At 44.1% G+C, this 144,179-nt stretch overlaps 1 protein-coding gene across 2 annotated transcripts; it reads right to left on the bottom strand.

Moving 5' to 3' along the window:
* Nucleotides 1–12,548: 12,548 nt before the first annotated feature.
* On the bottom strand, nt 12,549–116,423 carry TBX15 (T-box transcription factor 15). 2 transcript variants are annotated; one of them, XM_010968037.3, is made up of 8 exons: nt 115,708–116,423; nt 55,875–56,088; nt 51,435–51,536; nt 49,533–49,704; nt 48,168–48,335; nt 37,675–37,739; nt 24,244–24,341; nt 12,549–15,044 (listed from the first exon to the last, which is right to left on the bottom strand). In XM_010968037.3, the coding sequence occupies exons 1-8, from the start codon at nt 115,910–115,912 to the stop codon at nt 14,260–14,262; spliced, it is 1,809 nt and encodes a 602-aa protein (XP_010966339.1). In that variant the 5' UTR covers nt 115,913–116,423; the 3' UTR covers nt 12,549–14,259. The 2 variants fall into 2 exon arrangements, with proteins under 2 accessions (XP_010966339.1, XP_010966351.1); XM_010968049.3 differs by lacking the exon at nt 115,708–116,423 and adding an exon at nt 67,769–68,063.
* Nucleotides 116,424–144,179: the final 27,756 nt, after the last annotated feature.

Here is a 144,179-nt window from a genome sequence, read left to right on the forward strand (position 1 = left end):
TTTTGCAGAACTAAAGGGTCAAATCCAGGCCTTTTTAAAATATGTCCAAGCTGTGTTCCCTGTGTGCTGCCTTCCCTGGTGTAGCAGGAAAAGCACTGGATATGGCCCAGAGACTAGCTTCTCCAGAAGCAAAACATGCTAATAAAAATCTCTGCTTCCCAGGGAGTCAATTGAAATCAAATAAGAGTACATTTCATTCTGTCATCTCCTGACCTATAAAAGTGAGTTAGAAGACCCAGTCTCCTGGAGGGTTGCTTCCTCCGTGCTCTACAAGAAATCTCTGCTCGTTTCTCATTGTTCCAGATTTCTGGATCGTGTCTTTAGGCCGGCTCCCGGCTCTCCTGTAATCACAGGGGCACTCCGCTCTGTGCTTAGACGGCCTGTGAAATCTGTACTCCCTTGGACTAGATAATGGGTCTCAGGCTTAAAAATCCAATAAATCTCGTCCTGTGAGTTTCCTGAAGTGGGCATTTGGGGGAGCCAAAAAGAAATGCTTTTCACTTAAGTCTAAGGGTTACTCCAGAATGTCTCCTAGTTCAGATCAGGTCTACTGCTTCATGCAGTGCGAGAAAAAAGATGGCTTTTGTGGGGAACAACGTGTCCCGCGGGAGCTCGTGCTCCTCTACTACCACTCTTTACAAAGAAGCATTTTCCCTGAGATAATGAGCTGGAACGAATTTACCTCCTCCTACTGGTTCTTCTTTCACTGTGTCTCTGAACAGAAAGGACTATGTCATTCAAAGTATAAAATGCACCTAAAAAAATATTCTTCAGTAAAGCCCAATAGAATTAAGGTGCGACATCCCCAAGAACGGCCAAGTCACAAAAGAGCTAGTCATGCTAAAGGCCAAGTTAAATAACTCATAATTTGGGATTGCTGGGTCTTGCTAGCACTCTGGAGTGTGGGCTTATGAAATGCCTGAACTGAACAGGCAAGACGGCCCCTGTGGAATCCTGCTTGCCTTGGCCCTGGCGTGGGTAACTCTTCTACGATTTGGCTTTCTCTGCACAACTCACACCTCCCCACAAGTGACCTTTTCACTCATTGCTTGGCTTTTCTGTGGTGGGTTAAGTGTCTGCACACATTTGCGTCATCGGGTTCCCGGTGTGAAGATGACATGGCCATACATGGTCTCGCTCTCCAGATATAGGCAAGAGGGGCTGAAGTTCTGCTCGGGTTCCTGCAATCCTTTCTGGGATAAATGTGGATGAAAAGGATCTGACATGATGATGTATGCCTTCCGTGTCTCCATGACGCTGCCTCCTGTAGCTCCTGCGCCGGCTGGCACTTTTTTATTTTTTGTATCAAACTGAGCTTCCATATGTCTAATGGCACCTGCTTCCTTGGGCTCTAAATCTTATACCAAGTCTTGTTCTTTCCTAATATTCCAGATTCATATCTGCTGATCTGAAATTTCCCAGAATTCCACAAGCATACTGAATCGGGGAGCAGGGGACTGCTGCATTTCCTTAGAGCATCATTACAGCCACCCTGATTTCAATCACTGGTCCTCAGCTTATCCTACGTCTGTGTGAAGCATTCTTGCTTTTAACCATCTAGCATCGCCCCCAGGAGGTCTTCCCTGACCTCTGGACTGAGCCAAATACTTCTCTTCTCTGCTCCTGGAGAATCCGTGTTTGTCTCTACTGTGGCATTTCTGCAACACGCCACACTAATTATTTCTGTTTCTGCTCCTTCTCCACACGTGGCTGTGAACTCCTAAGTTGTATGGACTATATCACTGACATCCAGGACTATGTCCTGCACAGGACAGATTTTCAGTACATGTTGATGAGCCATTGTTGAAGGTTTAGTTGAATGAGTTTGGGTAAATAGTATCCCCAGGCCTGTGAACCAATACTATTTCAGAAACTCTTTTTTTGGCCAGTATTACTTTGTCATGAAGTATTAAGTTTGGTTTGTGCTGACACTCCAATAGAAGGACCCACATCCAACTAAAATTGTTACCACAGAAAGACTCATTAGTTTTAACACTCAAAGGGTAAAACTTTACTTAGCAGGTCTTGTGGAGGCCATGTTGAGGGTGAAGACTGACTTCCCCATGCTTTCACCCAGTAAGAGATGAGGAATTTAGCAGCCACTTTGGGTCAGCCTTTAGTTTGGTCTATCCTCAATATCCTTTGGCACTCTCTTCCTTAAATCCTCCCAAAATGCTTTGCTGGGCTTCGTACATATTATCAACTCCAACTATCTGATATGACCTATGGACCCCTCACCCTCGGGATCAGCTTTCCAGCCATACCTCCACCGCACAAGTGTGTCCAACATCTTCCTGACTGAGACACAGGCTGGGAGCCCCAGAGATAATCCTTCCCAATCTCAATGCCTTCAGTTTGTTTGAGGATCACTCTGTTCAGCTCCAGAATAGAGAATGTCCTCAAGTGATTAAACCCTGGTGGTTTGAGTTTAAAAAATAAAGTCTTTCCAACTCTGGATCCTCTGGCTTTTGCCCTCATTATTTTTACTAGGGCTTCAATCTTCTCTCATTCTGAATAGTTAAGGAAGCCATTCCCAGGCCATGTTTCAGAAGAATGAACCCATGTGAGGGCGAGGCTTGGAGAGCTTTATGGAAAAGATGTATGTAAGCCCATATTGCAAAGAAATGAAACCAGCACTTAGGAAAAAGGCTCTATTGATGATGCATGAAACCCACCCCAGACCAACAGACTCTGCAAATGGGAAATGGAACCTGTGGCAGTTTGCCTGCATGTTTCTGGGAACCATTTCTGGATGAAGGGATTGCTGAACTAGTCCTCCTTGGAAAAGAAGACGGATGGGTGAGGGGACCAGCATGGCTGTTGGCCTGTCATCCTGGGTGCCTCACTCTGTGAGATTCCTCTCTGGGGATCTTCATCAGCAATGCTGAGATCAAAAGTCTGGGTGTTGTCACAGGGTTAGACAAAGCCTGGTTCCAGAAACCCAAGTTGGAAGCCATGGAGAAAGATTTTACTGGGTCTTTGGTGACTGCACAGAACGTGACATGACAAGACTTTCTGTGCTCCTACTTAGGGCCAGAAGTGTCACCCGAAGGCCTGCAAAACTACAGGCTGCTTAGAATGAGGTCTTGATACCCTAGAGATGGCCTCTATATCCCCGTATCTGTGTCTGTTTGGTATCCATCCAGCCTGTGAACAGTGATGTTATCAGCTAGGAATGCCTGGGTGCACTCACCAGGGACCCCCTATGTGACAAGCCCCCCCCCCGCCATAGACTTCTCCCCAGCCAGAACCTATGTTGTGGCCGGATCAGCCTTTGTGGTTCTTATTATGATTGCAAGACGCACCTCAGCAACAGGCATCAGGGAACTTTGAAAAAAAAAAAAAGCAAGGTTTTCCCCACAGGTCCTGAAACATACACAGCATACCCAGGGCCACACAGCCAGGTCCTGGATAGAAAGAGAGAGTACGGACCTGGGGTTCTGCTTTTGCTGACGTTGGAAGTGGGGTGCCTGGTGTTTCACAGATTCACTAGTTACTGGTGAATTTAAAACATTAAGAGTAGGAATTAAGGTGCTGGAAGGGAGAAGCAGCATCACTCAAGCCCTCAGTTCTGGAGGTTACTGAGGCCTTTCTAAAAGGGGAACTTCATGGGTGGGGTGGCCTTTTTCTAGTTGCCTAGGTGGCAGCAGTTTATTGGAGATAGAGGTCTTTGAAGTGGATGACTTGGCAATCAAAAGCTTTAACATCAGGCACTTATATTACAATCAAAAAAGCTAATCCTTATGTACTTACATTACAACGTCATACGTGGCATCTTGCTGGATAAAACCAAGTAAGAGGCTATTCCTAGATACTTCATGCTCTTGGATTGGAAGAATTAACATTGTTAAAACTGGCCATACTACCCAAGGCAATCTACAGATTTAATGCACTCCTTTATCAAATTACCCATGACATTTTTCACAAAACTAGAACAAACAATCCTAAAATTTACATGGAACCATAAAAGGCCCAGAATTGCCAAAGCAATCCTCAGGAAAAAGAACAAAGCTGGTGGCATAACCCTCCATACAGAGTGACAGTAATCACAACAGCCTGGTACTGGCACAAAAACAGACACATGGATCAATGGAACAGAACAGAGTGCCCAGAAATAAATCCACACAAATACAGTCAATTCATCTTTGACAAAGGAGGCAAGAATATGTAATGGAGAAAAGACAGTCTCTTCAACCAGTGGTGCTGGGAAAATTAGCCGCACGTAAATCAATGAAGTTAGGACACTCCCTCACACCATACACAAAAGTAAACTCAAAATGGCTTAAAGACTTAAATATAAGACATGACACCATTAAACTCCTAGAAAACAATATAGGCAAAATATTCTCTGACATAAATCTTAGCAATGTTTTTTTAGGTCAGTCTCCCTAAGCAAAAGAAATACAGCAAAAATAAACAAACAGGACCTAATCTAACCTATAACCTTTTGCACAGGAAAGGAAACCATAAAGTAAAGAGACATCCTACAGAATGGGGGAAAATATTTGCTAATGATGTTTATAATAAGATAAGAGCTTAATTTCCAGAATACATAAAAAGGTCATACAACTTAAAAAAAAAAAACCAACCCAATCCAAAAATAGGCAAAAGAATTAAATAGACACTACTCCAATAAAGACATACACATGGCCAATAGGCACATGAAAAAAATGCTCAATATCTTTAATTATCAGAGAAATGCAAATCAAAACTACAACAAGGTATCACCTCACACCAGTCACAATGGCCCTCATTCAAAAGTCCACACAAACAATAAATAATGGAGAGGATGTGTAGAAAAGGGAATCCTCCTACACTGTTGGTGGGAATGTAGTCTGGTGCAGCCATTATGGAAAATAGTATGAAGATCCCCTGAAAAACTAAAAATAGACTTACCATATGATCCAGCAATCCCACTCCTGGGCATATATCCAGAGGGAACTCTAATTCAAAAAGATACATGCACCCCAGTGTTCATAGAAGCACTATTTACAATAGCCAAGACATGGAAACAACCCAAGTGTCCATCGACAGATGACTGGATAAAGAAGTTGTGATGTATTTACACAATGGAATACTACTCAGCCATAAAAAAAGAATAAAATAATGCCATTTTCAGCAACATGAATGGATCTGGATATTGTCAATCTAAGTGAAGTAAGCCAGAAAGAGAAAAAAAACCATATAATATCACTCATATATGGAATCTAAAGCAAGAAAAAAAAAAAGACACAAATGAGCTTATCTACAAAACAGAAACAGACTCACAGATGTAGAAAACAAACTTATGGTTATGCAGGGAAAGAGGGTGGGAAGAGATAAACTGGGAGTTCAAGATTTGCAAATACTAACTAGTATATATAAAATAGATAAACAAGTTTCTTTTGCATTGCACAAGGAACTATATTCGGTATCTTATAGTAACCTATGACAAAAATTATGAAAACGAATATATGTATGTATATGCATGACTGAAACATGCTGTATACCAGAAACTGATACACTGTAAACTGACTACTTTTCAATAAAAAATAAATTAATACAAAAAGACAAGACACATGCAACCCAATATTCATAGCAGCACTATTCACAATAACCAAGACATGGAAACAACCTAAATGTCCACCAACAGATGACAAGATAAAGAAGTTGTGGTATATATACACAATGGAATACTACTCGGCCATAAAAAAGAATGAACAATGCCATTTGCAGCAACATGGATGGACCTAGATATTATCATAGCAAGTGAAGTAAGGCAGAAAAGGACAAATATACGAAATCACTTACACGTGGAATCTAAAAAAAAATAGTAGTAATACAAATGAACTTATTCACAAAATAGAAACAGATTTACAGACACAGAAAACAAACTTAACAGTTACCAAAGGGGAAAAGGGTGGAGAGATAAATTACAAGTTTGAGATTAGCAGATACAAACTACTCTATAAAAAACTGAAAACAACAAGGTCCTATTGTATAGCATAGGGAATTATATTCAATAACTTGTAATAAACCATAATGGAAAATAATCTGAAAAAGAATATACGAATATATACACATAAATATAACTAAATCACTTTGCTGTATACCAGAAATTGACTACAACGTTGTAAACTAATTTCAACTTAAAAGCTTCCAGCAAAAAAAAAAAAAAAATATATATATATATATAACAGAATCACTTTGCTGTACACCAGAAACTAACACAACATTGTAAATCAACTATACTTCAATTTTAAAAAATTAAAATTAAAAAGAAAAAAAAGAGGCTATTCCTTCTATACAATAAGCTTTCTGGGGCACAGAAGATGACTTATGTAGAGCATTCTTAGCATTTTGCCCAAGTAAATATGAAAAAAAACAAACAAAAAACCTGCTTTAATTAATAGCTTATATTAATTAAAAGTGTAGGCTCTGAATGAGACTGCTTGAGTGTGACCTTGGGCAAGATTTTTAGCCTCTCTGTAATTTTTCTCTTAGCTATTATATGGGGATAATAATAGTATCCATCTCAAAAGACTGTTGTTGAGGATTAAGGAAGATGATATATGTAAAGCACTTGGCTGGCATGTAATAAGCACTTGATAAAATTGTCCTTGTTTTAGAGTTATTACCACTTGAGAAAAGCTCACTCTGCATTTTAGAAATTCTCAAGATGTTTTAGGAGAATGGGAAGGAACTCCTACTGAAAGATATATCTTACTGATGAGCTGACCTTTAGTGGGGTAAAGTTAACTGCTTTGGGTTGTTTTTCTAAACATTCAGGAAGCTGGGACCAGAAGTTAGCCTCACCCTTGCCTGCTGGGTTTATAGGAAAAGCAGGTCTCAGAAAACAAGTCTAGATCAGCTCGGGGACCTGCAGAGACTCCCTAGTTCATACCTAGCAAATCTGTTTCCTTTTCTTCCTAGATACTCAACTAGAGTATATTTTCCAGCTTCTCCTGCAGTTAGGTGTGGCCATTATAGTTCTAACCAAAAAGTGGGGAGGAAGTCATATAACCAACTCCAAGCCTGACTTATAAAAATCTCCCAAGTTCCAGTCTCCATTACTCCTTCATCTGCTACCTGGATGGAGAGGTACCAAGCTATAAGTTGAAGACAGCAGAGTCTGGAAGGAGCCTGGTTCTCAGAATCACTGCTTCAAGAGCCACATAACCAGGAAGCCCATGTCAGATTGTGAGTTGAGTGAGGAATAAACATCAATGTGTTAATATTTGGGGGTTTATCTGTTACATAACCCAGAGACAGCTTAGGAGGGACTTTACCTGCCCATGGGTAGAAGCAGCATGTGCAGTGTGCCAATAAGTGGAGAACGCCAAGACTCCTCTTCACGGAATCCAGGAACTTCTCCTAGAATGAGAGCTGCAGGAGGTGGACTTGGCCATTCTTTAGCAGCCCCTTTTGTCTGTTTTGGCTTCATTGAGTAAAAGTACTAACAAGGATTCAAAAATCTCTTTGGTTTTCTGTGACTCTGCGGGGCCTGCAAGAAAGTTTCATAAAAGTAAAAAGTATGAGTAGGAAGCATCTGAAGCAGGAAATGCTGTTAGGTTGACCCATAAAAGATAAATGCCATGAGCAGTTACGGGGGCGGAAAATTTTCTCTTCTTACCTCTGAGGTTCTTTGACTGATTCAATAATTAAATTGACATAAGACAGATTAACAGAAGAGAAACAAATTTAACTCCATATATGCAGAAGCCCCCCCAAAATATGAGACTAACGAGCAAGTGAGTCAGTTGAGGCTTATATGCCTTCCTGAGCTAGGAGGAAGCCTGTACTAGGAGCCTGGGGTTTCCAAGGGGACACGGCTAATTTACCGAAAGTAAGAACAGCTGATGTTTGGTAGTTAGAAGTTTGACCTGCCATGCAGAGAAGTCTTTCAGATTAAAACAAACAAACAAACAAAAGCGTCTCTGGTAATAGATTTTTTTCTACTACAGGCCCCCTATCTAGATTCATTTAGGTAATTGAAGGAAAGGTAAAAGTTTTTCCAAAATCTGCTGAGTCTCAATCACCTTCAGCTGCAACTCATCCCCATGCCAAAGTGGCATATTTGGGGTGGCATATTCTGCTCCCCTTCACAGTAAAATGAGCTAAGAAGGAAAACACGATGAATGTTTTCTCAGCTTTAAGCAGCAAGTTTCACCTTTCACCATCCCACCCGGCACTGGGTGGGGAATCCCCAAGCAAAGGGCTCTGTGCGGAGCACAGATACAAGGATCCCGGCAGCTGAACCTACCCTGGGGCCCTGGCTGGGGGAGAGGGGTGGGGTGGGAGTGTTGGGGGGATGTCGCCTGACTCCTCCATCACCTCCTAGTCCCCACTGGTCCTTCCCAGGGTGAAGGCTCCCACTGAAACACTGGAGGGAATCCCAAATTGCCCAAGGGACAGCGTGTTGGGCTACACCCCGCAGGCCTACAAGCCCTGTGCTTGCCCAGCTTCAAGACCGAATTCAAGACCGAAGAAAGAGTCCAGAGACAACAATGCTTAAATGGATGGTGGAGCTTACATTTCTGAAGGTTCTGGAGCAACTCCCCAACATGTGCAGCGGACGGCGGGTAGAACACGGCCGCAACGGGCAGAAAATGGCGGCCGCCTTCGCTTCCGGGTGGGAGGGGGAGGTTACGCGTTACGCGGGAAATTGACTTCAAGTGGGCTCATCAGTTACCAGGGAAACCAGCAGAGGGGCACGCCCCTCACCGCCCCTTTGCGTAGAGTTCGGATGGAAAGTTAAAACAATTGCTAGCAGCTGGGGCCTGGGGCAAGTATGTAATAAAGTCGGTCATGTGAGTGGGGTGTCAGTGAAGCAGGCACAGGTCGAGCTGGGGTGTGCAGAGAGCAAGAGAACAGCCACTTTGGGTGGCCTGACCATACACAGAGCTAGGACATCTTAAGAAAAGGGAGTCCATCAGGGATTAGCAGATACAAACTACTATATATAAAATAGACGAACAACAAGGTCCTACTGTGTAGCACAGGGAACTATATTTAATTATATTTATATTTATATTTAATACCTTGTAATAGCCTATAATAAAAAAAAAACTCTGAAAAGAAATATATGTATGTACAGCTGAATCACTATGTTGTACACCAGAAATCAACACAACATTGTAAACCAACTGCTTCAATTTAAAAAAAAAAAGAAAAGAAAAGAAAAGAAAAGAAAAGAAAGAAAAGGAACTCCAGAGTCATGGGACAAGGAGCAGCAGGGAGAACATACTTGAGATTTTCGAGATTTGCCCTAAGAGTGTGAACATCCTCGCCCCCAATCCCACCACCATCACACATTGTCTCATATGGGGAATACTTGTCTCGACTGTGTTGCTTCCCACCCTCACATTGGCGGGACACTCTCCCTTCTCTGCAGTTTCCATGAATTCTCCATGAGCACTTCTCTTTATTATTGACCCAATAAATCTCATTTTTGGAAAAACACAGTAGTGGCAAAGCCTAGGTTGGAGCCCTGTCTTTGCTGCATGCAAGCTCTTGATTTTTGTGAACATTACTAAACCTCCTTGAATTTCAGTTTCCTCATCTATAAAATAGAGATTGAAATACAAATCCTATAGGGTGGTTGCAAGGATCATAGGATAGCCTTGCATAATGTGTAACATGTAATAAACACTCAGTAAAAATTTGCTTCATTCTAAAATTCTGCCCTTTATTGTCTTTACCACCAATTTAATGCTTCTGTTGCTCACTGTTGCATATGCATATATCTTGACTCCTCAGCCAGGCTGAAGTCTTCTTGAAGGTAGAAGTTTTTGGTGTTTCTGTGTTACATAGAATAGTTCTGAGAAAATTGTAGAATGCAAAGGCATATTTAGTATTTTTCTCATTAGTTATTGTTCATTATTAATCTGATTAATTGGTTGTTTGATCATTCATTTTAACTTTTTAATAAAGTCAGATGGAAGGGATGACTCTCATCCTCTGCCAAGGAAGTCATGAAAATAGGATTTTATTGGGACCATGTAAAAGATACATTCAGATTCAAAGAGTGTCTAAATGGTCCCAGTCCCAGAAGGCCAGCGGCATTTACTTGCTGATATTTCAGTAAGTAAATATCAGTGCTACAAAGCCCTTGGGAAGACAAACTGATGCGAAGCTAGTATTACCCTAAAAGGTAGAGGCCCCGGTTCTTATCATACCTGAAAGCCAAGTTTGCAGTTGGAAGACGGTGTGTTGTGTAGCGAAAGACTTTAAAGATTTATTTGAAAGGAAAGGAAAAGTACACCCCCAAGACTGGGAAGCGGGCTGATCCAAGGTAGGGAAAAGTGGCAGTTTTTGTCTCCTCTTTCTCTTATACCCTTGCTTAGAGGTGGTGTTTTGATTGACTGACGGCTCTTGCCCCTGGAATGCTTAGTCATGTTTGGGCCCTCTGCGCATGTCCTTGCCCATGGTGTAAACAGAAAAACCCGTGGAGGTAGGGGAGGCTAATCGCAATGTTAATTATAATGCAATGAACATTGGACATGTCTGGTTAAGTCCTTTCTGCTACCGCACAGTCGTGGCTGTCGGGTTATAACCAGCTGTTTTTTTGTTTTTTGGGGTTTTTTTGCTGGCACTCATTTAGAAGAATTCAAGTCCCTTTATGCTGGAGGCAGGCATAATACCACCTTGTGGACCATCCTCCCTCTCCTCCACCTATCTGCCTGGTGCCCCCACTTATCTACCTACCTAACACTAGCAGAGCACATCTTCCAGTGAGGATACGGATGCCCTTGGCATAAAATGGAGGAAGCAGGTTCTAAGATAAATGTCTACATTTGTACTTACTCAAATGTCATCTGCTTAGAGTAGCCTTTAGAAAGCACGGTCTAAATGAGCCGTTATCCTCATTCCCCAATCACTCTTTCTATCATCTTGTTGTTTTTCATTTCCTCAAAATGATTTTTTGCAATCTGAAATCATAGTATTCATTTGTTTGGTAGTATATTCCACATCACTCTCACATCTGACCACGAGCTCCTGGAAGGCAGGGTCAAGTTTAATTGTTCATGTCTATGTCCTCACATCGAGTAGGGACAGTGCTTGATGTAGAATAGGCATTAAATATGTATTTATGTTTCAATAAAAATATTAAAACATACATATTTACTGGACTGAATGAATGAAGCTGGTCCCAGGCATGGCCCTTTTTGGAAATCAGAACTCCAGTTGACAATCATAAGCAGAAAAGCCTTGTGAAAATGTATCTTTGTGGCTGGGTTTCCTTGGGAGGACAACTCTCCTTTGGTTTGTTGAATATAAATTGGTACAGCAGAGTCTCTCTGAAATCCTAAGCACTAAGCAATAAGTCAAATATTTGTCATCAGCCAAACAGCTCTGTGCTTCCATCTCAGCCCTCAACACTCCCACTAATGATAAAATATTTCATAGAAGAGTATATTAGTCTATAAACTGCAGGAAGCTTCTCTATATCTCTGGTTTTATTAAATTGCTAGGTTTGAATTGAGATGTTACTAATTTTCCTCCAAAACTTATATACTGTATTGACTTTTTAAATGTTATTTCATTCTTAACCCATCATTCCTTACTTCTATAAAAATTTTGAACATCCTTCAAATCTCGTTTAAGTTCTACCTCCCCAGTGAAAACCATCCCGACTTCGCCTTCTTATACTGAGCATCTTCTCTGAATTTTCAGAGCCTCTTGTATCTATTTGCTTCACATGTGCATGACTGCCTGAAAAGTGAACCTTTTCAAGGACAAGGCTATGACGTATATTTTTAAAACTCTCTATTATGTGTAATGGATGCTGCCAAGCTAGTATCTAAAGTAAATTTGCATTAGTCTGTCACAGAACATGATGTGAAGAACAATAAATCTTTGGTAATTTGTGTCCCATTAATTTGGAGCAAATTCACCCAAGTAACCATTTTGCAGTATCCTTGAAAAATGAGTTTGACCAACAAATTCAACAATAAGAATGAAAATGCATTGAGATTCTTATTGGGGTGTTGAGGATCAAAGAGGAATAAGATAGGCTTTCCTCAAAAGCATGAGCAAGGGTGGAGCATCTTAACTCACAGAAGAATACTCTTTTTATAGCCCTTTGTATGCAGTCATTGTGCCAATTAAAATGCATTTTCACTATTTCATGAAAGATAATTGGGTAGAGTATATTCTTGACAATTCTTTATCCAGTTTATGTTTTCAAATGATAATAAAAATGACACCTGTCACGGTATTGTGGGAGGATTTGATAAGATACTCATGTACAACACACAGTATAACACCTGGCACTTGGATTGCTACTGGACTCAGTTTTCTGCAGCTAATACGCAAGTGGGCATCCCACTGGAGTCAGCCCTGGTTTCAAGTCCTCGTTCCCTCTCTGACAGGCGGTGTGATCCCGGATATCCAGTCTCTCAGCAGCGTAGTTACTCATCATAAAATGAGGATGATAGTATAGACTTCACATGGTCTGAATAAAGATCCTGTTATGTAGTACAGATGAGAGTGCTGTGCTCACTGTAAAGCACGAAGCAAATGCACAGGCTGCTATCTGCGTATTCCACATGAACAGATACACAGAAGACAATTGCAAAGATTTTATTTAGCGGCTTTCTGTGCTTGGCACTTAGAAACAGAGTTCCGTGCATAAGGGCAAACTTTTATACACCTTTTCTTCATACATATTTTACATACCCTTTTGATTGCCCCCTTTTTTTTTAATATTCATAATATTGGATTCCCCACTAGGCACATAAATACATTTATCTACAACACCTCAAAACCAAAAATCTTCATAATATCTGTATTCTTTTACTGGGTATTTGCATTTCCACACCACTGAAAAACTTTCGCTTGCACCAAACTTCACTTGTTTTCTTATCATTAAAGGGTTTGAAGGGGAAGGGAAAATGAAGGAAAAAAAACCCAAAACGTCAAAATGCAATGAACTATTTGATAAAAATGGAGCCCTAAGGGCAGCTGGAAGGCTGTAGAAGGCCCGTCTGCAATTCCCTGGAACAGGGGCAATTCCTCCTGCCACAGTGGCAATGCGGCCCGAGACCCAGGTCAGGCATCTGGAGCTGGCATCAGGAAGGCCAGGGCTCCGTGTGTCACCTCTGTTCCTGGGATCCTCGGTCGGGATTACAGAAGTCTTCCTTCCTCATACTCCTTCTATGTCCTTCCCCTGCCAGACTGCTGGCTCTGGCGTTGGCACTTCCCACGTGGCGCTCCTCTCTCCTGGGTCACGATGGTCAGCACTGTGGGATGGAGATGCCTTCCTTGCCCCGGTCCTACTCACCAGTGCCCTGACCGTGCACAGTGTCCCAGAGAGGTTGACACCCCAAAACTCCAAGACTCTTTCCATAACCTGTAGGGGGGGCAGGGGAGGAGGGGAAAACCCCCAAAACACATCCTTGGTGAATTCAAACTCTCATCACTGCTCACACTTCCTCGTTCAGCCTTGCTCTCCACCTCTCTCTCGCTCTCTATTCCTTCTCCTTCTCATTCTCTCTCTTTCTCTCTCTCTCGCTCTCACGCAGCTGCTCTTAATCCCTCTTTTCACGGGCACCACTGGGATGACAGCGCACCAAATGAAGAGAGCCAAAGTTCAAAAGCAATCTTCTTCGGGAAGCCAAGTCCAGGCGTAGTACTGATGTCTTTCCACCCTCATTGATGGGAAGGGGTTCCAGGGGTTCATTCCAGGAATAGTGGAAGCTGCAGGGGAGAAATGCTGGCAGCTACTGCTGGCCCAGTTCATAGAGTGTTGTACACAGACAAATGCTTGGTGAAAGCACCCATTCCGGGCTTCCCTCCGCAGAGTTCACCCAGTTCCGCGTCAGTGTGCACATGTGTTTGTGTGTGGATGAGTTTGTGTATGGATATAGATGTACGTGTGTATGCATGTAGGTATAGGTAGGTCTGTATTTGTGTGCGGGTAACTTCTCGTGGCTGCTACATGCTAGCATCTCCCTTAACATTATTACAAAATGAGTATTCAGTTTCTTCAAAGGCCACTCTGGAGTAGGCGATGCTTTATAAAACTAACGTTTGGGAAGGCAGGGAATGGCCACTGAGTTGGAGACGATTCCACCGGAAGTAGCCTTCAGCGGCTTAAATGTCTCTTGTTGTTCTTGGGATGTGCTTTCCTCCTCCAGAAAAAAAAATTATATATATATATATATATTAATAATAGTACACAGTTCCTGTTTTTCAAAGGCTCCCAAAGAGGAGGATCTGCCCATGGAGACTCTGGGGCCTTGGCTGCGGTTGGCTCCGTGCTGCTTGGACTGGCCACTAAACCATGTGAACGGACATCTGAGAGGAGGAGCCGGGGACCGCCCCGTACTGCCGGCCGTCACAGGTGTTAGTCGCCTGCTGATTACCGGGCGAAGGGCTAATCATGTGCATGCTGTGCTCCATCCCCGTGGGCAGGTACTGCCTCTCTCCGAAGGCCCCGTTGGAAGGAGAAGAACAGAGTAAAGTGCTTTGAGAGGCACTCAGTTTTTCTGGGCTTGCGGCTAGCCTAGGGGAAGTGGGGAAATTGTATCCATACAGATTGTAAGGGTTGTGGAGAGAGAAGGCATTGTAGGAGCTCTGCTGCATGTGGCTGCCCCCAAACATGTGTGGTGAGGACGAGCTGGAGGCGGCGTTGCCCGCCTGCATGACGTACTGAAACTGGGAGGTGGGGAAGGACCCCAGCTGGCCACCGTAGGCTTCCATCTTGCCGTTGCTAGGCAACGAGGGAGGAGTTGGTATTCCTGAGATCAGGGATGGAGTCCGCTGAGGCATGAAGGTTTCGGAGGGCTGAGTGGCCGAAGCAGTGCCACTCTGAAGCCTGTTGTAGCCACTGTCACTCAGCCCCGGGTAGCTCTGCAAGGCAGCCATGTTGCTCCGGGCACATGGTGGGTAATCGGAGAGGTTTAGATTGCACAGCTGGCTCTCTCGACAGCCCACGTTGAAAGTGTTGGGGGCCAGGTGAAATGTTGGAGGAGAACAGGATGGAGATAAAAGATGAGAAGAAGCTGAAGGCGATGGTGTCCCAGTGCTGGAGGTGGTTGGGGAAGTGCCTGTGCTGCCCCCTGCAAGAGAAAACATAAATACCACTGATGCAGAGGCCTTTTCAGATGAGTCATCTTGGCCAGATGCAAGCCGTGAACGAGGTCCTTCCAATATCCAAGATAAGCTGATTTTTACAAAACCAATGCTTTCCCTTAACTCAGCAGACTTAGGCTAAGAGATTCCACCTGTGCACACATACATAGGTGTGCGCATGCACATACACGCACGTACACACATACACTCACTCACTCACTCCAAAAGAGAGGACAAAGAGGGCGACCAAAAAAGAAAACTAAACTTTTTTGCTTCTCTGTGGAAGAGCTTTAGTAAGTCTTATTTTTCAAAAAAAAAATAAAATAAATCTTCCAATAGTCACTTTGCCATTTCTTGCCATCACATTCACTTTCCAGTAAGACCTCTGGTATTCAGCATTAAAACCCACTCACTCAGCTTTTCCCATTCTCAGTGGAAATGCATTAAAGATGGATTTTAACTTGAGATGGTTGCTTGCTTTGCCATATTTAATCTTCCATCCAAAAATACAGCATGCCAAATTTCAGGACCTTAATCTCAGAGGAAATGGGGCCCTGGAGCAGGGTGCCATGCCAAGGTTGAGGCCTGGGAGGGCTGAGCAGAGAGGCCCAGGTAGTAGCAACTAGGATATGGGGTTGAAGTTGTATCATATGAAAGACATGAGCACAATTGAAAGAGCTGGGTCAGCACAAAGCAAGGCTAACTTGAAACTGACTCACTGAGATCCAGAGGCTCTGCTAATCTCCCTAATTATAATAACCTGCCCTGGCCCAGAGATTGAAACATAGATAGTAAGTACAGTCTTTGCATCTGGGATATTCATGAGGACAAGTAGCCAAACAGGTTATCAAGGCAAGAGAACTGCATTCCACTCACAGCTCTGCCACACTAACCTTCCCTGTGACCTTGGGCACATCACATCCCCTCTCTGGGTTTCAGTTTATCAGGAAGATGAGAAATTGGTTAGGTCAGTGATTCCAAAGCTAGGAGAGGCTTCGAGCTTTAAAAACTACTGAAATTGCAGGATCCCACCTCAGACCAATGACATGAGAATTTCTGAGCAACACGGAAGCTCCATATCCATGTTGTTTTCAAAACTCCCCAAATGATTCTAATGTGCAAACCAGGATTGAGAACCAAACATACAATCCAAATTCCTTATTCTGAGGTACCCAGAGTAGTGATTCTTAAACTTTAAGGTGCATGAGAATCACCTGCAGGGCTTGTTAAAGCATAGATCGCTGATTCCACACCAGAGTTTCTAATTCTGTAGGTTTGGAGCAGGGCCTGAGAATTTGCATTTTCAATAAGTTCTCAGGTGATACTGGTCCAGGGGCCACTATTTAGTTAGAGGACCTCCTTCATCTCCTAAAATCCCTGAATTTGTATTTGAGAGGGTCACTCTTAGAACGTGCAGATATCAGAACTGGGTTGATGGCTGATGCACCAACAGAAAGGGCCAGTTCAACCCACCATACTTCAAATGTGTTCTCGGGTAGTTTAATAAAGAAGTTCTTGAAGGGAAGGCTGAGGGAGAACACACCTCTTATTTCTGTCTCACTGAGTGGCTCAGCTCAGGGATTCATTTTCAGCAAGCATGTGGTTCCTCTTTGAGGTGTCCTACACGTTTTCGCCCTCTTCTACCCTAAATGCCATGTGTCAGTGTAATAAGTGCCATGGCACAAATGGAGAAACTTGACTCCAGCTGTAAAGAGATTTGTGTTTTATGGGATGTGTATCTGGTCCCCTCTCTTTGAAAGTCCATCCTTGCTCTCCCAGGTCTGGTGTTTATGGGGTCTTCAAGGAGGCCCCCTGTTCAGCACACTGTTCCATCCTGTTACAGGTACGCTCCATCAGGCACTGGCCCAAGCCCTGCAGCAGGAAGTGCACGATGGAGCAGATGACTTTTTACAACTCTAAATGGTTTTCTCGGATGGGCCAAGATGGAACGAATGGTACTGATTTAAGGCCTCAATTGGTTTCACTAGAAAAAAAAAAATAAGAAGGGAACTATTAACAAGTTACAGGGATTTCTGCTGAGCAGATGAGAGGCACATGGTAAAAAGTTTGTAGTCAGCTTGCTTTGGCTTTTATATGACACTCACTGGAAATGAGACTTGGTGGCCTGCTGAGCTTCAGGGGGCGGGAGCCCCTATCCAAACCAGTGTTTTGAGGGGGAGAGCAAGCTTGTCCAAGAGAAGGTCACGTTGCTTGCGTTTGCTTTGAAGAAATGCTCGCATGCACTTAAAGTACTCTCTACAGGTAATAGCCATTTTTCAAAGTCCACCCAGAGAGAGAAGACTATGGCGTTCATTTTGCCGAGATGCAGACAGAGATAACTGAGAAGTCTTTATTCTCTTGTGATCTAACAGCTGGTCAGCTGCTTTCCAAGGTTGGAAGAGCCAGCCCAGCACTAAATAAGCCTAAGGAGGCAGGCTGCCTTCATGGTACATTTCCACACTTGGCTGCCTAGAGGCCTCTTGCCGCAGAAGCACTCGGGCGAGCAGGAGGCCAGGCCACACTGATGCAAAGGGGTCAGAGCTGCTCTCAGAGGAAGGCATGTCTCCCTTTCCTGTGTGGCCTCTTCTTCCTTTGCCTTTATCCCCTCTGTACCCACCAGGTCCAGAATGCTCTAAGAGTCCTTATTTAAAGTTTACTTAATGGGTAAGCATGGACTGTAGGGTCAGACACACCCCGTTCCAACCCCAGCTGTCTTACTGATTATGGGACCTTAGCAAGTTAGCTTTGTCCATATAAATAGAATCTTGACGATCTACCTTGTAAGCAGGTTTTGAGAAATGGAGGAAATAATATACGTTACCAAGTGCAGATAGGAATAAAAATCTGTTTTTCTCCTCTCTCCAATGAGGGAAGAAGGAGTGAAGGAAGGAGGAAGGACTCTTAGAGCATTTGGGGTCTAATGGGGATGGCTATCAGGTGCTGGCCTCTGTCTATGCAGCTGAGCATCTTGGCCTCTCCACACTCTGGCGAGCGTTATGTCACAGCCAACTGCCCGGATGTAACAGGCTAGAGGCACTGCCACGGCTGTGAATGATGGAGCACTGGCCACCCCTCAGGCCCATATTCCCTAAGGCTAAACCAATTCTGCTTTCTTCCTGAACTATCTGTCCCTTTCCGCTCACTCTCCACCATGTCTCCATCTCTTCTCAGATCAGATCAAGCAAAGCAGAACTGAACACAAATAGGCTGGCTGGTGTCTTTCCCATTATCCTCAGAGGTCTTAACCCACATCTGGGAGGTGATTAAAATGTAATGCTCTAAGTAGCTGAAAACTCTCCAGCATTTCAGGACGAATCCCCCACCGCCCCACTTCCCTGCATCGTATTTTGCCCGTGGACTAAAGTGAAGAGTTCCTCATTATAATTCATATTCAACACTAACTGCTCCAATATTCAAGGCTCACAGCCAAACGAACCAAAAAGAATACATTTTTAGCAGTGATTCCGTACGAGGACAATAACCTAGAATACACTGGTGTACCATGAAGACAAGTTAAATGTGACCGTGAAAATCCTGAATACCAAACCTGCTGACTTTTGCATCTTTAAATTGATCACTTCCAGACTGTAATATGGAGGCTTTCACATACAGCTTCCTTTTGGGTTTGTTTTCTTGTGCTTTCCCCTCCCCCACCCCCAAAATTGAAAAACAGTAAAACAAAATCCCATCTGGGCTAGTCGAGAATAAATTTCCATGTAATTACTTGGTTCCATGAGCCAGACTCTTCTCTCATATAACTGAATGGCATCTGGCCCTGAGGAGTGCTGATTCACTGCGTGTCCTTGAGTAGCCTTCTTGGAGGCTTTCGAACAGGTAAGAGGTAAGATGTCAGCAGCCTATGGACGGATCCCAGGGAATAAACCCAGAGGCCATAAAGTTTAATGATCACAGCCCTTTTCCTCCCAACTAAGAAATTACCCTTAATTGAAATGAGTACCCTTCTCAAGATGCAAATATGAAACATTGTAGTGCTAATGGGAATTGGGTGGTTTCAATCTTAGACTCCTAGGGCATCCTTCTTCATTAAGTTTAAAGATATGCATAGATCCAAACCTCTTCCCTTTAAAATAGCTTTTAACATAGTCACCCAATTCTCATGTTTCACATGGGCCTCTGTGTTTTAAGTCTCTCTGCTTCTGAAATGGCCCTGTTTTACACCTACCACAGGCCCCAGGTGGAATCCCCCATTTTTTTCATTTTCCATTAACTTGCTTGTTCTCTCTGCTACTTGTTGTACTGCCTTCCTTGCTGTGGTCCCTATCTGTTGTTATTGTCATTTAGAACTAACCTGCCTCTCTCCTGGCAACAGTACCTTTTTTCCCACTGAGAAACACCCCCTCTCCCACATTCACCCCTTCATCCGCACCTCCAGAGCAGGGACACGACTCATGCATGGAGCATCATATTCCCCACCCGTCCCCGCCATGGTAATTAGTTCAGGGATGGCCTAATTAGAGTCAACGAGACTCAGTGAGATTTTGCTAGAACTCTTGAGAGGGAGGCATATGACCTTCCCCATCCCATTTAAACCTGAAAAAGATGTAGGTCCAGGGATGCTGGCAGCTGTGTTACATCCGTGGGGAGCCTGAGAAGGAAGTCAGGTGAGAGATGATAACAGTTTGGAGTAGGGTGGTAGCAAGGGAGACTGGAGATGTGGCCAGAGCCAAGAGCTCGATAATGGTTGGATATGGTAGGTAAGGAGGGAGGGAAACATCTAGGATGATTAATGGAGAGTGGTGTCCTTCCCCCAGGAGAGGGCGCCAAGTCTGTGAGGTGAATCATGGACTCAGTTTTGGATGCATCGCACATAAGGGACTTCGAGACAAAATAGAATATGTAACCAATAACCATTTGTTTGAGTGGATTAAATTGAGATGCTCTCCAGTCCTTGTAGAACTCCTTGTGGGCATTACTCCTTATCTCAGGGATAAATGAGATCAGCATAAGATGACTCTCTTTGAAACATTATAATGATCCCACATTAGTTCAAAGACTGCAGTCCACTGAAAGAGCCTCATTTCCCAATCTTTTTACTGGTATAAATTTGCTCAGTATTTGATCCTTTTTACTGACCAACTTCTAATCAACACAAATCAAACAGATGAAAACCCCAACAGCAACAGAGACCTTCATAATCCTAACTTAACTGCCTGACAAACCTCAAAAGACACGAGGGTGTTGAAATCTGTCTAGTGATGTCGACTACCAGTTGAGAAGGGAGGGCTTCTGTAAATGGCAGGTCTCCTTGCATCCACAGAGGGAGATGTATTAACAGCTCTGGTATCATGGGTCCAGGGTGGATCCTTTTTTGTATGACAGTTGTCAGATCACTTGGAGACACCACTCACAAAAGCTCTCTCGGGTTTGGCCATACAAGTAGTTCCATTGTATGTATCATCAGAACAACAGGTCTAAACTTGGTCATAACTGACCTGGACTCTTCTTTTTACTTCTGCATCGGTATCACCTCACTCGACTTCCCCAAGCATCACTTACTTGGTTAATTCATTTTGTCCCTGCCACAAGCAGTGTTCAGGCAGAAGCAATTCCTGAAATATGATTCCTGTCTCCAGACTCTCCAAAAGTATTAACTCCCTTTTTGATTCTAAAGGAAGACGTCTGAAAATAAAACCATACACTTGACTTCACAGAAATGAAATATGGACCTACTACTTAGATTGAATGCTCAAACTGTTGACAATAAACCATCAGTTGGAAGTGTAAACTAACTTTTTTGGAGTGTTAATGAATAAGAATGAAGAAGGTCTAGTGGGAAGGAAAGTGCCTGGGAAGGCAGAAGATCTGCTTTGGAGTTCTCAGCTCAGTTCTGCCACCACTTAACTGCAGATATGTTGCCAGGCTGCTCTGGTCCTCAGTTGATTTTTGTGCTAAAGGCAGAGGAAAATGAATTCCATGCATTCTTGTCCACAAGCGAAACAACTCTATAGGGCATCCATTCAACGTGGTTTTGAAAATAAAAGGACTTGGATTTTTGTAAAACTGTAACTAATTCACCTAAGCACTTTCCTTGAAATTTTATTAACAGATGGATGTTAATGAAACCCCCAACAATTTAATGGGTCTTAATGGAGCTTCATGGAATCATATACTGAGCAAATGAAAGAGAAATTAAAATGACAGCAAGGGCAAGATGGAAAAAGTACCCTTAACTTCATCCAAGCAGAATGGTTGCTCCAGTCTCCAGTGGCAGCAACAGTGCAAACTGTCCCAGGGCCGCGTATCTGACATCCAGATATTCATCTGTTGGAAGCAATGAGGTAATACGGACACCCAGGTGGGTCAGTCACTATCTGGATCTTCGGTTTGGTGCTAACACTGCCAACACGCTCCTCACCAGAAGGGAGTTACTACAAAATCAGTCTGCCACTGAAGTTTCCACTAGAAGCTCACCACTCTTTACTTCTTCTAAGATACAAAACTTCAGCACAGACAGCCATGTCTCATCTTCACTTGATGACTGATACTGTTCAGAGTTACTGGAAGTCTTGGTTTTTAAAGGAAGAAGGAACGGGTGTTGTTACTTTTACATCCTTTGTTAACATCAAGAAACCAAGCCACATATTTTTTAATAATGAGACTCTGGATCAAGTTCATTGTATAGTTCAAAAATGTATTCCAGTTAAATTGTTTAATAGAGTCTTGGCTTTTCCTCTAGCCCCATCCCACCACCATACGTGTCCAATAATTCCAGGCTCATTTCCCTCCATCAGTGCAAAAAAAAAAAAAAAAAAAAAAAAAAAGGAGGGGGGACTCAATGAATATGAGCCATTTTGTTTTAAAATTCAGTTTCTCTTAAACCATTGTTTCCCAAGTGTCAGTAAGTCATCTTAATATTGATATATCTTCAATAGAAGCCCCGTGAAACCTGCTATGCCGCATGCCTAAGCAATGCAGGTTCCCTTGCCTGCACCTGCCCGGTGGATCCACGTGCTGGTGAAGCACAGATTACCATCCCCAGTCATCACCCACACCTATAGCCACACACATGTTGGGTGGTTGCGCTCCAAGATTTAATCAGACATCGACCCTGTCCAGCTGAGCCACGGTGCCACCAAGGGACCTCATTCACTGTTCATTAGGTATTTCCTGGGTGCCAGGCCCTGTGATAGATTTGGGGACACAGCAATGAACACAGTGTCACCACCAATGCCTGCTCTTGGGGACTGGCAGTATTCCTGCCAACCTTCTCATACCAGGCTCCGTGATAGAAACTCCTGCTTGGCTAGAAACTGAAAAGTTAATGAGTAAAGCAAAGGCAGAGAAGCAAGAAGCCACCTGAGAAATAAATAGGATCAAGTGTCTTTATGTGAGACATTTTCATTTATAAAGCATGTTTATATAAATGGCCTCACAAAAAAAAAAAAATTATCCCTCTTTGAGGGTGAGGAAATGGACTCAGAGTAGCAGTAATTTGCCCAAGTTATATGAGAGTTAGTGGCCATCAAAGACAAAGGCCCGGATTTCCCAACTTCCATAGACCTCTGCCTCTTAAGGGCCACAAAGGCATCAGAGCAGCAGTAACACCCTGAATATACACTGACCCTGCTTCAGTCACAGCATTATGAGGAGCAAGTCACCTCCTACCAAGGGCATCCGTTTCTCCTCCACTTATTAAAAAAAAAAAGGGTTGGAAATTCTGAATCACTTGTCTCACCAGATCCCTGTGAAGTTAAATCACGCTTTGAATAATTAATCAGCAGAACGGCAGTATTTCCTGTCCCTGGTGCATTTTTTTCTTAGGTTTCGATATATAGGGACATAAGGGTATGAAGGCAACGATGATGATGGTGATGATGGTGGTGACAATGATGACAATGACACCCAGCACACACTGAGTTCTTACTGTGTTTTTAAATGCATTATCTCATTTAATCCTCACAAGAATTCTATTACATTCTCCCATCATGCAGATGAGAAAACTCAATGTCAGAAAGGATGAGGGGCTTGGCCAAGGTCACCAAGCTAGGAAAGAACAATGATACGAGCCTAACCCAAGCTGTCTGACTCCAGCTTTAAAAGATTATGCTTTTAATCACTATTTCCAGCTTAAAACCAGAGAAAGTTCAGTAATTTAGGTTACAAAACCTAAAAGTGTGCAAACTGCTAGAGCCTCGCTGAGAACGGAATGTGTTATCAAGTCCAAGAATGGGGTCCTATATCACAGAGCCCCCAATTCAAAAAGTAGGACTCTATTAATGGCAACCATTTGGCAGAACAGAATAAGCTCAGTCAGTAAGTTTGACCACTGTCATTGTGGGGCCAGAGGAGGCTGGAGAGGTACTCACACAGCGTCTGACATTTGGGGAAGTTTTCACGTGGGTACCCAGGTGACTGGGCGCTGCGCCTGGGAAAGCCAGTGGCTGGACTGAGAAAAGGAGCTGAAAGCAGCCCAGAAGCCAGCTGTACACATGGCCACAGACTTCCCAACCTGAGCTCCAAGAGAAGGGAGGTTAGAGAGTGTATGAAAAGCATGGAGCAGTGGGAGGAAGAAGTCCACCTGGCACTTCAACTTGACATGGGTGTGTCTCCACATAAGCAAAAGAGGAGACAGCTTGTGGCAGCCCCCTCCTCACTGTCAGACCTGAACAACGTATTGTCATTGTCTGGAGCTAAGTTGTTTCTCATCTACAAAATTAGAAGAGGAAAGGGTCAGGGTGGGTATAGCTCAGTGGTAGAATGCATGGTAAACATGCACAGGGTCCTAGGTTCAATCCCCAGTACCTCCACTTAAAAAAATAAAAATAAACAAACATAAAAATACCCCAAAACATAAAAAAAAAACTAGAATAAGAAAACTGATAAGGCTGCCATGAGTAATGAAATTGTGATGAAGATCTGTTCAAATTCCAAGGGTTATGTGAATGCTTAGCAACAGAAATAATAATTTCACCACCATTGCAATCAACCTTGCTGTTGGGAAGGGAGAGAGAGTTTGGGGGTGCCAGGTGAAATGCTGCCTCTGGAACCGGCTGATTCGCACGAGTGATGACGCTCTGGTTATTTTCAGAGCTACCCGGTACTCTTCCTTCCAGTAGAGTCGGTGTAACCCATGGCGTGGCTGGGGACCAGATGCGCTACACGCAGTCCGGCTCCCGCTCCCTCCCCAGCGCAGCCGAGAGGCAGAGGCTTGCCCCAGGCCTTTACCTTGTTGCTTTTGCATGGTGGTGAAATCTTCAAAGGTGAGCGTGCGCACAGGGGGTCTCCAGAACGCATACGTCTCCATGATGGCTTCCAGTCCAGTTCTACAGAGAGAAAAGCCAGCAGAGGAAGTTGTAAATAACTGCAAGAAATGCACTGATTTTAAAAAAAAAATCCAAAGGTGGTTGGTGTGACCAGGTGTAGGCGCTGAGAGAGATGAGCACTAGGGTAGATCAGTCTGGAAGAGCACAAGGTACAGAAGAGGCTGGATTTAAAAAAAAAAAAGAAGAGGCTGGATTGCAGGAGAAAGAAGAAATTAACCCAGTTTAGAAGATGTGTAACTAGGTCATAAGTCTGTTGCACTCTGACCTTTCTTCAAAGCTTTGGTCTGCATGAAAAAAAACATGTTGAGTGTTAAAGGTCAAGGTCACTGCTATCACGAATAGAGTTGAGCAGAGAGTAGTGTTATTTATCTAGTACAGGATGGTGTCCTCGTCATTACCTCAGCACATTGACACAGCCTGTCCCACAGTCAACTCCACCACCACGGTTGTGGAGTCAATGAAACTGTCATATTGCTGTGACTTTAAAAGCTTCTTAAATCAACAGATAGAGGCTGGGCAATAGAAATCAAAGGAGAGGTAAGCAGTCAAACACACTTGAGTTTCTGTTGCAGTAAGAAATACCTACCTGAAGGCACAAAGAGGGTTTGGTCCCAGAAATTTTACTTCAAACAAAAAGACCAATACATTTCTGCAAATATTTACCTATATTTTGTATAATAATCAAGCTGGTCTTTGAGAGTCATAGACTTGGGACTTCAGGAAACAGCCAACATTTTACAAATACATTAGTTTAAGACCTCTGTTTTGTTGATACTGGAAATTTCATTACTTGAACTATGTGCACAGTGTCTAATTTACCCTTCAGTAAATCCCCTCTATCATATATAGATGAGGTGTTGATGGGCATTCTTCCAACACAATTATCCAGGTTATCCAGATCACCTTAGACATATTCTTGCTGATATTCCATATCCTCAAAACAGAATATTGGTTTGTGCCTTGTTTAAAGCTTTGAAGGCACCTTCTGATTCTTGATTTTTCTTTAAAATTAACTGCTTCACTTCTGGCTAAGTGGAGGGAGGGCAAGTTCAGGGACTACGAGAAGGGAGGGGAAAGAGGTTAGAGAAGAGTAGGTGGCGTAAGTCCTTTCACTGCAAAGTCACTGGAAGGTAACATGGTGTCCCTTCCTGGAAACGAGAGACTTTTCCTCTTAGGATGAAATTTAGCTGCCTGTCCTTTTCCCTACGTAATACGTTTCTAGTCTTCTCTTCAGCTGGCATACCAAGAATAAAGTGAGAAGCTTTAAGTGAAAACAAATAACCTTTCCTTATAAATGACTATAAGATCCCCCGAGGTTCTCCTCTGATGAGCTGATGATACACCGATTGGCTCTTTGTGTTGGAAAATTTCCTCTCTGAATGGGCCTTACTTGCACAGTTAACTTTCTAAAGTCTTCCCTGGCATCTTGGAGGCTTTAAATACACCAATGTTGGCAAATCAAACTCTGTATTTTTAGAAGAGGTTGAGAGGAGAGGGTGTTGCATGGTGTTTATTAGCTGTTAATCTGTTAAAAGTAGGAATAGAAGACATCTCCAGATAGTCACCCTACATTAATGCTGAATACAGTACATGAAACTATTTGTGGAGAGAAAGAGTCCAGGCAATTAGAGAGTTCAGAATAATAAGGGGATAGGCAGATAAAGCCACGCTGAGCCTTGATGAACATAAAAAATAGACAGGCCAGGCTTAGATCTGACTGCCTGGCTTTGGAATGTTGTGGGCTCACCAGAACATCTTTAGGATTCCCTTTAATGGCACAGGAGGCTCACTGCAAATGGCAAGGCCTTTATTGTTCCACCTCCTAGTCTGCTCTTCTCAGGAACATGTACCAAGGATGGGGACAAAAATATTAGCTCAGGTACAAATGAATATTATCCATTTCATAATAGAGCAATAGAAGATTGAGGTGGCAATAATGCACTGACATACTGCGAGGGTTGTATTTATTCAAGGAATAGAAAATGAACTCTGACTTCATTTTCATAAAAGGCAAAAAGACTATGGCAAAGGTATTAATAATTTCACTTAAGTGGTCAACTCTATGCAGGATAGCGATTATTTATCCACTTATCCAATGGAAAGACTGAGTTACAGAATCAGAGGTTTAAAAATTGGGAAGGTTCTTGGGTGTCACCTACTTCTACTTCCTTTGATACCACCTTGGATGGTTATCCAGCCTCTGTTTGAGTATTTCCCAAGGAAGATATTTCATCTTTAGACAGATCTGTTAGAAAGTTCTTTCTGACCTTGGGCTGACATCTCTGCTGTAACTTACACCCTCTGGCTCCATCACCAATGGGCAAACGGTGAGAGTGTCAGACATTTTCCACATCCTCATCAGGAAGATCTCTGTGAGCTGTTAAGAATGTACTGTAGGACATACCACATATGGACACGCCCACGGTTCATCAAGTCCAGGGTTCTGTCACAAGGGTCTTTTTGGTGGTGAAGCTGGTGGTGGAGGTTATGACTACTGAAAACTAATGGCTAAGACCATACATTCCTAACCACATTACTAATCTGCTGTTGATCCATTTTTCATAGATTCAACCTAGACTTTAATGAGTCTATTTATATATTCAGAGTGTATCTCTTTTTAGAGAAATTCACCCTATTTGTTTACTATATGCCACATCTTACTTATCCTCAAACTCCATTAAGCGTCACTGTTATTCAAAAGGGCTAGTTCCACTTTCCAGGACTTGGGAAGGGACGTGGCAAGGTAAGTATTAGCTAATTCACTCTCCACCTCCAGCATGTCTACCATGGACCCAAATTTTTCTACATCCCAGTACTTAGCACAATGCCTATAACATGGCAAGACTTCAATTGATATGGACTAAATTAATAGCTAAAGGAATAAATTTTTACCCTGTGTTTTATTACGGAGTCATTATTTCCTGAAATGTAACCAGCATTCACTTCTCTAAGCCTAAACCTTAGGAAAACAACTTGACATCAAATCAAGACTCTGAAGACAGAGAGAATCCTCAAGTATTGGGAACTTGGGAATTGCTTCTATGTATAGCTGTTTGTGCATTTCTTGATTCAGGTCTCAGAAAGGTTTCAGTTTTCCTTTGGTTTCTTCTATTCTGGTCATGGAATTTCTGACCTTCAACAGAGTCTGAGTCCCTGAGCAGAGGCCCGTCATTTCTACCCTCAGCTTCTCTTACAAGAATCCTGGCCAACTTTCCATTAACATCTTCAGCCACTTGGATATCTATTCAAAGTTTATACTGAGCAATACATTGTTTACTGATTCATCATCATTATATCCCAGTTTTATAAAACTTTATCTCAAGGTTCTTAAAAGTGAATTCATTGTCTAACAGATTAAAAAAAAAAAGCAGTCTTAGGTAACCACATGTCATTAACATGTTCCACATGGTGGGCCTCTCTGGGTCTGCTGAACACCAGAGACCTGATGTCATCTCTGAAGTTTCCAATCAGAGATGATCAAATTGGCAAGTGTCCCCCTCTTGCTTACTTTGTGACAACAGAGACCCTTTCCAAACCCGCTTTGTTCAGTACTTTGGCTGTAATCACCTCTCTGATTTCCAGGCCTCTTCTCTTTAGACTTTTCAGTCTGCTTACTGGCCAAACCAACAGAATGTGCTGAAGAGGAGGGAGGCAAGGAAGGAGAGGAAATAAGCCAAAGAGCTCTTTTTGCAAACTGATGCTGCCTTGAGATCAACCAATTTGGAAAAATAGCCAGAGTGAAAAGAAATATTCTTCCAACCTTCTTATTTAAAAAAAAAAAAAAGGTGGGACCATTCCTTTGAAGTTCAGCAACTATTTGATAATTACAACAATTACAACTACATTCATGAATCCGTTAGGTAACACACCAATGCACAGTTTCTGCCTTTTATTTGTCTTGAGCATTGATTTTTATGTTTCTTTCATTTGTTTTCTTTGTAGTTCCGACACCTGACCCTTCCCCATACTCTTTGCTGGTGATACTGGTAACAAAGGGAACCTATGCTAGCGACTGGGGAGGCCACTGGGCATCTCTCAATAGAAGACAGTCAAGGGCTAAGGGAAATGCTTCTGAGATAGAATCTTGAAATCATAAAGGAATTACCCAACCAGGAAAACAATTTACGTGCTAGGTTCAGGAGATGTAAAGGCAAAAAAGATACAGGATCTTTACCCTTTAGGAGAGTCCTGCTCAACAAAAGGAGAACAATATGTAACTGACTAATTTCTGAACTGTGTGATAAATGCTACACTGGAGATGTGCAAACAATGCCAAGGAGCACTGAGCGAGACATGAATACACCTGGAAGACGCACGGAGGATTCCATCAAAGGCCAGTTATTTAAGTGTAATGTTACAGGGCACTCAGTAGCTTTCCACACAGACAAGGGGCAGAAGGAGCTTTCTTAGTAGAGTTAACAGCATATGCAAAGACTTGGGAATATGGAAGAGAAGATGTGTTTTGAGAACTGGAAACAGTTCAGGGTGACTAGAGCTCCGGGTGCAAGATGAGGGGCAGAGGGTGAATACCATGGAGTATCCTGTGGGTGATACTGTGCCTCTGAACTCCTCTTCTTTCTCTTCCTGTTCCAGCATTTAAAAGGACACAAAACCTGGATGTACTGTTCTTTCAAATCTAATCCCCATAGGCCAACTTTCTAATCCTTTTTCTTAGACTGTCCTTGGTCTACTGAGGTGAGGTCAAACCTTCTACCCATCCTTCTCCTTCACTGGATCTGGAATCGGCTACTACCTTCAGATTCCTCAGGTATTTGTTGTCTAGGGATAGCCTTAAAGACCTCCCAAAGAAGGTCTTGCAAATTGGAAAAAAAAAAATCTATCATTCAAGATTTGGCTTTAGGTAGTACAATAATTACATCTACATGATGAATTGTCTGTCATTGATGTGCTTTACAATGGTTTAGAGGAACAGGTGTCCAATGGACAGATAACTGGAGCTGAGTTCAAATTGTTCCTCACCCAGTGATTCCCAACTTGGGAACCCTGTCCGCACTTGGAGTTTGAGTAGGTAGCAATGGTGGTCCCTAAGGAGTTTTCACTGCCTCAAGAAGGACAATAAAAATCCTTGATAACATGCAGCAGACTGATTAAAATACTAAGTTTCTTTGTATTTGACTGGCGTGGTCTAAGTTTAACTTAGTAATACAAAATCACCCGAGGGGCAGACTAGCAGAGTGGTTAAGAACACTCGCTCTGGGGCCAGACCGCCTGGGTTCCAACTGCAACCTTGCTGCTCATTGGTGCCACCTTGCCAAGTTCTCCCACCATTTCATGCCTAGGTCCCCCTGTCTGAAAACAGAGAAAATGATATTACCCCCTCCTAATTGTTACTTAGATTGATTAAACACAAAACATTTCAAAATGAGAGAGAAAATACAATGACAGTGTGAGGACCACTGGTCTAGCTCAAGTAAAAGAAATCCACCCCCCTATCTGCTCAGGTTGGGATCTGTAATCCAAGAGAAAACATTCTTACTTCACTGGAATTTCAAAGCTCTGTCATCCCTCTGGCTCTGAATTGAATGTGGAAGGACCTGTACGTTACCTAATTCCATTTCTCATTCTCTCCTCCAAGAACCAAAAACGTGTCCCTCAAGCCTCTGTAGGCCTCATTATCTTGCAGATATTTCAGACTCCAACATGTTAGCCATTAAACAGACGTCACTCTGTTAGATGACACCATCTCTGGGCAAGAGCCATAGATAATAAAACAACTGCCAACTTTCTCTGGCAAACCCACATGGCCAAGAGGACAATGGTGGAAAAGATTCATGACAGAGGAGGGAGAACAAATAATAAGGCAGAGAAAAAAATGTTAAATACTGGCTGAAAGACCGTAAGCCAGGGGACGTGAAAAACAGCTCTGGCGTGGATGAATAGGTGGATTCTGGCAGGATGCTGCTGCTCCAGTCCAGCGCGGGGCCAGCTACCCCGAACTGTAGATGCAGCAATGCCTGCAAAGGAGTCCAGCGCTGATGACTTCCACAGAGCTGCTAAATGGCACCCATGCCAGGGACAACGAAAGAGTATGCAAAATCTACAGGGGCTGGTGAGACTTCCGGGAAAGAGCAGGAGGAGACTGGCTGGAGAAATACAGCCAATGGCTCTAGGGAGAATGAATGAAAATACACACATTGAAAGTGAGGGAGACACTTGGGAAATCATGCTGGTTGGAAGAAGGCGAGTAGTCAGCTCACTGGCTCTAAGCGTGCCTTCAGGAGCCACAGGGACCAGGAGGTGGACGAGGGCAAGGTTGTCTGCCAACTGACAAGCTATGCCCATCAGAGGAGAGTGACAGCATTCTCTGGATGCTGTCATCGGCTGGATTTGCAAATTCTGAAAGCTAGTATCTCGCAGTACTCGGTTTTACCATCAGTAAAATGGGAAGCACTGCACCAAAATCAATCAACTCAGAGGTAACAACAGAAAATGTGGATCACAGATACTATACAAAGTGATTATTGCTATTATTTGTATACTTACGATTCAAATGCCTTGAAATAAATATGAGGTTGAACTATACGAAATTGCGATAGCCTACCATTTTGACCTACAACTAAGGTAATTTTGCATGTTCAGCTTAATAGCTAGATAAGGGGGTAGACAAGATTTGAGATAATTGGTTATACTGGAGAACTCTACTAACAGATTTTAACTGCGATCCACCCTGACCCTTGACTCCCAAAGAAAAGTTGTTTCTTCCAGATGTAAGCAAAGAGGAGCTGGCCCTGGGGCTAATCTCTTTCCCTTCGCCCTCCTTTGTGCTTCTTTAACTTTCAGCACCCTCAGCTCCTCATCTCACAGTCCTCGTTCTGGCTGCACACTTGTCTTCACTGGGTGTTGTTAGGAGGGGTGGGAACCTAACGGGGTTCCCTTCTGTGCCAAGGAGGTGATTCTGCACTTTATGAACATGGCCTTGGGACAGGAGCTGCTTAAGAGGGAGAGCTGCAAAACAATTCTTTACTCTCAAATGTTTTCCCCACCACCAGTAGAGATTCCTTCCTTTGGGTTAAGTATTAGCTTCGCTAAGCATCCTCTTCCAGCAAGTAAATACATCCATTTCCATAACACAGTGAATGGGATGTATTGGCTCCATTTTTAGATCACCATCCCCCGAAACATGTAAAGGGACACCAGGCACCAAGAAGGACTGCCAGTAGCCACATTCCCAGCAAACAGCAGTGCTTGCTGGAAAACACTCTGAAAATGAGCTCAGACTTTGAGTGCCTCCCACACCTCATCCTGCAGCCCTCTTGCTTTTTGCAGTGAGGGGCAACCTATTAAAACTACTTATCCATATAAACCAACCTCCCCATAATACACGGCCTGCCACTGGCCCTTTGTGACAGTCTCTGTCTTGCGGAATTTAGAGTGTTCTGGGCCAAGCCTCCAAGAGCGAACTCCATAGAGACAATGACACCCTCCCCGAAAGCTGCAGCAACACCCTGGACTACAGAAGGGTTATTCCAACAGGAACCTATCATGGGACCAACAGCAGTGGCTCCTGGGGTGCCATGCCAGCAAGGAACATCTGGAGGGAACCGTGTCACCTGGGACAGTCCCCCTTGCAGTTGGCTAAGATGCACTGGAAGCTGGGAGTACAGGTAAAGCCCAAGGTCAAAGACAGGAAGCAGGTTGCTGACAGAGGAGAACCCGGAGTCACACACACCACGGCACTTCTAAAACAAGTTCATAGAACCTTCACTTTACAGACACATCATAATTTTAATCCTCTCCTCTTTATGTATGTGTTTGCTTTGGAAGGGGTCCCTGGGAATTATACAAAATTTCCCAAGCATACTTGGGCTTTCTGTAAAATCTTGGCTGCCACTCCTAACAGGGACAAGGTTTTCACTTGAGATGTGGGCTGAGAGACCCACAGAGTCCTCTTACCTTCTGTGCCTCTGCCTCTTCCCTTTAAAGCGCAAGATCCCTGCAGGGGTGGTGCTCCCTCTAGCCCAGCACAGGGGGCTCTCCAGGCATGCGGACAGACAGACCTCCAGTGCCTGCTTCTCGACCATGAGACTCAGTGCAAAGACTCCTGCTTCTCTTGCACTTCATGCCCTTTGTCTTCTCTTTGGAAGAGCTGCCCACTGGGGTGGCCACCCCAAAGATGCCATTTTACCTCTCAGTTTGCTACTAAGTGACCTTTCCCAACTAAACCTCCCTCTGCTCGGGCTCAGCCTCTGGGACTCCTTTCCTAAGGCTCACAGACTCTGGAACCTGCAGGGTGTCCTCCTTTCCCCAGGTTCAGGCAGCACAGACATGCCCCACTATGCAGAGCCAGCTCAGATGACCCAAAGGGTGTGTGTGTCTAATCTACTATTAAGATAAGTCACTGTCTTACAGCCGCAGTCCATCTCAGATCTGAATCAAAATTGCCCCTAGTCTTTCAAATGAAGACTGTTCATAGATTCATTCTTTCTTCCCTTCTTAGTTGGTGTCCCAAACTAGCTCCCCACTATCACTCTCCCTGACTCACCCTAGGTTGGGGTAAGGCTTTCTCACTCCAGAGTTCCTGGTTTTTAATTTCTCTGCCACTCATCAACTTTGTTTAATGTTTTGTAACTAAATGAACAATTATTATTTTACTCTATATATCTGGCATTACCAGAAAAAAAAAATCTAAGAATAGGAACCTGAAAAAGGTACAGTCCTAGTCTTCAAGGAGCTTCATTCTAGCAGGGGGAAGACAGCGCCCAGGAACACAGACCACAAGACAGAAAAATAATCTCAAGCTGAGGGAATTTATTTTCCCCTGGGAATAAGAAGGTATTACTGTCTCCTCCTGATAAGAGGAATCTCCCAGAGGCAATGCTGGATATTGTGCCCTGGGGCTAGGTCTGATTAAAGCTAAATACATATATTGACCCTTCCACTCAAAGCCATATTTGGGCCACATAATTTGTAAGAAATCTAGAAGGAAGAAATAAACCAATTAGAAATAAACGAGTTCCCTCCTATTGCAGACACAATGCCTGGAAGCAAAATCTGCCAGAGTTTCCACTCCAAAAGGACCAGATGTCTACTCTTCTCCATAATGTGGACACACACACACACACACACACACACTTTGGTGGAGACTTCTAATCAGGGACATAATGAATGGGAATGAAAAGTAGCAGCTCCATAAGTAAAGGTTGAAGCTCACACTGAATCTTGTGAATGACACTCTTCCTGAAGAAGCAGGAGGAATTAGAATGGACCGTGATGATGGTGAAACCATGGGCTAACTCTGTGAACTCACCAGGACTCCTGCTGGGATTCTGGAAGGCCCAATGAATATCGCGCCTTGTCCTCATTTGAGCTCAGAATAAATTCCGAGACAGACCTAGGAGCCTGATGCAATGGAAACCAAAACCCCAGTTTTGCTACTGATGAAGGTGCCTGGAGACTACGGCGTAGGTGTGAAGGCTGAAACAGTGAGCTAGAGCTCCCCTGAAATAAGACGACTTCCTTCTGGGAAGGGAGTTCTGGGAACTGCAGGCAAAGGGGAAGAGCAAGAGCCCAGGTGGTCCAGTCTCTGCAGGCAAGCGGGTCCCGAAGACTTCCTTTCCCAGACTCAGCAATCATATCCATCATTCTGGTTCCCACTGAGGGGAAGGAGAAAGGGACGGGGCTGGAAGCCAGGAATACTGCTCACAGATAACTCTTTTCATTCAAATGAAGAGTGGGAAATAAGCATCCTCACCAGCTCCCTCAAGTTCTCCTGGACACTCAGAGGACACTGCTGTCAGCCCAGCCACCCTCTGATGGCACCGCAGTGAGAGGCTCATGGGCCCAGAGAGTCTCCCGAAAGGCATTCAAGGAGCATACACTGGGTGGCTGTGTCCTCCCCATCTTTCCTCTCACACTCCCTTCCTGAGCCTCCGGATCACACTGGGATGGATTGAGGTTGACAAACGTGAACGTGTTTTGGTTTGAGGTTTGGCAAATTCCAAAACTCCAAAGTATTCCACAGATGTTTTGTGTGCTACAAAACCAAAAAACATTGGCCAAGCACTTTCCCCCCTAATTTTAAGCCCATGTGTTTTTTTAAAGGAAATGTAATCTGTATGGTTTGGGTACATTTATATGCAACTCATCAAACCGTACTCGACTGTAGGAGTCATTTGATGTCTAAAACGCAATGGGAAAATCATAGATTTATAAGAACTCTCAGCATAAGAAGGGCAATAGAGGAGGTGCTGGTTGGAAGGTGAGGCACTAGCTGGACTCTGGGGTTGGCACAGACCACCAGTTCCCGAAGATTTATAAATAATCCTCTATGTTCCATCCATCAATCTTTCCCATCTGCAAAATGGCATTAATAATTCTTGCTCTCATCCCGCAGGCAGCTAGTGAGAATTCAGCTGTGATTATCAGGTAGTGTTGAGCTTTTTAAAGAGGAAATAAATACAAGGTCTTCTGTACTTGCCTCCAACAAGTTGATTTGAATCTCGCCTCCCAGAATGCTGGAGGATGAACGTGGCTTCTACATTTCACAACTCATCCTTGCCCTGTCGTGACCCAGGTGACTTCAGTCTCATCAGGTCACAGTTTCACTGACTAGGGAGGTTCAGCCTGACTTCCTGTCCTCTACAGGGGAACCCCTCCTTTACAGGGATATAGAAAGTACATGACAAAGTCATGAGGAAGAGTCTACAAAGACAGGTAGGGGATATAAGTTGATTGATTTGGAGAAGAGAAAGTTCTGGGTACTTTGGAAGCAGTATCTTTAAGTAGATGAAGGGTTTTTAAGAGGAATAGTTCTCTTTTCCATTTCTGCTGAAGATGAATGAAGCCAAGTTTAAACTGTTAGCCTGGTAAAGCACAAAGTGCACAAACTTTGAAGTCAGGTGAACTTTGGTTTTAATCCCTTCTCCAGCTTTACAGTGTGTACTTAAGCTCTCTGAGCCTGTTTCCTCATTTGTAAAATCGAGGTTGCTTAAAAGATTAGAAAGAATGTAAGTAAAGCATTCAATCACAGATAACTTCTATAATTACCGGTATTACTTAAAATAGCCTGCAGGTTTTACTAGGATATAATGGAGAATTTCCATGCTGTCAGAAATAAACAAATAGATAAATAATTAAAGTACTGAATTGGGCAAATGAGGACCCACAGTTCTGCTTTCCTGGAGTCCTTATGAAGAAGAACAGCCCTCCAGGCAGGACAGACAAGTAACTGTCCTGAGCAGTAAGACATTCACCAGCTCTAAGGCAGACACAGGCCACGGTCAAATGATGTGTCCAGGTTCCTTCTAGCCCAGTGAGGAGACAGGAGAACCTCAGGACTTGAATTGAGCTGCCATCACAACTTTCTAACCAGAGACAAAAGCTTCAAGACACATGGTTTTAGTCTCAGGATTAAAGTGTGGCTTCAATTCCCAGGTGGTCAATACAGCCTCCCTATTCCAATTTTCTGTCCTAAGTCATGCCTCTGAAAAGCTGTAGACCTCTCCTCGAAAAAAAAAAAAAAAAAAGCTGCTCACCCACACCCACACACCATTTTCCTTTCAGTATCTGGAATCTCCTGAAATCCACCCATGGACTCCAAGCTAAAGATCTGAAACACCCTCGAGGCTTCTTTATGGAAGGCGAGCTTCTATTCTGAGTTCCTTCTCTCTAACAAGGTCCTCAGTAAGCCCCGGAGGCAGAGCCCTGGAAAGGAGGCAGCAGGAAACAGCTAGAGGCATGTCCTGTGACCTGGACAGGGAATAGCAACTGATTGGGAGGAAGAAATAATCATTCTTCGTTGGCTAAATTTTGAAAACAAAGGCCTTTTATTTTAAACAAAGAACCATTAACAGGAGAGCAACGGGCGAGGAGTCCACACACCTGCGTTCTAGGGTTCCAGTGTGGCTCTACTGCTAATGAGTTGCTTGACCTAGAACACGTCATTCAACGTTGTCATCTTCCAGTTAGCAGTTTAAGTGAACTTTTCTCAATGGATGTGGCCTTAAAAAGTTCTGAGGTAAATAAAATGTTAAATTTTGTATTGTAAATGTATTTTATATATATGATAAAAATATCTAAATGTATTTTAAATATATGGTAAAAATTTCATGGACAGTGCTTTCATAAATTGTTTTATAAAGAAAAAATCACTACATACAGCTGATTTTTAGCAAAAATCTAGGTTCTAATATGATGTGCTACATAGTTCACGAAGTGATCCTAAATGTAATACTAGACAATTTATCTGAAAACTCTGGCAGAGAAAATGGCAAAGATAACCCCTGACAAACTGTCATTCAGAAGTAAAAAAAAAAAAAAAGCCCCTAAATTAGGAAAATGTCTGAACATTAAAGTAAATAATAATTAATGCAAAGTCTATGTACTTATAGGAGACGGGTCATATTTGTTATCTCAGTATGGTTTTATAAAATGAAACTTTCTCATTGAAAAACCTTAGCTATATCTGCTTTCCCTAGCCATTTTAAGCTCTCCTAACTCTCTGTGAATAATAGATTTTAATTTTATATAGGAAGGATGAGATAGGAAGGATTTAGAGAGAAGGAGAATTAACCAGAAAAACACCACAATCTCTAAGCCCATTTGCGATAAGAGCAAATAGCCCTACAAACATCGGCCACTCCTAAGAGCTCCACTAAGTAACAAGCTAATCGTAATGATGATGTTGGGTCGTCAAGAAAGGTGGTGTTGAATAACTCTCTTTACTAAAGCAGGGACCATCTAATATAGTTCAGAAATATTTGAGGAAAAACAATGCTCAATTTTTAAACAAAGTTTTAGCTCTTAAAAGTAATAATTTTCTGAAAAAAGTATTTGTCCACAATTCCTTGTTTTCTGATGATGAAAGATAAGTGAGATATCACTATAGGTGCTGCAGCCACCTCTAATCACACCGGAATAAGCTGCAATCTTTTTTTTTTTTTTTTTACAATTTGATGAATTCTGATAGATGTACACACCAATGAAACCACCACCACAATCAAGATAGCTAACATTTCCATCATTCCTCAAGAGGTGCTAATTTCGAACTCTCAGTTTATCCCTTCCCACCTCCTTTGCCCCCTGGTGACCAGAAGTTTAATGATAATAAATCACTGTAAAATTTGCTTTAAGCGACTAAATTACCAAGTATGAGGCAGGGAGAAAAACACCACGAGGGATGTGATCTGGTGATTAGCACTGCATTAACAAAGAATTTGGATAATTCAGCCTTTGGGGGACTCCCAAGTCAGCACAGTGGCATAACACACAAGTGTTCCCCAAAAAGCAGAAGCCAGAAGCCACCAGTGGAAGTGGGGGGAATAATGTCACATGGAAAAGGAATGTCAGTGAGTCTCCTTCCCAATTTTCTTACCTGTTTCTTCCAGAATCTCTGAATCCTTTAGCAAAAGGGTTTCGGTCAATTTTTAATCTGGTGATCTGGAAACAGACAAAAAAGTATGAATTGTATTGATGTTAACTGACTTTTTTTTTGTTGTTGTTGTTGTTGTTCCTAGAAAGTTAACAAGAATCACAACCTCTATTGTTTTAATTTAGTTTCCTTTTAGTTTGAGATTTAGATTGAAGTTGACCTAGAACTTGGGCCTGACATACAGATGTCTGACCCATCTGAGCCGCTTCTCCCTAAAAATCAGGGTTTTCCCAGTATGTGACTCTGTAAACTCTCTTCTGCTCACCTGCATTGTCCCCAAATGGTGATAAGTCACTTGCCCAGACAAACGAAGGTATCAAAATGGAAAACTGGGCAGTGGTCAAGTACTTGGTACATGACACACAGGAGGCAGCTGACAAGTGCTTGTTGAATGAGTGAGGAAATGAATAAGTGAGCAAGTGAGTGAATAATGAATGAATGGATTTAATCAATCCAATCAGGTGGAATCAGACGACAACCTGCCTCAGCTTGAAAGAACCAAATAGTTGACGACATTTCCCATTTCAGTTAAGTTGTGCCTCTTTTTGCCACTAGAGATCATTCATTTGATGACCCAAAGTGGTCTTGGAAAAGACACAAAAAAGTAGCTTGACCTCTGTCAAGGCTGCACTCAAAGAAAAATCTCCAAATTTGGGACGGGATGGGGAAAGACGAAGCGCATCTCACCCAGTCTTCAAGTCTCACAAGCAGATCAGAAGAAACAAAGAAGCAGCTTTGTAAGACTGAGCAAACCTGATGCACACAATTGTGTGACCCAGGTTGGGTGGGTCCTTGGGAGCCACGTGGGTCAACCTCCACTCAGTGCATGAGTCCCTGTTGGTTGCATCGTGAGTCCCCTCACACTCGGCAATGGTATATACTACCCTCATGCCTCCAGACTAGAACAAGCCGGACCGACAAATTCCACCGGCGGTCTGGTGTTTCCGCCTTCAGCCTTTGTCATGGGAGGTATTTTGAGACCTTGTGTCTGAACCAAATGTTAAGGACTCACTATGCTCAAGCAGCTGAGACTTAGGGGTGGAGGCTAGGGAGCGCAGAAAAGAAGGGAAGTCACTCTCAAGGGAAGGTCATTCAAAAAATAAAGGGGTCTCATTTTTTAAGACCATCTTCCCATTTCTGACATGGCAGAACTTAATCACTGGGGTGACTAAAGTTGCTTCCTACGTGGCAAATCCTTCCAAGGCCCTCTTCAGTCTCCCCTTGTCAGACTGGAACTTCCCAAAGCCACAGTCTAAAGGTCTTTAAAATGCAATGTGCAACTCTGACAAACAGACTCTGACTTGAAAGTACCAAAGGATTTTTTTTCCCCTCCCTAAACATTCCTTGCCTCTAGAGTGCCACACTAATAATGTAGCACTAATAGCAAAGCAAAAGCCATTTTACGTCTGTTTTATAGACCAGAGCAGGAGCCTGAAGCTTTGGCTTTCCAAAGTCTAGTGTCTGCCCTGTGAATACTGTATTGGGTTTAAAGACTGTCACTGCTTTTCTGTTTTTGACTTAAAATCAGTTTTCTTCCTCCATAATCCACGGCAATAAACCACACACCGTATTTTCTTTTCAAGTTGGGGTTATAATATTTTATTTTCTCTTTCAAGTTGGCTTATCCTGTCCAACTCATTTATGACAGGGGTTTCTGATAGACGGTTGTACTGCCATGTTTTGGGGGCACAGACCCCTGTAAATATAATGACACTTTATTTCACGGGTCTGGGAGAAATGGTTGAAAAGCTGTTTCCCACAGCTCCCTGTGTGTCAGGCCCAGGGGTCTGCATGGGGATTTAATAGACAAATGCCACAAATATTAGGAAACACAACACCTCCCTACTTGTTTCAAAGCATTTAACGTGGGGTTTAGGGAGCTTTATGGAGAGCCTGATTGTGCTCCTCATGATTTATTCATGATCAAGTGCCAACCGTGTGCAAAGCAGTGTGACAGGTAGCAGGTGACAGAGTGGTGTACAGTCAGTGTAGAGCTGTGAATCGTCTGTCCCCACTCCCCCTACCCAAGAAGCATACAACCTAGGAGAAAAAAGCAGACATATACGTTAATCACTGCGATGTAAAGCAGAAAGCGATAAGGTTTGAAATAAAGGCAAAGTTCCCCGAGAGCTTAGAGGAGGCAGTGATGGTTCTGAGCTGACGGGCTCCGAGGTATCACCTTAGAGGGAGCACATGAGCCGAGCCCTGAAGGATGCTCAGGAGTTTAATGAAAAATGCAAAATGGGGAGAAAGGAACAAGGGACGCGTTTCACAAGAAAGGTCCCATGTTGAGTCGTAGAATGGAAGCGGGAAAGAATGAAGCCTTTTCAAGATACACTGAGGAGTCCAAGTTGACCAGAGCACAGGGTACACAGGAAGAGAAGCAGTGACAGGAAAAGCTGAGAGGCTAGCCTGGGGCCCCGTCAGGGACAGTCTTGACTACCCCGCAGGCATCCAGGTAGAGGAGAGCACCTTTAGCCATACAACTGCAGGTAGGATCCCAGTTACTGACTGTGCTGATAGCTTCAGCTCTTTCTCCAAATACCAAGGTAACGAGGACAGTATTTTGGAGGAATAAATCAGTGTGTTCACAACCTCAGTAATCCTTAGTCTCTAGTAGTCCCTTGGCTCCTGATCAAGTGCCACCTGGTAGACCCAGATCTCATCCTCTACAGTACAGAAAGGGATGCCAAGGACCGCCTGCTATCCTAAGGATGTGGCATAAGGTGAATTCTCATCAGGTAGAAAAAAGAAGTGAAAATCCTCCCCTTCCACTCCAGTGGAGCATGAGAAAAGAGGAGACAGACAAAAGAGAAGCAAGCAGTTAGACTTCCATGCACCTTAGCACCCCGACTCAAACCAAAATCCCGGGGTGGGGGTGGGGAGGCTCAGAGGAACACCGGCAGGGTGACCTCCATGCACACACGGGGCTAGCTGCATCGGTATAAATGCCGCAGGAAGAGGACTGAGTTAGGATCCCCAAGCCTTCCATGGCCCTTCCGTGGTGGGTCAGGGACTCAGAGGTCCTCACGTGCCATGACAGAGAAGGCTGGGTGACCCCCAACAGAGGTGCCGCAGCCTAGGCAGGAACCAACCAGAGGACCTGGATGAGACCTGAGGTGAGGCTGCGTCAGCCCGGGAGGCCCAGGAGGCCCAACCGAGGCAAGGACAGAAAAGCCCAAGTTCAGCAGTCTTCTGTCAGTAGCACATATCGACACAAGGGACCCAAGGAGCAGACCAGACCTGACCCCCCCCCCACAACACACAGCAGAGGACAGCGGGGCCAAAGGACAGCACAGGGACCCACAGCAACCAGTGAGGATGCAGGAACCCCTCTGCCTCTGCCCCTGCTCATGCACCAGACATCTGGAGGCCATCTGGAGTAGCAGGCGGGGCTTATTTGAATAGTCAGTTTTCAACCCTACCCTACAATTGTTTTTATCGAGACCCCCATATGGTTGTTGATCTCCACCTCCCCATGTTAGACAAGGTCACTGTCATCTTTTGACTAAACCACTCTAAACCTTCCAACTGATCTCCCATCTTCCACTCTTGTCCCTGTCCAATCTCTTCTCCACCCAGCAACCAAAGTGATCTCTGTGAACATGGAGATCATGTCATTCTCTTCCGTGCCTACCACTATGCTCAGCATGCGATCCAAACTCCTTGCCTGGCCTCGTAGGGCCACCATGCTCTGACTCCAGCCGACCTCTCCCTTCCCACCCGCACTCCTCTGACTCTGGTCCACAGGCTCCAGGCCAACTGAACTGCTCTTAGTGCTGCCATGTGCCAAGCTCTTTTCCTGCTGTGTCCCCTCACTCTCCCTCCCAGACCAAAATGATCTTTCTCTGCTCTTCAGAGAGCTCACTCCTCATTCTAAGTCTTGGTCTAAATGTTATCTCCTGAGAGAGGTCTTCCTTGGTCATCCCTCCAAAATAGGACATTTCTGCCACTCTCTGTAACTACACCTTCTTTAATTCCAACTTTAATCTTAACCCAGTTGGTAATTATACATTTATTTTGCTGTTTACATATTTACTATCCATCTCTCCCCCCTAGACTGCAAGTAGGAACCTTGTCTATTTTACATACCATTTTATTAAGCAGAACCTAGTATGACACACTATTTATGCTCTGTGAATATTCGTTCAATGAATGCATGAACGAATGAATGAGGATGTGGGAACCAGGAATCACCAGTCCCAGCACCATAACAAGCCTTAGAGAATACAGACCAAACAATTCCATCAGTCCTATTTGCTTTCACTGTAGGCATTACAGACAAAAGTCTGAAACGTCCTTCCAGTCAGAACAAGGTCTATTAGTAACTTCCTGTGCAGCTAAAGCTATTTTACAGCAGCCATGTTCAAACCTGGTCCAATGTAGAGGCGACATGGAAAATGCAGAGGCTGTGGAGGCATTTTTCTTCACTGATTTTATTTCCATACCCTTATCCTGATTTGTGTCATCTGAGTTATTGAAGACTGTGGCACGTAAGGGGGTGGTTACTGGCTTGCCACGATTAATTTTAATCATTTCCCCTCACTATTTGGCTGAGTAACATGGAGGCACTTAATAAATGAGGTCTACCTTACAATGCACAGTGCAGACATCAACAGCACAACCTACAAAGAAAATGAAACTTGAATATCCAGAGTACAATTTCATAGGACCTAGGCCCCATGAGATTTCCCTTATTAGCATTCTATTCATTATCCTTTTTTTTTTTTTACCATATTGCTTTAAAAGTATTCCATCAGGATAAAAAAAAAAATTTAAGCCCACATGAAAAAAAAAATTCAGCACTGATTTGATTGGAACAAAACTGGCTGAATAGTTCAAGATACAATGAGTGGCTCAGAAATCCTATTGGATTTACTTACACAAACCTGCCTGTGGTTTCAGACTTCCTATCTAGTTCATGCAGCCAATTCTCATCAAGAAATAAGACTGTGTTACCTAAGGAGAGCGGGGCCGTGTCATTTTGAAAATCTAGTTTCCTTTTTGTGGAAAAAAAAAAAATCAAGGTTCAACAGTCTTTTTCCCTTAGAAAGGACAAGGACTCTGCAATGGAAATTTCCTGCTAATTCCATGAGGACATGTTGGCGTCAGCTTCTTCCAAGAAAAAGCAGAAAGTGTAGTAGGATCACCTTTATTCCCGCTTCTACCACCTTCTTCTCCGTGAAGAGAGTCCGAGCATGGCGTACTTTCCTCTCTGCCACAGGCCTGCCAAGTTGGCACCCCGAGAGCAAATAATAGTAAGAATAACTTCAGTATGCTAGCAGCCCTGGGGGCCTCTGGGTCAGCAAGGGTGAGAAGGAGGACTGGGAAAGGGGGAAAGCAAAGCACAAACTATTGCATGAAAATAGAAACCTCTTTCTTCACACTTCACTATTGCTTATAGCCAAAGAAGCAGAACCACAAATACATAAGGAAACTGGTAGTAGAGGTACGCTGGCTAATTATTCTTTCAGTCATTTTCCAAGTATATAGTCAGTACCAGACACGATGGCATAGACACAGGTATCTTAGAATGATGGAGATGGAGGTGTTCTTCCTCCTAATTAGTGGCTTCTGGGCTTCAAAATGTCATCGGGCAATTCTAACCCCCTCCCCTTCCGACATTTGAGGGATCGACACTGATCTTCCAATGTTTTATTCTACCAAATAAAGAGAATTAATAGCTGTCTACTATTTCCTGCCATCATTATTTCGTAAAATAAATGACATTTTAGTAACAAAAAAAAAAGTCAAGGGGACAAAACAAAATAATACACAGTCTCTTAAAATGAATGTTCACATGTATAAAAGTTCCTACGCTGTCTTTATTTTTCTCATCTTTCAGTGGACCATAAAAAACTTCTCCATAGACTGGCGACTGAGAAGCACTGATTCAGACAAACCATCAGTTTGCAAACGAGAAAACTGAGGTGGAGTGATTTGTCAAAGGCAGTACAGTCTGTCAGCACAATGTTGGGTCTAGAGTCAAGTCTCTTAACTCCTGACCTGGTGTTTTCCACCATATCACATTGGTTTTTGTACAGCTTTTGTGCTCAAAAAGCTCAGAATGTTGAGAGGAAGATTAGAAACACACACACACACAGGTGCGAATGTGACAAGGGTCACGAGAGAGAGAGAGAGAGAGAGTGGGGGAAAGTTCATTTGCAGCTGAAAAAAATATAAGGTAAGTTGTAAGGGATAGCATTTGCACGCAACTTGAAGAATAGAAGGAATCTAGACAGGAAAATGCAGGGAAAGGGCATTCCTGGTAAACAACACCACAAGCAAAGGCAAGACAACTACCAAGTACAGACAACAGGAAGACTAACGAGATTGCTGAGCTCTTGAGGTTAATGGAAAAAGAGCCTAATTTAAATGGTGTTGATAATTAGCCATGAGGCCCTTAATTGAAACACTTGGGATCCTGGACTTTACTCCCTAGGCACTGAGGAGTCAAGACAATGTTTTCACAGAGAAATAAGGCCGTCAGAGCTGTTCTTTAGTTAGGTCCATCTGGCAATGAATATACGTGATGGGCCATGGGACATTAACCTGTGGTCCAGGTGACTCAGCTGGAAGCTCTCGTAACAGCCCAAGGCGGAAGGCGGGCAGGTCCAGAACAAGGGCGGGAGCCATGAGGTTAGAAAGAAGAAAATATTCCATCAGTAGAAGCAACAACCCGGTGGCAGATTGGATGTGGGGAGAGGCAGGTGTCCAGCCTGGGTGACAAGATGGAAACCAACAGCAAACAGAGGCTTTAACCATGGAGAGGACTGGAAAGAGTCACAAATGAATAGTAGAGTTTGGAATATTTTGTTTACCAGCAACAAAACACCATGTTCCCACCTCTCATGTGTGGACTTGCTAAAACTATGTTGGTCTAAAATATTGTGGGGGTTAAACAAAGTTTACAGACATGAATACTCTAATAATTTTTCAACACTTGAAAATCATGAGTCAATTGCCTATTTGATAACAATAAACTGCTCCTTACTACTCTCATGTAAAAGCATGCAGAGAAAAGGGATGGAGAAATTATAAATTTAAAGCTAGCAGAGACCTTAGGAAGCAGATGCCAACAGCAAATTTTCTTGAAGAAGAAATTGAGGTCCAGAGAGACAAAATAATTTGCTCAAAGTGACATAGCTAGCTGGTGGAGAATTTAGGACTAAAACCCAAATGTCCAGCCGTTGCTGTCTGTGGACCAGGACACTGCCTTTCTTTTGGAAGGCCGGGTAACAGTTCATTTCAATTTCACTCCATCTATTGTCTTGCCTGCATTGTGTTCCTCCAAACAAGTTCCTGGAAATGATGAGGATTTCTCACTGACTCTTTCCTCTTTCCTTTCTCCTAGTCCTCCTAACCCTTCCCTTAAAAAAAAATGTATGAAGTAAACAACTTTGCCATAAAATATTATTTGTTCTTAATCTAGAAGTTTAAGGGAAGGAAAAAGACAGTAATCGCTGAATACAGCTCGCAAAAGAGAACAGCCGATACTACTTGGCATCTTCATGACAAGCCTGAGAATCACTGTTAGGTAACAGCTCGGACTTACAGAACACAGGCCTCCAGATTCCTGGGGGAAAGACCTGGGGTTAGTTTGCTTTATTAGAAGGCACTGGGTTCTATTAAATCATATCTACACAGCCAAAGGGAATGTTAAACAATCATGCTTATTGATTTATCCAGGGACTGGAGGCTTGTTAAACAGGCAAAAGCTGTTATCTTGATTTTAAAATGGGCAGAGTTGAGTATGACTCATCTATTTTGAATGTCAGCACATCATGAATTCACCAACATGACATGAGAACAGAGAGATGAAAGTAGTTACCTGTTGAATATAATACCTTTGTGACCCAAAGTAACTCTTCCAATTCCCAGCAACTCACATGCTCCTTAATAAGCAACTTATTCTTTAAAAGTGCCTCCACTCCCCACTGTCCTTCAGGCCTGTGCCTACACAGCCATTTAGGAATGTAGGCTGACTACCTAACTGGATGCCAGGTTTGTGTCAGTGACTTAATGCAAGTTTCCCTTATCTAGTCCAGTCCTGTGAGGCCAGGATGTTTTCAGATCAGGAAACACAAGCTGAAAGGAGTTAAGAAACTTGCTCAAGTACACTGTAAAGCACAGGGAAATATATACAAGATCTTGTGGTAGCTCAAAGCGAGAAAGAAAGTGACAATGAATATATGTATGTTCATGTATAACTGAAAAATTGTGCTCTACACTGGAAATTGAAACAACATTGTAAACTGACTATAATTCAATAAAAAAAAGTTATAATAAAAAAAAGGAAACTTGCTCAAGGTCACCCAATTCATCAGTAAAAAGGTTGGAAATCAAACCAGATATGTTTACTACCAAATCCCACGACCTTAGTCATGGTGCCCCACCCCACTGAACCACCACTGCCCCCACTCAGGTCCAGATGCAGACAGAATATTTATATGAGAAGAATCTCCTCAGATGCAGGAACACTGTCTATGGGGTAAAGCAGAGGAAGTGAAAGGGATTTCTGGTACCCATGTTTGGTCTTCTTTCATTGCCACAGTGAGTTGCAGCCTTCACGTTCCAGCTTGGGCTACAAAATTGACCCTCTTGGCTTCTAGAACTGATGATCTCAGCGAGGCAGTAGAATGGCCACACATCAGTGTTCCCGTTTCTAATGTGGTATTTACAGCCACATCTCTCTGCCTTCATGAGAAAGTTACGATTAAAATGGTGGCTGGGGTAGTCTTGGAAAATGTCCAAGCAATTATTCAAAGAACTTAGACTCACACCCTCCTTCTTCTGTAAAACAGTTAATCCCAAGATTCCAGTTACTCCAAAGGCCATGTCTATACTACTGTTCCATCTTGTATCAGAGCTTGAAAAATCTCAATCATTAAAGTTTTATGTAAGGACCCTCCATGACCTCTGCAATTTTACTCTCTGAGGAGCTTGAGAGCACTTAGTAATTTTTAAATAGTGCTCATAGCAAACTAAAGGTCTTCTACTTTAGATCAAATGTGGCATCTAAAAGAAAAATCTGAAGTTGGGAACACTTTTACAGCTGCTGAGAAAGCCCCACAATGATACAGTACTTAACGTTGATCAAATTAAGGGTTGTTGTAGATCAAATTTCTCTGAAGGTAGAAAGCATCCAAGGAATTTTATCCAGATGGTGCTATGAAAGATTGACTCTTTCTATATGAACTAAAGATTATATAACTCACCCTCACCTGCCTGGCACACTGAAAGCACCCGATAAATATTTAATAAATGAATATTTTTCCTCTATTGTTTTCTTTGTCAGAGCACTAAGCATAGTACCTAATACAAAAGGCATTGAGTACTATAAGTTCCTTTTTGCTCCAAGCAGGCCCAAAATAAAATTATGTAGACTTTCAAGCAAAATAAACAAGCAAAAACGCTGTTTCTGAAAGGGATTCACTGCAGGATCCTATTAATTAGACAATTTACTGAAAAAGGAAATACAATCTAACTTATAAAAGTGAGACTCACATGCCACTTTTAGAGAGCTGCATAAAGTGAGATGACTTGTAAATCCATCTAGTCACTCTTCTCACAAAAGAGGAACATTGTTTAAAATACCCATAGTAATTCCAGACTGGCCTCTCTCTTCTCCTCCCCTCCCCACGTACCTCCTCCATTTGTCTGGCTAATTCCTTTGTGTGTCCAATGTCAGAAAAAGCATCACTTCCTCCAGGAAAACTTCTCTCACTCCCCAAAGCAAAGGAAACACCCTGTCCACATCTCCGTCATAAAGTTATTCCATTGTATTATCATTATGTATTTCTGTGTCTCTCACTCAACTAAAACTCTTCTTTGCTTAGGGAGAAATCAGTCTCAATCTGCTCAGTTTCTCTACTAAGCTTAGAATATTGTAAGTTCTCAATAAGTGTTTATAGAGCCAGTGAATATATTACTGACATCAAAACACATGCATCTTAGGGTGTGGCTGGTGAACCTCTGCAGGCAAATTTAGTCTGAAAGTGTAAATGGAAGCAGTGGGTCTGATGTAGAATTTTAGAGGCTTGATGGCTTTGATGTAGTCTGATGGGGGGGATACACGGAGAAGATAAGAGGGAAGGAATGAATCAAACCTCAGGAATTTCAAGTGATGAGGAACATTTGCCAGGATGCAGCAGAGATCACGAACACGGGTACAAGTATAGAGAGACATGAATATGACTTAGGACGTTTGGTCCTCTTGGTCAGAGATCTTGTCTGTGATCTAAATTGAGCCTATGACAGCTGCTATTAGGCATTACCGCCTTGTCATCACCCATGCTGCGTGTGCGCTGCCGGCCCGGTGTCTCTCGTTCCAGCATGTCAGTGCCACGTAGGAGGACTCAGCACTGCTTACAAAAGCATGAATAAGCTCCCTCAGAAGCAGCTGCTGCAGGAGACTCTCAGAGGCAGCCTCTCACCTGCTGGTTCTGATAGGCCGTGACTGTGGTGAACACGGTCTCAGGAAAGTTGAATGTTTTCACTCCATCCCCAACCGGGACAGGTTTGGTGGGCGAAAGGTCGCTGCTGAAATCCTTGCGAATCACGTGAACTCGAGGCTGGTATTTGTGCATAGAGTGGAGAATGATCTGAAAGGAGAAGGGGAAACATTATTCCAGGGTTGCCTCTATGGCCCCTATATCTTTTCAAGCTCCCATACCAATAAAATTATGGGATAAAAGCATTATAGGAGGAGCACAGATTGGGGGTTGGATGTGTAGGAAACTGGAAATCAGTGAGCGTGCCCGTGGCTGGAAGGACTAAGTGACTGGAGAGCATCACATCACATGGGACCACATGGCAGAGCGGCCCAAGCGCAGGTAGTGGATGTGATATGTTTGCTTTAATTGGATAAATACTGAATGAATTGTTTCTGGTACCAGTAGACGACACTCGAACCAAGATGTCTCAGAACCTCCTGCTTCAAATTTTCTGTCTTTAAATGGACTCCTGTGTCTTTAAATTCTACAAGCTATTATTTGCACTTTATTCTTGAATTTATGGGCATTCTCTTATGTCATGTGAGAGTGAATGGTATATGTGCATTCTCCCGTCCTCAGAAAATAGTCATTTCCTTAAAGATGGGAGCCATAGTTTTAGCTTCTTCAATCTTCCCTGAGTATCCAGGACAGATCCTGGCATTCAGTGAGAATTCAGTACACATTTCACTGCCAAATACAAATTAGTCACATCAGGTGCTACAATTATCCGCAAGCCTTAAGACCCTATTCTTCTCTTATAAATCCATCAATTTCTTTTTTTTTTATTTGACTGCTTTTTATTTTTTATTGGAGTGTAGTCGATTTGCAATGTTAGTTTCAGGTGTACAGCAAAGCGATTCAGTTACACATATACACACAGATTTTTTTTTTCAGATTGTTTACCATTGTAAATTCATACATTTCTTGACAGCCAGCGCTGTCCCTACAACAGTCTCCCTGAGTTTATTGCCCTGTGAGTTATTCTACTAAACGTGATTTCTTTCACCATTTTCAAATGTGTCCTATGTTTCTGTCTCTGGATTCTCCTGACTTGACTGTGAGTCCCTGGAGCACAAGAACTCTGATAAACACAACCTGATGCATAGCAGACGTCTGCTAAATGTGAGATTTACAATACATGTAATTTCACAGGACGAAAGAAAACCTTTTATGCTCACTTACTTAAAATGATGCAAAGTGGCACAGAGATCCTTATTTTACCTGTTTGAAAAAGCCTGGGGCTAGTCAGCTCTAGAGCAAAAAGGGGAAGAGGGAGGAAGAGGAAGATAGGTTTATTTGACTCACATGTCCTTGATCATCCAATTCATTGTTGGTCAGCTTGAGTTTGTCGAAACTGACCACCTGTCTCATCCAAGTATCTCCAGAAGCTAGAGAGTCAGGGTGTATATAAACTCTTGGGGGCACAGGGGAATCAGCGTTGCCAGCCACCATCCACTTGGAGCTATGATACACGTATCTGAGACAGAGAGAGGAGAATTCAGACATAGATGCAGGGAGCAAATAGAGGCCCAGGAAACAAGTAGGGACAGAAAGGAGGAGACACAAAGAGATGACAAGAATGGAGTAGTTCGGATTAAACAGAGAATACAAAGGATAAAAAGAGAAGGGTGGATAAGCAGGGAAAATGAAATAGAGATGGGAATGGAGAACACGATGGGTGGGGGAGGGCAGAGAAGTGTTGTGGTTAATGATCAAAGCTGCAGCTCTCACAAGGAAAACATTCTCACAGTCCTTTTTCTTTCTTCTTCCTCTCCTTGCCTTGCACCCCTGTGTGCATACAGGCATCCTGAAACCACGTGTTTAGCTATGGAAAAGGTATTTTACTGCAACCTTTCACCTTTCAAATGCAAACCATATAATCTGTTGGCCACTTGTTCAGGATTTAGTCCCTTATTAAAAACATCTTCCATATTGTCCTATAAAGCACAGCCATGTGCAGAAACCCTCTAAGCCTCTTACTTGTTAACCGTTTCCTGGCTAACAAGCTGAATTCTGCAGCATTTCTATGAAAACGGAGGCCTCTGCCTTAGTGTAACCATTCCCAGAAACATCATCAAGTCTTCCCAGTTAGAGTTTTCTTTGATGAACCTAGTTTTGAACATCATCATCAACATCATCATCTTTCACATCATTTTCCCACAAAGCCACTGGAAATGAGATGCTGTTGGTAGCAAAGGAGGTCAATTTTCCAGACTCTGCTGATTGCCCTGTGGTTCTGAAGAGTATTCTCTATGGATCTGACACTTCCTTGTTACTCATACTCTGTTCTAGTGGACCACATGGGTCCCGGCCCCTGGCAAACAGAGGCACACAGTCCAAACCACAACTCCTAAGATCTTCTAAAGCAGATTTGAAGCATCTCTCCTCCTACATCTTGCATCAGGACCACTTCTCTCTTAGCCAGCTCTCCCCACAACATACTAGTCTTGGTCTCCTCCGTTCATACCCCGCCTCCAAATTCATGGGTTTAGGGCCAAGTTCTGAAATAGTTCAAAAATGAGCCCTGAATCACTGATTTGATTGAAAGCTCAAGAGACCAATGAAGCCACAACTTGTTTCAGACAAAGAACTCTGGGTAAGCCATCCAAGAGACATGGAGATTATGTTGGCGTCTAATGGCTTTGAGGGAAAGTTGTTTAAGCAAACTTGTTCACAACCCATATTAATGACGAATAATTCTCCATAACTTGACGTTCTTCTTGAGGTCTTACCCAGTTCTCCTCTTCTTCCCCTCCACCATCCACAGGGCAACCCATCAGATGTATGATTGAATATACTGTACTAATCCACTTCTCCTTCCACTTTCCAAAATAAATCATCTCAACTCACTTAGTATTTCACAAATCAAATCATGCAATATGTTAATCACTTTCAGTGTTAACTGAATTAGTTTTAGACTTAAGATCTATTTGATTTTTGCTACCCTGGCAGACACTATACAGTCCTACTCTTTCAAGAGATATGAGGAGGATTCCAGACCAAATCATTACTGAGTCCTGGCTTCCTACCTCTAGTGACTGCTTTCTGACTGTTGTTCTGCCACAGGCCATTGGCATATCCCTCATCCTTGTTCCCTGTACAGTACATTGCACAGTGTGCTATTCAAATGGTTCATCTACTGAGTTTACAGAACCTTCCTAGGATGCTGGTGATGCCCACAATTCCACTTCCCAGAGTCACCATTACCTGTATCTTTTATTGTCCACAGGTACGATGTCCATTGCTATGTAGTACTGCTGGTGTGGATCCAGGCCAGTGATTTTCACTCTCATGGCAGGAAACATCCTCCTACGAAAAATAAGGAACAAGGTAGGAAGCTCAGCAATCAGAGGGAGAGAAGCAGCAAAAGCTTGAAGAGTCTCTTCTTATTACTGACGCTAAGTGCAGCAAAGTCCAATGTCCTCTAATTCTCAAAGTTGACTAGGTTTTTTTCACTTTGGAAATTATCCCTGTCAACTATGTTGAGAGTTTATATTGCTAAAATAGCACCTCTTCTTAACTTAAATTGGACCTTTTGATTATTTATACCCTCAAAGACCTCATACCATACCTTGCTTTATATTATTAGTTAATTTTTAATATGAGCTAGATAGACAGATAAAATGTGTATATATACATTTCCTATTAGACTACAACATTGGTAAATATACTTATACTTTTATACTGAATAGATTTGAGTAACTTATAGTCTTTTTATTCCCCAAGTAGCTTATCACAGTTGATTGTAGTGATCATGAAATATTTTTGATTGAGTCTACTTGAAAATGACCACTCTAAAAACAACATCCCAAGAAAAGAAGGGGGGAAAAAAAGGAAGGTGCTACCAGTTCCCAAACAAAGGACCACCAAAGCTTTTTTTTCATGCATAAAACTGTAGAAAAATTTCTGCAAGTTCTCAGGCTGTCAACGTGTGTGTCAAAGGAAGGACCCTGTGGAATAGGGAGCAAATACCAAATGAAGTGGCCTCTGGGCAATACCTTGTTTCTACTACAATGGCTTGTTAAACTTGCCAAAGCAAGCGAGGTCAGGATATGGCACTTTACAACTACTCTCATAATTGAAGAGGAGGAGAGTGAGCAGCCTAAAAGAGGTATTGAGTTTCAAGGAGACTAAAATAAAATTCACCATTCTTCTTTAACCAGAAGAAAAAAGAAAAACATCAAGCTCTTTTGCATGTCATTCATTTAGGAGCCAGACATAAAAAAAGTGCTTGGTTCAAAAATTTGGATTGCCCTGAATGTGCTCTAGGGTGCTTGTACACAAAATGCTGCATTAAGCTTAACCATCTGGGGCCAGTTAGTCGAGCTGGGCAGAGCACGGTGCTAATGAGGTCAAGGTCACAGGCTTGATCCACATATGGCCTAATTGGCTTTGCTCCATTTCACAGCCATAGACCATTCTCTGACCTCAGACAGCCATCTTGCAAATGTGCACTGGTTGTTTACATGAGGGGTTTTCTGTGCTAGTCACACACTCCACTGCTTATCAAAAACAACTCAAAAAGCAACTGTCTTCTGGTAGTAGGTTGGTGACATCATAACCATATTTGGGGGAAAGCATAAGAGGGACCATAGACCTTTAATAGGGATGATGACTAATTCTTAAATATTTGCAAAAAATAATATATTACCAATTCTTCTTTCCCACTTTGTAACTTTTCAGAAGCTTCTATTGGTATATCATTTTAGATTTCCTTCCTCTACCCTCACAAGTTTAATTAGAAAGTCTTATATTTTAGTCTTATGGTGGGCTAATGAAACTTGATGGTGGACTGTTCATAATGACTAAAGCTAATGTTCACTATAAGTGAGGCACTTTAATGCACATTTTCTCATTCCAAAAATTTGGGAACCTTGGTCTATATATGTAAATATAGATCATTAGTTCCCTTCTTAATAATTAGTGACTTCTGATTGCCCTGTATATTTATGTTTGGAGAGCATTTTGCCAGGGGTGGAGAGAAAGTCCTCTCCCTTGCTAGTCAAGATAAGAAAATATGGTTCCTCTAGAGAGGCTGCGTTACACTGAAAGAGGTGAATTTATTTTCTTGATGACTTCAAGAAAAGAGGTTAGATGTTTTTAAATTCAATACCTGTTTTGTCTGGAACTTTTATAACCTTGATTAGAGAAGCTACCTGTCTCTCTCCAGTACTCAAGTTCTAAAATGAATGAGCTATGTGGCTCAGGAAAAGTCATTTAACCTCCTTGTATACAAAACAAACCAAAGAAATGAAATAATCCTTAAGAGGACCTCCTGCTTTAAAATTCTACGACGATATTTGAATTCTCTTCTTAAAATCTTACCAAAGCTGCTTTTTTCTTTTTGTCAGTATTTTAGCACAGAATATCAAGCAACATAATAACACCCTAGAGAAAAATCAATCTTTCATATTCACAAAATGAAATGTATTTGGCTTTAATTTTATGCCTAAATTTAGACTAATTCTTTTGTCTTCCAAACCCATTAATCTCTATAAGCACCTCTGTCCATGGTGCTGATCATGCATGTTATGTTGGTACATTCGAAGACTGAAGGCTATGTAAACTATAGCAGTTCTGCATCAACAGGATTACAGTTTGGAATGTGAGAAGAAGTAGATGGTGGCTAGGATCTTCTGAGAGGGAAAATGAACAGAGAATCACATGTGACTAATGCAACTAAGAAAATGTAAACTGGAATTAAAATTGAAAAGGACACTACACAGGAAGAAAAATGAAGTAAAAGGGAAGGCGTCAACTTGGGGAATGGGGAGGGGATGAAGAAAATACATAGAAGAGAAAGTTTTCTTTGCATAGTTCTGAGTTGTTCCGAAATTACTTGAGCAGAGTTTCAGGTAGCCAACAGCTGAAGCAACCTGACACAGAAACAATGAGTGTAGCTTCTAAACCTAAAAAAAGAGATATGATTAAAGAACAAACTGTATGTCTGTGCTGGAAATATCTGGATATATTCAGGTACCAAAGTGAATTTGTGAAGGCAGAGATATGGAAAAGAAATTACTGCAGAGGAAATCATGAAATGAGACCACAGGAGAGCTGTCCAGAAGGTGCTCAGATAAACTGAATTCTCTGAAGTGCAGGGAACGAGGGAATGATATCAAGAACAAAAGTGACCCAAATACATAGACCCAATAGTAGTAAGTTAAAACCCAAAATAGAAATGGTAAAATCTTACAGACAAAAAAAAAAAAAAAACTTGCAGACAAAAAAAAAAAAAATAATAATAATGAATTGTTGTTTCCCCCCAAGCCACAGTATCTCAAAATGTAGAATGGGAGTAAACTGAAACTCACGCAGCAAAAAAGAGATGGTTTTTGAAAGTAATTCTGAAAAGTAATTTTGAAAGTAATTCTCCTTCAAAGTTGTTCATCCTAGGAAGCCTTTTAATGGCTTTATTCTCTACTAAAACTTAGAGAAGGAAGAGGGTTACAGAAGAGGATAAAAATGAACAAGACTTCAGGTTCATTTTAAGCTCATCTTTTTGTGATACATTATTGTATTGGGAGGTTTCTCTATATGCATTCAGGTGAACTGGACCCAATCAAAATATGCTTTTACTTTAAATGTCCATGTTCATGAGGACAGTTCAAGATCAATGAGGTGAGTCTTTTTGGTCTCCATGATGTGAGTCTATGAGGAGTGGCTTTGTAAATACGAAAGCAGTATAATTGTTTCAATTTCGATTAACTATTTGTATATACTCAAAAACTGACTCCAAGTTTATTTTTATTTAAATCATTTTCATTTTAAACCCAAGGGGCAAAAACTATAATCATTTCTTAACAGTGCAGAGTTATAAATAGTTAAGACAATGGTTTTGGAGCCAGATAGATATGTGTAGAATTCTGGAGCTACTCTTTACTACCTGTGTGGCCTTAGTCAAGTTAATTACCCTCTTCCAGCTTTTGCATCCTCATCTCTACATGGGATTATCCTATCCTATCTCTTACAACCCCAGGGAAATTTAAATAATATATGTTGAATAGCTAGCACAAAACAGAAAACCATGTAAAATTGAAAGATACCGATAAAGGAGTAGCTTAATTCACAGTGTTTATTTCAAGAGAAGCCATGTTTTAAAAACCTTTATCATCCTATATAAATTATTTTGCATGAGTTTCCACTAGGTCCCATTAAAGTCATAATTTCAAGCCAACAATAAACCACAATGGATCAATAAGCAGGGCTTCAAAAATGCACCAAGCCCAATTTTTACCAAAAACAAAATTCTTACAAAAATGCCCAGCTGCTTTAAATGCCTTAGACAATGCATGCTTTTTCTCTTAAAAACATTGGCTGGTGAAGTAACACTTGCTTTGGAAATCTATTGTTTGGCTGTTATGTACCATGGATCTCCGATATTAGCTGAACTACATTTGCAGGCAGAAAATGTTTGTGAGGGTAGAGGTGATTTAGGTTTGAGTGGTCCTTGGAGGAAAATAGCAAAATCACAGTAAACACAAGAAAAATCACTTTATCAAGACATCCATATGCTGAAAAGTGAGTGCAGGTTGCCTGAGCTTCACCCATGCTACCGACCACAAAGACGTGAAAAGGAAACTGTAACACCTCCTACGTCCATTCTCTGTTCTTTGAATCTGCCCATTCAAAGGAACTTGTCCTTACCTGCCTGCTTTGGTGATGATCATCTCGGTTCCAATGTCATGGAACCTCTTCCAGAGGTCAGCACACTGCAGCTCCACCTGAATCTCCTCCATGGAAGACATGGCAGCAGGCACGGGGCCTGCAGCACCAGAGCCCAGGTCAGTGTGAGTGTCAAAGGAGCAGGAAGTCCGCTCGGTGAGCACCTCAGAGTCTGAACCAGTGCTCTGCTCAGAATCTGCAAAATAAACAATCAAGCCTTAAGTAAGAAACTGAGCTGCACCCCACAACACACCCTTGGCCCTAAAGGATGGAGGCAGAGTTGGGGGCACGATGGAGTGGGGAGAGGGGTGAACAAAAGGAGACTTCAAGCTGGGAAGCTCCAAAGCACAGCACTCAGGGTATTTTATTATTTTTTTTTTTATGGTTTGTTTTTGTGATTTACGACCTTCTTTCAGGTTTCGTGTTTCCAACATGACATCTGGCATTTTAGTAAGTTTTAGCAACAGCTGAAGAAAATTGGTCCACAATAGGCAATATAAAGAGAACTAACGTCACCATGTTGAAGGGAAGGAAGCCAAATCGGGGCAACAAAAACAAATGCCAAATTTAAAAATAATAATAATAATCACAGACTACAGCTGAAAACCTAGATTCAACTATTTCACTTGAGGGGCCAAGATTCAATGTGAACAGCAGTGTGTTCTTTAATTCCATACCACTCAGCATCACTACCTACCAGTCAGTTATCTTTAAACACAGCAAGTTTTCCTCCGTTTATAGATCCTGGTCATCAAAAGGAATGAAAAATTGTTTGGAATCTTTAGAAACATTTTGTTATACATTTGGGGAAATGTTTTTTCCTAGGTCCAATCAGGCCATTTTCGATGGGAAAAAAAAAAAAAGCCAGTTGTGAGGCAAGAATGTAAGCATATGGAAAAAGTTACCCCAGAAGGCGGTAGACACAAAGGGAATAAATGAGTTTAAGAGACACCTTGATTGGTTTCTGAAGTATGGGCAGAGGGGAGGGCTGATCCAAACAGGAAGGTAGGATTGAGAGCAACCAAATAAAAAGCTGGCATGCTGGGCCAGACGGTCCTCTCCTCCTGTGTCCTCTGTTCTCATGAAGAAGGGGCAAGGGGGAGGGCGGTGCAGACCGATGCAGAGGCTGGAGTCAGATTTACTAGAGAATTTTCTATACTTCACATTTTTTACTTTTGGAGGCCCTATGCCAAGAATTACATCTCTTAATATTTTCCAAGCTTGGATTAGCTATATAATTTTCTGATGTCACATGATACTGCAAGCTAGGCCTAAGAACCCATTTCTCTAATCCACCCTTAACATCTAGGATTCTGATTGCGTCCTGCATAAATAAATGCATATATGAATAACAGATAAAAACAGCAATATCCTACTCTGACAACTGACTTTTCAGTGCTGTCAAAGGTCAGGGCCTCTTGGGCACCTGTCCTTGACACTAGCAGGATGGAAGAGGGCGGGGACAGAATGCCAGACAATCTTGCTGCCATCCTCACTACCTGGAGCTGGTTTCTAGGTCTGTGAACACCCCATCCCATGACACCTTTAATTGTCTTTTCTTCTAGCCTTGATGTGTTCCTCTCTCAAACCCAGGCAGCATTTCTGGCAAGAATCCCCCACAGCTTTGCAGAAGCCCACCGGAAGCCAAGTGCTGTTTCTCCCCATTGTCCCCAGTTCCGCACCCTTCACTGCTAAAGACATTCAGTGGGCCACAGAACTGAACCAATCTCCTAAATAACAGGGAAGTTTCACCCCAAATCTTTAGTTAATCACAATAACTAGTCTGGTCACCATCTTCACCACCCCCCAAAATTGTGTAACTAGGTTTTACGTGTCAAAGCATATAATGTTATACCTTGGATTGAACAGGAGCTAATGTTGGTTTCCTTCAAGCACAGAAATGTGGTGCTACTTATCTGAGATGAGAGCTGATGTTGAGTGACAAGTCTCCATCCTAGCCTCATTCCAAATGCCTTTCAGTAGCAAAGCCATTATGTCATCACACACTCGGCCAGACAGTAATTTCGATCCCTTATGAGACGTGTATTCCCAAATCCCATTTTGTTTCTGTGATATGCCAAGAGCTCCTCACTTATCATTAATATTGTGAGTTTTTCAAAAACTCCTCAAAGCAAGATTTTTGAAAAATAGTCTTATCCTACATTTGGGAGCAAAGTGTTAATGAAATCTCCTTACCATAGGGTGCTATGGTTATGAAAAAGCTGGAAACAGACGTCCTAAGTAGGGGCCAGAGAAAATTTTGGACATGTGATTTCTCCAATGTGTGTTTGGGAAGGGGGAAAGGAAGGGCAAGATATTCCTGCACAAAGTGACAAGTTTTTAAACGTAGCCAAACTGAGGCTGGGATTGTAATAGGGACTATGGCTAGAGATTAAGGAAATAAGACTCTACTCTTAACTCACTATGTCATCTGGAATAAAGTGGGTACCCAAAATGTAACATTAAATGGATTCATGAATGACCTTGGACAAGTCACTTAGCCACAATGGACCTATTTCTTCATAGCACAATTAGAAGGACTGAACTGAAAACTTTTCCAGTCTCTTCCACCTCTAATGGCTTGAAAAATATAAGAATCCTTTCCAATGCAACTTTCAGTGATAACCCAGGCAACTCCAATTAGAAGCATCAAATTTAAAACTCTTTGGGTGAGAGAAGTTAAATGAGGAAAAATACTGGGGGCCCAACTTCACATAATCATAGGAGTTAAAGAATTGAGTGGATATTCTGTTTATGGTTTCCATCAAATCCATCAATAAGCACCTATTGGCATGTGGCCCTATATGAGGTACCATGTGGATAATTTGAAACAGAATCCAGACCTTGAGAAATTTCCCAGTTAGTGTTGATTAATTATGTGTTTATTGAGTGCTTACTATGTGCCTGGCACTGTGCTAGATTCTGGAAAATACTAACGCACACAATGGGGCTCCTTTTAAAGGTATTTAATAGTACAAGTGGAAACTGGGAGCATTCATAAATAATCAGAGACCAAGACAAATACTACCACACAGTTTTCCACACCATTACATGTTTTCCTGTATGTCTCAGAGGAACCCAGAAAAGGGAGTGATCTGAGAGGGCTGGAACATTCCTGGGGAACCCATGGTAACTATAAAAGAAATAGACAAGATGTGGTGGCCTAGGCAGTGTTTTCCCATGAAGAGGATATTCACAGACAGTTATTTGTTTCCCTGGAAATAGTCTACTCCTAAACGTTCAGTCCCTCACAAAATAGAGCCCAAGTGATTTTCGTGTACAAAACGCAGGCACCAGCCCATGTTTTCAACAACATGAATACACCATGTAATTTTCCATTCTTGGTTGTTTCTTAGCCAACATAGGTTAGAAATTAAATTAATATTATGTTTTATATAGTGTTTTTTTAAGGACTACTTGTGACATAAGCTACCCTACAAAACCCTTAAAATAGTAATCTCAGAGTCAAGATCAACAGCCTCGGTAAAAATAAAGTTTAATCCTTTGTAAAATATATTTCTAAATCATAGCTATATAAATATTTAGGCTAACCAGATCAATTATTTTAGCTATTAATTAGAACAGATAATCAAGTTACCCAAGTCATGAATGGAAGAAATGCATAGTTGGTTATTTCAATCAAATCAGGTCATCCATTCAGAAATGCAATCAGTCCTTTGAAGATTAGAAAACACCTCTGTGTTTTCAAGGTTCTTTTTATCCTTGGCAATTTGTGACTTCCTCCCTTCAAAATATAACCATTAGGAACTCATTTGAATGACCTGGAAAGACTTGGATATCATACATCTCCTGTGAATAGTATGTTAATAAGAGAAGTTTTAGTATATCAGGGACGGAAACAATAAAGTTACATGTAATAAGGAAGTTAAAGAAGAAAAATTTGGGAAACTGTACTAAGCCAGTTACAAGACTGGAGAACATCACATGACTCAAGGTCAAGCCAACACATCTATTACTATCCAGAAAAATCTCTAAAAAAAGACAATCTAACCATCAGTTCATAGTTTCACTCATTTTCTATCTCTGCCCTATTTCATATTGATAAAATAGATACTGTAATGCTAAGTTCCCAAAGTTGAGTTTAGCTTAGGGAGAATTCCAATTCTCAATTCATGCAAAATAGTAGCAATAATAAAATAGTTTCTTAATTTGTATTTTACATATTATCTAATATATCCTTCCATTTGATGAGGTAGATATGGCATATATTTTTATGTCCGTTTCTTGAGACTAAGAAAAAATGAAAACAATGAGGCCTAAAAGTTAGGTATTCTGCCTCCTGATTCACTGACCAGGTCTCCCCAAGACTACACTAGGTTCATCCAGGTCTCCCCAAGACGGTACTAGGTTCATCCCTGGCCAAAGCAGTCAGCAGTTCTGTGACTCCTCAACTACTTCAGCCATCCTTACTCCTGAAATGACTTAACATGTTTGATCTTGGTCAAGTCGCTTAACTATTCCGGCCCCCATTTTCGTTAACCTTTATAGCACAGCCCATGCACATTTAATTAGGGGTGCTGTAAAGTCCCTTTTCAGTTTAATGTTTAATGAATGTATTAGTCGCACAGCTTAAAGACCACCAAGTCTAACAGCAGCAACCCCACCATGACAAGTTGCTTTGGTTAACATGTAAAGAAAATGTCTGAGTTATGTGTACTTTGACTTTATTTCAAAATTAGACATTACTAAAATAGATTTCACAATCTGCCAGGTGATCTTCATTTCCACTTAACCAATGATTTTGAGGAATCATTCGTTACTACAGTTAACAAAGCATATTTACTCCCAGGGTTCTGCTATGCACCAAGAGTGGGGTCCTGGGAGGTCATCACCCCATTTTATGGAGCCTCAGTTTCCTTATCTTCACTATTTACTTATTTTTATGTGTTATTATTTCCTTAGCTTTACTATTGGAGTGACGGGAAGATATCTTCCTGCTCAAAATTTATATTTATATCTTTACGATAAAAACAGAATCTAATGACACTACTGATAACAATTTTAGTGACTTTGGACAGTGAGATGAATATAAGCTCACAAGAACCATCCCATTCATGATCAGCATCTATTGAGCACTTACGATACATCCGGCACTCTGCTAAGACTTTACATACACAACGTTATTTAATAGAACAAATCTAAGAGTTATTGTTATTATCTCCATTTCAAATATTATTGGCAGCCAAATCCAAATTACATCAGTTCTGCCTCCTAAGGATTGCAGGCACATGAAACTATATTTAGTTCCATTTTTATTCCACTGAACATTTCTACTTTGTGTAGATCAGGTTGTATATTAATGTACCAAGACAGATAAAACAGGCTCTTGTTCTGAAGAAGTTCACCATCTGGTAAGAAGGACACAGAAACTGTTAAAGAAGACAGACTGTGATAGTTGCTCTGACAGATGCAGGAGCAAAGCACTAAGAGGAGCTTTGGGAAGCCAACAAGTCAATGACAAGAGGGTGACGGAGACTTCATGAGGTGACATTTGAGAGTGGACTTGAAATTTATATGAGCTTTATATGACTTCAATATAAGCAGGCAAAGAAATTATGGGGATGGAATTTCAGGTAGTGGGAATCATGTAAGCAAGGACTTGTCACTTTTTACAGAATCACAAGCAAACTGATAAGGCAAGAGCTTAAAATATATAAGGGAAGAGAGGAGGGGAGATAAGAGATGAGTTGGAAAATCAGGTCCAACTCAACTAAACAACTACTGGTTTAACATTAGGATGTGCCAGCCACTCTTCTAGATTCTTGAGACGTCATCGGGGAAAAAACAAAAATCCCTGGCCACATGAAGTTTGTATTTTATTTTATCTTTTAACACCTTTATTATGGTATGATTCCTGTAGAGTAAACGACACGTATTTTGGAGTTTGTATTTTAGGAGGAATGTGTTTGTCATAATATGGAGTTTAGACTTTCTTTATACCAAAGTTTTTTTTTTTAAATGAAGGTGATGATAGTTCCGTCTTCCCGTCTAGGCTATGAATCCCATCAACTGAGTCTAATGCTATGCCACATCTCCTTAATAAATGATGGTTTGGTGTGGAAGATGAGGGGTAGGGGTAGAAGATTCCTGCAGAGTCAGATAAGAGATGTAGAATTTCCTGAGATTAGATGCACAGTGCCACTTCCATAAGACTGAACCTCAGCTGTCATATTTTACCCCAAGGAAGAAAACAGTTTGATACAATTATAGGAGAAAAACCCAACTCGGATGATAATCAAACAATCACTTTTGGTTCTGTTTTTATTTCTGCCAGTGACTGGGAGGCGACTACACTGAGCAGTATTTCCTACTGGATAGTGGTAGAGCAGCCACTCCTTGGTCCCCTGCCTCAGTCCCAAAGTCTAAAATCAAGACTCGCACAGTCATCCCAGGGCTCCCATTCACATCATGGCAGACATCAGAAGCTTACAGCCCAGGCAGCACTTTCTGTACCAGGCTCAAGTAAATTCCTGTTTCCCAAGGACCTCTGCAGTGGACATTGATTCTGAGATGTCGGCTTTTATCAGGTAGCTTAGAAAATCTGGTAATGGAAATTTTCATAGAGTAATTCTAAATATGGCAGAAGCAAGAACATTTGGCATTGACCTGAGTACGGACTGAGCCCAAATTTGATACCCAGGCCAGAGCTTCAAGGGAATGAACTATAACTCAAGTTGGATTAAACTAAAATTATGATGAGACCAAACACTCAAATGAGCCTGTTAGATGACTTTAGCAATGGAATGAAGTCTCTGAGCTTTCCATGCCCTCCAAGTTCTATTTGGGAAAAAGGGGTCGGTAACCTGAAGCCTGCAATTCCCATGCCAATAATCCAATTAAGGAGGCTAAAAGCACATCTCCCTCAGCTGCCTAAAACATTCTCCACCTGACAATCAGCACCTCTCTCAATGACACACAGGCCAGAGGCAAGGACCCAATGTCATCCCTGAGATCTCAGCCTTTTAAAGAGACTTCGCAAAGAAGTGGTGGCAGTCATCTCTGTATCTATTCCTTGTTGATCAAAGACTCAATGTCATTAAAGGTTCAGCCTCCAGCATGCTTTGAACATGGAAACAAACAAGGGATGAGAAATAATAGGCATTACACTAGATAGTTTATATACATTTTTATATAAGCCTCATGCAATTTGCACAGAAAACCATATGAAACAGGCATTATTGCTGCCATTTTATAAAGGAAGAAACTGAAGCTGGGCGAGATTAAGAAGTTTTTTTCACAGTATGTAACTAGGAGGTGTCAGGGTGGGATGTGAGTTAATCTGACACTAGCAGGTGATGCTCTTTCCACTATAAACTGTTGCCCAGTTTTCATAACTAGATCCGCAGGGTTGTGTGCGTACCACTGTGAACTCAGAAACAGAGCTAAAGTTCAGGCTGCCCGGTCAGAGACAGCTCTATGGAAACTGAAACATTCTCAGTCCTTTTGGGAGAAGAGAAAATGCAAACCAAGGTCAGATGGGAATTTTCCTTTCTTAGGAGAGGTGGCTTTACGTTCAGGAATATTTTAGGCCTCTTCACCAACTTAATATTATGCCACAAGTTCTTACCAGCGTAAAAGGCCCTCTTTTGTTGTATTTCACTTCCTGTTCCCAGTCACCACCAGGAGTAAAACATCCAAATGTGACAGACAGATGACTTAATTTCACTGTCAGTGTCAAATCACTCTTCTGCTTTAGCCCAGAATATCAGCAAAATAACATTAGAAGGTACTTGGAAGATGTTTGGACTTTGAGAAATGTATAATGACAGCATTGAAAGACAAGAAAAGGCAGCTGAGGTAGTTCCTACTTGCGCATAATCTGGCTTATTTAGGCTTAATTTAAGTCAGAGTTTACGGCACAAAAGTTTTTGATGGTGTTAAATGTATATCTATACTTGAGGAGAAATCATCTGATAATTATATAGGGAAGGCACTTTATAAACAGTAAACTATTAAATTAACATATAAGATTATGTGTCAATGATCGAGTTAATCAGGAAGACAAAGAAAAAGTAAGAATAAATATGGGTCTTGGATTTTCTAAAACAGTCCTAATTTCACATATTTTATTCCATTCTCTTAAAATTAAAAGTCTTGAGACCAACTTTTGGTTCAGAAAATATTCTTGATGAAAAACACAGAAAATGGGGAAATGGAATAATCAAAAATTGGTCACAAGCCACATGGCAATATTCAAATCTAAATACCCTTTGGACCAGAGGTCCTCCAAAATTTGACCCTGATTAACTGAGTGGTCTTCAAGATTCACTGGTCAATTTGAGGCCAGCAGCTGTCAACATAGGGCCCTCCCTGAGGCTCTTGGCATTTTCTTCTGGGTGAATGGACACAGCTTATCTCTAAGCCAGTGCTTGTTTGCTCTTTGCAAACACAATTACTTTCAACCTCCCACAACCACCTTGGCCACTACCACAACACCATCAGACATCTGCAATAGTGGTCTTTTAACTTCCATGATGTGAAAAGGAGGCCTTCCCCCAAAGGTCCTTGAAGAACTTGCCTTATACCTTGTTAGGACATTTTCAGTGAGCACCAATAAATCAATCAATCCATGCGAATATGCAAACAGAGAAGAATGAAGCAGCCAACGTCCAAGCCACAAGTGTAATTTAACTATGACTTCTGGGGATGGTGCCCTTGGAAGTGGCAATATCAAACATGTAAGTAGGCTAGACAGTCAGATATAGCCAGGAACATGCAAGACCCTTCAAACGATACTCAGGAGACTACCAGCTACACTGAGTTTAGAATCCACCCAACCTATCAAGCCAAACATAAAGATCCATCCTGTTGAATGAACAGAAGAGCTATGTGGCTGGCAACTATATGACCACCTCTCCAGTAACGTTCTGAATTCATCCACTCAGTAAATCCTTTATTTAGTCAACAAATACTTGTTGATCATCTAGCCTGGGACTGGCAATATGTTAGGTATTGTGATAGTCATAAAATTAAATAAGGTGTGTTCCTATGTCCTCAGAAACTTACAAAATCACTTAGGAGACAGGATAGGATACTCAGTAATCTAACAAAAGTAGAATAGTCAAGATCCAGCATGGCAAACAGCATGCTAAGGGGCTGCTATTCAAATGACTGAGTTTGAAAGTTCATCTCTTCTTTTTCCAACTGTCTAATCTTGAACAAGTCTCAACCTCTTTAAGTCCTAGTTTTGTCATTTGCAAAATGAGAATGTCATTAGTACATACTTGGTGAAATTTTTTATGAATGACTAACAAAGTGTGTATCTGTGTGTTTATGTAAATACTTTATCAACAGTAAAAGGAAGACACAAATGCTAATTTTCATGTATTACCTAAGAGGAATATCAACAAAATGCTGTGGGAGTTTCAGGTGAGAAGAACCTCTTCCAGCCCAGGGGTCTTTTCTGGGCCTAATGAAGAGATGTCTGCAAATGAAAAGAAGGAGATGGGGAAAGGAAGAGAAGGATCTCCCAGGAAAAGGGAATTTTAGGCAGAGGCACAGCCATCAAGTCTGAGAGACAGGTTAAGAGAATAGCAAGTAATTGAGACTGTATCTGTGATATTCCTCTTGTATCCTCAGCACCTGGGACAGTGTCTGGCATCTATTATGCACTCAACAAAATGCTGTTTTTGTTGCATCTCAAATGCTTTTCTTCTTCTGATCTTCTTCTTCAGGAGACCAACGTATCCCTAGTAATGAGGTATCTTAATTGAATGCCATGTTCCCAATGAAATCCCAACAGGATCACCTCCACACATAATCTTAAACTATTGGAAGTCCACTAGCTTTTCTTCCATGACTGTGAGTTGTGTTACAACTGATTGGCAAGGTCTGCCCTGGAATCTTTCAGGGACATCAAGTGAATTCAGTGAATGCAATCACTTCCATGAATAGCAGTCACAGCCAATCATCTAGAAAATTCTTCTCAGATACTAACTTTCTTCCACATGAGCCCAAGAAGAAAAGGTGCCTGGGATTATGAGGATAAAATGAGGAAAGGAGCAAGCCCTTCTACCATTGCAGGAACTGATGATGATGATGATGATGATGATGATGATGATGATGATGATGATGATGATGATGGTGGTGGTGGTGGTGGTGGTGATGATGGTGATGGTGATGATAGTGATGATGGTGATGATGGTGATGATGGTGATGATGTGTGTGTGTTTGGGGAGGGGGGCAGATGCAGAGCTGACCTCTCCTTCAGAAACAGAATGGCTCCTGCACATATAGCTGCTGCAGCCTCCAGACTCCTACACACTCTCCAGACCCCCAACACAGCTAGCGTCCCTGCTGCCTGCAGTGAAGTAGGGTTTCCAGAGAAGCTTCCAAGAAAGGGCAAGAGGATGGTCCTTTAGAATCATGCAGAGCCAGCTGTATGACTTTGGGCAAGTGATTTCACCTGCCTAAGCCAATTTCCTCATCTAAAACAGATATGCCAAAGGTGCTCAGTAAAGCCCCTGGCACAGAGTAGGAGTATACTAAACATAAGCTCCTTCCATAATTTGGAAAGGGAGGTGGTCATGGTTGGAGCTTTTCCCAATCACTTCCCTGTCCATACCTGAGAGAGAGAAAGAAGGTTTGTTTTTTTTCAAAAGGAGAAAGGCAAATCCTAACAAAAAAAATTTTTAATGGAGGTTGGGAAAAGATCACATAGAGAAGATAATTTGGGGTTAGGAGCAAAAGCTCTCAGAGTTGAAAGTGTTAGAAGGAGAAATGATGGAAAGGCAGAAGGAGGGAAAGCAGAGAAATAGTGAAAATGCTAGCAAAGAAAGCCTGTTTTTGTCAAGGTCTACTTAAGTGATGCTCTCCAAGTTCACAGTGGCTTCTGCATTAGTTAAGAAGGAAAATGACTAGAATCTGCAATCAGAGAAAACGCGGCAGACCAATGAGAAAAGATGTATGTCGTATCTTCAGTAAGGAGATGGGACCAGGGAGGCAAATTCTAGCCTGGAACAGAGAAGCAGAGAGATCAACTTTGGCTGAAGAAGCAGCCCAAGGACACTGCTCCAAGAGGGAGGAAGGACAGAAAAGATCTGGGAGGCTGCAGCGTCCCCTGACACCAAATGGACAGCCTTGTCAAGAACACTCACCCTCTGACTGAGGCTAAGAAAAATACACACTAGGAGGCAGAAAAGATCTAGTGCCTAGGGGGGTCTCCCACACAGCATGAAGGTGGGACCTGAGGGTTGTGCATTAGAACCTATCTGACAGGCCAGATAACTGAGATTTAGTCAAGGGAGTGTGTCCAGGGCCACTCACCCAGAAGCATCGGAGAGAAGGAAAGGACCCGAGTCTCTCTTACCCCAAAGCTTCGACTCGTCCATCATTCCACACCTCCATCAGAAACCCTAAAATCAAACACTTTAACAACAGAAACAATTCCACTTAAGGGGCAAGGGGTAAATATTAAGAGTGAAACAAACACCGTGGGTTAACTGTGTTCATAGCAGTGTCTTTATATTATCAACTCACCAACCCCTGCTTGAGTTGCTTGCAAAACTTAGAATCCCACTCTCACATCCCAAGTCCCCAGACTCCTCCAGGAAAAGCCCACCTCCCAAATCTCTCCTGTCTTCTTTTTTTCCTCTAAAGCCCTCCACAGAGGCGACTGAGTTGTCAAAGGAATCTGATCTGGTGGATTTTTGGTGATAGCCAAGAAGAGCAAGGGAAAGTATAGCCTAATACCGTCTTCTATGTAAAGGCTGATTCGGGAACCCCAAAGTCAACATGTGATTCCTACCTCCATTCTTGACTCCTTGAGTCGTCATGACAACATCACTTCATTCAATTCATCCCTCAACCAACACCTTGACTATCGCATGCCTCTGTTTTTCCCCAGGCCTACCTACCTTGATGGGTCAGAATGACCTTTGAAGAAACAGTGTCCTCCAAGTGTGTGAGCAATTCAGAAAGTGACAGCTTCTAAAATAGATGGTGTGTTGTTGGGTGTCTGTCGCCTTCTGAAGGAGTGGTGGTGTCGCCGAGGCAGCAGGATTTCCTGGCCAAAGTTGCTCCTACCCTCCTCCCCATAAGGCTCTGCACTGCCTCTCCCTGTCCCAGCACAGGAAGACTTGGAGCCCAGGGGCCGTGGCATTTAAGCACTGTCAGAGTTCCCACTTCAATCCCCACAGCGGTGCCAGTTCGGCATCTGTCATGATGACCCAGCCTGAACTGTATTTAGAAGCTTTGGACACGGCACCATGTCCTGACCCATCTCAGAGTGACAGGAGATTTCCTGAGCACCTGGGCTTGTGATTAAAGTGCTCCTCCTCCCAGGGAATGGGGGTCACTGTGACTTTCCTAATGGTCCGTTTCCTTCTCATGAGGGTACCCATCTGTTGGAGACCTCTCTTAGAGAGTTGATTGCCATCAATACTGTTATAGAATGCTAGTTTTTAATCCATACTGTTTGTAAAGCTTACAAGACACGACACAGGAAAAAAGAGAAATTAATCAGAAAATGGGCTTGGAGCTGTCTTTGTAGACTACTCTTACAAAGGTAAATTTCCCTGGAATTACATTCTGGGAGTGCTCAGAATCTACCAGATATTGCCAGTGAATAGAGAGAGCCTGCCTATGGTTCGGCTTCTCGGGACAGTGCATAATAATTCACTTCATCTTCTTGGTAGGCTCTATGCTTGTCCAGAAAGTAGCCTACTGAAGTTCAAAAAATTTGTGTAAGTGATTCCTGGTTAGTGGTTAAAAAAAAAACTAGTTTATTTACACTTTAATATAATCTCCACCAGGCAGGCAGACTGATAAATCATATAACATTAATCGAGTGGGCGGTCAGTTTTGAAGGTTATGGCACACAGAGTGGGTCTAGGTCCTCAACCCTGCTAGAACATGGGAGAAAGAAAAGCTTTTTCCTAGTTGACCCTCAACTCTCTGCCCCAGTGTCCCTGACCAGAGTCCCGTGGAGATACTCTGTCATTTAAAAGGCATCAGTGTTTGGCCTCTCCCCATTTCTGGGCAAGGACCCAAAACTCAGAGAATGTGGTTTTAGGATCATGGCATCTAATCCATTCAAGGATTATTTTTCCCCCCTACTGCTCAGATGGGTGTGTTAATCATCACCTCCCTTTGTTCTGTAATAAATTCAGCCCTGGCTAATTCCAAGTCTCTATGCATCACTGCAGTTTAAAGATGGCGTTTTGACAGGTCAGATATTTAGAATCAATAGACCACCAACCAGTCAAAAATCTTAAGTAGTTTTAGGAACATGTGGAAGTCATTTTTTCCAAGAATTCACAAGTCTGGAGGATGAGATCTCATTGATGGCGTATGGGCTGTTGTATATATTAAAGCATTGCTTTGTAAACCTGATTCTACATGTAATCAAAATTGATTTACAGTGAAGGCAGACTTTCCTTATTATTCCCAATATTACACATGATCAGATATAAACTACAATGGAATGCACACTCCAAAGCATCTTTAAAAGAACGAATAAAAGCCTAAGTTAAATTATAAATGAATGTGCAATGACTACATATGCAAAACACAAATGTCACAGGCTAGGGAATTTCATAGAAGTCAGAATATTTTATGTGACCCTGGCTATACGTACATTTTAATTACAATCATCTCAATTGCATGCAGTGAATCTTTTTGCAAAGGAAAATTTATTCCATTAAATGTTAATTTCTAACTTTTCAAATGAAGAGGATTAACCTAAAATCAATGGATGGGCTTTGGGGGTTTATAAGTGATCTAAAGTTGTAAGTTATATTTGTAGGAGCTTGCATCTTTCTGGGAAGAGGATGTACAGTATTCGTGGAATTCTCAAAGGAGTCTATGACTTTAAAAGGACAAGGACCACGGGTTTGATAGAATTTCTTCAAGTGGCAAAACTGTCCATTTTCCGAGCTCTCTTCTGCTATAAAATAAAGCACTTTACCTGAGCTGCGTATTTCCAATGGGAGAAATATTCAAAAGAATACGAAGCAGAACATGAGCAGTGCATCCTAATAAAAATATATTGTCTCCCTTATGAAGCCAAAGTGGTTGTGTTTTCTATGAGCGTTATATGGTCATATGGGACCACCCCCACTGTCTTTGTATGGTTCCTTATTTCCCATTTCTCTTTATTTTAACCACCTATACATGCATGTTTGATTTTTTTTCTTTTTACCGTAATCCATATCAAATCACTTTGGGAAGTAGGGAGATTATAAATGATCTTTATGTGAATAATGAGGCTTTTCCTCTGGCTGTGCTGTTTGTACTCTTTCACACCCTCTCACCTTCCCTCCCCTTGCTTCTCAGAAAAGCCTCAGTGGTGCATGAACCTGGGCTCAAAAGGCTGTTTCTCCTCGTGTGTGCCAAAACCAAGCAGGCTTGCTCTCGTGGGACACACAGTCCTGTCCCTGCACCAGGGATGTGCTCTCAGTCCCTGGTCCCCACACCTCAGAAGAAATCCTCCTCCTACTCCCCGTCGCCCACCCTGGCCCTGTGTCCTCTAGGGCAGCGCCTGTGTCTGGCGCTGGAGCCAAGAGGCAGCTCCTCAGGGAAAGCTGGACACGGGGAGTCGGTGATGCTGCCCACGGCAGGACTGCCAAGGCTTTCCTAAAGGCCACTGCAACCGAGCCTGCCCGCGAGAACATTTTGGTGAGCTCAGTTTGTTTGCTACCGAGAACCTCCCTGCCCTCGCGGTCTATTTTTACCACATTGTGACGCTGAAGACTCTGCTGTCATTAAAGCGAATGATAAATAGAGTAAGCTCGCCATGATCTATCATCCTATGGTGAAAGGAACCCTGGATTTGGAATTAGGAGGCAGGAGTTTGAGCCCTGGTTCTGACTTTGATGTGACCTCGAGGAAGCCATTTAACCCTGCTGTGGAAAGTTGATAAGGAATCCTACTGCTTACCCAACTCAGGGAGTCTCAGCAGGGTAAGAGAATGCAGATGAAAGCACAGTGTCAACTATAACGTGACTTGAAAGTGTCAGTGATCAGCGCTACATTTAATCATTTAATTAATCATTTAAATCACTCAGCACTGTGCGAAATCTGCACTTATTTTTAGAGCCCATTAACGGTAGGAAACTGAGAGTCAGAAGCAAAGTGGTGACGTAAGAAGACCTGCTTGCAGGGAGCCTTGATCCTCTCCTTTCATTCATCTACACCTTCCCCGTGTTGCATACCCTTAATTTTCTCTTACTGAGCAATTACTACCTCGTCTTCGAAGTGGAAATGATGATCCCGGGTTCCTGTGAGGCAAAGATCTAGACACGATGACCTTCCTGGCATCTTGCTCCATGACCCATGATTCCATTAGATGTGACCAAAGTCACAGGGTACCTTGTGATGGAGTGGGAACTAGCACCCAGGTCTGCTGACTAATAAACCCCATCACATCCCTGCTGCCATGACCTCTGAATCACAGCACCTGCCATCTCCCCAGTGACCACCCTGTGGTAGGACAAGATCCTGAATTATCAATGAGTCACAATACAAGTCGGGTCCCTCCCATGCTAAGTACATTTTACTATATTCTGATTCTCTGTTAACCAAAGTATGTAGCATCTTTTCACTGATCAAGCGAAACAGCACAGCCCAGAGGCTGCCCAAAGGCGGGCAGAGTCCTTTAAATAATCATATTGTAGTTGATTCAGGAGATCTGATTTATCACAACCCCTTCATATGGAGGTCACTGGGCTGTAGGACCATTATTACAGCCAAGCTGCTTTAATCATTACCAGAGACAGGAGATTTTGTTCAATCCAATGGCAAAATGTTTTGTGCAAAGGCCCATGAACTTCCCAGACCTGCAGCAGAGCTGGCTTTCTGCTCCCTTCATATGAATAAAGGCCAGTCCCAGTGAAACCTCAGGTTTTCGGTAGTCACTCAGCTTCTCCAGGGTCCAACATTCCTGTATCTTTTTTTCCTCACTTCTTTGCCCTCACAGAGTCACTGTTGTGGCAGGACTCAACAACGGCAAGGAAATCCATAATGAAGGATGCTTCCTTGATTCTCATTTCTTTAAAGGACCTTCTGAAGCATGCTGCCTGCCGTTCAGAAGAACTGTCATCCCTTCCCTCCTGAAAGACCCTACCATGGTTTGGGTTGGGATTACACCCATCTGGATTCCATTCTCATGAATCTGTTTATTCCTGCAGGTTGATGTTCTGCTAACTCAGTCTTTCAAAGAATGAATGTGACACGTTTCTTGTCAGCTCCTAAACTAAACTACCTGTGACAGACTTTCCTCTTTTCATTATTTACAATTTAATGATGAGCCAGTGTGGTCTATGATAAAATACCTCCTCACAGGCAAAGAGGACAAATGAAATTTGACAAATGTGGCAACTCCGATCATTTGATGGAGGCAGTTGAGATCACAGAATTGAGAAGTATGAGCCCCAATCCAAGCTTGGAGAGTAGAGTGCCAGATCGATTAGTGATGTCTGCCATGGGCACAGGAGTAGCAGGTAGCAGCCTACATGTTACATATTCTTTCCGAAGTTTCTCCTGAAATGGTGCTGTGCTTGAATTGCAATCTGCCCCTCTTTCCTGCTTTGAGGGAATAAAGGCTATTGTATCACTGTTCATACTTTGTGTCATTCTTTCCAAGTAGCCTAGGTTTTCCAGACGCAGCAGCTAGGCCACTAATCTATCTCCTCTAGCAATACAGTCATCACGTTAGCAAACTTCCTCTGCTCTGACACAGTTGTGGTTTTAATGGAGAACTAATGTCTTCATCAGAATCTGTGCTATTTCACACTTCATTTCCTTCCCCAACTCTTGGACGAAAACCATCCAGTCCTGGTGATTTACTTTGTGGGAGTTTCTTTCAAGTTAGTTTCCTTCTCTAGGGATGCCACGCAAGCATTTTCAGGGCTCCAGCTGGGGAGCACCCCAGCCTTGCTTGAGACACCAGTGTGTGATCAAGTCATTCCAGAAAGCCAAAGGCCTTGGCAGGGAGCTGACAGAGAGGCCCTTAGCTGAGGCCTTTGAGTCCGAGGGCAACAGAAGCAGCTGCTCCTTTTTCTGCCCCTCGGTCAGCACGGTGGTTCAAGGTGGCCCAGATCACCAGGACTCAGAGAACTGTGAGCAGACGGGAAGAAAACAACAGATGCTTTGAAATCGTGATCCACCATTCAAGCTGTCTCCAGGTCACTCAGTGAATTTCACAAAATCTCTCAACGATCTCAAGTTAAGAATGCCCTTAAATTCCTTTTATATGTCCTATAGTTGTAGCAAACAAAAACCTAGATTCTCTAAAACAGCCCTCATTTCAAATATTCCATTCTGTGGTCCTTGAAATACATTTGCATTTAAAATATAAAAATAGTAGAGCATATCCTTAATATCTTGCTGGAAAACCCACCCCTAAGTCTAAGCACACAATAAATACTTTACTTTTGATTTGATACATTCTGGACCCAAGGCACAACTGGGAGGAGTGACTAGGGAGGGTGAAGAAAGAAGAGTCATGATTTCAAAAAATGTGTAAAGGATGGACTGCTCTTAGGGACAGAAACAGAAAGTACCCCTCCATGGGAACCATCCCACAGCCCTGGGGGTTGGGGCACACATGGCTTGTGGAGGAGGGATTCCTCTGCTGATCTGAGGTCTGAGGCTTCATCAGGGAAGGACCATGTCTGACTCGTTCTCCGCTGGGAGGGAACACATGGGGATTAAGGAAGAAGAACCCAAGATAAAGCTGGTTAATGCAGAACCAAGCTCTAGTGGCATAAACAGGACCTCTCTCTTCATGCATCCTTGGGGAAGAAGCTCCCCAAATGTGGTCTCATTTTTGGCCATAAGGAGAGTTTAAATGAGGACCACCTTGAGCCACGGATGTAACTGTTAATAGCAGTAGAAGAAAATATGTAAGTACCTTCCCTTAGAGCAAACTTCAAATTTAGGGCCGAGATGAGGCCCTTCCAGAGAAGCCTATTTAAGTGGCACCGGCCTGAGCTGTGTGACTTGTGATGTGGTTTTGCTGTTACTGTTTTCATTTCTTCAAATGAATATCTGACATTTATGCCTTGATAACTAGGGGGCTAGCCCTCACCATTCTACAGTAGGTAAGCTTTCAACAGAATACCAGACAAAGCTCAAACACCATTACCAAGAAAAATAAGAAAAAGACAGCTTCAGCTACTCAAAGCTTGCTGGTACAAAAGCACAATGTGTTTCGTGGTTCTCACTGGAGGAGCAGGTGGGTTGGTCTCAACATCAGCACGTGACCTTGGTTCTTTGCTCAATGAGACAGTGAAAACAGGACGGCCCAGCACGTCACTGTGGCGCTCTGAATAGGCACTGACGTTTATGCCCCTCAAAAGCAGCACACGTGAGCAATTCTCATACTGCAACAAATTGAAACTCTTAAGAACAGACAGAATCATTACACAACTCAGATACCACCCAGCTATATGCAGGAAGAGCAGAATTCCCCAGAAAACAAGTAACTAGACATAAACTTCATTGGTAATGTCATAAAACACCTAGTTTGGAATAATTTCCTTGACAGCAAAGGTTCTCCTTACTCAAAGGCTAGAAGAGTCCAAATTCCGGCTGTCAGAAGGATAACAAAACAAGGAGAAAGACATTTGTCTCCCAAAAGGAAGAGACACTGCTCCCAACTGGCTTGGTAGTCCAGGTTCTTAGCAGAGTCCTACCCTGGGTTCTGTGGAATCACACACACAGGCAACTGCTAACGTGAAATTCACCAGAATAAGAAGCAGGATGTCTCTCAGCTAAGGAATAGGAAACCCTGAGCCCCTGCCGCTTCTCCCAGCTGGAGAAGGGCCACTGGTGGGGGGGAGGGCAGGTTGGGTAACAATAACAACAGTCATTGGCCGAGAGCCTGGGGCAGGAGGTCTGTGGAATCCCAAGCCCTGGTCCTCCCCTTCTGGCTGGCAGGGTCTCCAGATGGCTCCAGCGCTCTCCTTGGCTGTCATCAAAGCTCACTTGCTGCAGCACAGGTGCCATTTTCTGCTCTGCCTCGCAGCCTTGGTTGCAACATCTCATTGTTCCCGATCCCCTGTGCTGAACCCTGAAGGTCACCAACAACCTGAGCCAAAATTGCTTCCTGCTCCCATCCCTGCCAACCTGTACCACACACTCCGAAGGTCACCATCCCGACATCTGTGCCCCTTTCCCTGCACGGGCCGTGCTCTTTCTCCAGACCTAGAGCCCCCACAAGGTTGTCTCCCTTCCCTGTACCATCCCTGCTGCTGCAAATGTGAGAGGTCCCTGTCCCCATCGGTGATAGAAGTCTGAATGTGACTCTAGCAGTGCCTCCAGCTGGCAGGAATGTCGGGCTGGGGTGGAAGATACAACTCTAAACAAGAAGTGTGAGTTTTTTAAATGATTTTCTGTGCGTAAAATCAACTATGCCTTCAGACTGAATCTAAGACTTTCAATTCTCAATTATCTGAAGTGTGAGTTTTCTCCTCACACAGGACCCTCACTGTGAGGCAACAGGCTTGGGTCCACTCTTTTTATAAGACTTTTTACAACCCTGGAGCCAACCATTGTTCCAGGTGTTTAATCCCTCTGTCTCTGGGGAGGTCTGTCCTAACACAGCCTTGAACACCCACAGATGCCCAGAATGGACACCCACAGGAAGTATGTCTGAACTTGCTAAGGAGCCTAGCCCTCAAGGCAGCAAACAGAATCAGAGCTACTCTTGGGCTCCAGGAAAGCTGACAAGGACCTTTTCATTGCCTAAGAACCTGCACCAGACCCCACAAAAGACAGACATCAAGGACTTCTTTTACTTGAAATTCTGCTGTCTCAACACCCAAGAGCAGGAAACCACCAGGAAAAGGCTCTTAGCACTTGAAGCAACAGTATATGCCATATTTAGATCTATGCTCAGCGCAGCCCTCTTAGAGCAGTGTGAAACAGAGAAAGCAGCCACAAAAGAAAGCTGGAGGAAAGGGGGGCATTTCATTAAAAATATATAGAGAGAGCTACTATATATAAAAAAGATAAACAACAAGTTTCTATTGTATAGCACAGGGAACTATATTCAATATCTTGTAGTAATATATAATGAAAAAGAATATGAAAACGAATTTATGTATGTATATGTATGACTGAAGCATCGTGCTGTACACCAGAAACTGATGCAACATTGTAAACTGACTATACTTCAATAAAAAATATATGTGTGTGTATATATATGTGTATATATATGTGTGTGTGTGTATATATATGTGTGTGTACACATATATATATACACACACATACAGAGAGAGAGAGAGAGAGAGACCCAATGCTAACATTTTCCCCATATTACCAGGGACGGGTTTCTGGCCTATGGACAGCTGAGATTATTCTCTTTAAAAGTGGATTTTCTAACAAAATTCATCAAAGCCACTGATTCTAATTATAAAAACACATTTTAAAATTCAGTTTCATTATTTCACAGTTCACAGAAGATTTCATATGGGAATGGATGATACATGAGAAAGGCCGTGTTACACGTATGGGAATTACCTGAAACCAACGTCTTCCTAACCCAGCACCATCGTTTAACACACAGGGTTGTTTCAGTTTTCTTTCTTTTCTTTCTCTCTCTCTCTCTTTCTTTCTTTCTCCCTTCTTTTTCCTTCCTTCCTTTCCTTTCGTTCCTTCCTTCCTTCTTTCCTTCCAGGCTTACTGACCTTCACACCCAAGAAAGTCAACAATTCTCTCCCCTACTTGAAAATTTTAATGAATTTTGGTGAATATTTTCCTTTCCCCTACAAAGGTAGACATTATTTCAGCAGATATGGATTCATTCTAAATAAACACTCTAAAATTAACTGGGGCCATCATTAAAAAGTCCACAAATGATAAATGCTGGAGAGGGTGTGGGAAAAAAGGGAACCCTCCTACGCTGTTGGTGGGAATGTAATTAGATGCAGCCACTATGAAAAATAGTATAGAGATTCCTTAAAAAACTGAAAACAGACTTACCATTTGATGCAGCAATCCCACTCCTGGGCATATATCCAGAGAAAACTCTAGTTCAAAAATATACATGCACCCCAATGTTCATAGCAGCACTATTTTCAACAGCCAAAACATAGAAGCAACCTAAATGTTCATCAACAGATGACTGGATAAAGAAGTTGTGATATATACATATAATGCAATACTACTCAGCCATAAAAAATAATGAAATTATGCCATTTGTAGCAAGATGGATGGACCTAGAGATAATCATACTAAGTGAAGTTAGTCAGACAGTGAAAGGTAAATATCATATGATATCACTTATATGTGGAATCTTAAAAAAATGATACAAATGAATTCATTTACAAAGCACAGAGAGACTCACTGGCATAGAAAACAAACTTACTCTTACCCAAAGGAAAGTGGAGGAGGAGGGATAAATTAGGAGTTTGGAATTAGCACCTGCAAAGTACTATATATAAAACAGATAAACAACAAGGTTCTGCTGTGTAGCACAAGGAACTATATTCAATATTTTGTAATAACCTATAATGAAAAAGAATATATATCTATGTATAACTGAATCACTATGCTATACACCAGAAACTAACACAACATTGTAAATAAACTATACTTCAATAAAAAATAAATAAATACATATAAATAAATAAATAAATAAATAAACAAATAAATAAATAAATAAAAATTAACTGGGCCAAGCAGTTGTCTTTATTTGGAGTGAGAGTGAACTTAACATGAATATTTTAAGCAGTCCATAATGGCCCTTGCCTACTTTTCTAATTTCTCACAACCAAGAAGACCAAATAAAGCCCAACGTCCTATTCCTCAAGAATTGTCACGTGACAGCCAGGGGATAACTGGAAGTACTACTAATCTTCACATGGACATTTGGAAAGGCATCAGTCTGATCAGCTACTTTCCAGTAGACTGTCAAAGTCTTCATTTTCTCCAACTAGCAATCAAGTCAATCTGTAATTTGAAGACTAAATGTCACAAATTGACAAAGTCAGATGGAAACTTTGGGGACTAAGGAAAGCTAAGGAGTTCCTCTACTTGGCTTGCCAAAGCAAGGATCAAAGGACGCTTGGAGTGGGTGCAATATCACAGCTCTGGAACGGAGGTCAGGTATTTGGCCTTTCTCCGGCTTCCAATGATATTGAATACAACAGATAAATTAAGATCAAGGCACACGGCAGTTTTAAAAGCACCAGCCTGTCCCTGAGAGATCCCCAGGGAGAGCCATCATCGACCACAGGCCAGATCCTTGCCCCCACGTGGAGGAATGCCTGTTAACAGGAGGATGGATTATATACTATAATGTGTAATCAAAAGCCCAAAATATGATCATAGAAGGGGGCACACTCATCGAGAGCATTCCCTTGGCCAAGGCAGAGGTCCTTACGCAGCACAGGACAGAGTCGACAAAACCCTCTATGCTCCGACCCTGATGAAGCATCTGTGCGTGGAGAGGCGATTACCCAAAATAGCAAGAGAGCTCAAGTGCTTACGGGAAAATCTGACCCTTTAACTTAAGGCAAGCATGGCCTACCAGCAAATCTCAAAGACAGGAAATATTTCTGGGCTTAATAACTCAAGCCGATATTCATTTCAAGTTGGGGAATTTCCTTAATCCAACTGTTGGTTTCCACAATTGATGCTCACAGGCATCCCAACTAGGAGCTCTGCCTGATTTGAAAGGTCCTTATTCAGTACCTCCTTCAAGTTCCACCAGCACCTACCCTTACCGTTAAGAGAGCAGAATCCCAAGCACCAACTTGGCTAAGAGAATTACAAGATATCAAGCTTCAGGCTTAAGAGTAAGGCCAAAGAAGGGATTATGAGGAATGGAAGCCATCTTTCCAGAAGCCTTCTCTGTGGGCAACATAGAAGTCACCTACACGGTGTCATTGTAGGGTTACCAGGAAGGTCTCCCTGGCCCTAAGTTTGCCTACAGCTCAACACTGGAGATCATCAAGGCCATGGTTTTATTTTTATTTAAAAAAGACTTTTCAGTATATAGAAACCTCCCTTCTTTTAGGCCATCTGCTTTTTAAATAAGGAACACTGTGGTAAAAAATATATATGTGTGTGTGTGTATATATATGTTTTTAGGAAAAGTGAGGTCTGGAACTGCTATAGTGATTGTGCTTCTGCAAGGTAAAGTTTAGAGCCACTCCAGAGCCACAAGATTAAACTAACACAGAAAAAGCTTTATATTTATACAAGCCAACAAATTTCATCACACTGTCTCCCATCATACACATCCGAAAGCAGTCAGGGTTTTTAAGATAACCAATTAATCAATGAATAATTCAGACTTAACTCGTGCAATGAGGAATGCCAAAAAGTATAACACAGGGCCTGGCCCCCAAGGCATTTACAGCCAGAGTGTAGACAGTATGGAAATAAAAAATTGTTGGACCAGAAAGAAAAACCCTGTCATGATTTTCTGTTAGGTAATATTCTTTCTACAAGGATCTGGAAACACAGCTCACATAACAACTTTACAAAAAGGAAGCACTTCCTGATCCAGGACAATCAGGAAGTGAAAAAAGGCAGAGAATCACATAAGGTTATGCTCTTCTGCCTCAATTCTATGACCCTGTTCTAGGTTCCAATGAATGGTCTTGTATAGAAATTTAGTGATGCCCAAGGCTTATTTACAGCAGCCCACTCTTCCCTATGTATGTCCCATTGAGATGTATAACCCCTGTGTAAAAGGTCATCAGTAAAACTGTTTATCTTCCCAGGCAAGGTAAATGTGCAGACTCCATCCTAGGTCTGTAAAGACCACCTTCCTGATGGCCGTGAGCTGTAGGGTCATGTCTGCCTTGTCCATCTTCATCCATAACCTCCTCCTCAGAATTGGTACAGACTTACTGTTGGAACTTGTATAACACTGTGATGATTGATACACTTTCAGGTGGTACTGGCCATGGCTTGGTGTATGCTCTTCTTGTCTTCCCTACTAGAATATAAACTTCTTGGGAGCAGGGACCATGTTTTATGCTCTACAGAGTCTACAAGGACTAAGCACAAAACCAACCATCACTAGATAAAAGCATATTAAGTTAACCGTGGGGTTTATCGCAGTTCTTAACAAACATTCCCAAATAAATCAATTACTTAAATCAAAATGATATATCTATGCACCTGTGTGAATCACACACAGGCTTGAAATGCTAAACCCAAGCAGATTCAAAGGAGACTAACTGATGACACCTTTTCTCAGGAAATATTAACAACGTCACATAGAGGTTATGCTGCATAGCACAGTGGACACAACAAAGAACATTCAGTTGACTTTCCACATGAGATCCAAACTCCATCTTCAGTTAGAAAAACCTCCTCAAAAAAGGAAATAGTTAATGAACTAAAATTAAATCGTACTATTATAGGACTTGGGCAGGAAACATACAAGACAAGCCTCGAGCGTCTTGTTTCATCAGGAAGTAAGAAAGTGCTTAAAGAATAGTGGGAACATGTCAAAGCATACAGGAGCTGTATTAGAAAGGACTTCCTCTGGCCGGTCAGGAGTGATTTGAGTATCAAAATAAATAACAATTACAGATTATAAGCCATTAATAAAATAGGAACTAAAGTGTCCAGAAGTTCATTTAAATAAACAAATAAGTTAATTAATTAACTAACTAACATAAAAGAAAAGCTATTCCTTAGAGTAAAAGGTCAACTAATAATATAAAAGGAACGATGGAGATAAAAATATCATTATCAATAGACTTCCAGTTCCCGTGCCAGTAGGAAAGGAGCTTAGAAGTCATCACTCCACTCTAACAACAATTAAAAACCTAAACTGAAAAATCAACAACTCTTTTCAGATACATCAGAGAAATGACATTACAAGGCAAACCACTCCCCAAAACTGAAGCAACAGAGATGCTGATACTGAGAATTACAACTTATCATAGCAGAAACCCATGAGCACAAACCTCTGCAGGAACTGGTGCCAGGGTAGGGAAACCTAAGCTGCAAATGACCAATTGCTGGAGGCTACTCCAGGGAGACCCAGCTATAGGGGGAACTCCACACTTTTGTGAGTTTTACCTCCAGGAGCTCTTTTTAATGAGTATCAGAGAAAAATCTTTTCATGCTTCCAGCATGGAGACAAAAAGAAGGAACCACTTTTAAATAAACCAGAGCATTCTCTTTTCAACAAGGCCTTCCCTCAGAAGAAACTATATGCCACAGCTTAACCTACCTGGGGGAAGGGAATTACCCAACTTCAGGCCCCCTCTCTGGCTGTCCTGTCCCACTCAAGGGGAAGGGAGGAGGAAACTGACAATCACTGGTGAAGTTAACAGTCCAGGACACAGGCTAACCTGTTACAGGACACTTTCTCTCCCCTCAACACCTGACCACCACACACTAAAAGCCTGCAGTTACTTTCACATAATACATCATGTCCAGATTTCAACCAAAAATTACAAGGCATACTAAAAAGGAAAAAAATACAGTTTGAAGAGATTGAACAGTGTCAAAACCAGGGTCAGATATGGCAGGGATGTTGGAATTATTGGACTAGAAATTTAAAACAACTATGATTACTATGCTAAGGGCCCTAATGAAAAACATAGACAACATGCAATAATAGATGGATAATGTAAGCAGAGGGGTGGAAATTCTAAGAAAAAGTCAAAAAGAAATGCTAAAGGTGAAAAATCCTGTAACAAAAATGGAGGATGGTTTTAAAGGGCTCATTAGTAGACTGGAGAAGGCTGAGGAAAGAATTGCTGAGTTTGAGGATATAACAATAGTAACCTCCAAAACTAAAAATCAAAGCAAAAAGACTAGAAAAAAATTCCCCCAACAAACCAGAACAGAATATCCAAGAACTGTGGGGTAACTATAAAAGGTATAACATACACATAACGGGAATATCAGAAAAAGAAGAGAGGTGGGAATAGAAGCAATAATAACTGAGGACTTCACCCAAATTAATGTCAGGTACCGAACTATAGATTCAGGAAGCTGAGAGAATACCAAGGAAGATAACAGAAACAAACAAACAAACAAAAACTATGCCTGGGAACATGATATTCCAGAAAATCAAAGATAAAGAAAAAAAAGTCAGAGGGGGAAAAAAAGCATCATCTATAGAAGAACAAACGTAAGAATTACTTCTGAATTTTCCTCAGAAACCATGCAAGCAAGAAGAGAGTGAAATGAAATATTAAAAGAGTTGAGAGAAGAAAACAACCAACCTAGAATTTTGAACTCTGCAAAATTATCCTTCAAAAGTAAAGGAAAGACAAAGAATTTCTCAGATAAAAGTTGAGGGAACTTGCTGCCAATAGACCTGCCTTGTAAAAAATACCGAAAAAAGTTCTTCAGAGAAAAGAAAAATTATACAAATCAGAAACTTGGCTCTACATAAAGAAAAGAAGAGCACCAGAGAATAAACAAGTGAAAGTAAAATAAAAACTTTAATTTTTCATGTTAATTGATCTAACAGATAATAGCTTGCTCAAAATTATAATAGCAACAATGTATTTTATTATTATATGCTTATATATTTCTTAATGCTTATTTTTATATATATTTATGTCTATATGCTTATTTATGTACACTTATGTTTATATACATACACACAAAGGCATATATACATACACACAAAGGCATATATATATGACATATATATATACGACATATATATATAAATACTTATGTATAAGTGAAATGAATGACAGCAACAATACAAGAATGGGCAGGAAGAATTAGGAATATTTGGTTATTATAACAAATGATCACTCATACTACTTGTAAAGTGGTAAAATATTATTTGAAGGCACATTTGGAATGGTTGTGAATGTATATTACAAACTAGGGCAACCACTAAAAATAGTAAAAAAAATTACAACTGATATACTAAGAAAAGAGAGAAAATAGAATCATATAAAGTGCTCTATTAAAACTACAAAAGGCAGAAAAATTGTGGAAGACAATACAGGAACATACTTCAATAATAATAAAAAGTAATCTCATAAAAGAAGTGAGAACAACAAAAGCCTGGTTGAACACACACATACACACACAAACACACACACACAAACACACACACACACAAAACAGGAACAAAGAACAGGGTAAGAGTTTTAGAAGAATAACAAATATGGTAGGTATTAATCCAACTATATCAATAAATACTTTAAACATCAATGGTCTAAATACATCAATTACCAGTTAAAAGAGAGAGACTGTTAGAGTGAATAAAAAACCAAACCCAACTCTATGTTGTTTACAGGAAACCCACTTTAAATATAGATACATATAGATTAAAAGCAAATGGGTAGGGAATAGCATACATACCATGCTAACACTAGTCAAAAGACAGCAGAAGTAGCTATATTAATTTCAAACACAGCAGATCTCAGAGCAAGGAAAGTTATCAAGGGTAAAGAGGGTAATTACATAATAATAAAGGAGTCAATACTCCAAGAAGACATAACAACTCTTAATGTGTATGTGCCTAACAACAGAGCACCAAACTACATGAGGCAAAAACTGATAGAACAACAAGGAGAAATAGATGAATCTACTATTATAGTTGGAGACTTCAGTACTGATCTATCAGAAACAGACAAATCCAGCAGGTAGAAAATCAATACGGACATAGCTGAACTCAACAACACCATCAATCAACTGGATATAATTGACATCTATAGACTACTTCATTCAACAACAGCAGAATACACCTTTTCCTCAAGTTCACATGGAACATTCACCAAGATAGTCCACATTCTTGGCCATAAACCATATCTTAATGAATTTTAAAAAACAGAAACAATACAATGTTTGCTCTCAGATCACAGTGGAGTTAAACTGGAAATCAATAACAGAATGATAGCTGGAAAATCCCAAAATACTTGGAGATTAAGCAACATACTTCTAAGTAACACGTCAGTCAAAAAGAAGAAATATCAAGAAAAAATTTCAAATATTCTGGAAGAAATAAAAATGGAACAAAATCACCAATGGGTGCTAAGACAAGAAGGTGAAAGTCTGATTAGGAACAATATACATAATCTCAAAATATCTCTCCATAAATTACTTATTGATTTCAAAGCAGAACAAACAAACTGTACAGCAGAGATAACTGGTTGACACTTCCTTAACCAAGTGATCAAAATTAACATCACCAAGATGGATGTGTTAACTAACCTTATTGTGGTAATCATTTCATGATAAACACATGTATCAAATCATCAGACTGTATACCTTAAATTTACACAATGTCATATGTCAATTATATCTTAATAATACTGGACACAAAAAGACTGAGGCGGAAAGCAGCTAGGTGCTGTCTTCTCAAAGAAAAAAAAAGTTAACATCACAAAAATTGAGATAAATTAATATCATGCAGCCTTGATATGGTGTAATGATGACACAACCCTACTGTGGCATTCCTGCCAAAACTGTATAATCTGAATCTAAACATGAGAAAACATCAGACAAACCCAAATCTGGGGCAGCCTACGAAATAACTGGCCTGTGCATTTCAAAAAATAACAAGGTCAAGAAAAACAGAGGAAATTAAAGGAATTTGATGACCGAATGCAATGCACCATCTTGAATTAGATCTTGAATCAGGAAAAAAGAATATCTGTAATGAATATTAGGACAAATAATAAAAATTACATGTAGACTTGATTATATAACAGATTGTATCAATGAATTAGGTCTACAACTTACTAACAAATGGTTCAGGAAACAATTATGTAAGAGTGTGTGTGTGTGTGTATGTGTATGTATATACACACAGACAGCAAGCAAATAAAACACAATATAGATGTAATTCTTGGTCTATCTGTGGGAGAGGAAGAGCTTTGAGTCTCTCTACTCCACCATCTTGGCACTTCCCCCATGAAACAAAATAAAAACAATTAGTGAAACTCAGTAAAAATTATATAGTGCAGGGACATAAGGGTGGTTCAACATATGCAAATCAATCAGTGTAGTACATCACATCAACAAGAGAAAGGAAAAAAATCACATGATCATCTCAAAAGATGCAGAAAAAGCATTTGATAAAATTCAAAACCCATTTATGATAAAAACTCTCACCAAAGTGGGTATAGAGGGAACATATCTCTCAAAGTGGGTACAGAGGGAACATAATAAAAGCTATATATGAGAAACCTACAGCCAGCATAGTACTCAATGGTGAAAAACTCAAAAGCTTCCCACTAAAATCTGGGACAAGACAAGGATGCCCACTATCACCACTCCTATTCAAGTCCTTTGAAGTCCTAACCACAGCAATCAGGCAAGAGAGAGAAATAAAAGGGATCCAAGTTGGAAAAGAAGAGGTAAAAGTGTCACTATATGCAGATGACATGATACTATATATAGAAAAACCTAAAAGGTCCACACAAAAACTACTAGAACTAATTGAAGAATTCAGCAAGGTAGTAAGTTACAAGATTAGTGTACAAAGATCAGTTGCATTTCTTTACACTAATGATGAATCAACAGTAAAAGACAGTAAAGAAACAATCCCCTTTAAAATAGCACCCAAAGTAATAAAATACCTAGGAATAAATCTAACCAAGGAGGTGAAAGACTTATACATGGAAAACTATAAAACACTGATGAAGGAAATTAAAGAAGACTTAAAAAATGGAAAGACATCCCATGCTCCTGGATTGGAAGAATCAATATAGTTAAAATAGTCACACTGCCCAAGGCAATCTACAGATTTAATGCAATCCCTATCAAATTACCCAGGACATACTTCACAGAACTAGAACAAATCATAATAAAATTTATATGGAACTACAAAAGACCTAGAATTGCCAAAGCATTACTGAAGAAAAAGAAAGAGGCTGGAGGAATAACTCTCCCAGACTTCAGACAATACTACAGAGCTACAGTAATCAAAACAGCATGGTATTGGTACAAAAACAGACATATGGACCCATGGAACAGAATAGAGAGCCCAGAAATGAACCCACAAACTTTTGGTCAACTCATCTTCGACAAAGGAGGCAAGAATATACAATGGAATAAAGACAGTCTCTTCAGCAAATGGCGTTGGGAAAACTGGACAGCAGAACATAAATCATTGAATCTAGAGCACTCCTTTACACCATACACGAAAATCAACTCAAATAGGATCAAAGACTTAAACATAAGACAAGATGCAATAAACCTCCTAGAAGAAAATATAGGCAAAACATTATCTCACATACATCTCAAAAATGTTCTCCTAGGGCAGTCTACCCAAGCAATAGAAATAAAAGCAAGAATAAACAATTGGGACCTAATGAAACTTACAAGCTTCTGCACAGCAAAGGAAACCATAAATAAAACAAAACAACAACCTACAGAATGGGAGAAAATTTTTGCAAACGATGAAACTGACAAAGGCTTGATCTCCAGAATATATAAGCAGCTAACATGACTTAATAAGAAAAAAAAAAAAAACACCCAGTCCAAAAATGGGCAGAAGACCTAAACAAGCAATTCTCCAAGGAAGAAATACAAATGATCAATAGGCACATGAAAAAATGCTCAATATCACTAATTATCAGAGAAATGCAAATCAAAACTACAATGAGGTATCACCTCACACTAGTTAGAATGGCCATCATTCAAAAGTCCATAAATGACAAATGCTGGAGAGACTGTGGAGAAAAGGGAACCCTCCTACACTGCTGGTGGGAATGCAGTTTGGTGCAGCCACTGTGGAAAACAGTATGGAGATTCCTCAAAAGACTAGGAATAGACTTACCATATGACCCAGTAATCCCACTCCTGGGCATATATCCAGAAGGAACCCTACTTCAAAAAGACACCTGCACTCCAATGTTCATAGCAGCTCTATTTACAATAGCCAAGACATGGAAACAGCCTAAATGTCCATCAACAGCTGACTGGATAAAGAAGTTGTGGTGTATTTATACAATGGAATACTATTCAGCCATAAAAATGACAACATAACGCCATTTGCAGCAACATGGATGCTCCTGGAGAATGTCATTCCAAGTGAAGTAAGCCAGAAAGAGATAGAAAAATACCATATGAGATCACTCATATGTGGAATCTAAAAAAAAAAGAAAGAAAGAAAGAAAGAAAGAAAGAAAGAAAGAAAGAAAGAAAGAAAGAAAGAACGAACGAACGAACATAAATACAAAACAGAAACAGATGCCTCATAGATATAGAATACAAACTTGTGGTTGCCAAGGGGACGGGGGGTGGGAAGGGACAGACTGGGAGTTCAAAATTTGTAGATACTGACAGGCATATGCAGAATAGATAAACAAGATTATACTGTATAGCACAGGGAAATATATACAAGATCTTGTGGTAGCTCACAGCAAAAAAAAAAAAAATGTGACAATGAATATATGTATGTTCGTGTATAATTGAAAAATTGTGCTCTACAATGGAATTTGACACAACATTGTAAAATGACTATAACTCAATTTTAAAAATGTAAAAAAAAGTGTACAGAGAATTTCCTTGCACAGTTCCTATAACTTCTCTGTAAGTTTGATACTATAGCAAAATCAAAAGTTAAAAAATATTTAATTTTAGGAGAATACCAAAATGGTTTTGAAAAAAAATCACCACAACATCAGAGTTGAAGAGACACTTAAAGTCTTTAAAATGAGATCAAATCTGCTGACACATCAAAATTACAGATTACAACATCACCACAAAAGTTTGCCTAACAAAGCTGAAGGTTGAGAATGGGTTCTCTGGTTCCTGCCTACCTCCATTCATAGCAGAAATTTAGGAAACTCAACTTGATTATGGAATATTATATTTAACTAATTATTGCAGTGTTGGATGAAATATAAAGTTTTGTGGAACAAAGAAAATAATTGTGTGGAAAATTCAACCATACACTTGACAATAATGAAGAAAGAAAAAGGAAATGAAGAATTTGGTCTTCATTGGATAGTTCAATGAGTGGTCAGACCTTGACCATTTAGCTCAGAGTGATGCCTTGGCCAAATGCTCCCACCCCAGATCCAGGAGTAGGGGTTTCCCTGAGGCAGGGCTGGGATGAAAACTTTAAGGAGGCACCAAAAAATTCAGTAATCAAAATAAGTGATATATTAACTTAATGCAATAATTTTTAAAATCAAAATTAATACAAAAATCAGTGATGAACGGAATATCAAAATATTAAACAAAGACAGAGGTAGGAACTGAATGTGTCCCCATCAAAATTCATGTTAAAGTGCTAACCCCAAGGCGAGGGTATTTGGAATGAGGTCTTTGGGAGGTAACTAGGGTCAGATGAGGTCATGAGGATGGGGCCCTCATAGTGGGATTAGTGCCTTAGATGAAGAGACACCAGACAGCTAGCCCACCCCCACCCCTCAGGCTCTCTCTCTTCTATGTGAAAACACAAGGAGAAGGCAGCCATTGTAAGCCAGGAAAAGAGGTCTCACCAGAAACCAACTCTGCTGGGCCTTGATCTGGTACTACTCAGCCTCCAGAACTGTAGAAATAAATTTCTGTTGTTTTAAGCCAGCCAGTCTGTGACGTTTTGTTAGGGCAGCCCAAGCAGAGTAACTCAGACAGGATTAGCGCTACCAACTTTTCCTTTTGCCTCAGGCTCCAATAATCACTGCAATATTTTGATATTTAGTTCACTATGGATTTTTTTCTCACTTTAACTTTGATTTTTTAAATATTGCAGTAAAATATTACATATCTTCATTAGTGTAGGAAACTTTTTCTCTCCCCAGTCCTGTCCCTGCCCTAGGAAACAGTCTAAGGCTTAACTCTGCTCCCACCTGAATATCCTCACATATCACCACCAGCCTACCCTCCCACAGCAAAGAAGCCAAGTCCTCACGGTTCCAGCCTGATTTTACCAATATCTGGCCTAATTAGGCAATGTTGAGATGGTACTCACACACTCCCTACCAACTCCACCTGGCCAACGCTGCCTCTTATGCTTCCTGATGACCTGGTTCCACACAAGGAAAATATTAAACAGATGTCTCACCCTAGGAGAGGCAAAGATAGCGACTGGGACAGTAAGTGAGATGGCAAATTGATTAAAGAATGGGTAGAAGACCGTGATTAGTGTCCTCATAATGTAAATTAATAGAGAGCCAAACTCAGAGAAAAGAAGCCTTGCCAATCATCAGAGAGTCTGACACCTTTTATTAGATGTACACATGCAACGGGAAGTTAAATGCACGTTCTGGTAACCTTCCTTGAGAGAGAAGGTAGGAAGACGGCAGAGAAGGGAGGTGGAAGAGAGAAAGGAAGGTCAACAATGAAGGGCCTGATCTGTACCAGGATCTGGGCTGGCAGGCGCTTCCCACATTACCTCACTGAACTCTCCCAACTCTGAATGCTGGGCGCTGGGGGATACACTCTGACCTTATGCCAGAAAGCTCTCAGGCAAGTAAGAGTATGTATTTATAGACATCTGTGAGAGAGACCATCACCTCTCCCTTTGGAAGGCAGAAAGCTGTGGTCTGCCAGGTGTGCAAGACTTCTGCATCCGAGTGTGAAACGAATGAGGTGTCTCGGGCTGGTGCCTGAGAGATGATGGTCCTTGATATTCCCAGTACCTGACCTCTGTCAGCACTGCAGGGGCTCCCGTCTCTGCAGCTGGGAGAAAAACACACCATCCCTGCCAAGCTGAGCTGAGCCCTCCCTGGAGTTACTGCTGCTACAGCACCTGTTTCATTACTATTGTATTTTACCCATCTCCTAAAATCACCTCAACACTCTGAGCACTAGCAAAATAAAGAGATTTGTGCTGCAGACAGTGTCAGCCCTACTTCAGTCTCCTAATTCATTATTATTAAGCAGAGAATGAACTCAGTGCAGTGTGCAGTGAGAGCCACCTATAAGAGCAAAGGAGAAAGAGGTGAAATCTGACTTCAAAACCAGGATAAACACAAATGTCTGCAATAAATTCAACACATCCAAAAACACTCTGATTAAAACTCGAGTTAAGAGCCAGTTTCTCCTCCTTGTTCAGACACCTGGAATACATTGCCTTGGGGTGGAGCAGGGAGCCACGTTTCCTGAGAAGCCCTGAGGGGAGACTGGCTTCTCTGCATCTCTCCTGCACTCCAAGAAAGACTCAGCAACTCTGAGATTGGTAAGACAATGGCAGCCCTTTAGGCTAGCTCAAGAGTCCCTGGAACACAACGAAACTTGAACAGAGAAAGAAAAACAAAGAAGAGAAAGAGAGAAGGCAGAGCAAGAAGGAGGAATGCCTGGCCGGAGCTGATGGGTCTGAATGAGGCAAGATGGGGACCCCTGAGCTATTTCTGCCTCTGCTTTTGGCGGCCTCTCTACCTTGCTGTGTTTATGGGCCTGACGTGACTTTTCGCCCAAGTACACCCGCTAGGCTTGCCCTGGAAAACTTGCCACCTTCCACATGGTTCAGGTTTCATCTGATTCACACCCTGAAGCTCTAGTTTCAAGAGCCCAATGCATTTTTGCAACTGAATGGAAACAGTGATGAGAATCAGCCTCAGAGAACACTTCACTGCACTTGTACGTTCATCCTTGCCACCAGCTCCCCCATCTTTGAGGTTAACCAGCTTAGAGACCAGATTCAAAGACTGAGTTTCTCCAGGCTTTGGTATCCACAGTTGTCAGCTTCCCAGTACCCCAGAAAAAGGAGCCAGTCCCCCAAAGCACCCAAGTTTGCAGAACAAGGTAGGGTGACCAGGAGGCCAAACTGGAGAATAGAAGGAAGGGCTGCAGGGAGGCAGGCCAGGACAGGAGGCACAGGGTTGTAATTTATAGGACGTGACACAGCCTCCCGAGCAGGCTGGCGTGTGAGCCGGCAGAGCTTCCCTGCAGAATCAGGCTTTCGTTTTCCGAAGCTGAGAGGCTGTGAGGAAACAGGGACAAGTGGCCACTCTGACTCAGTCAGACCACATTTTTGCTACTCCTTGCTTTGCAGGGAGGAGGGAGGAGAGAAACCAGGATCTGGTCAACACAGAAGCCTCTGGAAGTGCAATTCAATCATCCTGGACTTGGCCCAAGACGTCCTCTTGGTGTGAGGCAGGAACAACTTGTTACTGCTGCTGTCATGGACTCTGGGCAGCCACAGCCAGAGACCTGCAGGAGAGACTGGGAACAGAAGGGGGTGGCCGTGGCACTGGGCTGTGGGACAGCAGGAGAGGGGTGGCCCCACAGAGACTGGAATTCACCTGCTTCTGGGAAACCTGGTGGAAATCAGGAGACTAAAAATTACTTCCCCGCTCCTTCCCAAGCCAGGCAGGGTCAGGCATCCCTGCTCTGTGCTCTGTACAGAGCACACACTCTGCTGGAGCACGCATCACCTTGTATGACATTTATCTGTTTGCATATCTGCCTTTTTGAGAGCAGGGACCGTATGTATTCATCTTTCTGCCTCCCGGCACCTAGTAGTCTATCTGCCTAGGTGAATGCTTGTTGAATGAGTCAGTGAACTACTGCTATGATTAAACTATGAGTCGTTCCCTCCACTGAAACTGAGCAGGTGCTGCTGTGTTGGAGAGCATGCTCTATGCGTACACAGCGCTAGCTGGGATAAAGTCCGTCTCTGCTAGGGCAAAGGAGCATCGCTCAGGGTCTATGCGCCATTGTCATGGGACAGAACCTATCCTGACTAAATTCTGATCTCCCCATTCCTATCTTTCCCCATTCTACACTTTATCATCTTACTGCTGTCACATGGCACTTCCTACAGCGTAGCCCTGATGACAAAACATAGGCTAACATTAACTGATCACTAACTACGAATGACTATGTAATTCTTATAACAGACCTTAATAGTTAAGAAAGTTTAAGTCAAGAGGAATTAAGCAACCCACCCGTTTCCAGAGCCAGTAAGGGACAAAACCACAATTCAAACCGATTTAAAGCTTATAACTACTATCCTCAAATCTTGCAGGGGCTCTAAATAGCTACTCATTTATCCTTTGTGTCTAGATTTGAAAGTCCTCAGGGCAGAGACTACTCCTACACATTGTAAGTGTTCAATAAATAGCTGTGGAATTGAACTGAATGGACCATTTGTCTTAGGCGTCTTATAAAAACAACCTGAAGAGCTTGTGCATGGGTCAAAGAAGGCAGAAGCACTGGGATCGAGCAAGCAGCATGGAACAGACCTGCTCATAGCCATTCTTGGGAGAAAGGTGGGAACGGCCATGAAGGAATCATACTCTGGGTCCCCCTCCAGGCTATTCCAGTGGTTCCAACGCTTTCTACTACAGGAAGGGATAAACACCCTTCATATATTTCCTCTCACCCCCAACTGCAAGGAAAACAGTAACACTAATTAGTTGTAACAGGGTGTTCATTTCACACAGGTCTCAGCAGGTTGCCCTGCCGTTCTTTGAAATGGTCTGGAAACAGCCTTGATTTTAAACATCTGAAGATAATTGAACCAAAGTTGCACCCAGAAACCCTGAGTGACATGCCTTTTATTCTCTCCCTCACTAACAAGAAATGTTTGCTGCCATTTCTTATTGACTCGACACCTTAAAAGCCTCCGGCACTGACGACTTACACCCCAGGATCCTAAAAGAATAAGTTAAAGTAATGATTGGTAATAAATGGAGGAGCAGGGAAGCCTGAGAGATTAAACAAAGCCCTATGCCTGTTTAAAGGGAAGAAGGAATTGCCCTACAGACCTATAAACTTAAGTCCTCTACCTTGAAAAACTAGGGAAGTTGCAGGCAGAGCCGAAAAGAATTCATGAGAAGATCAATTTGAAACATTTTTTTTTCAAAGACAAGGATATTAGCAAAGATGGAAACATTTTCTAATATATTGTTGGCAAGTGGGTGGGAAAATACACCATCATGCCCCATGGGTGGAAATGTAAATTGCACAACAATTTTTGGAAGGCAATTTGGGTTGACATCCATCAAAATTTTAAATGACTTAATTTCAACTGTACAACTCAACTTCTAGAAGTTATTCTAGAAGTGATATCACCAGAGTGCCCCAAAATAATCAAGGAGCTTCATTTATAGAAGCAAGTAACTGAAAACAACCTCAAGGTCCATTAAAACAGTTTGGCTAAAAATCATGATCAACCCACACAGTGGAATACTGTGGGGCTTTTAAAACAGCAGGAAGTGGGGAACCTGTAAGTATGTCTATTTAACAATCTCCAGTATAACAGTTTGAAACTAACATCATAAAGTGCTGTGTGTATTATGCCACAATTTGTGTTTTAATTTTAAAGGTTTACACATACACACATGTATTAAGTGTAAATAATGATTCATACACATCATTCATATAATGACTCATATGCGTCATACCTGTATCTGGAATGATGCAAAACAGAGTGGTAACAGTGATTGATTCTGGGATGATAAACGTGGAAGCTAGGGGATGGGAGATTAATTTTCACTTTATGTTTTTTGGCATAGGTGATTACTTTTTATGCTGTTTGAATGGTTTAATACGTGTAAAAGTTATTTGAGGTTTTTTCATCTGTAAGCAAAAGAGAATGAGTAACAGCCATCACAGCCTATTAAGGAATGGAATCTTGCAGGAAACACATCATCAAAAATCCAGAGGTGGGCCGGGTGCTTTAAGAGGGAGGGAATAGAACCTATCTTGTGATTTTTGAGGCTTTGATTCAGCCTGTCAGGGAAAACGTGTAAGCACACTTGCCAAGCAGACAGGTATAGCGGTAACCAGAGACCCATCCCCAGCAGGAAGTACCTAACGGTCATATCACTCAGAAGAAATTGACAAATAGCACAGAGCAGGTGCTCCTGGGCTGACTGGGCAGCAGCTGAGGAAACATACAGGTAGACAGTCTGGGCCCAGAAACCCTGGCTTCCCCAAAAGAGTGAAGGAAACCCTCCCCATCATGCCTGCAGGGCAGGCCCAGCCCTCAGCCAGACCCCAGCAGAACCAGGGGAAATCCCACTGCACCTTCAAAGGCCCTCAGAGTGTAAGACAGTATTCTGCGTGCCTCCAGCTCATCTTCGACCTCCCAGCCCATTGCCCAGGGTAAGGGGACACTGAGGCTGGGGGGAGAATGCTCATGGAAAATCGACAGCTCCACCCCAGAACTCGGCTCAGACCCGGCTGAGATCTTGGGCAGCTGGTCTTCATCTGTTTCTCCACCACTAAAACCAGATGACTAGTCATGCTGCTGAGTATGACATGGTTGGATTTCTGACAGTTTATTTTTGTTGACCATGATGATGATTGACATTAGCACAGAAGAATTAAAGGAAATGATTGTAGACTGATTCAAAATAAAATAAAATAAAATAAGATGACTAGTGGCTCCATTTTGGGTGTTTCCGAGAGACTTAAATGAGATTGTCATGATTTTCCATTCTAGGACAGACAATGCTCTGAGAAAATAAACTGCTAGACAAATGAAAAATACTAGCAGTATTACACTGATGATATATTTTTTTGTGAAAAGTCAGCAGTTTGGCTGAATTGTCTGGTCAGTTGGTTTGGTCAAGAAAGTAAAGCAAACAAAACGCAAGGTTATGATTAATTCCATGATTAACGAATTAATTGCCAATTGCCATGCAAACATATTAAGCACTTACTGCGAGGCAGGGGTGGTGCGAGGACTGGTGATACAAAGGTAAAGAGAGATTCCACTAGACCTGTGGGAAATGCCAGGTCTAGTCAAGGGGGTATGCGAACAAATGATTGTACTCTAATATCATCACTACCGTACGCGATTAGAGGTATAAGAGAAGCAGCCCTGGACAACAACGGAAAGGTTGACCCTGTGATACAGCATCGACCTTCAGAAACAGACTCACCAAATACCAAGGCAGACAGACTGATGACAACTGCCCACTAAACGGCACATTTATTTGTTACGGAATCTGCAAGGGACTCGTAGTGATTTTGTTTGGTAACAGAAGGTTAATAGACATATTTGTTTACTGTTCTTTGGACTTAATCAAACCTCTCACTGAATAATTTCAAAAACTAAAGAACCAAAAATGGCCCCACAATTTGTACTCATTTCAGATTTCACAGTGGTAGGAACACTGGGTAAAAAGTAAAGAGATGACCTGTAAGTAGCAGCATTATTAGGCAATATTTCAATCGAGATAACTTCAGATAATATGTTTACCACCATCGAGCTCTGGGTTTATGTTCTCCATGTGCCTGACAGACTAAGCTGCATTCCATCAAAACAGCAGCTCATCTGCCAATTCAGTGGAGGATCCTAGCCATCAGTCAAGTGAAGGAGACAGATAAATGGAAGACAAAGCAGTTGTTTAAAGCCATGTGGACAAAGGAAAACGTTAACCAAATGTTTCACTTTTAAACTTGTGTTAAATTCAACTTGGTGTTTCATTCAGGTCTCAGTATCATTCTAAGAGTTGCAAATGTTGGGCAGAGCTCCCCGAGTTAACCTGCATAAAATTAAATTTAATTCTAATTTAATTCACTTCCAGAATGGTATTCTGTTGCCAGTGTTTAAACCCTGAAGGAGTTTCATTTTCCATGACCTCTATAAAATAACAAGTTGTATTTGCCACAACCAGAAAAACATCCTGAGCCTCATTTGCCTAGGGAGCTTGTAATCAGATCTTACTTACTGCCCCACGTTATTTCAACAGCCACAAGTCATTCCTGTTAAAACAAAAAGTAATTTTCTGTCCTTGCTACAATAACGAATGTTCTCAGTTATGACATTTATTTGGGTGCTGGCAGAATTGTTAAAATAATTTTTAAGATACAGGTTCCAGAGCACTCATTTCATAGGCCAAATGAGCACTAACCAATCCCAGGCATCTCTAAGGAAAAAAGAGTGGTTTCCATACCTGTTGCCCATCAAAGTCATCTGGGGACTTTTCTAAAACACAGACTTCACCTCCTCCTCCTCCTCCCCATCCTGATCTCCTGAAAGGGATCTATGGATTGGGGTCCCAGAATCTATCCTGGAAACTTACAGACAGCCTAATCTAGAACCTTGTCTGATGTGTGGTGTCATTAAAAGAACCAAGGAGGCAAATCAGAGGAGGAAGGTTGATGGCCATGGGGGCTTAACAGTTTCTGGACAAATCAAGGAAAGCTGATTATAGACTGACTCAGATGATCAAGAAATTGGTTTTAATCATGCTATATATGGTGATGACATTGTATTTAGGTCAGAAAAATGACCCTTCTTTGAGGTCTACCCAAGTACTAAATTACTTTGTGGTGAAATGACTTAAAGTCTAAAATTTGCTTTAAAATGCACCAGCAAGAAAGTAAAAAGAGAAATGGGGACAATCAAAGATATTGATGGCATTGAAGGCGGAGGATGAGTTCATCAAGGTTCATGGTACTGTCCTGCTGAGAAATGTTCATAATAAAATGTTTTTTAAATTATCTGAAAGGGAACAATAATAAAAGCAGAGCCCATCTCTAATATACAAGGCTATTTTCCACTAGTTCTGAAAGGAGCTGGCTGGCACGCTACGTTCTCCCCCACGTCCATGGAGGAACAAGGATGCAGAGAGGGTAAATGAGGGACCTGGACTGCCAGGTGTCTGTTACTCAGAGTAGGTACCTGATATTTGTCCCTTAAAGGAGCCTCTCCATTCACTATTCTATTCCGAGAATGGAAATAGGGCCTTTACCCAGTCGTAACTTAATATTGAAAAGTTGACTTCTGTAAAGAATTTTGAATTTTTCTTAAAATAGACACTGAAAATAGACACTTTTATTTTCACTTAGAAATACACCGGATCTGTGAATTTGGCAATGCAGGAGATAAAATCCAAGTCATCAAGTATACAAAAGGAGCCCATTTTCAAGCCCCAGCAAAAAATACAGAACCTATTAAAGGAAGATATGACTTACTTTGAGCAAATTTGGTTTATGAAAATTTGGCATTACCAAAGTGATAGGAATTTGGCTTCATTTCCTCAATGGATTTTTCTTTGCCCTTATAGCATTTTACTCAATAACACCTAAAAACAACAAACATCTTTCATATATTGAAAAGTAAGCTTATCAGCCAAAGAGTCTATGTACACATTTGGTGAAAATTCATATATTTCAAAAAGTGAAGTATAGCAACATGTAGCTATGAGTCCCACTGGTTAAAATTAAGTATAAATTTATTTACAGAGACTACTCAGATATCAGAAGAATTGGTGCTGATAATATTTTGCACTCGTATGTAAACTGGCTATTTCGTTAATGCTGCCAGATTAAGAAGGAAAGACCCAGAAGCTTTAAGCATGGAAACTAGTTAGAGGACTGGTGGTTCTGGTTGGGCAGGTGGAAAAGGGCCACACTTGCCATCTCTAGAGAAGCATGTGATGTGGATGTTGGGTTACAGTCTGTAAAGAACACAGTCCCTGAGTCAAGCACAGGGAGCTTCCCTGTTTGCCCAGGCCCCCTTCCAGATAAAGGCACCAAGCTGCACATTCAATCTTGAGTTACCAGGTGCTTCGAGCTTTTTTGAAAAGAATAAATGTGCGTGGGATTAAAAAGTCAGTTTGGGGATTTCTCTAAGACAGAATGGCCCCAAATGTCATTATCACTACATCACCTGATAGGGATGGTTAATAAGATCTGGGTTAGGCTGTCTTGTAAGTCACGAAAGGCACTGGCACAGTGATCAAAACACCACTTTCCCCAGAGTATTTGCACCAAGTTCCTTAGCATCCTGGACAACTGTACTCACTCCCTGTACCTAGTGCAGCTCAAAGGCGAGGCCTCTCCCAGTACCCTGCAGCTCAAGACCATCCCACCTCCTTCTTCACCCAATAGGGCTCGCACCTTTGTGAAACAGAAGTGATTATCATAGGGACCACACAGTGGTGACCTTCCGGGCTGACTCTCTGTGTTATGGATCCTGACCTTCTGACTGTGAGAGATCTTAAGGGAAGCTTATCATTTAGTTAATTATCAGGATGTCTGTGAATGAATAATGAACTTCAAGCCTCATATGGGCAACATAGACTCATGAGGATGCACTTCCGTGTTTGAAGAGCCCAGTTGTTCTTCAGAGATATGCAAATAGGATACTGCATGACCTAGGACTAGATTTTGGTAAGTTGTCATGTGCACCCCTCCTGAGTCTGAGCTCCCAGGTCATATTGCCTTTCTAAAGAGGATTCAGAATAAGCACTAAGTTGGAATGGTGGGTTCCCCAAAGACACCAGGACATTCAGCAATTCCTAGAATCTGTTGGCTATTCACGTTTAGGGTCCCACAAAGTTACAGGAGTATCCTCATGATTCAGGATCAAAGATATTCAACTAGAGAAAGACAGACTCGGAGTCATCCTGTTGTTTACACCTCAACTGTGGAGAAGCTCTCTTTTCCCCCAACTTGGAGCTCCAGGCATCAACCCACCCCAGGTCCATCAGCCTTCATGTAAGTTTGTCTCCACTCCACTTTGTTTAGAATTTAATGATGGCTTGAAAGCCACCAGCCCTGCAGAACCCACAGTGATCCAGGGTCAGTCCCAGCAGTCAGCCACCATGGTGGGCATGGTAACCAAGAGCCCAAACAAAGCCAGGTTTGGGGAGCCTTTTCCTCTAAAGCAAGTTCCAGCTCCCCACAGCAGTAAGGCAGGTTATAAGACACAAAGAGTGAAAGGGGATAACAAAGTGAGGCTGTTTTTCTCCTTGATGATCTGAGTCAGACCCAGGACAGCACTAAGGATTTTATATGTAATTTGACAGGTACCAGGAAGTCCCTGGCCCCTTGTCCCTCTGAGCCCCTGACTCTTTATGACTGTGCCGGTTCTGAGTAGTGCAATCACAGAACTGCCTCACATTTCTCAGCCCTCCACCTTACCCAAATGTTGCCTTGTGTGTCAGAGGGTTCTCTCCATTTTTCCCCGACGAGTCACCCTCTTTCCCACTGTGGGGCTGAGCTCCGAGCTGGGAGACCTCCCGTCAGTTCGCTCACATCTCCCGATGGCTGGTGGGAAGAATTGCGATCGTTCTGCTTCAGTTTACCCCAAATCTACTGTCTCAGGCAAACTCGGGCGATCTGTCTTCCATTTAGAGATGTTTTTGCACTTCTCTTTAACACTGGGGATTTTCAGATTTTCAGGTTGCCTTTTACTCTATTTCTTTTTCTCCCTTGTTGGGGCAGAAAACAGGCCGCCGTGGACGTAAGGCCTGAAACAAGTCGGGTAGGATGAGGCAGGGTCACTCCCCCAAACGACTTGTGCTTCTCGTTGCTGATGGCTCGTCAGGGGACAGCTCCAAAACAGAGTCCATGCAGGGGGCGTTCTGCAAATCCCAGCCACAACAATGTCTTGTTAATAGCACAGTCAGCTATTCTTTCCTTTCTTACTAAAATCCAGAGGTCTTATCTCCATTAGCAATAGAGACTTGAGAGCACAGAGATATCAACTGACACATCCAAGGTCACACCTAGAGGCAACTGGTAAACCCCTCATGCTGGGCCTCCTGTACCATCTTGAAGCCAAATCATCTGTAAAGTGGCTGGAGTGTTTACCACACCCACCACTACAGTTTGACAACTACCAATTCAGTCTAGCAAATGTTCGTGGAGGGCTGACAGGGGTTCAAGGCTGACAAAGACACAGTGCTCTCCAGGGTTTTCCAGTCTAGTCAGCTTACAAAACAGTTAGGCCTTCCAAAAAGTTACCGTTCAAGGCAAAATGTATTAAGTGTCACAAGAAAGGTACAAAGTATTGATTTCTACAGGCTTATGCTTTACCCCTTTTTCAGTGACTGATTTTAAAATGTAGAAGAGATCATCAAGAGCACTGTGATGCTTTTTTGAGAGTGTTATGTGTGTATTCGTGCACAGAGATGGCCCAGAACACAGAGAGACAGCCAGTCACTGTCTCCTGGGCTACAGGCAGCCATTGCCCAAGAGTCTAAAGGTTAATGCCAATCTCACAGGACATGAAGAAGACAACAGGTGTATATCCTGCCATGGAAAGAAAGGACTAAATTCAAATTACTGCCCTGCTGGCAATGTGAAGACTGCAGGGATTCAGTGGAGCCAAAGGCAGGACAAGAGCCTTGCTCACAAATGGGAATAATCAGATTACTCAGTGAAGACCACTCCCCCATCAGTAGGAGCTTTCTGATGATGATGGCCAGTGAGGGATCCCTGTATTTTTACCATCTTGGCTACACCTTTGAGAGTTGCAGGTTACGTAGGTGAGACTCCCTTGGGACTATAAAATCGCAGAAGCACACTGGCACCATTTTGAAAGGAAATGATAGAGAGACCCCTAAAAGAGCAGTTTCCCACGGCAGACTCCAAGGGAAGATAAAGTTGGTGACCTCTGAGAATGTCCTTCCCTTCTGGCAATACCCAAACTGTATGTGAGCTCTGCAGGGAAATGTGTAGATTTTTTTTTCCTCTGAAGTCATCATATGTTTGAATCTGTGCATCATGTCAATTAACATTTGTATCAAATTGTTCTTTTTCATCTTGGACAATTTCTGTTATATTAGGTGCTTAAGATGGGTCTTGAAAGTAGGATAAGCTTTCTTCAGAAGAATTTTTAGGGAAGGAGAAAGAGGAAAGTACTCCAGAGAGAAGGAGGAGAGGGAGCCACTGCATGGAGGATGATGCAAAGTTAGTCCAAGGAAATGCACTATCCCAAAAAGATATCTGCATGCCCATGTTTATTGCAGTATTATGCACAATAGCTAAGATATGGAACAAAGTGTCCATCAACAGATGAATGGATAAAGAAATGAATATCTAAATATACATGTATGTGTGTGTATGTATATATATATATGAATATTATTCAGCCAGGAGAAAGAAGGAAATCCTACCATTTGCCACGTGAATGGAACTTGAGGGTATTACGCTAAGTGAAATAAGTCAGAGAAAGACAAATACTGTATGATCTCACCTCTATGTTGTATTTTTTAAAAGCTGAACTCATAGAAACAGTAGAATGGTGATTACCAGGGTGGTGAGGGGGTAATTAAGGAGATATTAGTTAAAGGGTACAAACTTGCAGTTAGAAGATGAATTAGTTCTGGAGAGCTAATATGCACAGCACTGTGATTATAGTCAACAATGCTGAGTTACATACCTTAAAGTGCCTGAGACTAGATTTTAAATGTTCTCACCACAATAGGTGGTAATTGGATTTCAATATATAAATGTATCAAATCAACATGTCAATTAAAAAAAAAAAGTCAGCCAGTGTGAAGGGAATAGGGCAGCAGTGGAGGCAAGCTAAGAAGGATCGTTTGGGACCATCCTGTGTCTGACACTCACCAAAAGGTTTCTCTTAAGAACACCAAAGAGTTTCTTGTTCTCAATTTATCCAAAGTATGATTGTGGGCACAGTAACACTGAGCACAGTCTATGGGCCTGGCACTGTGCCAAGCACTTTGCATCTGTTACCTCCACGCTCACAGCGGCCCTGCCGCGGGTACTGTCACCTTCACTTTACATGCACACACCTGAAGCGCAAGGGTAAGCCACTCGCCCGAGGGCACACAGCCAGAACTCTGTGCACAAGTCATGTCTCCCCGACCTGGATCCCACACTCTTCTCTGCTGTGCAATCCGGCCTCTCTGGCCTCCATCTGCTGTCTTAGTTGCCCACACCAGCCGGTTTCTTCTGCGTCTAGAATATGAAGCACAGTCTGCTTTCTATAGCATTTCGTACTCATTCCCCAACAGAGGCCATCCAGTGCAATACAGGGTTGGTGCCTAGCTGGCAGGATGATGGACAAAAACAAAACAAAACAAAACAAAAAAAACCTAAAATTTCAGAAAAGATGCTGGATGAAAACACCTCAAAAGTCTACCTATACACATGCCCCCAAGTTGCCCTTGCATTAAAGCCAGATCTGTCATTCTCAACACTCACCAGCAATGAGCCACACAGCTGTGGAGGCCTAACAATTTGGGCAGGAAAACAGACAAGCAAAGAAAAAGAAGAATGCAGTCAAGCCCCAAGGAAAAAATGTTAACATCCGGAACCAATTCACCCACGCAGGCTGGGGAACAGTTACACCCAGCTCTCCATAACACCCCACCAGCCGCCCCCCAGCCCTCCCCACCACACACACACACACACACTCACCAGGGCTTGGTTTACTCTCTGCTCACGCCTACAGCAGTCAAATTGCCCTGTGTCTGTAGGAAGTGCCTCCTGCAGTACCTACCACCCAGTCAGAATATCACAGAGATGCCTTAAATCTCTGTGATGTCACAGTTTAATCTGGGTAATGCACATTTGCACCAGATGGCATCTAACATTCCCAGGATGAAGGCTGGTCAGGCAACCAGTGCTCCAAACACTGAAGGAAAATTGAAATGGCCAAGGCCTGGCTGGTTTCATACCTTGCAGCATCTACCTTTCTCAATGGACAGATCTCATGGATGAGACCCAGTAGGTCCCCCAAGACTGCAGCATTCCTCTTCTCTCTGTTTCAAGAGTTTGGGTCCACGTGGGTTGCTTGGGGAAGAAAAGGGGCCCAGAGATTCATAAGCTCCTGTTGCTGCAAGAGCATATCAAATCTCATCAATCACCGCAGCACAGAGTGAGGTGAGCACCAGGAGAAAGTCAAGCTTTAAAACAGAGACTGACCTGACATTTTTCTCTTTTTAGCTTCTAAAGGCCACTCTTCTATCACTGTGCAAGACAGACAGGGAGATGATCGACTTTACAGTTAAATAGCCAAGAAACAGATTAATGCTGAAGTTCACACACCAAAATCGGTTTGGAGGGGTGGGGAGCATTGTAGTTTTTCTCCAAATCCCTGTTGAAGGCATCAGACCTCCTAAGAGAGGAAGGTTACTCGGGGACGGGGAGGTGGGGTATAGGGAGTAAAGGATGACAGAAGGACAGTGAGCAGGTCGATCACAAAACCTCGAAACACATTGTTAAGTCTCCTGAAACTCACTGCTGGGGTCACATCCACTTAAATTGTGTCAGAAGAGTGAAGGAGTTGAGGGTGTACGAGTTTATCGGGATGCGAGATTTCTGCAAATAACTGATCGCATACTGAACTAGGCTGCTCTAAATAGAGCTGTTCCAAAATAAATGAATCAGAGCATTCACTCAGAGGTTAAAGTTAAAGCCGCGACTCTGAGAGCGAGTGTATTGCTGTGGGTCCTCAAGGCAGTTTCCTAATCCTTGGGCATTAGAAGGAAGCCACTGTGGAAATCAGAATCTCCTCCTTTGTAAATTCAATCCATGGCAAAGGGATTTCAGCTGTGATTGCTGAGTTTGAAAAAAAAAATCAACAGTACTTAGAAATGCACGAATTGCTCGTCACTGCAACTGATATGTTTCTAAGCTGTTCCATTTTGAATCAATTATCAATAAGATTCCATCCATCCCGTCATGAATGGAGAAGGGAATGGGTAAAACAGAGCAGTTAACGTTTCCCCTGAATTTCACTGTATGAGGGGATTTAGGATGAGAAGGTTTTAGATCAAATTCAATACGTATCCACCGCATTGCAGACACTGAGATTTCCGTGCATTAAAGTCAAAGAAAAGCCAGTCACGTTGGGAAGCCTGCATTTGCCCCCCCCCCCCCAAAAACTATGGCTTAAGAACTCAACCCTGTCTCAGAGGCTTCTACCAGCAGGTATGAAGAAGGCACCTTTGGACCAGAGGGACTGTAACAAAAGGAAAGGAAGAGACACCCAGACACTATAAATGAGCTCTCGCTCGTGGGTGATTTACCAGTCTCTTTAGGGAGACAGCATAGACAGCAAGCATCAATTTCCATCTACAAAAGTTCAGAGTTCTCCCCAGAGCACTGAAGAATCATTGCAGTGGGGAGCAATACAGTCTAGTGGTTAAGACCTTGACTCTGGAGCCACATGGAGCTGGGTTGAAAACTTCTGGCCAGGCCACCTAAAGTGAACTGGAGCTGTGTGTGTGGACAAGTTATTTAATCTGTTGGAGCCTCAGTATCCTCATCTGTCAGTGGGGAAACAACGACCTCCCCTTGGAGGACTGTTGGGTGCCTGCAGTGGGAGAACATGAAGGAAACCATCAGCACAGTGCCTGGTACAGGGCATCCCCTCCGGCCATGAAAGCTCTACGGTCAGCACTGCAGGCACGCTGAGATAAGATGATGCTTGTAAGATTGGAAGCATGCTGACATCGGTCTTGAAGACAAAATATGGAGCAGAGAGTCTACATTGAAGACTGAGAACGGAATCCCAGCCAGGGCAAAGCAGCTCCCGCCTCTGGATGGTCGGGCAGGACCCCAGCACTGCTGGTGAAGGGCCCCGGGCTCCTTGAAGGAGGAAGGCCTGGGGAGGCATCCACCTCCGTTCCCCTTCCCCTAGGAATGCACCTTCTCCCTCTGCCGCCAGGAATCAACAGAAACAGTCTAGGGTAAAACTATTTTCTTAAAAAAAAAAGAAAAGAAAGTAAATGATCAAACCCAGGCTTCTGCTTTCTGGAAGGAAGAAAATTGGGCAAAACTGTGCAGGTAGATGTGAGTTCTAACATCTGCTGGTTCCCTGAAAAAAGACTTCCCAGTCTCTTCTTCCCCAACAGTTTGCTTAGTTACAGGTTTTCCCTTCATTTCATCCCTTTACTCACTCTCTCTTTCCTTTTAACTTGACCAAGCAACACTTACAAATCCTTCAGTGCTGCCTCAAGCTAATTGGTGCAACTGGCTCATTTTGCCCGGAATCCTGGGGGTCCATCAGAATACAGGCTTCACAAACAAAGCCTTATGAAAATGAACGTTTTCTATTTCCTATATGATAAAACCTGAACTTTGGGGGATTTCTGGGCTCCAGAAACTAACCAAAGAGAAACATGTTCGTGTTATTCCACTTTCCTGCATCCAGAAAGGCCCCTCTGTCCTCGGCCAGAGCTGAGTTCCTGAGGAGCTGGGAACGCTGCGGCTCCCTGCCCCACCCTCTGCCCACCCCCTCTTCCTACCTTATGCCAGCTGGCTGATCCCCAGCCCTGAAGCCGGCTCTCCCTCCCTCAGATGCCCATTCAGGTGCTGGCTCTTTGCTTCAGGGGAACTCCGAATAACAATGGCTCTCAGAGTTCAATGGGACTTGATCAAACCACACATACTCAAAATACTCTGTTTCTAACTGTAAGTTTATACACCAAAGGCAGATCCCACTCGAAGTTCCAAACATCCCATTTCAAGCAAAAGACTGGGTGAGAGGTGCGGTGGCTGCCAGAGGTGACAATTGGCCACAATCTCTTATTTACACTGGTCACCGAGGTGAGTAATCACTATCAGATAATTCGATTGACAGGAATAACAGGCACTGTGCTAAATCCATCGTTCCTAGATGTGCACGATCTCATTTAATCCTCGTGACCACCTCTTTTTTTTTTTATTTTTCTTTACCTCTATTTTTTTCTGCCAACAAAAGTACTCTGTACCTCCATTTAAAGAGGTCAGCAGTGCAGAGATGTCTCAAAACCACCTTTCGATGAATATATTTCTTCTTGCAATTTCACAGATGCCAAAACTAGGGTTGAGAGAGATTAAGGAACTCACCCAAGGCCGTGCAACTACCAAGTGTTGGAACTACTGCTCAGATGCATGCAGCCTGACTCCAGGAACTTGAGCTTTTAAACCTTATGTAATCCATTCATTGTAACAAATAGAAATGATAAGCAGAGGAACTATCTCATTAGTGTTTTGGAAAATCACACACACACACACACACACATATATATAATTGTTATATATTATTTGTGATGTATATATAATTGTTATAGATCATATTTGGAATATGTGTCTATATATATATACAACTTAGCACAATGGCTGGCACATAGTGTTCAATAAATGTTATCTTTGTTCTCATCATGTTATCATCATCATTACATTTTTATTATTCACTAGTGTTTGCTCTATGTCGGGCCCTCATGCTAGGCTCTGGGGACAATGTCCATGCCCCACAGCAGTTTATAGGGTAGCAGTGAGGGCAATGACCAGTAAATCTACAAGCCCCGTGATGACAGAAGTCTGTGCCGGGGCTGGGGCTGCAGAGAATGGGGCATCAACTGAGGGTGGGTGGCTGTCACTGGAGTTTGGAGCCCAGCTGTAGACGTCTGTAAGGAAATAAAGTCCCACAAGATAGAAACATGAGAAACCCTCCTAGGTGCGTCCTGGGCCCAGTTTTTTTGTCTGACCCTGCCCTCAAGTTCAGCAGCTATGAATAGAGGTCTTGAATGCTAAGCTGTCTTCTGATCTATCTTGTTGACAAGCGTTTTGCCTGTTACTAAGTCATCCTTTTAGCATTCTCACATCTCTGCCAGATCAAGATCTCGGCTTAGCAGACGAGACATGGAAAATAGTTACCAGTGCTTTCCATTAGGCTCAAATAGAAATGAGGGGCAACTGATTTTTCCCGGGGTGGAAGGGGGTGGTCCACCAATTCAATTTACCAGTGATGACATTGCTTTTCCTCAATCTTCATTTTTTAAATCCATAGAGTTTTTACAGCTAATTCTGGATATGGCACCAAAAAAAAATGTTCAAAGTGTAAATAACTTATATTTCCTGTAAATTCTCTAATGCCATAGAATTCTTTTGGCAAGAGGGTCCTGGGCGTTCACACAAGCAGCAATAGATTACATCAAACACAAAGGAGTAGAAATCACTGATCCAGGACTTCTGAACATGTGATATTAATCTAAAAACTTTTCAAGAGCTTTATGGAAGCCCTTAATTCTAGCTATAAAAATCTTTTTTTCCCCCCTTTTTTTTTTGGTTTTGTGTTGCTATTACTGTTACTTTCTACAACTGCAGCAAAACTTCCCTCCTTCCAACAAAGTCAGGGATGAGTCAAGTGATGGTCAAGGTGCATTAGGAGAAAAAAATTTTTTAACGGTATCACAGAATTTTATAGCTAAAGGGGCCTCAGGTGTCATTTAAGCCTCTCTCACATTTCACAAATCAGGCCTCATCAGTGACGTTGAGACAACTTTAAAACTTTTTTTTTCAACATTTATACGTCTGCCTTTGAAACGAATATCCGTGGTTCCAGCATTAATGACAAAGTTAGCACTAGAATCAAGGTTTAATTTAAGCTAGTCTAGCCTTCCCCCTACCTTAATACATGGGTATAATCTAGAATATGAGGGCCTGTACTGAAAGCTTTGCAGTGTAGTGAAACTCACAGATAGCCATGTAAGTAATTAAGGTTTCTGAAGTGCTTTACAATTCAGTATTTCTCTGCAAGCTTGCATACACGATTAATTTTCTAACCAAAACTTTCCCCTCCTATACTATGCATAGCCCCTCCCCAGCTTTGCTGTAAAAAAAATAATAATAAAGAAATCAAATTATTAGGAAATAAAAACCCAAGGAAACTCGAGGAAAGCAAGGCTGTACTCACAATCAATTACTGGCCCAAATGCTTGCCACCCCCACTGTGAAAAGGAATTATTTTTCAGAAGCAAGAACGGAATCTGCGAACCACCCAAGTCAGCTAACCCCTAGGTTACCACTCTGGGCCCTGGGGCTTGGTGTGAGGGACGCTTTGGAACAAGGATGCCTCCAGCGAGGCAAGGCTTCCCACTCCACTGATGCTGAGCTCTTGAAGGGTAGCCTGGCAGGCTTCTTACAGAATGTAGTCATTTCTCAAACTACTTTGTAGAGTTGGGCAGTTTCTTTTCTTTCCTTTTTTAAAGAAAAGAATTACTCCCCATTGTTTTTAGTCTCAAAGAACAGCGTGAAGAACAATTGTCTGTTGTCCCTTTGTCTCGGTGGGCAGTGCCGGGTTTCTGGGAGGGGGGCATCTCTGCGGTTTGGAATTCTATGCACCCGGGGATCATCTGCATCTGGAACCGGCAAAATGACTTTCCTTTTTAACGGACTGGCCATGATATTTACTGACCCGAGAATCACCCGCTTGAAAATGGTTAGGGATTAAAAATTCTTCAGGCCAAGGGATTCTTGCTTTCTAACGGCTAATGTTTGAACTGAGTTTGATTTCTCCAAAACGTGTTCAGCCTGATGAAAGCAAAAGCTCTAACTCCCCTCAGGGCGCGAGGTGTAAGATCCTAGGGTCCTGCTTGGTTTGGGGGGTTTTTTCTCTTGATTTTTTGGGGAGGAGGGAAGGAGGACCTTACATCAAGGCCTCCCCGGTTACCCCGTAGTCCCCGCACTTCTCCAGGATGCTCGTAGAGCGGAGAAAGTCACGCACCATCCCTCGGGGTTCCGTTCCCAGCGTCAAAGACTCCGCGGCAACCCCGGGCCCGAGCGGCCCGGCAGATCGGCGGGCCCGGGCGGAGCCCCGAGCGCGGGAGCAGCAACGGGGGCCGCGCGCATCGAGGCCCGGGCGCCGCTGCCGCCCCGCGAGGCCGCCCAGACCCGGGCGAGGCCGGAGGGCGGGCAGACGCGGCCGCGGCCCACTTCGCCGACTCCTGAAAGTCGCCCGAGCGGCCCTGTTTTCCCAGGGATGGTTTCACGTAAGAGATGCGATCCCAGTTCCTTCCTCGGTGAAACGTCATCTGAAATGTTTTGGGGGTGGTGGGGGAGGGATTTGAGTTTTCAACGTGTGTGTAGGAGGTTGGAGGAGAACAGGATGTCGGGGTGAGGGGAAGTGAGGGGGAGGGGAAAGAAAGGGGGTCCAACTGCTTACCGAGCCCCTGTCTGGGGCTTTGACATCGCATTCTGTGCTGTGGGACGGTAAAGGGAAGGCGAGGGGTGGGCGGCTGGGGGTGGTGGTGCTGGGAATCAGAATTTCGGTTTATCCCGTCGACAACTAGGCGCTAAAACTAAGGATCCCGGCTATGTATGCAATAACGACGTTCAGTGATCCTTATCAAGGGAACTCTACTGTTACTGTAACACTGGTTTTTAAAAGAAGGCTACATTAGTATATTACTTGTGTAATCCAAAATTATGGGTTGGTGTTTTATTGTTGTTTTAGTCCTCTAAAGTGTGTGGCAATTTGGAAATAGCTCATTTGAGCCTCGGCAACTATATTGTAGAAAATACAAGAGGACAAACAGGGAGAAGATGTTGAATATATTCCCTGTATTTTTAGATTATTTTCCCCAAATCACATTTCTCTCATTATTTCTATCATCATCATCATCATCATCATCATCATCATCATCATCATCATCATCATCATCATCATCATCCAGATTTCTCTTAATGGTTCTGTTAAACTCTCTGCATGGAAGGACATGAAATCACTCTTCAGAATACAAGGTGGCATTCTATCCATCCAAAATGAAGATGGCATTATTCACAAAAGTAAAAGCCAAATTTAGTTAGAAAAATTTCCACTCTCCCTGGTCTTTTAAATTATAGCTGCACAATCTCATTTTCTGGTGTTTTCTCAAAGGCTTTAGTCAAAACCATCAATTAAGAGTTAAGTAAAAACGCCAATAACTAGAAGTCTCAAGTCTGGGATTCTCTTGAATTGTCAAAAGATACCTAGAGATGACAAAATTTCTGCCGCCCCCTGAAATTTTAGGTGTTCCCAAATTGTTAAACTGTCCCTCTCCCAATAGCAGCTTCTTTTCTCTGAATTTTATCTGTGTCCCATTCAGAACTTGGTGTTCACACATAAATTTGTGTATAAACATATACACTTGTGTATATACTAATACCCTGTATAATACTTATTTTGTATAAAGGTCAAAACTAGACATTAGCAGATAAAAATACAAGTAAGTAGCGATTTAAAGGCCTGTTTTCACTTCTGGTATCAAATGTTCATCATCAGTTTGTAGTCAGCAAAATGTCCTGCCCTGCCTCAAAGTGAAGCCATTAATGGCATGGAATAAATGTTGATTTGTCGTCACCAGTTGCTTTAATTCCCCACCTCTTCCCACTTCACCTCCGGTCCTCCCTACTGAGTCTCATTTTCCACCCTGACACTTAGAGCAAGGGCCTCACTTAAATTAAATAATGATTATCCTTGCCCAAAGAAGTGTAAACAGACCCTAATTTAAAAGTTTGCTAATTGCTCTTCCCATTGCAGACCCCTGAGTATCTCAGTCATGAACATATAAAATTCAAAGTGCACTAGAAACCAAAGGCAAAGCAAAAATAAACCACATGGATGGGAGAAAGGAGGGGGACAAATTCCACATTTTACCAGCTCCCTGCTTTTCTCTGTGGAAAAATATCCCAAAAGGTTAAAACTAGAAAACCACTTAAATATTCTTCCCTTGCTTGACTACTTTGTCTTTTGGGAGTAAGAAAGCAATTATCCAGCTACACCCCCAAGAATAATCACTGGATAGCTTTCTGCATTTCCAGAAAGGAAAGTGAAATGCCAATCTGCTCTTTATCCCCGTGGAATTTGCACAGTTCAGACTTGCTTTTTTTTTTTTTTTTTTTAATCTACAGTCACCTACAGAACAAGCTTCCAGGTTTAAGAAGTAATCATTTTTCTCCTGGGTGTGACAAATAAACTTTCAGTAGAGTCCATAATCAGAATCTCAAAAAAGTGCTCTCATCCTATTAATATTATATTTTTGGCAATAGAGAGAATGTGACAGATCTGGAATATTTCACTCTTTAATACTAGTGTTGCCCTTGGAGAGGCTCAGATGAACAAAATGTTTAGGTCTGCTGAACCAAAGTGTATTTATACCTCCCTCCTTGTGGCTCAATATGAAGGATTAATGATGAGGGACTTGCTTCCATTACACTCTTGTCCACACAAAGGAAAGCATACAAATAAATGGGGGCACACAGACCACCAATACCCAATCATTTCCGTTTTGGCTCCCAGGTTCATGCCATTTTTTGCTCCCTCCTCACGTGCCAGTATATTCATTAAATATTTTAAACTGATTTTCTTTAATAATTAAAAGATGCTCAGGATATCATTTGAAGTAATTGGAGGAGGGTGGGGGAAGAGTACACAGGAATCAGGCAACCGGTATGTGTCAAAAGAATTTTAGTCCGAGCGCCACAGTAAGAAACTTAATTCCCACTTCCCCCTGCATGAGCGTCACCTCGTGAACTTTTCTTTCTGGGAGTTTTACCTATAAAATCAGGAAACCTAAAGTGGCTAGCTCTGAACCCAAATAAAGTGTTCAGTGAGAAAGAGCGTCGGGTGGGGCGTGCAAGATGTGAATTCAGAATCTCTGCGCCCCTAGGCTGTGAGCTGATCTGTCCAGGAAAGCCTTCACCGCCCATTAGGTTTGTGTTCTTCCTACCAGTCTCTGAGGGGCAGAAGTGGCCGAGGCGCAGGGCAAGGGACTGTCCTGCATGGCGTAACCAAGAAGCCAGAGACCATCCATCCTCCTCCTGCCTCCACACGCTTGCCTGTTACCCCTTCGCCTTCCACTCGCTTCACATGGGTTTCTGAACCGCATCCCGGGGGACGGGGATGTGGGGCGAAAAGCGGGGGGGGGGGGCAGCCAAATGCGGAGGTGCAAACCACAGCCCACTCCACCTCCCTTCCATCACAGTCCAAACTCAGCATCAGGGTTTTCCCCGTTCCCTGTCCTCCCCACTGCCCTCGAGCAGTTTGCTCCATCTTTGGGATGGAATGGGTTCGAATTATTTCTTTCTTTGAGTGCCTTCTATCCTGCCACCACGCCAGGACCGGAGTTATATACACAGAACTTCTCTATAACCTTCCCCACTGCGCGGGGGACAAGGGGTGCGCTCTCCCAGTGCAGTCCATCCAGGGGTCGTCTAATTTTGCTACCGTCCGGGGGGTGGTGCGTGAAAAAGGCATTTGGCAGCCCTGCCCCAGCAAGCCACCATCCTCACTGGCCTACAGCGAATTCAGATCTTGCCTACCGCTTCACTCCCTTTCAGAATAGTGACACAAGGTCACTTATCAAAGAGATAGCCACCGCGTAAGGCCATTTTGACCTGGCAGCAGGGAGCTTTGGGCACGTTCAGTAGGCCCCACACTTGGCCCGTTCGCCAGGCGCAGTCCCGGCACCTAGAAGCCTGCACCAGTCCGGGACGCACACACCACCGAGGAACCGGAGTTCTCGGCACCGGATCCTACCCCAGGCAGACCCTTGGGCGTCTCGCCCAGCGCGCCACATACCCTTGTACTGCGGTCCAAGCCCCGACCTGCACCGTGGCTGGTCCTTGCCTCGCAGAAGCACATTCTCCTCACTGGCTTCAAACTCATCGCTTTTTTTTTCCATTACTTAAAAATCAGTGGAGTCACTTCCTTCGTTTTAACCCCCTGTTTCCCTATGGGGGCGGTGGTTGAGGGGGTGATGTCAGGATTAAACTTCTGGAGTTCTATTCTGAGCAAACAAGCCATAAACTGGCAGATTAATTCGAGTGATTAGTTGATCTCGATAATTCGAAGGAAGAAAAGTGCCCTGGAGCACTGACTGAGAGGGCTTTCCTCGTCTCGTTTCATTAAGGGTTGCGCAGACGGGTGCCTGGAGACTGCGAGAGCCTGACATGTGTGCACCTGTGTGCGGGGCGCAGATCTATTCTCGGGGCATCGGTGTGCCTGCTTCGTGTGCCCACCTGCGTGCGTCGCCACCTCCTTAGGCCTCCGGAGCGCCTGGGCTGCAAGGCTCAGGTCCGCGAGCTCCGGAGGGGGAAATCCTTTCGCAGAAGGTTTAGATTACTTTTCTCCGCAGGAGATCGGGCCTCAGCCGCACTGGCTGCGGATTTGGGCGGGAAAGGCCCAAACCCGACCTGGCGAAGGCGGGTGGAGCCGGGGCTGCGGTCCCAGCGCAGATGGCGCCGCCGCGTGCCTGAAATATACTTCCAATGCTGCAGCCAGAGCAGCTGTTCCCGGCGATCCTGGCTCAAAAGTTTCCTCCGTTGTTGCTGTGTGAGAGGCGGGGACGAGCCGACCCGAGAGCCAGGCTTTTCAGAGACGGGTTTTGAGATCCTCCCCAGCCTGCAAGAGGCTGAGTCCCTGCGGCTTCTCCAGAAGACAAGGAGCGCGGGCCTGGGTGTAAAAATGAGGGTATTTCACAGGCCCTTCTCCAAGGCCCAGAGGGCCTCGGGGGTTTTCAGGGACCACCTGGGTCGGTGGGAAATTTTGAAATACATACTGTGTGTCTTCTGACGTGTGAGGGCCTACAGCGCGCAGGCCGAGCTGGTCCCCCGCTGCTGCAGGTTGGCGCCCCAGGCTGCGGGCGCTCAGCGCCCACTAAAGCCTGCTCTGTCCGGACGCCGAAAGAAAAACGGGCTGTGAAAAAGCAAAAGGCCACGTCTTTGAATAAAAGTGAAACATTAAAATCTGTCCCTTGGGTTGTCCCAGGATCCTGGGATTTTGAGGGAGGCCTGAAAATGATAGTACCGGTCTGAGAGAGGGGATGGTGAAGATGATAAATGCAGCCGCTCTAAGGCGAGTGCCGTGTGTGTGTGTGTGTGTGTGTGTGTGTGTGTGTGTCTGTGTGTGTGTGTGTGTGTGTGTGTGTGTGTGTTTAATCCTTCCGCAGCCCCGCAAAAATTTTTTTTTGTTATGGGTTTTTTTTCTCCTGTTCTTAAATTCTTATCGGCCTGGGGGGGGGGGGGGGGAGCCAGCAGCAGTCCAGCCCCTTCTTCTCCCATCAGGAGAAGAAAATTTAAAGATAAATGTGAGGCTCAGCAGGGCAGAGACACGGCCCTGGGCACAATGGAGTCGCCTTCACCCCCCTTTCCCACCTCCACTACCATACACACAACTTTGAATGTCGCCCTGCCTTTGTGTTTGCTAGGGCGCTGTATTAGAGACGGAAAGAAAGGCCTACAGGGAACCCCAAGCCCTAGCGTGCCTTCCACTACCCTCCCGGCTCACAGCCCGAAGCTCTGCCTCCTCTACTCCCCACACACGGCGGAGTCTCCACACCCGCGCGCTCTGCGGTCTTTTTCTGAAAGATCTTTTTTCATCCTACATCCGGTTCATCCAGTTCGTAAGAAAGTCGTGGCTACTGCGGGGACTCCAACTGGGAGATCCCGTCGGCCTAAGACGGGGCGGGCCCAGCGGCAAGCAGCCCCGCTCCGCAGAAGGCCTGCGAGTGCTCTCGGCTTCCAGCTTCTTCCTCCTCCCAGACCTTTGCCCCACAAACATATTTCGTTTTCTCTAATCCAAACGCCCATCTTTTTTCTTTAAAAAAAAGTGATAAAGGCATTGGGAACTGGTCAACTGAACCCTCTGTTATACAAAGTTCTATGTTAGGTCCTCACCTCCTACACCCTCCCGCGGGAGCGAGCAAACAGCATTCTAGACACCCGGTCCTCGTGTTCAAGTCCCTGGACTTGTCTCTCCTTGTCGCAAAACCTCATTTTTCAAATCTCCTAATTTTTGACTGAGGAGGACGGCGGAAATAAATAAAAACCTGCCAGCTGAGTTTCTGATTATGATTCCGCCTGTCGGTCCTTCTGAACACCCGTCCCTAGACAGGCTCACTATGACCTGTCGCCCCCCTCGATAGAGAAAGGTAGCTGGGGACAGGACAGGGCGTCTGCAATGCGCAGTTAAAAAAACTTTTGCCTTTTCCAGCGTCGGAAAAATAAACTAACCTCCCCAATCGTGAGTTGTCATAAGGCCTGAAAGAACTTCACTAAACTGTGGAAAGCCCAAACGAGATTTTAACAGGAAATAAGTGCGGTGAGGAAACAGTCTGGCCAGAGATGGGAAACACACATTAGCCACACGTTCCTTTCTGGATTGCCCACACAGGGGTCCGCGTGGACAGGCACCCGCATCCAAATACAGGGAAAGGCTTGAGCGGACGAAATAAATCTCCTTTTAATTTTCTTTTCACCGACTAATAAAAATAATTCCCCAGCACTAAACCCAAATACCGTAACCGGCCGCAAGAACACGGAGAATTCATAAAACTCTGTCTCTGCAGGTCACCCGCTAATCGCGTTATTATTAGCCTCAGGAGCATGGAAATTGAACTGTCACTGCCGAAAGAGAAAATGTAAGCGACAGCTGTCTCTCCTTGGGTCGGCCAGCTTTCCAGCCCCCAAGCTCCTGAGCCTGCGGCCGCCCCCAACCCTTTGCGGGCCGCCGCCTCCTCTGGCTTGCGGGCGGGCGGACTCAGATCTACTCCCCAGCCCCAGCTGGTCAGCAGGAGCCCCTCCAGAATAGTTTTAGAAGTGCTGGAAAGTTTCTGACGCGCTAAGCCAAGCGGAGTGTGTGTGTGTGTGTGTGTGTGTGTGTGTAGTGTGTGTAGTGCGCGCGCGGGCAAATTTCTTCCGACAACAGCTGTTCCCCTGGGCTGTTTTGCACAGTTGAAATCTTGGCACTTAATACAAAACATTAAGTTGTTTCCCCCCTGGTCCGAGAGTTCTGTTAAAATACTGACATCGACATCCGCCCGGTGTTTCATGCATTGTGTGCGTAAAATGAGCAGAGATCCAAGACGCACGTTCCTGCACCGCTCCCCCAAATACGCAGAGATGTGGGCCCTAAAGAGTGGCCCAGGAAGCAGGGTAACGGGGGCCAACATCCATTTCTCTTTCCACAAATGCCAACGAAGTATAAATATAATTATGCTCCCTCGTCACCGGGAGTAGGAGAAGCACAACAATCTTGAGTCCCAGAAAAGTTCGTGGGGTAAGGGACAGGACCGAGATTGAAGGCTAAATGTGACAAATAGGGCAATTCCCACAGGGGTGTCGGACCGAGAACTCCGAGCCAGTCCTCGGGGCTCTCAGAAGCCTCTCTCCCAGCTCCTCTCCGCTCCCGCCGCGTCACCTTAGATCCGCGCCGCTCGTAACCCCAGGGGCCTGCAGCCCCCTCAACGGCACCGTAAACACAGCACTCTGCTCCCAGAAAGAGAAGGGGATGCGAGCACGTAGGCCTCCTTGCTTAAGGTTGGCGACGAAAATGCAAGGCTCGGGCCAATTCCCCCAAATTGGTTCCGGCGAATGTGCGGAAGGCTCAAGGCATTTGCGCGAAGAAAAAGAAACCCCGGTTGGAGCAAGACAGCGTCACGGCTGGGGCCTCCCTCCTCGCCACTCTCCCTGCCGGCGCCGGCTAGCCGCCCGGCGAACCTCTCCGCCCGTCTCGCGCGGTCTGGCCCTACGCACTCACCCGGGTGAGGCTCCAGGCCGTGTGCGGCCGCGTCCTCCGTGTCTCCGAGTGGGCCCGCGGGGCTCAGCGCCTCCATGGACAGGTCCAGCCCCTTCTCCTCCCAGTCTCGCAGTTTCCGCTTTTTATTTGAGCCGATCAGGGCTTCAACAGAGAAGGCATGTGCTCGCGAGCTCAGGGCGACTGCAGATCTTCTCCTTTCACTCATCTTAGCCGCCCGCACCCCGGCCTCCGCTCGCCCCCGCGACAGAGGGAGCAGCCCGAGCCCTCACGCTCCGAGAGCCCGCCGGGCAGGGCCCGGGAGAGGCGGCGGCTAGGAGGCCGAGACTGAGGCGTTGGCTCCGCGGGTCCTCGGCACCCTCCCCCTGCGCCCTCCCCCGCCCTCTGCTCGGACCGACGCCCCTAGCTGTCCCAACCGCTAGGAACGAGCGCCCCGAGCGCCACCCGCTCGCTGCATGAGCGCCCGAGTCCTGCTTCCCACCCACCAGGGCAGGCGCTCACAGGCTGTGCAGACTGGACTTCATCTTTTTTTTAATTCTCTCTCTCTCCTCCCTCTCCCTTTCTCTCCTCCCTCTCTCCCTCTTCCTCTCTAGGTCTTCCCGTCCTTCCTCTGATCCAAACTTCTGGGAAACTTTTTTTCTAAATTCCTCCCTTCCCGAGGAGCTGGGGGCAGGCCGTGCGCTCCAGTCCGAGGGGCGAGGGAGAGGGAGGGGGGAGGAAGAGAAAGACTGAGGGGGGGAAAAAAGCCAGCCCCCGACCAATGGCGAAGAAGGAACAGGAGAAACCCTAAGAGCGCGGGCCAATGAGAGGAGGGGAGAGACTGAGTCTCGGGCCAAGGCTCCTAGCCGTTCGTCCCCGGGATGCTCCTGGGCCGACTTTAACCCCTGGATTCCCGGTCCTCCACGGTTCCTTGAGGCGGATGGGGAAGAGAGTGGAAAGTCGAGGTCGGATCTGTGCCGTTACAAACTCCTGCAAGTCCCAAATCCATACCGTTTCCTCACAAATCTCCTGGATCTCACGGACGCTGGAAGCTCAGAGTCATTTTAATTACGGATCTGGAATTTGGGGGCTCTTGACAGAATGTCATCCCGTCCCAATATGCCAGGAAGCGACTCTGATAATTTCTCGCTTGCCCCCGGATGCTTTTAGATCTGTTGGTGCCGCCTGGATTTCAATACATAGGTTCCTATTTTCCTACTTAAAGATTTCTACGCAACCCTGGTTAAGGCAAAACGAAAGAAGCAAAAAAGCCTCGTTACTATCCAGGGTTTTGTGATTGAAAATATAAAATATCGCTTTCTCCTTCTAGCTCTACCTGGTAGAGAAGGAGACATAGGTGACCTCAAAGCGAGAGGCCATCGGTGGGGCACCAGGCTTACCGCGCGCTCCGCAGGCGGATCCCGACTGGGCCCGCACGCAGCAAATGCTCTCCTTTGCTCTCCTTCCGTTCGGCGTGGATGCTAAGCCGAGCTTCGCCTGCTTGGGGCGCTTGCTCTGGAGAACCCACGGAGACGGGCAGGGTGAGGGCAGCCAGGAACTTTGACAGCGGAAAAGGAGCTTTTTCAAAATTCCCTTCAAATCCGATCACCTCAGGAGCCTGGCTCTCCCCTCCCCGCTGATCCTTCCTCCGCCCTTAAAAAAAATCTTTCAGGACAGTGCAGTCGTCAGGGATTCCTAAGGAACTTAAACCCAACACTTCTGGCCATTCCGATTCCCCCACACGCCCTCCTAGGTTACGCTCCTGGTCTCGGCCCACTGGAGACCCCGAGAGCAGCCCAGCGCATAGCAAGTTCAGAGGGGCCAAGAAGTTGATCCTGCCAAGCTGGAAAAAGGTCTCGAATTTCGCGGACGACGGCAGAGCCACAGCTCAATCTTCCCAACGCCCTGGTCGAAATGCCTCTATCCCCGCGAGAAGAGGCGGAAAAGAGCCAGCTCTCGGGTGCGAACGACAGACTGAGAGGCCCCAGCAGATAAGTCTCCCCAACACTCAGGCTCTGAGCAGCGTCTGAACCCGAAGGCCTAGGGCAGAGGGGCTCCACGGTGTGTCATAGGCCTCCTAAAAATGCGCGCCCATCGTTCCTTCCACCTTGGGGCAAGAAGCGAGGGCCTGTTGGACCTCTGAAATGCCACATTCCCCTCCCAACTGCGAGGGGCTGGGGAAGTCTAGTCCTTGTTATTATAGTTGGATGTGCTCCGGTGCTGGAGGCAACGATCGAGTGTCCTGAGTGTACCTTGTGCCTCTTGGGAGAAGAGCAAAAATGGCCATTTGGGAGCCTCCTCAAATTGGGCTCCAGCCTGGACCAGAGGATGCTATCGGTGCAGCAAATGCATAAAGAATAACGGAAAAGACACCAGATGAGTATGATTCAGAGAGGCTTGGCCTCCCCGGCATTCCAGGAACGTGAATCTCAGGCTTAGGAGACCCAGGAGCAGCACTCCAAGAACCCTGGGATCTAGAAGTCAGGCACTGAGCCCTTCAGAGTCTCCTACCACGCTGCCAGGCAAAAGCCAGGGTGGCAAGGCTCAGGGTCTCCCCACATCAGTCACCACTCAGCACTGCTTTTAGGCACCCTTGCTGAAAGTGACTATGCACGCATTTGCCACAACTGCGCTTCAGCAAAGTAGTTGGAGAAAAGGCAGGTCAGGAGTGCGCAGTTACCGTCTGTGAGGTTCAGACCTTTCAGCTCCCATTTCTGACGTCACCGCCTGTGGCCAGAGCGTGTCAGGGCCAGGCTGGACGGGGTCGTGATGGGGCCGGCCTCTATTCCTTTTTAGCATTTGCCTCCTCCCCACCGCCCCATCTCCCTCTGGTAGCCTCATGCCTTCCTTTCTCTCACAGACCTGATTCGATTTGAGAAGTAGATGCACTGTAGGCCACACATCCTCCCTGAGGTCATGAAAGTTTCTCAGAAAGAGGACATTTTGGTTACCCAAAACCTAGATGCAGGTCTAGGAGGCTTGCACGATATGTGTCCATACACGTGTCCAAGAGACATACGTAGAAAAATGAGCAATGCTTTCGTCATCTGCATGTGCATCCCACCCCAAAGCACATGCTCTGCAGAGTTCTCAGAGGGGCTCCTCCACCCTGTCTTTCAGGCTGCACATAGGTTGCCTCCAATTCCACCTTACAGACACACATAATCTACAATTGTAAATTAGGCCATTAAAACCAGTCAGGTGGTAATAAGCCAGGCTGGTTTGGAACAGCCATGAAAATAGGATTTTTCCTCTAGGTAAATGGGAGGGGCAGGGACATTTTCTTTCTGTGACTATAGGAGTCAATCTCAGGTTTTTCCCAGGGGCATGCACTCGGTGTCTGTGACCCTGTGCTGATGGGGAAGAAAGTCTGGAGAAAGATTAAACAAGATGAGTTAATGTCCATGACTAAGGCGTATAATTTTATGCAATTGAGGAGAAGAGGAAAAAGAGGGTTAGGGGGATTAAATGTAGTTATCTGGGAGTATGGTATGCATTTTCAGTCTTCTCATTACATCAAGGGGCTTTCAAAGTTTCCTCTCATTACCTCAGTTTCTCTCTCCTTTAGCCTTTAGGAATGAGAGTGGGGTCCCCAATGTATGAAGGACCCCACTCCTGAAGCAACCCCCAGGTTTTCCCACAATAGGCTCCAATCTTGGGCCCTAGGTGTAAACTACAGGTGGTGAGTCCAGTTCAGGTCTATTTCAGGCCTTGATTGACAAGGACCAAGCTGGAAGCCCTACCTCACTCCCTATAGGGCCCCCAAAAGGATGAGAAGGTTGTTAAGCACCTTCGAGTTCAGAGGGATAGGGGAGAGGGAAGAGGAACTCACTGACTACCTCACTTGTGAGAAGCGGATGTCCAGGCCAGCCTTGACAAGAAGAAAGCCAAGGGAAGGGCAGCATAGTGACTGTGTCTAGATATTTTGATTTTTCAAAAGAAAAGTGGAGTTCTGCAGGAGAGGAACAAGAGCCCCTACATCCTCCATCCACATACCTGTCTTTTTCTTCTGTTTCTCCATACCAAATACCTAAATATTACCACTGCTGATACCTTAGTACCTAGGTGCTCCCCCAGATGCTGTGATTCTGCAGTTCTGAGTGAGTCACTGAAAACCAAGTTAAAAAATAGGTGGCCAGCAGGACATGTTAGGCTGCCCTTAAACACGTAGGCAGGACACCCTGTAGAGGTGAGAAAATTACAATGAATTCGGCTTGTCTAGACAGGTATGAAACATTATGAGGCGACGATGGGGTGCGAGGAAACCATCAGGACTCCAAGGCAGGTGGAGCCTAGCGACCTTGTCCCACTCAAACTAAACTGTGAGACTGTAGGCAAATCAGTTAACAACCCATGCCTCAGTTTCCCTGTCGGCAGAGTGAAGGGGTCCTCAATACTTTACAACTAAGCAAAGCAGGCAAATAAATCGGTGGGAAACTGGACAGACCTAAGGTTTTATTATTGCTGTGATAGAATTTTCCTGGAATGTGAGGCCAACGTACCCACTTTTCACTTCTTTTCCCAAATTGGCGCCCAGTTACGGGGTGGCATAACTGGCCTGGAGCCTTCGCGTGGGCCTGGGTTGGGAACTGGTTTCTGGACGGGTCTGCCCTGTGCCAGCCCCGCGAGACAGCACAGGCCCACTCGGGTCGCCCGCATCTCCAGTGGCTCGGCTCGGCTTGGTCTGGGTCTTTGACTACTCGGCCACCCCCTCACGCTTTTTAAAAAGAAAAGTCCGTAGGGGCGAAAGGGTCTTTAATGATGTTTTTTTGTTTTCGCGAAATAAAATCTTTTGTTTTGATTTCAAACCAGCAGCGTGCCCACCTCTCGGCCCTTCCAGATGTTTGCAATAAAATCGCAGGTTTTGCCTTTGGGACTGGAAATAAAATTTAACGGCCTTCACCCTGTAATTATTCTCTTAGCTCGCCCTTCATAAATTTATCTGCGTTCTATCGGCGTTGGGGTAGGGGGCGAGCGTAAGGGGAGAAAGCCCCGATTTTATATTTGTGACTATAAAAATGCGCCACCCGGTTTCCTCGCCTTCGGCGGCCGCGGTGTAGCCGGGAGAGCCCGGCCCGGCGGGCGGCAACATTGCGCTATTGTTCGCAGACTTGGGTCTGCGCAGGAGCTGGGCCCGGCCACAAAGGGGGCCTTGTGCCGCCGGCCGGAGCAGCCGCGCCCAGGAGGCGAGGAAGTCCTGTTCCCCAGGCCCGGCTCCTCTCTCCCCTGGGCGTCCCGTGCGAGCCGAGGCCGGCCCTTCGCCTTCGGGGTGCGGGCGCCAGCTCCTGCCCGGCCAGACTTCGCAAGAAGCGAAACCTCCAGCCTGCGCTGAGCCCCCTGAGCGCGAGGGAGGAGCCAGCCTCTGGCTACCAGGGCGCTATGGCCAGGCGGGCGAGGGGTCTTCCTGGCAGGCCTTCCGGCCCCTTTCCTTCGCCTTGCTAAGATGGGCCTGGAAGGTACCATTCTGCACCCTCAAGAGCCCAGGGTTACTTGGCTACCCTACGCCACCCCAACCAAAGCGGATTTTGAGGCCGCCAGCGAAACTCCGTGCACCCCGAAATAAATGGGGTACATCAGTAACTCCTATATACTTTTATACGAAGCTTGCAAGTACAAGGTCCATGTATTACATAATTTGCGTGACTACACAAAGCCATGGTTATCCCTATCTGACAACATATACATGCATGCACACAGTGTACAGCTACACGCGTGTACCACATGCCTTTCTAGAATCAGACACGCGTGTAGGAACAACACATGCGTCACACCCAGGCATGGAGGGAAACATCCTAGCCACACACTCAGCTGGCCCCAAAGGCTGCAGAAAGCCACAAGCCTTTGGCCCTTTGGCAGTTCTCCCCCCAGCAGTTCCCCCCTCCATGGCTCCCTCAGGCTTGCCCTGGCCTCCTGAAGCTTAACCCATGTGGCTGTCTCCCCCTCCTCCACCTCTTCTCTTTCATCTGCACAGAATACAGGTCAAGGTCAAGGTCGCTCAGGTGAAAAAAGACGGGAAACATGAGGAGTACCCAGTCTTGAAGCCCCACCCCTTGAGAGGGCCACACATTGCCTGGATAAGACCAGACCACTCTCCGAAGCCCAGGAGCCCCAGCAGGGACTGGGAAACTGGGCACAGAGAAAAGGTGGAGCCAAGCAGGAGTAACAGGGTTTTGTCTTGTTTTTAACTGAGTGCAGCCCCTTCCACTCTCCAGCCAGCAAACTTTGGGCCAGAAAGCCAGACCCAGGTAGCCAGAGACTTCCTAGTTCTTTCTGACCTGCAGACTCCCAGGTCTTCCAGGTCCGCCCCCTAAATGTGACTCCATCTCCCTCTTCCTGCTGGGTTTGCAGGTGCTTGGCTAAACAGAATTAAGAGTTCTCTTTGGCTTTTCCACTGAGAGGAAGGATTATCTAAAGCTTGTGGGGGTGCAGAGGGGAGAAACGCCAGGCACCACAGTCTAATACTGTCAACAGAGACCTTGGGACCTAAAGAGGTGACCCGGGGTTCTTGGCGGTGGGGGAGGGGGGATGTTGCTGAGGCTGGCAGCAGTGAGGCAGGGGAGACAGCACTAGAGAACCGAAATGGGGCCGCCCAGGAGGAACAATAGCTAAAGGCAGATAATTTGAAGTATTAGGGCCTTGATGTGATGGCTTTTTTTTGCCAGAAGTGTTTGGAATTCACGCTTCACTAATAAAAATTGGCCACCCAGAAGCAAAATGTCCCAGAACTGTTCGATGGAACTACGAGAGCCAGCTGGGCCCTGAGCGAGCCATCACCCACAAACTCCAACAAGTAGGTTTTTCAGCCTCCTTACGGATCAATCTCTCCCTCTCCACAAGTAGAGAATGAATTGTCCATCATATGGGGGAATGGAAAACAGCTCTGACCGTGAAGCTACCAGGAGGGCCTTGGGAATTAGATCCTCAAGTGTGTGGAGGTCAGGGTAGCTGGGGGGGCCGGGCATATGCTTTGCTTTGACCTCAGACTGGAAAAGGAAGGAGGAGCTGGTGAAAGGCATGAGCTAGGTCTTGGGAGGCTTTCCCTTAGTTTTGTTCCATAATTCATAGGCCACCTCTTTGACCCTCCTTCAGCAAAACCAGTCAGAGGGTAGAAAAGAATCCCGGAATTCTTGGGCGATTCTCGTCCCTGGTGACACCAAAAACCAGCAGGAGTAGGGAGACTACCAGTTGTAGGGAGCCCTGTTGTCTGGACAAATGAGCCCTCAAAATTGTTTCTAATATATTTAAAAAAACTATTTCATATACATATATGCCATATTACTTATATGGTATTTATTTTATACCTCGTATTATATACCATGTAATATAAAACCATATATAACATATACATAATATAAAACCAGTTGTATATATTGTTTTATAACTAAACAAATTATATTCTTCTTAAAAAAAAACTCAATCAGTCTTTCAGAACAAAGACACACGATGGGTGTCTGTAGAGAACTGGACATTGCCAGACTTCCAGGGCCTGAGGCCGGGGAAGAGGTGGAGGTGGAGGGCAGTCCCACTGCTGGTCACATTCATACAGATGCAAGAGGCATTGCACTCGCACACAGCCACTTACCCCAGGGGTGAGGAAAGTTGCCTATCCCCAGTTAGGAAAAACACACACTTAACTTCACATACTTTCCAAGGACCTCATAGGACAGTCAACAAATTCAGGTAAATGAAAGCATTCATTCCCAAGACAGAACAATGCATGGAGGCACACTCTCCTAATTCTCAACGGTGTCTGCAGCCCCAGGGGCATAGGAGGTTAGTGGTCTCTGAAGGGCAAGGGCCAGGCGCAGGAGTGTGGGCTGGAACTGCACCATGGACACTTGCCCCCAGTATGGCTCTCCTTGGCTGCCTTCACTGGTAATGAGAACTTTTGACCCAGCTCAAAATCCAGCAGAAGGCAGTATTATCCCGAGGCCCTTCTTCCAGAAAAAGCAGAGAGGAATGATAAGGAATGTTTATCTCCACAGCCTTTCTCTCTTGTGTCTCATTCTGTATCTCCTCTCTTTCTGGTCTGCACCACTTATGAAGAACTAATATCTATTGAGCCTTTTCCTCTGTACCAGGCCCTGCACTAAGTGCATTACAAGCACGAACGCATTCTACCCATTTCCAATTCTATGAACCAAGAATAGTGTTACCAGCTCCATTTTACAGATGAGAAAGCTGAGGTATGGAGGGGTTATGTAACGTGGCAGGGGTCTCACAGCTTTGAGTGCAGATAATCTCACTCTAGAGCTAGAACCTTAATCCCTGGACCCCAAGCCTCTCTAGATGCAAATGCACATGCATGCAAATTGCACACCTAGGTTCGCTCCACCTGCAAGTGACTGAGGAGTCAGGAGGTGGATTCAAGAAAGAGACCTTGATGGAACTGTCTTCTGCCGGTCAAAAAAAAATTAAAAAGTATACCATCATTTAAAATACAATTAGGAGGCCTTCCTAGCTACAGCATAGCATCCTTTCGAGCAAGGAGATAAAAGGGTTTTTCCACAAGGTGAGGGGTGCCTGGGTGCTGAGCAGAACAGGTATCATGGCACAAGCCACACTGGTTGCTTCCGAGAAGGGAATCTGAAGACTGTTGCCCCTAGCGAGGCTCCGTCAACTAAAATCAAGCCGCCGAGCTCCGGTTAGCTCCAGGGACTCTGAGGTACTTGCCTCAAGTTGGCCTCTGCTGGCAGACTTGCCAGCCCAGGGCCAGCTCTCGCGGTGCCTCCCAAATTGGTCTGGGCTGCTTCGCTTCAGAAGCCTTGATTTTTGTGACTCCAATTCTTTATTGGTTCAACCCCCAAAGCACCTATTTCTTAAAGGCTTCCTGCCTGCGCCCTGGTCCTCCACCCAAGTAATCTCTACGCTGTGATCCTCCACACATGTCTGGGCTGGTAACTGAGCAGTTAGGAGACAACCTTGGAGCCCCCAGCTCAGTTCAAAACACCTGTCTCTGTCCTTCTCCAGTGGAACCTGTCCACACCACCATGGACCAAGGCCAGTACCATGTAGACCATCTCCACCCTCAGCCTGGGAGCCTCTTGGAGATGGGGTGTGTTAATCTGGCTGGGAGCCATCTCCAGAACTTCATGGTCACTAGAGAAATGCTGCTTCTTGTGGTGGCCCCTCAAATGTTTTCAAACCGAGTTTCCCTCTGCCCCTTTCCCATATACACATTCACTGGGCTCAACTTCAAGGTCATCGAGGTCCTCTGTATGTTGTAATTATTTCTACAGTTCAGACCCAGATAAAATGCAAATAAGGAGCAGGTCTTGTGGCTTGAGTACTGATTAGTATTATTCCTCAGAATAATTAAGGACTCGGAAATCAGATTTGTGGCCGAGTGCAAAGCAGAACTCCGGAGTTCTGAAGGAAAAATCATGGCTTGGGACAGAAAGCTTCTGGCTTAATTTGGTGAGAAAGGGGAGTAAAGCAGAGGTCCCTGTGCCCAAGGAGGGCTATCCGGGAAGCTGGCCTGGGCAGGAGACAAAGACTCCCCATCAAGGTCCCCACCTCTCATGGGCTCACCTCGGCAGTCCCTCATGACCTTGGGGCTCTGAGGCAGCATGAATTGAGTTGGGTAATGTTTTTTGGCGCCTGGTGGCTTCAGCCTCCTCCCCTTGCCCAAGATGCAGGTCTGCGTCTTCCGTCCCACCCCCAGCGAAGGCTGGCCAAGGCTGGATGGGAGAACTGGGGCTGCTGGTGTGCAGGGAGCTATGGGGGAGAACAGTCCCTAGGATGGCCCCAGCCAGCCACTTCCTGAGGGATCCAAAAACTGGGGAGTGGGTGAAACGCAAGAAGACCTTCCCTCCTCCTTTCCCCCTTTTCCCGATTTCGGTTTCTCCGTGGAATGTTGGCAGCTTCTCTTCTTGGGCTATTTTTTCTCTCCCCCTGATGGCAAATCCAGTCTTGCTGGTGAACTTGCTCCAAGCAAACACCGCTTTTAAAACTCCTATCCAGGCAATGGAGTGTTATGCGGGTTTCCTTGGTGTGGGTGTTACCCAAGGCTTGAGCTCCCCCTTGCTCCTCAACCTCCCTCCTGCCCACACTGGTATCCTTTGCCCGTATCCCACCCACCAGGGAGTTTCCCTCGGTGCCACAGAAGCATTTTTCCACCCAACCAGTTGGCCTGGCTGCTCTCCTTCCTGCCTGGGAAAACTAGCCATCTTTCCATCTATTTTTCCTGAATTTTTACATTATAACTGGAAGCCAAGCTCACATGTGGGGAAAACTGTGGGAGAAAGGTGAGTGAGAGTGTTGGTCCAGCAAGTGAAAGGAAAGGTATGTGCAGGAAGGACACACCAAGTCCCTGATCTGGGACCCAGGAGGCCCATGAGCCCTCCTGATGGTCAGCTTCTGTTTTGCTTGCAGATTCCCAGGCCAGCCCCCTGTAGGCTGTATCTGGGTGTAGCAGTGGGGGTAGGCAGGCCGGCTGGTGACCTCCTCAGAGCCTGAGAAACATGGATTGGGGCTTTTAAGACTGTGAGAGACTGGAAGAAGTAAAAGCCAGAGAAACATGAGAGGGAAAAGAAGGATGGAAGGGAAAGACAAAACTTAAGGAAGAGTTATATGTATGTATATGCATGACTGAAACATTATGCTGCACACCAGAAACTGACACAACATTGTAAACTGACTATACTTCAATAAAAAAATTAATGTAAGGAGGAAAGAGATAAAGAAAAGAAAGGAAAAAGAAAACAAAGGGAAAGATAAATAAAAGGAGAGACCAGGACTGCTTCAACTCCTGAAAACCCAGTCCAACAGTGGTCTGGGCATAAAGTCAGGGTCTGGCACCCTGACTCATCTTCCCAAGGTAGGATTTGGGGAGAGTCAGACAATTAGGGAGGGAGCCTGGGAAATGGGTCTTTCCAACAAGCACACCAGGCACAGCAGAGCCCTGGAGGCCTAGGTCTTGAACCCTCAGGTAAGGATTCTTAGCACAAAGCAGACTCCCGCAGAGAACTCAGTTGCCAGCCTGCAGATTGAAGCACAGGGATGGGTGAACACATCTTCCTCCCCCACCTCCTCCTCAAGCACTGAATACAGAATCCCCGGATAGCAGGGGGAGGAAAGAGAAGAGATTCGAGTTAGAGTGAACAGAGCTCAGCTCTGGGGAGAAAGGGCTGAGGGGCTGAGGACCCTAGGGAATTAGCGACTCCAAGCTGAGACCACAGTGGTGGGAGTTTGGCCAGGCCTGCCTAGGCAGAGGAGGGGGGGCGCTCCGGCTGGGTGTGAGGGTGGGAGGAGTTGGTGGGAAGCCCGCGACGTTTGACTGACGCTTCCGGTAGTTTAATATTTTCCCAAATCTTAATCCAATTTGAAATTATTAGGCAAGATGCCGGGAAAGGTTGCATGTCGGTTTTATTTCAGTAAATCCTCATGGCGGGAAAGACCAATGGGGACAGGTTGATATTGGTTCTCCACCCACTGAATCTGCAGCTGTCCCCGCTCCTTTCCCGGCGGGGAAGAGGGTGAAGGGCACCGACTTCCCCTCTAGGAGGCCGGAGGCACTCTTTCTCTGAGCTTCTCCCCTTCCCTCCAATTCAATTCACCAAACGCGGAGCCTCAGTCTTAGCTTTTCCGACTGCACCCCCACCTCTCCACACCTTCTCTCCCAGCATCTCTAGGTCAAAGACAAATAAAGCCCAGCTTCCTGCCTGGGGTGAATCACACGGACCAGTCCACCAGGGGAGGGAAAGAAGAAATTCTGGCGGAGAGGAATGCGCCGCAAACCCGGGCTAACAGATGTGCCTGGCGCCTCGGGCCCAGCCCTGGCCTGGCCCAGAAAGCCTCTCCTCAGCCCTGCGCCCGCGGAATTGTATTATTTTCTCCCCGGTCCAATCATCTTTTTACAGAAAAAAAAGATTTAAAGAAATATAAATTGCTGCCTTGCAAGATCAAAGTGCCGCTTTCTGGTGCATCTGGCCGAGCGGGGAGTTGGGGGAGGGAGCGGGTGAGCGTGGCGCAGTCACAGTTACCCAACTTCAAAGTGTTCTCAACAGTGAATTTTGACCAGTGCATTTTAAATTCTCTTCCCCTTCAACATCGCGGGGTGCGTAGCGGGGAAGCGCGTAGCTGCGCGGGTTCTGGGCGCGCGGAGACACCAACTCCAAGCCTGAGACAGACTAAGAGCCCTGAGGCTCCGGCGGAGGCACTGACTCCCGAACCGCGCATGGGGGCGTGGTGAGCAGGAGGGCTAGATGGCTTATCACCCACAGGACGTCGGGTCATCAAATATCCGAATAAACGGTGGAGATGCCACTAAACCGCCTTGTCCTTAGTAGCTGCCGGAGGTTCCTTGTCAGCCTCCTTTGCGTTCAGGCTGCAGGTCGCCTCCGCTCTGCCGTAAGGACTGGAGTGAACTAGGTTAGGATTCGGATCATACGGGGTACCCGGGTCAATCCCAGGCTTTCCAGGCTACGAGTAGCGAGCATCCTGACTGCGGATTTGCTTCTATGTGACAGGCCAACTGGGCAACTGTGCAGGCCTGGTCGATTAGGTTGGAACTCCCTCGGGCTCCCAGACAATTTCCCTTAAGCGGAGCGCGGAGCTGACACCCTCCCTGCGGAGAACTAGAAGTGTGGCCCCGATGCCGGCGCCGGAAGATGCGCGAGGTGCGCCCCTACCCACCCCTCCCCCCGGGTGCTCAGGGTTTGGGAGTTTTGCGGCGGAAGGAGCTGAATCCGGGATGGGTTGAATCCTGAGGAGGGACCAGCCTCCTCTCTGCTTTCGCTGCAAGGTTATTGTAGAGCCAGGCGGCAGGGGGCTTTCTCTCTCGCGTCTGCGAAACTACCTCCCCAGCAAGACGCTCATGGGGACCGCCACGTACCCACTGGGATCTCTGCGCCCTTTGGGGCGGGCCCTGGGGGCAAGCCGGCAGACTCGACTTCTCCCAAACCAAGGAAGTCTTTCCTTTCCTGGGAAAACCAAGGGTGCAATATGACCTCGATTGCACTTGACTTGCCCCTGCATGGCCATTTCTGATGTTTCAAATTTCAGATTTTCCTGCCAGAGCAGGAAGAGTTAAAACAGCCAAGAGTGTGCCTGCTCTCTCCTGCAGTGGGTCCTTGTCTCCCCAGCCGCCCGCGGGACTGCATCTTGGAAAAGAGAACTGTCACCCCCTCCCCGGGTGGGGGGAGTAACATGATGTTATTCTCATTTCTAGATAAGAAAACCAAGGTCCCTATAACTTCGTTGACTTGTCCTAGGTTTCTGAGTGGCAAAGTTAGGACCCTTTACCCAGGTTACCTAAAAATTCTTGTTCTTCCCACTTCCTTGGGAGTGATTCCACCGCCTCGCACCCCCTTCTCAGGCCGGTCACTCGAAGTAGGTCATCGCCCCGGCAGCTTGAGCAGCCGGGCACGGGCCTGTGCGAAGTGCCCTGACCGTGCGCCGGGCATCTCATCTCAGCCAGGCAGGTGTCGAGGTGGCGGCGCAGCAGCCGTGGGTCGTCTGGCCGGCCGAAGGGCACGAGTAAGCTGGCCTCCTCTTTCTGCTGCCCGGTGGCTGCGGGGGCAGAGGAGGGAGGGGGGACAGGGCTGGGGAAACCGCCGTCAGCGGGTCCTGGCCCCGCCTCCCCTACACAACGTCCAGGAAACCTTGGAACTTTCCATTGTCTGAGGAGCTTCACTAAACAGATTGTCCCTGTAATTATGGAGCCACATAGAAGAGCAGAGAACTGACGGATTAAGGAGAAGAGCTGGCCTGGGCAGGCCCTGGAGGAGCACAGTGCCCCGGAGTCTGCCTCCTGGGATGTGTGACCAGAGTGTTCCACCATCAGGGCACCGGGAGGAGGGAAGACCACAGCACTTCAGGGCTGCCCCCACGCTGCAGTCAGGAAGCAGAGCACCTGGCGTTGAGGCTCCGGGAAAAAGGGGCATCCAGACCTGGTGTCTTGGGTTCTGGATGAGCAAGGGGCCAGTCAGGCAGCGACGGGCTTCTGAGAGAGCCAGAGTGCCTAATGTTTGGAAGATGCAGTGCTCCACAGCCAAGCCCCAGCGCCAGGGTTCCTGGATATTTAACTTGTAACAACCTCTACCCTGGAGGGTGGCGGGTGGTGAGGCTTCCCGTTCCTTTCCTGCGGAGAAGTTACACTCGTCGCCCCCAGATACTTGCTTTCCTATCTCTGCAAATATCGAGAGTCCCACTCTTCTTGGACTATTTTGCAGCGTGCACTACCCTTAACCCCATCCCTTCTTTGGAGGTGGATTCCTAAGAGGCCCAGGGACTCTCTGAACACAAATCTTCTACCTACTCATCAAATTGGATAAAAACCCGTCAGCCTTCTCTCAGGAAACAGCTGCATGTGGGCGCGGACCCGACTCACTGAGCCCACGCGCCTTGAGCTACCCTTGCCTAAGTCTCTTGATTACCAAGTCCACATTCCCCATTTGTAAACTGGGGCTATTGGGCAGCTTAAAAGAGCTTTATGGCTCCCGAGACCCGTGAATTGTGCTGCGCATTCCAAGCACATCCCTTATGTGTGAACATCTATGTGTCAATCCCGCCACCTGAGCCCCTGAACACCAGTGCTCCAACCCACACTGTCTTCTGTCCCTCTGGCTACTTTTCCTGCTTGCCAGGTTGGTTTCTGCTGGGTGATTAACGACCCCAGATAGTGTAAGGAATTTGGCTTCTCAAGCTCAGCATTTTCAATTCCTTAATTTGTCCCTAGGTGACCGTTAGCAATCGCGCGGCTGTAGATCACATCGCGGGGTGGGTCAGGTAGAGTGAGCAGCTGATTCAACACAGTTGAGTTGGGGTTTGGTTTCATTTTTTAAAGGCAGTTCAGAAAGCAGCCCCTGGAGAACTTCAAGAAGGCGGCAGGCGGCAGGCTGCGGAGGTCCCTGACTAGCCTTTGGGTTGTCACCACTCTCATTCTTTATAAACTGTAAAGCGCTAGCAAATAACAAACTCCCCTAGGCCTTAGTCTCTGACGTGGGCGGGGCAGACAGGTGAGGAAACGGAAGATCACAAGTGTCCTGCTCTAAATCCAAAGTCTCACTGGGAGAACTGTGCTCTGGGTCAACCTGTTCCTGGAACCTAGTCACCATGGAGATGCTCCAGATTCAACCTCAGTTTGACACTTTTCTGGCTGTTCAGGCTAGAAACAAGTTAGACTCCCCTCCATTTCTACAGAGCTCCTCTCCCTCTACCCCACAGAGTCCTGGTCACTGTTCATCTCATTTGAACAGGGGATATTGTCCCTCCTGAGGGGCTGGCAGTGGGGTCTGAATCATTCCAGCTTGTCCCAAAGAGTTGCTAGTTTCTGTGGCAGTTTTGGCTCTAGCAGAGCTTTTAAAATACTCCTTTCTTCTAACAACATTGTAAATCATTTTCAGTTTAAAAAATAAAATAAAATAAATTAAATTAAAATAAAATAAAATACTCCTTTCCTGCCCCTGCCCCCCGGAGAAGCAGGCAGCTGCCTTGGAGGCAAAGCCTTTAGAGAGTACTCCTTTCCAGAACCTCCCAGACTCCCAAATGTTAGGGGGAGGATGAGCGGAGAGGTGAGAGATGGGGAAGGGGAAGGAGAAAGGGAATCATCTTTGTCCTTGTTTTCCTGGGTCTTTCTGGCTGGAGCAGGCTGTTTCTGTTCAGAAGGGGTAGAAATTAGCCCCTTTCTTCCTCGGTGGTGACTAGGGCACTGGTTGGCTGCTCCTTCCAGCCTGCTATCCCTCCGGGAGGGTCCGGTGAGGTGGGAAGAAGAGGGCATTCGCACCCTCTTGGTGGTAGCAGGCTGGCTGGGGCACAGAAGAGCATCCTCCAGCTCCCTACTGGATGGCTAGAGTTCGACCCACTGGGCTCTCTTCTCTGAGGCACCAGGTTTGTAATATCTGAAGTCACACAGTCACTACTGTGATTAAATAGTTTTCAAATTGTTTTTTAAACTGTTCAATGTTTTTGAAAATAAACCTAGAACGTTAGGCTAGTGTTAACCAGATTGGGAACAGTGACTTTTTTCTATCCTTCCTGGAAATGGCAATCCTCTCCCAAATGAAGACCCCAAGCTTTTCCAGGAATTTTGGCCATTCTGTGAAAATGCTGACGGAGGCTGGGTGGGTTAACAGGGCCTGTGAAACTCAAGGGGTACACCATCTAGAGAGGGTATAAAGGAATGTGGGGCTGTGCACGATGAAATCCACCGAAGAACTTTTATAGAAACATGAGTGTGATCTGTGAGGGAAGTACAGACGTGACCAAAGTAATGCATTTGCTTTTACTGGCTGACTGACAGGCTTTGGTGGGGGGGGTCGGATAAGTTTACCAACTGGTTGCAGAGACCTGCACCTCTGGCAAGGACATGGGGGAAGGGTCTGCTCAGAAGAACTGGAAGGGGAAACGAGGCAGATACCACACAAAAAATTATCCTATTTTCTGGGCACACAATTCTTTGTCACATACACATATACAAGCTTAGTTTAAGAAAACCTTAAGTTGAAAAGAATAAATACGAGTTCATTCATTCACTCAACAACAACAAAAAATCACTAAATGTCTATTGTCTGCGGGGCATTTTACTATGCTCTGCTTTGTAAAAATGCATGTGTCTGAGTACAAATTCATCCAGCATTTGGCTTCATAGAAGGTTTGTGAGATTTCCAGCTCTGAACAATCAGAGTGATGGCACTCAGACTCCAGGATACATACACTTTGGGTCAATATCAGAGGTGGTAATGAGTTTGCTGGCGCCCTTAGAGTTCACACTTTTCCTTCGGTGCAGTTGTGGAAGTGGGGGAGGCACAGCTTTGAGCTCCAACTTCCAGTTCAACTACCTTTGGGGGAAATGCTGAGAAGCACAGTATGCTAAATCCCTTTTAAATAATGCTTTCCATTCCTAAAGCCCTTTCCCCTTCCATGAGTGGCCTAAGGATTTTGGGAATCACAAACCCTGCAACCAAATAAATTCTTTTCACTGAATATGTCAGAAAGGAGAAACTGATTTTGGTCAGTTTCCATAGGTGCGCACTTCGACAGCATGCTCACACACCCAGACACATGTACACACAAATACCCACATTACTATACAAATTCATTTATACAGAGTGTAATCATTACTTATAGAAAGAAGCAGAATGGGAGAGGGGTGTCTTCAGTTTTCCCTACTTCCCGAATTCAGAAACTCTACAAGTAGGCTCAAAATACCACTGTTAGCTTTTTAACAGTCATTTTCATAAGCCCTTATCACTTTCTCTGTTTGATCGGGTGTGTGACCAGCCCAGCAAACACTATCCTGGACATGTAGCAGCAAATGAGCCAGTGACCTGCGGCTTGGCGGCACAATTGGTTAAAATCAGATTTACACTCCCTGGTATCAGTGCGCAGACCCTCCGAGACCCGCTGATGAGTGAGGCTCAGCAGCCTTGGCGTAGGTAATTGCATGTACAAGCATATTTCTGGGCTATGACTGAATTCTAGGATCCAAACCAAGTAGAGAGATACCAATTTAAGGATTCTGTCTCGAATGCCTTTTTTGGTCCAATTGGAGGACAGCGTGACAAAGGGGTGGAAAGGAAGGTAAAAGGACTCCAAAATAGAAAAGCTGGCCACAGGCTGCAGTGGCGAATAATGCTGCTGGAGGGTTTGGAGGCAAAAGTGGGGGTGGGCATTGAACCCCACCAGAACGCGTCCAGATGCGGTTGCGTTCACCGCACCAAATGAGGAGACCGGCACGATACTCCCAACGCGAAGACAGTGAGGACAGGGTATCGTGAGCCTGAGCCCTTCCTTTTACGGATTCAGAGGACAGTATAAACCGCACACGACCTCCCTAAATGTCTATGCGTCTTAGCTTTGTCTAGCGAAGTAGACAACGGAGAAAAACATCCAGCTCTATCAGGCTGAAAACATTTTCACTTTCACACTAAACAAGTGAAGTAAACGGCTTTTCCTTTTCTGAACATCGCTCTTATGTTGCCATCTAGATTTTGGAAACGTAGCCTCGGACTTAAACGCGCAAACTCGTTTCCACCGCACCTGTACAGGTGAGACACGCTCACACCCCTGCGACGTCGGATCGCGAACCCCCTAGGAACAGCCCTGGCCACGAGCTTCCCTCCCCGCACCGGCTCAGCAGCAGAGATGCGGCCTGGTGGGGCAGGCAGCGAGGCTGCCTGCGGGCCCGAGCCGCCCACCCGCGGCCGAGCTCCGCGGGAAGGAAGAGTCTAGCCGCCCGCCGCTCCGGCGCAGGAAGCGGGCGATGCCGAACACTCCCTTCGCGGCTCTGCGCTTTCCCCCCGTCGCGGAGGAGAGTAGCGGCGGCTTAGACTCTCGCGCGTCTGCGATATTCAGACGCGGACCACGCTGCGGTGCTGGCCTTTGTTCCAGGCGGGAAGCCGCCGCACGGAGCTCGGGTGGGGCTGCAAAAATGAGAGAGAAGAAAAAAGGGGGAGGAGGAGCGGCGGGGCCGAGCTCCTGGCAGGGGCCCTCTAGGAAATCAGCGCTGCTTCCCGTCGCGCCTCTCGATCCCGCGGGCTACCTGTACCTGACACTTCCCGGGATTTCACACGCCCAGGGACACCAAGGAGCCTTGGATCAGGGGCGCCCCGGCGCGCGGTGGCCCCTCGCGAAGTTCCTGGGCATCCCCACCCAACCCCGCCGTTCACCCCCACCCCACGTGAGCGGGCCGCCAGGGCGTGTACAGCAGCCCGCGAGGGGGCAAAGAGGCCCCCCCCCCTTATTTCTAGGGGTTAGAGCTGCAGAAGGGCTGCAGCGCTCCACCCACCCTAACCCGGGTCCTGCCCTCTTCTCCGACTTCTGGAGGAAAAAAAATGCCCTTTGGAGCTTTAACATTTTTTCCTCCCATATTTTTTAAAAGCGACTGCTTCTCCTTTTCCAACAAGGGCCTGCCCCGCGGGGCACAACTTCCGGAGAAATGGGCCCACACCGTGAATTCCGTGGAGCCGGGCCCCGGGGCTCCGAACGGCCAGTTGGCGCCGCGCGGCCTGGCCTGGGGTCTAGGCCCGAGGAGGCCGCCGGCACCGGCTCGTGGTGAAAGCCGAGGGCAAGCGCTCGAGGAACCCATTTGCTCCGAGTTCCAGACCTGACGTTTTTCTCCCTCAGGAACCTTCCGCTGCCCCTCCTGCCCGGGAAGTGTACCCCTTCCTCTGCATGGTGGGCCCGTGGGCGGAGGAGGTAAAGCCTCGAGGAAGTCCCCCCTCATAAACCTTGAATCCCTGCCGCGGTTTTGTGGAGCGAGGTCTGGCTTTGTGTGGGGCTCGGTGCTCTGGGGTTTTACACTCGCACGGCCGACCGCGCTCGCGCTCCGCCGGCTCTTGGCCGCCCGGGCCCCGCACACGCAGGGAGAAGCCCATCAGGCCCAGCGCGCCCGCCCACGGCCCGGGGGAGCCCGCGCTCCTCTACCCTTTCCCGGGCTTTATCCTCGGGCACAGGAAGGTCTCCGGGCCCTTAATGCTAAGACTTTAGCCCCTTTGCGTCGCAGACGGCACGAAGGTTTCAGGCAATCTCGAGCCCCGACCATGAAGGGTGCGACCAGGGAGCCTAGATCCCACCCCGCCACCCGCGGCCCTCCACTGGGCCATGGCAGGAGGCTGGCGGCTTTGGCCAGCTGGGGATGCCCAGATTCGGGCCGGGAAACGCCCCCGGAGCAAACGGAGAAGCGCCAGTGGAGAACTAACTCGTGTGGCCGGAGTTAGACTTCAGGGAATGCCTGGGGGCCGGAGCTTGCGTTTCCACGGTGGGAGTGGGCTAGCGCCCCTCAGGCCCACGCCCCCCTCCTCCCTTTGCTAACGAGTCTCAGCGCGGCCACGGACGTGAGCCGGGGGTCTCGGAAGCTGAGCGGCTGGTCCGGAGAGGTGGGGCCGGCAGGCGGGGACAGGGGGTCTCGTAAATTCCCCGAATCCAGGGCATCCCAAGCCCCTCGCCCTCGACATCCGCGCTGAGTCGTTAGCATCCCAGGACCCTCTGTCTGCGGCCCCCACCGCGCCGCGTCCTCAGCCTCTAGCCTTTTCAAGGAACCAAAGGAGAACTTTTGTGGCTCTCCACGACCTCCTGTACATTCTCGTGGTATCACCTCCTGTTTGAGGAGGGTGTAATGCTCAGTTCCTAATCCGTCTTCCCGCTTGCCCTTTTTTCTCACCTCTCCACCTCGGGTGAAAAAACTCAGCCCATCGAAGGAAAAAAGTAGTAAAATCCGTACTACAGTGAGGCAGAGGAAATTTAAGTCACAAGACTGCCCCCAGGTGATGGTTTTCAGCAACAACATTTCTGGGCGACTTTACGTCGCTTTATCTGTCTGAGCTAATGTCATCTGTGGTAGAAAAGTTATTGAATCCAAACGTTTACGTTAATCCCCCAAGAAAAGGAGAAACCTCTTTCTCACAGATGCTGAGAAATTGCTCAATTTGTCTTTCTAGCCTCACTACCATTAACATCTGATAACTGTACTTTCAAAATCTAACTCTCCCGTCCCCAAAGAGCAGACCTGCTCTCACCCATCCCCTATTCTTCCCCTCACCCCTTCTTCGCTGTTTCCTCCTTCTGAAACAATAGCACGGGCTGCTGGAGTCAGTCTGATGATATAATCCTTAAGGCATTCACGGGCAGACCAAGGGCCAAGCTATCAAAGGGTTCAGCTTCTTCTTCTTCTTCTTTTTTTTTTTTTAAAGCTGTTTACTATTCAGGAAATTTGTAATTATTTTTTTTTCTCATGTAGTGGTATTACCCTCTTCCTTTTGATATTAGATCCTCTATGGACCCCTAGCTTCATGCTGTAGAGACAGGAGAAAGATGAAGGGGCTGAATTCTGCAGCAGAATGCAATTTTCCTTTATATCATCATTGCTGCTAAAGACCAGCTGGGGGCTTCCAAAAGAACAGGAACCCCCAGAAAAGGCAGAGTCCTCATGTTTTTAGGGGCAGAAGAGAATGCCAATTTCATTTATTCTTTTACATCACAAACTTGGGGGTTTTTTGTGCCTCATTCCACCAAAATACTTTTGGTACTTTTATAGCAGGACTGAAAAGGCACATCAGGAGGGGAAAGGAAGATAACCAAATTTTAAAAATCATTTGTTTAGAAGGCATCACACTGAATCATGTTTTTTCAGAAGGTATTATTGATCAATATGAATATCTTTGATATGTTATCATGTTTACCAAGGTTTTCCCTGTGCCCAGCATAATGCCTTGCTCATAACAGGAATCAATAAATATTTGTAGAATGGAGAAATTGAGTAATATAAAGCAAAGGAGCACAAAAGGGATTAGATACTTAACATCATTCAATTAAAAACCCCTCCATGACACATTTGTATTATATAAAGCAAAACTATTTTTGTTGGATTTTGAGGGACTGACCATGTTTAATGGGTTTGTTTTGTTTCACTGACTAAACTGTAGCATACTGAGATCAGAAACTCAGTGTTAACATTTTCATGATATACAGTGTTTCTCATATTGCTGGGTACATTATCAATCATCTTAAAGTATAGTGAAGGGGAAGACTCAAGATGAAAAATGTTAAGAGAAATTTAATGTGCAGGCATCCCTTTGGGCAATGCCAGGTTTCTGGGTAGAGGGACAACAGTGGTCCAAGGACATGGAAACTTCTGTTCAGACTCCACCTTCAATTGGGCACTATACTCTCCTGCCCAGATTCTCTCCAGAACCCGTATCCTCTCCTCTAGGACCTTCCCACAGTAGGCTATGAAAGCACAGAGAAGGGGATGCGTTGACACAAGGATGACTCTTCCACATTCCTCCCACTTCAGCCCAACCACCCATACCTTTATTAGCTGCTCTGTTGTAAGTTCAGTGGGTTTGTGTGAGTGCTAACGAGATCATCACAAAGTTTCCATCCGCTTGGGTGCTAGTTTGGCCTATTTCAAGTACATCCATGATAGCCTTTCCTATAAATTCATGCTATTTGGCCAAAGGGAACTAGGGAAGAGCCACTCTTAATATAGTCTTACGAGAGATTTTGTTTTTGGAAAAGGTATGCCAGTCAACTGGATTTTCCCATAGGAGCCAACACATCACATAGGTTTATCTGCCTGTGTCAGATTATGTAATAAAAAAAGACATAAAACCTACTTTTAAGGAACTTTCTGTTTTCCACTTCTTTTTATACTTTTCATTTAAAATTTCTCCATGGCAAGCAAAGGCACTCAAGATCAGTTGTTCATCATTTCTTGTGGCTTTCCAAACAGAGACTTTTTGCTTTCTTGAGGAGCCATCTCATTATCACCCTGCACCCAGATGTAAAGCACAATCCACAAACATTTAAAATGCTGACCTTTCTAACACTGAATAGTTTAGACTTTGATTCATTATGTTTCTGCTTTAGCATGTTCAAAAGTCTCAAATATTTGAACTGAATGTTAGCTAAATTACAAGGCAATCAGTGTTGAGTTTGATCCTAAGTCTACCAGATCAGAAGCATTTTCTATCTCTGCCACACATCCTGCCTGTTATCTCATAATGGTGAAGAGTGACTGTCACTAAAGCAGGGCTCTTTCCTTTGATCAGTTAAAAAAAAAAAAAGGATTGAAAGCTGGCTAGGAAGCAATGGGGCTGATATATATATTTTTGAGTACCAGAATTTATTCATTAAAATTGGAGTTGTCCTTCAAAGAAGTAACCCTGGGATTCTACACCTTATTCAAATGATTGCTCAAAACATTTCTGGAATGCCTCTTTTTGAAATGTCTTTAGGGATAGCTCACCAGCCACATGCAAGACGGCATCATCACTTACTCTATACTACTTTCCTCCTTGCTGGCTAATATGAGTGCACTCCTGGAAATCAAAGCTGCCCACACTGAGAAACTAACTCTAAAAGCTAAGAGTGTCAGGTGCAAACTAGCATCTTTGCCTGGAGAGAGTGTGTCACTTCAATGGTGCCCCTGTGACAGACACACAGAAAGCAAAGTGGTGGCATAAAGCAACTGTGGGCCAGTCCCAACTACATCCAGCGTCTCTAGACCTCCTGAACAAAGCAGCTCCAGGAAATCAGATTCCTAGGGGGGTTGTGACTGTCTGGAGAGCCCCAGATAGTCTAAGGGTCCCTTTATTTGAAAGACAGCTTGTCCCAGGATGGCATTCCTACTTGGAAGTTTCTGAGATAGCCTGAGAAGGTCTCAGAGGAATGGGACTAAATTAACTGGCAAGCCCTTTACCTGCCCAACCCCTCTAAACAAAAACAAAACAAAACAACAAAAACAGATCACTGAGACTAGGACTCAAACAGCAGGATTAGAAAAGTTTGCTGATGGCTTAAACAAAGATGGATCGTCTATGGATTAAGAAATAACAACCCAATGGCCAACCATGTTTCTCAATGTGCCCAACATAATCTTCCAAAGTCCAGACAAAGGGAAAGCTGCATGCTCACTACCCAGTCCAGACCTGCTACCTAGGAGGTCCTAGAGATGTAGGAAATCTTGGGCTGCAGCCTACCTGCAATACTGGCAGCTGGAGGTGGAGGAAGTGTCCCCTTTGCTCCTTGCTGGTACTTCCAGATCATTATCTCTCTTCCCTAAAACCCCCTGGATTTGGAACTCATACCATTAGCCTGTAGGCTCCCAAGACCACTCACCTTCATTTCTTGAAGATTTAATTCCTGGTTTACATTCACTATCTCCAATTCTACTCTGGGTATAGTCTTTGGGGTCGCACAGTGAAGTAAGTGATCTTTGCAACACTCCAGCTTCTTTGACCTTCTCTTCTCCAGAGATAATATTTTCCACTCTATATCAACAATCATTCCTCAAGCCATACCTCAAACTTTGTCAATATCAAGAATTGCATGCCCATAATCTTGAATTCAAGCTCAGACCAACATCTCCTGTCTTTTCAGTGTATTCCCTCAATTCTTTGACATCACTAGGACCTTCAGTCAATTAATCCTGCCCTCTTTGCACTGTCTGCACAACCCTCACACCCTCACTTTCCCTTTTGCCCCATTTGGGTGCCATGGCTAATTGTTATACAAGCTTAAATCCTTTGCCATTTTGCCCTTTTGTTGCAATTACCTAGCAAAGCCCAGTTCTAGGTTAATTCCAACTCTTCCTACACTCTGTCTACATTCACACAGCAGAATGTGGCTGGAGCAGAACAATCAACTATGTTGGCTGCTCTCATAAATTCATGTTCCCTTGTCTCAAGAGAACCCTTAAATGAAGCCTGGCAATTCTACTACATTTCTCTGGTCCATTCCCTTTCCTTTCCCTGTATGACGATTTTACACCTCCTCCTCCTCTCTCCTCAAGCCTCCAACATGTCCTCCCTCATCCTAATTTTCTGCTGCAGATCTTGATTCCTGTTTCATTGGGAAAATTGAATCAATCAAGGGACGCTCTACTTGCTTTTCTAACACGTGTAAAAATCCACCTGCATCTGCATCCATATATTCTCCCTTCTTTTCTCTGCTTTCCCATCTAATTCCAACCCGTTCACATGTGCTCTGGATCCCACCCCTTCTCACTGAAGGACTTCGATCGCTTCAGTAATTGTTCTCTTTCACTCCTGTATCATCAAATTTTCCTTCTTTATTGGATCATTCTCATCAGCATACACACATGCGGTTAATCCCCCCTACCCCAACACTCACACTTAAAAAGAACAAAACCCTTTCCTGAATCCATGTCACTGTCCTACTATCGTATTTCTCTTTTCCTGTTACAGGAACACTGCTTGCAAGGGTTGTCAAGATCACTGTCTCTCATTTCTCCTTTTTGTTTCCTCTTAAACTCTTGACCTCACCATCCACCCAAACTGCTTTGGTCAAGGTCACCAATGACCCCCACATTGCCAAATCCAATGGTCTTTTTCCAGGCCTTACCTTACTTGACACAGATTAGTCCTTTTTCCAGAAAACAGCTTTTTTGCTTGCTTCCAAGACAACACTGTCTCCTGTTTTTCCTTCTATCATATTGGCCTTTCTTTCTCAGTCCCATTGCTGCTTATTTTCTCATTTCCTTCTACCTTGAAACAGGATCATTCCTTGGACCTCTTCTCTGTCCGTGCTCATTTGTTTAGAGATTTCATCAAGACTCTTGGCTTTAAATGCTCTCTCTATATTGATGACTCCCAAATTAATATCTCTTACCCGGACCTCTCCCTGACCTCTAGTTTTAAATATCTAGCTGCCCACTAAACATCTCCACATGTCCAAAAGTGAATTCCTGGTCTTTCCAAATTTTCTCCTTCTACAGTCTTTCCCATCTCAGTAAACAGAGACTCTATCCTTCTAACTTCTCAGGTCAAAAATCCTGTAGTTATCCTTGACTCTTTTTTTCTCTCTCAAATATCACCACCATTCTATCAGCAAATCCTGTCAGCTCTACTTTCACAAATGTATGACAAGTGTGACCATATCTTACAACCTCCAACCCTGTTACCCTACTCCAAACCTTCCCTCTTATATGGATGATTAAGATACACTCCTAACTGGGCTCCTCACTTCCATCTCTGACCCCTAAAGTTGATTTCCCAACATTACAGCATGAACCTTTTATAACTTAAACCTTGAACACTTAAAAAGAACAAATGGCTTCCCCATTCCACTGACCTAAAGTAGAAGCCAAAATCCTTACAATGGCTGTAAGGGCTTGACTGTGCTCCAGTTCCAACCTTATCTACCATCCTCCCTCTCCCTCTCATTCACTCCGCTCTAGAAGTTGTGGTATATTTATACAATGGAATACTACTCAGTGACTAAAAAAGAACCAAATCATGCCATTTGCAACAACCTGGATGGACCTGGAGATTGTCATTCTAAGTGAAGTAAGCCAGAAACAGAAAGAAAAATACCATATGATATCATTCATATGTGGAATCTAAAAAAAAAGACACAAATGAACTTATGAAACAGAAACAGACTCTCAGACGTGGTAAACAACCTCATGGTTACTGGGGGTGGGAAGGGATAAATTTGGGAGTTTGAGATTTGCAAATGATAACCACTATATATAAGAATAGATTTTAAAAAACAAATTTCTTCTGTATAGCACAGGGAACTGTATTCATATCTCTTAATAACCTTTAACAAAAAAGAATATGAAAATAAATATATGTATGTATACACATGACTGGGACATTATGCTGTATACCAGAAATTGACAAATTGTAACTGACTATACTTCAATTAAAACAAAATTAAAAATAAATAAGTAAATATTTTCTAGCCACACTAATGTCCCTGCTGTTCTTTAACAAGTCAAGCACGCTCCTGCATCAAGGTGTTTGTGTATGATGTTCCCTCTGTCTGCACTGGTCTTCCCCAGATGTTACATCACTGTCTTCCTCCCCCATGCAGTTTTCTGCTTAAACTGAACTCCAACGAAACCATCTTTCATAACCCTATTTAAAACCAGGGCTCTGGATGAGTTTTCTAGGGCTGCCGTAACAAGATACCACAGATTAAACAACAGAAATTTATCTGATACTGTGGAGGCGGGACGTCCAAGATCAAAGTATTGGCAGATCTGGCTTCTTTCGAGGCGTCTCTCCTTGGCCTGCAGGTGGCCACCTCCCTTGTGTCCTCACACGGTGTTTTCTCTGTGCACGAGCAGCCCTGAGGTCTTTCTAAGTGTCCTAATCTCCTCTTCTTATAAAGACACCCTTCAGACTGGATTAGGACCCACTCTAATGGCCTCATTTTAACTTACTTACCTCTTTATAAAGGCCCTCTCTCTCAATAAAATCACATTCGCAGGTGCTGAGGGTTAGGACTTCAATATATGAATTTATGGGGGTGAGGGAAGAGACACAATTCAGTCCGTAACACACTCCACCTCCATTTTCTTTATATTTCTACATGACACTCATCACCTTATGACCCACCGTTTAATTTCCTTGTTGGTTCGTTGTCTCTCTCTGCTGCAATGTCAATTCAAAAAGGGCAGGGATTTTTGTCCATTCTGTTCACCATTGTACCCCCAGTGTCTAGAGCAGTGCCTGGCACATAGCAAGTAGTGACTACGTATTTGTTAAATTAGTTAACAAATTTATGTAGTTATGTGTATCATGAAGCTATTGAACTTGGCAGCCCCTAAACTCTCTCTCATCCCAGCATTGTTTTCAGCCAGTAAGCATTTATTTATCATCTACTCTGTGCCCAGGAGTGTGCTCCAGACTATGAGTAATCAACAAGACAAAAATAATAATACAAGCTCCAATCTTTTTGCAACAGTATGTGCTCAAAGGCACTTACAAACAAGTACATTTCAGATAAAAAATAATAGTAATTTATGGTGCAAACTTCAAATGCAATTAATAGATCAGTTGGTGCCAAATTACACAGGGAAAACCTATCTGTAAAATGGGGATAACAATTCTTATGCTTGATACTGGTTTGTGAAGATAAAATATAGTTATAATTTCCCAAATACTTCTTCATATGTTAAATTAGAAAAAGATTATAAACTCATAAGAAAGAGACTTCTGTGTTAACCATGAGAATATCAGCATTACTGATGAGAATAAACTAAATGGCTTTGTAACAAAAAAAGAAAAAGAAAAAGAAAGAAACTTCTGAGGGGGTCACATAAACTCTCTTGTGGAAGGTTCATGAGGATCAAGAAGGAGTTAACCTGCCTGGCAGCACACAGGGGCCTGGTGGGTCTGGTCAGCCAGTATAAGCAGATTACTGTGATGTAATTCTTGTAACATGAATCCTTGCTGGGGCGTAACGGTGGGGCATGCTGGGGCCTCACAGAGGAGCCCCTCGCCTGCTTGCCCACACAGTTCAATTTACTCTCAATAAAAATGTAATAAAAAGCTTACTTGCCTTCAGACTGTTGAATGCTTTTGACTCCAAATTTTTTGGAATAGAAATCCTGACTGACAGTATTTTGGGGAAGAAGATGGCTGAAATATCCTTAAAGGGAAAAAGAAGGGAAAGAAGGAAATAAAAGTGGTTGTATTTTACCAAATTGGATGGTAGTTAAAATAGACTGCAAGACTTTGAAAATGTATAAGTCAGAGCTAACATAATTTCTAGCAACAAATGACGCTGTGTTTAATAGTGTGTGGGGAAATTAAACCCTTTCTTCTAAAGACTCACATAACTTTGGGGAAACTGGGCAACACTAACAGCCACCTCTTCATTATCATAAAGAGCCTAGAGTTCCTGAGTCTCAAGATTGGCTGGTTTGGGGATGTGCTAACACTTCTTCTCTGCAATTGCTCCTGCGCCAAAAGCATAAGATCAGTTTGCTGTGTACAGCGGTAATAATATTTAACTTGTGGATTATCTACAGATTTCAGTTATCTGATTGTCTCTTGTTAATAAGAATAATGTCAAACTGGCTTTAATCTTAAATCATAACAAATTCTTTTACCAGTTGCATCCATTGTCTCCCTTATTTCTTCTCCCTTTAGCATTCATTAACTCTGAAGTGTGTACAAGTTTTACACAAAATACACCAAGTACAAGAGTCATTATTCTCAGGCATTTTCCTTTCCAGCCCACCACCAATACCTCACTGGGCTAGCCTGGGCTTAGCCTAGAGTTCTGAACACTGAAGA

Source organism: Camelus bactrianus, chromosome 9 (assembly GCF_048773025.1).
Source record: "Camelus bactrianus isolate YW-2024 breed Bactrian camel chromosome 9, ASM4877302v1, whole genome shotgun sequence".
Lineage (NCBI taxonomy): Eukaryota > Metazoa > Chordata > Mammalia > Artiodactyla > Camelidae > Camelus > Camelus bactrianus.

Excerpts from the sequence above, each read along its gene's own strand:
- TBX15 (XM_010968037.3), bottom strand. The coding sequence starts at position 115,912 with ATGAGTGAAAGGAGAAGATCTGCAGTCGCCCTGAGCTCGCGAGCACAT. Across the intron at positions 37,740-48,167 it reads CGGCCTATCAGAACCAGCAG|ATCACCAGATTAAAAATTGA; the intron begins GTGAGAGGCTGC and ends GTCTGTTTCCAG. Across the intron at positions 15,045-24,243 it reads CACCATGCAAAAGCAACAAG|GGGGCAGCACAGGCACTTCC; the intron begins GTAAAGGCCTGG and ends TTTCTCTTGCAG.